This window comes from Sphaerodactylus townsendi, linkage group LG10 (genome assembly GCF_021028975.2).
Source record: "Sphaerodactylus townsendi isolate TG3544 linkage group LG10, MPM_Stown_v2.3, whole genome shotgun sequence".
NCBI lineage: Eukaryota > Metazoa > Chordata > Lepidosauria > Squamata > Sphaerodactylidae > Sphaerodactylus > Sphaerodactylus townsendi.
In genome coordinates, this window is record NC_059434.1 from 44,308,347 (window position 1) to 44,452,525 (window position 144,179).

Genomic DNA, 144,179 nt, shown 5'->3' on the forward strand with positions numbered 1-144,179 from the left:
AGCCGGACGGGAAATCGAAAGAGCAGGAAAGTTACGAGGATGGCAGAACAGGTGCAGGAAGCGGTAATGGCCCTGCTGCAACTCTGCGCCAGATCGTCGCGAAATGGCAGCCTGGAGGCGGCGTTTTGCGATCTCCGGGCATTTTCCCGCCGATCGCGGGAACAGCCCTAGTTTTTCATGCTTTCACAAACATGCAATTTTTGTCATCATCAACATTTGCTATCTTTGTTATCCTAATTTATAACCTGCCTTTCTCATTGAGACTCAAGGCATCTGATAAAGGTAATAAGGTTAGGTTTATAGAAGTCTGTAATGAAGCATATAGCATCTGAATATGTTAGTGTGTATCATAGAAAATGTAGTGAGGGTAGAAAAATACTTAAGAGGCAACAGTAATACATACCATTCACAGTGGTACAGTCCACAATCCCATCCCCATCCTATCTGACGAATATATTTCTCATTAAAACAAAATACATTTTCTTCCATTATGATTTTAAATGCTAATTTCAGTAATTTTAAATGCTAATTTCAGTAATATACGAAGGGAAGAGTTGACTCTGCAATTGGGCATCACTAAATGCACTTCATCACCAGCAGATGTCCTTCTTGCCTTTTCCCTTGCCTTGTACCAAATGGGAGAATGTCAGAGGGCGCCAAAAAGGCTGATCATTATCTTTGCAATGTGTGATATCTATAAATAATCCTATGGATTTGCTATAATGGTCCCTGTCCAACTGTGCAGGAATGCAGCAGGCAATTTACAAATGTGAAAATCAGTGGGGAGATACAGAAATAAATTAACTCTTCTCATCCCCCTCTGCTGAAAATCTAACAAGTACGGTTCATTGATTTTAATAGACATATGCAAAGATATAAAACTACAGACAAAAATATAAAACTAATTACTAACACAAGAATACAACTAATTACTAGATTACTAGATTAATGCATAACTAATACAATAATATTAAATACCTTAATATTTGATGTATTATTAAAGAAATTAGTGATGAATTCTCCAAATCATTTCATTTTCAACGTTCCAAAGTGCTGGATTTCAGCAGGATTCCCAGTATCCCCTAGAATGGTTTAATACAGTCAGCTCACCATTTTAATCATATTTTATACTCTTATCAGGAATTTCAAATTACATATATTCTTGCTGTTTTTAAATACAGGCCCTTTTTGCATAATTAACTGGGATTAATCCAGGATCATGTATACCTGGGCTTTTTTATCTTGGTTTCTACTTACGCATGGCTCCCCGCTTCTGCCTAGGAGCAGAGTTAGGGCCATTAGGAAATGCTCCAGTTTGCTTTGCACAAGCCGGACTTCTGTATTTACTTCGGAAGTATGTCTGAGCATGCCCAGTGTCCCGCATTCTGATTGGCTGTTGTTTTTGAGTGGCAGTTTGAATGTGTTTTTAATGGTTTAAAGTAAGATTTTGCTGTCAGAGGAAGAAAACTAGTGAATAGGTATGCTAATTGACTGACCTTTCAGGGCTTTGAAAGTTTATATCAAAACCTTGAACCTGATCTGGTATTCAACCTGGAGCGAGCGCAGCTTCCAGAACACTGGCTGGATAAGTGCCCTCCATGATGATCTGTGCAGCCACGCTCTGGACCAGCTGGCTACTGAAGCAGTCTCAATGGTAGCCCTACATAGAACAAATTACAGTAGTCTAGTCTGGACAATTGCATGGATCACTGGATCACTGTGGTTAAATTGGGGTGAGATAGGAAAGGTGTCAGCTGTATGACTTGGCAAAAATGGAAGAATGCCAGTTTGGCTACATTTGCGACTACAGTGTGGGCCACAATGAAAAGTTACGGCCAACTTTATCATAAGGAGTGATGTAGATTATTTCTCAGTTGTAAATGTCTTGTGATTTTAAAGATTAACACTTGGGAAGCTGTGGGATCATGTGATTTAGGAACTATGATTTATTTTTTCATGTTAACAGTACAGTGTAGTAATATACCAAATTAATTTTTTACTTCAAGCACTTCCACTATGGCTGCATCCACAGGGTAATGGTTTTATATTATTTCTCTTTACTGGAATCAGCAAATTGAATTGGAATTTCCTTTTGAACAATCCTTTATTTTTCTATGAATGGCATCTGAGGACTTCAACCCTTGTTACTTTCCTTGAGAAGTATACCAGAATCTCTCTTGGTAGTTTTTTTCTTTTGTAGATCTTTATACAAAACATTCTATCAATTTCCCTTTCTTTTCCATTTTCAATCCTAGAAATTCTGCCAGTGCCTGAACTATTCTTGTTCTTACATTCTCATTTACTTGTTCCTTTAATCCTCTAATTCTTAGTACATTCTCTTTTTGTTTCAATTCAAGCAAGGCCATATGCTGTCTACTTGTTTTTGGAAGATTTCCAGCTTGTCTTCTAGGACTTTTACCTTTTCATTCGTGTCTTTAAGTCCATTGTTTATTTGCCTTATTGAATTTTCAGTCTTTTTGATTTGTCCCAGATCTTTTTTCATCCCTTGAAGTTCAGTGTCTAGTCTGTTAAAATGTTCTTTTGTTTCCTGTTGAACGTTAAGTGAAAGTTCTATTAGCTGTTCTAGCTTTTGGTTTGGCTCTGTTAGCATTTTCTCTGGAGTCTTTACTTTTGCTGCATTATTCCCCTTTGTATTATTTTTTCTTGTATTTGCTATTTTTTTCCCTTCTTAAACCAAAAGATCATTCTTACCAGTTTGTGTTGTGTATGTCTAATTCTCCACTGCACTCTCTGTCTTTCTCCCTTCCCAATCTTATTCCTTCCACTTTCCATTAACATATCGCATTCTGGGTCTCCCTGCTGGTTTCACTTTTTCCAGGGCTGGACTATTCAGACAGGCTAACTTCCAACTGACACCTTCACCTTTTAGAATTATCTGTTATCAATTTTCTTCCACATTTCTGTTCTGTTTCTCTGCAGTCTGGCTGCTGTTTCCACTTTTTAGCTCCAGTACAGGTTCTGTTATTTTTCCTATTGATCTATATATGGGTCTTTCTCTGTATAAAGGCACGTTGCTTATCTTTTCCTGTCTGGGTCCTTTTGACTGTCACCTTCTGATGTCATTGTTCTTATTTCCCTTCCGGTACTCTATTAGCTTTTCTCTGCTTGGTCTTAATCCCCTTTCTTTATGGCTCATTCCGCACATGCAGAATAATGCACTTTCAGACTGCTTTCAGTGCTCTTTGAAGCTGTGCGGAATGGCAAAATCCACTTGCAAACAGTTGTGAAAGTGGTTTGAAAATGCATTCTTTTGCGTGTGCGGAAAGGGTCTATGAAAGGTTCCATGGGTCTTTTCAGTCTTATATTTCTCTTTCTTCCTCCTTCTCCCTTTTTCTCCATTTCTTCACTTTAGTCCCTTTACAGGCCAGTTCATATCCACATATACTTCACTGTGACCCCTTCTTTTTTAGACCTTTCCTTTCAGAGGTCACTTTCTCCTACCTTCGCTGCTACTGGATCAAAGGAAGAACCGAAAGGAATCCATCTGAATGTTGAAATTTCATTGCTTCTTTCTTCATGTCTTCTTTTACTGTAGAAAGTCAGGTTTGCAGGGCTTTCCAAGTTCTCACTTCTCCAAGATGGTGTTTTTCTCTTTCTTTGGCTCCCACCACATCTTAGAGGCAGTTCCTGCCTCCACACATCGCCTGGTAGATTCCAAGAGACTTTGTTGCATGCACTAGACTTGCTTTTTATCCAGGGAGCTTTTTTCTGGGGCTAGGATGATCCTAATCCCTTTGAGATTACTGATGTTTCTCTCTGCAATGGAGAGACAAGCAGTCCTGCTCGGCTCTCAACCCAGATGTTCTAATTTATATCTTAAGAAAAAAAGATTATGGTCTTTAGTGGAAATCTTCCATAAATGTGAGATAAACATTCAATGGGGTCAACTGGAAGGATTATCCTTAACATTTAATGCCGGAAAATACAACATAAATACAGTGCAAAGGGCATAATATTTCTTGACAAGAAATAAAAAAGGACTTAATGCTAACTGAATATTAAACAGTAAGTGGTCAATTTTATTTTGTTTAAATATACCTGCATTTTTCTGTTGCTGTTGATAAATATTGTTGATTCTTGACCGTGAGCTGTAAAATCTTGTAATGTGATTGAACTAAACTCAGCACAAAAAAGGAAAAAAAGATATTTCATTATTTAAAACAGATGAATAGTGATAACCTCACTTTTCTGTATACAAATAACCCATATAAAGAAAAGTTAGGAGAAATATTTAAAATTTGACACATTGGGGATGTTAATACATGGGGCCATTACAAAAAAGTGGGGAGAAGAGTAGCTTTGTATCTCAAAAACATTTAAGTTCAAGGGGCAAGATATCTGGGAGCAGAAATAAGTGTTCAAAAGATTAAGATATGTGTGATTAGCATTTATGCACCTAATAAAAATAAAATGAAATTCTATGAGGAATTATTAAAGTACACATATGAAAACTGTGTCATATTGGGAGATTTTAATTGAATAGTCGCTACAGCGATAGATAAGAAAGTTAAGAAAGGGAAAATGAAGTTAAAACAAAACAAACTACCTTTAGCATTTACAAACTTAATGCAGAAATTAGGCTGAAAAGACAAGTGGAAGGTCAGATTAAGAATTTCACCTTTTTCAGACACAAAAGTTTCTCAAGGACTGATATGATTTGGGCATCAGGATTATTACACAAATGCAGAAAATTCAGAGTTTACCCAAATTAATATCAGATCACAACCCAATTCAGTGGGAATATAAAAACTGGACATAAACAAAGTAATAGGAGATTAAAGGATGGTTGCTACAAAATGAAAAGGTGAAACAACACTGTGAGAAAAGCTTCAAAGAATTCTTCGAAACTAATGATAATTCAGTTGATGACCCTAACATAATTTGGGATACAAACAAAGCATTTATGAAAGGTCTTCCTATGTCTACAAAGAATCTTAAAGAGAAAGACAAAGGGAAATGTAAAGCTAATCACAGAGGAGAATCTTCTCTAGTGGGAGAAAAGTATGCTACCAAACAGAATTTTCGGCCTCTTAAACTTTTCAAATCCATTCATTTCAAAGTTACAGAAATGCAGGCTTAACTTTCCCACTGATATAAATGAGTCTTCAAATAAATAAGGCTTTAGCATTAGATTAGGGTTGCCATATCAGGTTGGAAATTCCTGGAGATTTGGGAATGGAGACTGGGCAGGGCAGGGACCTCAGTGGGGTGCAATGACATAGAGCCCCCCCCCCCAGAAAAATCATCCATCTTTTTAAATCAGAAAACTGATCTCTGTAGTCCAGGTCTGTAGGTTGGATCAAGCAGATTTTTCATAGTTTCCTCTTTATTGCAACCCACATGCCTGTAGTCTATGCAAGATCCATAAATACCAGCATCACCTTTTGGGTGGTCAATTTGGTGGTCAAAAGCTGGTTGGATTTTCCAACATACTGGATGTTAATTACATAATTATATTTTTTATCTGAAATTTTAAAGGGAAAATGGAAGAGATGTACTACTGCTGATTTTCTCAGGACTAAAAGTATAAATTAGATTGCTTTTTTGCACAAAACTTGCACTGTTGCAAAGCATTTTCAAACATCTCAAGATGCAGTCTGTTGGTTAAGTGATAAACAGTTTCATTGTGCTTTACTAACTGCGACATTAACTGTTCTCATAATATTATCTATAATGATACACTGCTGAGTTTATTTAAGCCAATTAAGTCTAATCAATTTAAATTAATTGGTTTACAGTCATCAATGCTATTTTGTTCCTTCTGCATTATTTGCACTTTGGTTCTCATTAAAATGTTAACTTCTTGAGACCGTCTTGAGTCTGACTGTAGTTTTGATCAATGCTGTGAAATATCATTTAGATGCTGTTTGGAATACAAATGACAAACTTTGTTCAGCTTGAAATAAACCAGGCACACATGAAGAGATTCAGTGCACCCAGTTAACATTCACCCACAAAGTACAACCCTGCCTTTCCTGAAACATGGATCAAAGACCCAAACAATTCATTTTTGGATAAAGTTTTCAGTATTTGCAAGTCACTGATAAAACCACTGCTAATAATAGGTCACTAATAAGAGAAGGCAAATTTATATGTGAATCAAGATAGACTGTTTTTCACACTTCTTTCAGAAATTAATATCCATACTAAGTATTTAAAGGAATGGCTTCGTCCTAAGCACGTTTACATAGCAGTCAATTTGATTGACTCCAGTGGAACCTATTCCTTACTAATTGTGCTTAAGGTTGTATTAGCAAGCTAAGATCGGGGATGGAGGATGGCACTAGGCAGGAGAGTTTCACATGATACTCTCTGTGTGTGGAATCTTGTAAATGGCAATTCTCTCCAGTGTTTTGTACTCCTTCACCCATTGTTTGAATCAAAAGTAATGAGAACTGGAGAATGTAGTTATGCATGTACACAAGTAAAGTATTTTTGCGTGATGATGTGCAGAGGCTTGCTTCCAAATGATCACAGACACAGCTTTCATTGGAAATGAATTTTGACCGCAGCCCGTTTTATTAAAACCAACATAGGAAGCTGGGCAAGCATAAAGGGCACATCTAGCCTCTGGGCAGCATCCGTGCTGAACCCAGTCCTTGGGCAGCAAGCACGCTGAACCCGCCTTTGGGCCACAAGCATACTGAACCTGGCGGAGAGGTAAAACATCAGCAATACTGTTGGGGATACCTGGAGTAAAATGACCTTAGAAACATAAATCAGCCAGGTATAGCAATACCAACTCCCGGACTAACCGCATGATCTTTACAGAATGGTCAGACTGTCTGTTAATTGCCTGCACCAATGCCTGGTTGCTGCATTTAAAGGCCCCAAATGGCTCCAGAAGAGGTTGTTGCAGATGTAGACTGCAAACCACACCGGGAACTTGTCCCGAAGGATCCACAAAGCGGACCTAGAAGAGGGGGCGTAACCCCAGCACCAACGGCTGAAATGTAAAATACCTAAGGAATCTGCATGACATCCTCGTGCAGTGGTATCGTTCCAATATTAGTATATGTGCTGCCGAAGCAAGCACTAATGGTTAGGGGCTGTACAATCGGCTGTGGAATATACAAGGCAGGCACTGAAGGTCCCTCTCGGTGCTACAACCCTGCAGACAAAGTTAGGTGGCTTAACCTGGATAGCCTATTTCCAAGCTGCTTAAACTACAGGCACATAAACAACAGTTGGCACCAAGAATTCAGAGAACTATGGAGAAAATACAAGGAACACAATTTTTTCCTTAAAAAAACCCAGCCATAAAACCTTGGGGGAAAATATGTAGTAACATTGGGGGGGGGGAGGGGTAGGAAAGCAGTTCACTCATTTGAAAGGAATTTGCAATACCCTCTGAGACTCCTTACAGGAGAGAAAGGTGGGATAGAAATCGAAACCTTTTTTCTTTTTCAAAGTGGCTGACACCATGCTCCTCCTTTCCCTGTCATTCTTACACCAACCCTGCAAGGTAGGCTAGGCTGAGCAGAGTGTGACTGACCCCAGGCCACCCCATGGTGCAGGTGAGATTTGAACCTGGGTCTGGCAGATCCTAGTCCAATGCTTTAACCATTACACCATGTGGGCTCCACTAAAACTGGGTGGTCCCACAGCCAGGAGGCCGCATCATTTTAGCTTGATAGACCATGGGGTGAGGGGCTAATATGCCATACAAGGCCGCGTAGTCACAGCAGTGCCGCCGTGGCCCATCTGTCTCCGCTGAATGACACAGCGGTGGACAGTTAGGCCCCTGCCTTCCAGAGCCCCTCCCCCACTGCATGGCCTCACGAATCATGCGGCACCACAAAGTCAAGTGTGTGCTACGGGCTTTCTCCTTGCCAGTTATATGTGGTGGGGGGGGCGCAAGGGCACAAAGCCGAAGTATTCTTCCATGTCTAACTGTGAGGATAACATACATTTCTTGGCCATGGTTTTATTTACACATCAGTTATTATGGGATAATATCCATGAAGCTGCCTAATATTGCTTCAGATCCTCAGTCTTTCTACCTGGGATCAACTGCTTCAATGTTCTGAAGTTCTCCAGGATTTTGCATATCTCCTGATATTTTGTCAGAGAAGCCAAGGATTAAAACTGGAACCCTTTGCAGTTGAAGTGTGTGCCTTCTCCTTATAATAACCCCTAAACATCCAACATCTGCATGACCCCATCTGCTTTCTTTGCTGCTGCCTAGTAGCATTTTGATACGTACATATCTATTTTACCTCTCTGTCAAAGGCACAGCGAGGGGGAACTGCACCTGGAGCGCGTGCATGCCCTGCACCCCCGCCATGGCGTCACCTGCCCCCACCCTGGAACATTCCTCCATGCCCCCTCGATGGCCCGGCCACGCCTCCACCGCTGCTCTGCCCGGGGCATCACACCCCCTCCTTCCCTGTGGGTGCTACGCTACTGCTCTCTTTTGCCACTCAGAAATTATTGTGAGCCAGTGGTTGAGGAACTCCTAGCTTATATCCCAAGAAACCTGATCATATAAACAACAGCAAGATTGTTAATTCCAATGGGTATCCTTTTCTACCAAGAAACATTCTATGTTGTCAACAAGTTTTTGTTGACAAAACAGCCTGAATGTCCTTGTTTTTGTAGACAGAGCTGGTCTGCTCAGAACAACTCTCATAACTTTGCAACTCATTTGTACAAGTAGCCCTTTGTGAATTGAAACTTGCTGCTGGAACCCACACCCAGATGCAGATATTTAGCATTTGACAGATACAATGATGTGTTAGTACATAAAATTCAGGCTTAAAACTGTCTAAGGTTCATAAGAGTCTCTTGAGGGTGCTGGATTTTTATTAAGATTTGATTTCCAGCACCTTAACCTGTGATTATTACATATATTCTTTTGGCAACATAATATCTTTAAGTCCAGGGCCAGTCCAGATGTTCAGACTATTCAGAATGTATCCATATATTTTGTGCCACTGCCTTAAAGGACTTCTGTAACTGAGCAATGTGTGGCTGCCAAGCAAAATGGTGTGTGGAGAACTGTTCTGCATTTATGGCCAATCTAGTCAACTTCTTGACTAAAAAAAATACATCAGTAGAACTTCTAAGATACAGGCTAGGGGACAGAATTGTGAGACGGTTCATCCTGAAGGCCAGTGGACCTGGGTGAGTCCTGTGATTCATTTTCATGTGGTATTTCAGTGGCATCTGAATGGTGTGATGGAGGGGCAAGAGAATCTTTCTCTGGAAATACGTGAAAGCTCTTGACAACTGTAATGGAGTCCTTATATTCCAGGTGAGGGAGAGATATTATCCCACCACTAGCCACCAATTGTAACGGAACATGTGTGGCCTACAATCAAGGTTCCCACTAAACTGACCAGTGGGGTTTCTCCTTTGCCACCCAAAATATCCCAGACTAGTGTTCAGGGATCTTCTTTTTACTCTGCTGCCACCATTAACGAGAAGGAACTAGGAATCCTAAAACTGCTGCTGGCTGCCAAATATAATAAAGGATCTAACCTCACATTCACTCTTGGTCTGAGGGGATGTCCTTCAGAGTACCATATACAAAAATGGAGGGAACTCAAAATTGACTGGGATTCTAGTCTCACAAACAGGCACTCTCCAATCTCTCACAAACAAATGCAGGCTGGCACGAGGGTAACTTGAACACAATGAATTAAATTTATTTTAGAGAAAGGCTCGTTAAACTGGCTCAGAGAGGTACTAAAGCTTGATGGTTTCAGAGAGGTTCTTTTCACTTAAAAATTACAGAGTTTCAGATGTTACTTAGGTTTCACACACATACAGACACACGCAGGTGTCTCTTCAGGAATGATTTTGCTTTAGAACTACTAAATTTCTTCACAGACAGACACTAGTCCTTTCTGATCCACAACCCACTGAATACACACACACACAGCCTATGCCCAGTGAGATTCAGGCACACATAGCCTCCCTCTCTCACACTAATTTGGCTTTACTGCCTCTGGATTGGACTTTTCCCAAGACTGGTGTTACACAGGGGTAGGGCAGACTCTAAATCTGGACAGTATTCAATGTCAAGCCACTGACTGGCGTGTCACTTTGCACCAAACTCAGGGCCTCCTTTCTCTGACAAGCCTCCTCAGCTTGTAGAGTGACTGGACTTCTTTCAGCTAACTTGGCTGAGACAGAATCCTTCAGCTTCAGACCTGACAGACTGCTCTCTGTCAAACTCTGGCTCTTGCTGAATTTCTCTCTCAATCTTGACTAAACTCCGACAGGCACTGCAATGTCTATTTATACTGCTAGCACTTTGGCTCCCCCTAAGCCTGGCCATAGGCAACTGTGCCTCTGCTCGACCAAACAAGTGGGTTCTCTTGTATAGTGGAGCCTTCTGTATTACTCTGGCTGTCACTAAGGCCTTTTCATTAGGCCTTTCACACACACCAGCCCTTCAGTGTGGGCGCATCTGTTACAACAACCCTGTCAGGAAGTGAAAACGTCAACTGGCTGGTCCTCACTGTTTGATTATGTATGTCTTGTTGTGGCTGCTATTGTTTGAGTTTGAGTGGCCATTTTATTTTATAAGGATGCCCTTAGGAGTCAAGCTTGAGCTTTTCAAATCTTCTGAGATGAATTTTTCTAAAAAAAACATCATGAGGCTTTTCAAAATGAGAAAAAAAGAAATCCGGAAAAAAAAATCATGATAATTTATAAAAGGATTGGAATTAAAGCGTTAAACGAACCCAAGAGATCCCCAGCAAGGCAGAAGCACCATTTTGAGGACAGACTGACAAGACAACTTTTGCCAACTGTATACCTCCATCTACCTTTTAGGGCATTTGGAGTGGTTTTTAAGCACTACAGCCTTGAAGTGGTATTTCCACAATCACAAGTGATTTCTATTGCTCAACAACACTTTCTGAAGGAAAGATTATGTCCACCCAATGCACGGCATCTCTCATTAATCTATGAGGAACAACACAGCAGGATCATCTTGAGGATTGGTGTTGGGACTTGGACTAGTTTTGTCCGTCCCAGATCTTTCACCAGTAATACAAAGAATCAGAAGAGCTGCACTGGCTCAATAATGTTTGTTTTAAACATTGTACAACATTGTATGACACCTTGGATGCTAACACTCATAGAAAGACAGCAATGTTCCAAATAAAACTGAGAGCAGTACTGTTGCTACTGAAGATAAATTTCCAAGAAAGAACTCACTTCCAATATTGTCCTAGTAGTGACTTCAAATCTTGGGATGTTAATTTTTTTTTGCAATTTTTTTGCATTGAACCCACTGGTCAAAGACCAAGGGATTTTAGATGCAGATACTTGTACATAATATTTAATTTTTACTAGTAGTACTATAATAATACATAAAATTGCCTAATGCTAAATAATTATAATTGCTTATTAAGAGTTATCATATGAATATTTTGCAAGTTCTGGTGGGTGCATTAGAACCTGATGCTTTAAAGTCTGGTATTAACAGAAAGTACACAGTGCCTGAATGAACTGAAACTGAACCATGAATCTATGGTATTTTGTCCTTTCTTCTCCGTAGTGGCCTTAATATATTTTGTCCGAGGCACAATAGTGCCTAGACACAACTGGAGGATAAAAACTTTACTTTGGGCGTTTTCCCACTTACCTTCTGACCTGCGCTACTGTAGGCAAGTAGTGCGGGGTCCCCCAGCACTCCCCACTACATGGGCGGTGACAACATAGCTGCCCCGACGCTGCTGCTGTCGCGCCCCCTCAGTGTGTGTCATTCCTGGCGCTCTTCCAAACGACTCCTTTTGATGACCCCGTGCAGAGCGCGGGGTCGTGGGGAAGCCCGGGCACACACCAGAAATTATGCATGCTGAGAGCAGTGCGTGGCATAGGGGGGTCGTGGCAAGTGGGGAAACGCCCATAGAAATAGACAAGAGATAGGACAATAGAACCCTTTTAGAAGTTTGCTTGATATGAAACTTTTTGTGCTTTGAGTGTAAGGAATAATTTTTTAAGACAAATACACTCCTATTCTAAGTCCCATTACACCCTTTAATAGACTTAAAAGAGTATAGTTCTGCTTAAGATGGCACTTCTCCCACCCCTTTATTTCTATACCCATACATGTTTCAGTTTATATTCCCACATTTGGTAGGAATCTTGTTAATTGTAAACAATATTTTCCTGCCACATTATTTATTTGAACCACCTTAGGTGAAAAATATTTCCATGATTCAGATTTCACTGGAAATGTTTATAACAGCCTTAGGTAACACTTATTGGAACTCATTGTTTGAGGGAGGATGACATTTTCACTGTTTTGATTTGGATCTTAAAATATTTTATGTTCAGTTTAGAATGCCAGACTATACCACTTTCCTTGCCAGGAGACACACTTACAGAGAGAGCAAGGAGGCAGGAAGAGGAGAGGGAGACTAGGAATGCACCATAAACCACTCCTACCTCTAGCAAGCAGGAAACAGATGTTTCATATATCTCTAAACTTGTATGTAAAACGTGATTTGTTCGACTGATATCATGAACATTGTCCTACTCTAATGTGATCAGAGTTGCTGGTTATCAGCTGGAACACAGGCTACAGCACATATTGAAACACAGATCAGGAGCAATTGTTATATCTTTCTGTCATTCCAGTGCTATGGAGAAAGAGGCTATGGTGGAATAGGAGAATAACAACAACTGGTGGATAATGCAGCATAAAATATTTTTAGGAATTATAGCACTTAGAAAAGTTGATTATTCACGAACAAGTGTGACCAACAGGATGACCACTTCCAGGAAACAACAACTATTAAGTAGGCATTTGTTATGTTTATACCTCAGTCTTCCAGCTTGGCACTAAGTATGTGCAAGGCTTGTTTGTTTGTTTGTTTACTTACTTACAGATTTACACCCCACCTTTCCCCCTGGCTCAAGATAGCTTACATATTCAAATATGAAACATAAAAATAAAACCCCAAACACCACCTCTTCCTTCCAGGCATTCTCTCACCCAAGTGACAGCAAATTCTAAACAGAACTCACTAATGTTTCTGAGATGCAAATGGCTTGTTTGATGTGACATTTCCAAGCAGCAACCTGCAGGCCTTGCCATTTTCCATTTCTGGGATCTTTATGAATTTAATGGAGAAAGCCAGACCTTGTCATCAAGAAAGTGGCTCACCACTTAAGACTGGGAGGGACATTTTTCAAAGCAAGTTTGCAAGACACGAAAGCAATATAAAAAGTGAGCACACTAACATCACTGGCAAAACTGACAGTTCAGACTGGCCTGCTGGACTTCAAGCTGATGCCAGCATGATTTTTTCAAAATCTTTTTTTTAAAAAAAAAATGACAGAATGCCTAATGGTATTGCTCTGACACCTGGAGATTTTAAATTATGGGATGCCATGGCATAGAAGATAACATTCTTCTTGAGCCATGGACATTGAACTGAGCCAGAATATGGCCAGGCCAGTAGTAAATACAACAATTATCTTCATTTCTCGACATCTGCCTTCACAAAATCAGCTGCAACATATGAGTTAATGTGGTTTTTCACAGAATAGTCTCAAGTGAAGGAAGGATATGACCTTTTCAGAACAAACTTGCAGGGGAAATGATAGCAGTTTTCGGTGTCGGGCTGCATTTTCTAAATATAGCTCCTTGGTGTCAAAATGCAAATGATTGCTGGAGGCTTCAGTAACAAAAATGGAGAACCGTGTCTTCTCATTTCCTGCACAGCCTGCACTCACTCACACACACATACACACCACAATCTAACTGCAAAGTATTAAGTTTCAGTGAAGTCCTTAGATCAGTCTGTACAACCCTGCTAAATATCTTGCCATTGCAGCCACATGCAACCTGTGAAGAGCATTTTCATGACTACTATGGGCAGTGGTGCTGATAAAGTAAATGTTGTTTTTTTGCAGAACTGCATGCATACAACGTTTTTCATGGTGCTGGGGCTTTCCTACCAGGAACCTGATTATCAAAATCTGGATGGTTCTCAAGATCTCTGTGACTTGTCAGGCATGTCATGGATGATGCTGATTACGTGTCAAAATGTAGATCTTGCTGTGGTTGGAAACCAAGATGGAAACTTTAACAGAACTTGGGCTAGTTGCAGTTATTTGTCAGAGACAGCATGGGCAGCAAGGAGTGACCATATACTTGCTCCTTGTTACTTTGGGCTTCCAAAATCAAGCTGCAGGGAGGTTTCTAGAAAGTAAAGGCTTTCTTGAAGGATGAGGATGGGTGCCGCATCTTGAAGAAAGCAACTATGAGGTCCCCATTCAAAGAAGCCTTTAGTGGGGTAAAAATATTTGCATACTGGGCAAATATGGTCTATGGAATGGTCTATAGAATAACCCCAGACATAGTTGTCCACACTTCATCTTTACTTCATCTTCAGATTTTTTGGGAGGCACAAATCTTTGGCTAATTTTCTTCATTTGTATGAGCTGGCTTTAATTGTTAGTTTATATTTTATATTGCTTTACTATATTGCGATTTTGTCCGGAAGATGCCTCAGACGTCCACGGCTAAGAAATGGGATATAATTTTTTTAACAGATGGTCAGGCTGACAGCATTAGATGTTAGCATGTAGACAACTAAAAAGTTGTTGAAACTGGAACAGAGGATTCCCTACCAAACACTAGAGGGCCATATTTATGCTTCACTTGGCAACTACTTCTACTTCTCCAGTGTTTATACAACCCATGCTATGAACATCACAAATCAGTCACTCAGATGGTGACATGATGATCCACAGAAAAGAATTGCATGTTGCTCTTGAAAATGCCATCTGAGTTTGTGATTAAAAAGTTGGTCCAGATAACGGGCAACACAGAGCTTCTGGGGAATAATCCCAAAGTACAAAGGGGAACAGGAACTCTGTGCCTCAAACGGTATTTGTATTCCTGTTCAAATAGTTTATTTTTAATTGATGATAAATCTTGTTGGCAGTGAGCATGAGCAAGGAGTCCCATGAAAGGCCCAAGGAGGAAATTTTATCCTCGATTAATAGCGACCAGTCAGAGGTCTGCAGGACTGTATTGTATTGGACCATTAACCAAAAAGTTAGATCTGTCAGGCAAGTGGGAAGTCTGCATACGTACACTGAATTTGATATCAAAATATGGCATACAAAATACATAAATAACAGAGACTCTATTCATAAGGTTGGGGATAATGTGTATTTATTATATGAGGTACAATATTAACATATTTTTTCACTGAAAATTTAAAAAGCAAACCTTTCAGAAATCACTGAGAAAAGTCCATAATTTAATTTTTTTCAAGTATACAATAACATACAACGTTTATACATATATTTTATGTGGATTATATATATATATATATGTATGTGTATATATATATATATATATATATACACACACACACACACACACACACACACACACACACACACTAGTTATGACAATATTTATACATAACATTTATCTGTACATATATATTTATACATGGACACACAGTGGTTTCCTAAAAATACAAAAGGGGTTAGTCATAACAATGAACTAATAAGACACATTATTTCGACAATTAATTTAAAACAAACTCATTAGTCTTGACAAATCTAGAGTTCAAGACATAATCAGAAGTTCATAAAATATGAATGTTTATATGGCAGTTGTACTGACACAAGTTGACACTGAGGGACACAAGATGAATCTGATTAATCAAGGTTTTAAATATAAATCAGATCTCCCCACATTTCACAAAATAAAAATTGAAAATGAGAACAAATTAAAAACTTTTCTTGGCATACCTCAGGCAGCTCTGTTTAAATGTGTGGGAAAGAAGGACTGCATCCTGCCTCCGGAGTCCATGCATTCATCCAAAGATTTGATCAAAGTGTTGCATGTGGCTCTTTATGTACAACTGGGAGCGGGGGGCGGGGAAGGAACAGCCCAGTCCGTACCACAAAACCTTTGACATCATCTCTATACAGCAGAACAGTGTCCAGAATAATGGAGAACATGTGTGTTTTCATAGGCTACAATGATCTGGGGATAAATCTGGTCAATCTTAACAATGAAAAATTGTGTCATATTCTGGCACTTAAACAGGGTTTACAAATGGACTTGTTTGGAACTATTCCCATCACAAACACCACAGCTCTCCCCCTCTTCAATAATATCATCATGCATGATATAAAAAACTGTCTCACAAAATATTATCATGACTCAGCATTACCACTATGCGATCAGACTTAGAACAGAAATTTGCACACATTTCCAAGTGGTACATAACATTACACAACCTACATTCTTTTCTGTGTAGAAAATGCATATGTTGCTTTCAGCAGACAGCCAACACATAGGAAAAGAGCAACTGACAGTGCATTGAAGCTAGCTTCTAGAACAAAATAATATATTTCACAATAGCAGACAGATGGATTAGTATAGTAAGTGGAAATCTGAATGCCAAATCACTCTCATAAAAATATAAAAGCTCTGAGCTCAGGAGTCTTTCCACTACTTGGAATTTCTTTTTTGTCCAGAAACCATTTGAGTCACACCACCATAAAAACTGTGATGATTAGTCACTAGAAAAGGCAAGGGGAAAACATGGTAGTATATACTACATAAACGTAGTTAGCTGGATCACATCTGAGTTCAGGTTGGATGATAGGGCAAGACCAAAGGAAAGATAAGTACAGAGATTTTACAACATCAAAAGCTGAATGAACAACAAGAAAAAAGCAGCCAGTAGAAGAAAATGCTACTATTGGGAGCATTTTCCATGAGCAAACAGGGGATGTACAGAATGTAGCAACAGCAGAAGCATCTAATTACTATCAGACTGAGTTAGTGGCAAGAAACGGTGTTCCACCCTGTGCGCTCTCTTCTTAGGCTTCTCTTGATTTAGTTAGCATCTTGTGTTACTCCCTTGAAGGCATGCAAGAAAAGTTTTGAAAAGTGAGAAGTTGGGCTTGTGGAAATCATAGGAAACAAGTTACATTCTTACATTAATGTATGATAAACAGCTGGTACAGTGCTCAGAAAGAATCTGTATGCATTTCTAACATCTTATATCACCCAGAGAAAGATCATTAAGAGACATGTTGGGAGGAGCTCATCGCCCGAACCTACTTAACCCCTATTCCTCACCAACCCAGGACTGGGCAGGCTTTTCATGAAATGGAGAGTCCAGGAAGATGGATTTATTAGGATGACAGTTTCTTAATTAATTGCATCACTTTTTAAGTTGGAAAGGGGGAAGAGCTCCCAACAGCATGAAATATCCTGACATAGAGTGACCAGTAAAAATAGGCTATGGGGACGTGCCTCATGGAGAGGTTACACACACAAAAAAACCTTTTCCCACAAAATACCCTTCATGTTTGGGGCTAGATAAACAGCTTCCTTCCCACGTCCCAAACCTCATCAATGAGCTAGAGAGTAACTGGACTGTAGAGACAAGCTGAAATTCAGGATTCAGAGAACAGGAAGCTCCTTCTCTAGTAGCAAATTTCAGTAGTCTCACACTATTGCACTGTGGTAAGAACTCCCTAAAATATTATACCTTCTGTGATTCCTTGTGGGCTAAACCAGCAGCAGTGCAGAATCAATACACAGTTCTCATTTCAGCCTATGAGGTCTGCACAGTTGGAAACTTTCCCCACCATGGGCTTGCTGGAAACATTTGTCACACGCAATTATAAAATATATGCTGCTAATTTAATGGCACCCAGTTCTGATTACTGGTCTCTGGCAGTAGCTCCTTTAAGCTTCTAGGAGAGGACCCCAGTGAAGCTTCGAGCCTCCTAGTCTGCCCAAGGGACCTCCACCCAACTAGCCTGATTCTGATTGGCTCATGTCTTGAGAGCCAGCATGGTGTAGTGGTTAAGAGCAGATGGACAATCTGGAATTTCCCACTCCTCCACATGAACGGTGGAATCTTACCTGGTGAACCAGATTTGTTCCCCCAATCCTACCTTCCCGCTGGGTGACCTTGGCCTAGTCACATTTTAGCTGCCTTCAGTCTCCTTACAGGAGAGAAAGGCGGGGCATAATTCCAAAATGTTCTTCTTCTTCATGGACCCTGGACTTGACTGCTACCGCCCAAAAGCTGCTGAGGGAGCCAGGTAACAACTCTCTCCCTCACTCTCAAGCCCCCTAGCAGCAAAAGCAGCCTCGGTGAGTTAAGCTGTTATTTCTGATTGCTGTCTCACTGGGCAAGGTGGGATATAACTTGCTGAAATTTATTGAAATGCATCCATCATGCACTGAATGATTAGGCATGGCTAATTTCCCTGTTTGCAATGATCTTTTGATTTATTCCTCACAAGGGTTATTTGTGCAATCCTTTTATCAATAAGTATAACTTAGCTTTGAAAATAACTGTTCACGGTTTACCCACTCACCTAGTCCCACTGTTTATAAGCTTTAGACTGAGTGAGGTCTATTTCTTCTTTTTAATGCAGAGCTCCCTTGCCCACATAAAAACTGCCACATATCTTCACTCAGACATGTGTGAGTCCCCCCAGACTTCATTATTTGGACCTTTGATAAAACTATAACTTTAAATCTGTTTGTTCACCCCAAACAGAAATATATTTCCCTATAATAATTTTTGTTGATTAACAAGCCACAATTATGGTGACCATTAGCACTGTGAAGTCAGTTACGTGAGCCAAAGAGTTTTCAGTATTACAGCTAGGACAATCAGGGAATTTAAATATGAAATTAAAGTGCTATTATCTTGAAAACTTTTTTTGAACAGCAAGTGTACCAACAGAAGCCCCTGAATGGGGGTCTGGGATTGAAAGATGGCAATAAGTGAACAGAAATCAGCAACAGAGACCTTTTCTGTGCTACAGCTAAGGATAGACAATGTATTATACCAGTTCTAATCTAGAAGGAAGGCAGAAAAGTGTGGTAAATATTTAAACACTTGGCACTCTCTCAAGGACATTTTGAAACACAAAAACCAGTTTCTAACAAACACATGAACACCAGGGACAAATAGCAGACATTAATCTGCTGTCAAGATAGCAAATATATTAAAGCAACAATGTTTTTTTTTTAATGGTTCATTCCTTCACGGGAACATTTTATTTTGCAAGTTAACACAGCTCTGATGGTTTGGGTTGTTTGTTCATATTTATGCCTTGCATTTTTTTAAACAGACCCTTGCATTAGTCATACCTCTGTCTCTGTGCACTTTCTGGACAAAAACCAAACTTGCATTGGTTCTTTTTTACCCTTCATTGAAATAGGACCTCTGTGTTCCAGATGGAATTGTGGATCTGAATTTTCAGGCGTCATAAGACATCTGCCATTAAAGATAACCATAAGGACACAGATATTGTTAAACTATTAACCATTCTACAACCATTTATCAAGAGCAGAACCCTGATCCTGAGGAAACTCCTGAATAATGAAGACATGTCAGAATAAATCAGCCTATGACAATACATACAGCATTTGAAAATGACTGTCTTCATTGCTCACAACAGAGATGAGCCTGAAAAAGGTAGAAGATGACACACAGACCCTTGATGGAATCAAAATAAGTCTATGTCTTAATTAAGCACAATTCCTTGGATTTGACATAGGGTACAGTTGACACCAACAGTCTGACTACAACTTCTATCCCATATCCACGTAATCTAGTCAGTTGCAAAAATATTAAGCAAAATAAAACTGTGAAGTTGTTATGAGGAAAGTATAAATCCTTGGGTCTATATGATTTCTAGATAAAATTTCTTCCTGGGTCTGTTAATTGGTTGATACCTATAGCCTACACCTAATAGCCTATGCCCAAATCAAAGAACACGGGACACGGGCACAATAAGGCACTGAGTGCAAGACTCCACATTAAGTCTTGTTTTATAGGGCAGGCCCAAGAAAAAAAGCCTGCCCAACCAATGCCAAGCTGACTAGACAGCAGGGAAATGTTGCAACTGGCAATAAGGGTGTGGCAGGCAAGAGTCAGCCATCCATCCAGTCAGCCATCCTTATTCTCCCACCCACATCAGGTACAAAAGATTAGATGGGTTGATGTGTATTTTCCAGGCTGTGGTCTGATTTTGGTTCTAACATTTTGCCTGCATCTAACATTTGGCATCTTCACAGGTATGTCACCTAACATGGCACAGAGAAACCTCGCCATGTCATACCCCTGAAGATTCCAGCCATAGATGCAGGCAAAATGTTAGGAGCAAAAACTACCAGACAATGGCCACATAGACTGGAAAATCCACAACATCCAGCTGATTCCAGCCATGAAAGCCTTCAACAATAGCTTACATGGGAGTTTGGCTTTCCTTGATAGGTTAATTACTTATAGTAATGTAGCTTGGTGGTGAACTTTCAGCCAAACTACTGAAATGAGTTGCCTGCCAACTGAATAAGCACCTTGTCCTCACATATAATTCAAAAACCTTTGCACAGAAATTCGTTGCATCAATCAGTACAGCTCAGTCTACATTCTCACCTGTAGGTATATTCAGAAACATTGATTTTCCCCTTTTCTCCAGTGGTTTCTGTTCGACTTGTTAGGTTAACAGTATTTCCAAAAAGGCAATAACGAGGCATCCTTTGGCCAATGACACCAGTAACCACTTCTCCTGTGTGAATGCCTATTGTGATCTTTTTTTTTACAATAGAAAAGAAAACAATGGAAAAGAAAACCTAAATGGGTTAAGGTTCATCGCTTTAATCACTATACTCAAGTTAATAAATCCCAAATCTTCTTAACCAGATAATTATCAGAACTCTGTCATAACAAGTATTCATAATTACTTAGGTTTGTTAAACAAATTGAGTCAGAACACTAAATCTAAACTAAACATAGAGGGTTTTACTTCAACTTTGAATGGAGTGACTGCATAGATTATGATGGCGGATACACCCCCAACACTCTTTTGAAAAAAACCTCTGCTCTTTCTGATGTCCAGACCGGCAATCTGTCCAGACCAGCAACTTGGGCAGCTACCTACAACAGAAGTTTGGAGAGGGCTGCACAGTAGCATTCTATAGCAAAACAATGGTCAATTCTGCACAGCACAAATGCTATATCTGGGGGATGTCTTTAAAAAAAGGTGACTTCTTAATTTTACTCCACACACGCAAAATATGCACATATACAAATTCCTTGAGAGATAATATACTGTCAATTACTAACCTGCACAGACTCTCCATCAACTTGAACCTGTCCAGCAATTTCCATCATATCCAGTGCCAAATGGCAGATAGAACGGGCATGATGAATGCATGGCTCTGGCAAGCCACTTACTGTCATGTACTTGTCTCCGACTGTTTCAACCTAACAAAATACAAAGGTGATAGTTATTCTACTGTAAAGAAGAAGCAAAATCATAGCAAATAAAAATGCATTTCAAAGCAATCTTCTTCAGGAGTAAAAGAATGTTGATCTATCTTCTGAGAGAATTAACTGAAACTGCTCACATGGGCCGTTTCCGCACGGCCCAAAAACGACGGCCTGGGGGCGGTAAAAACGCCGCTTCCCAGGTCAGCCGCTCAAGCACAGGCGTGTTTACCTGATTCATGCTTAAGGCCTTCCCCAGGGCGGCTGCGAGGTTGCCCTAAACAACAACCCTTTAAAGGGTTGTTGTTGGGGAAGATGCTGCAATTCTTCGCCTTCATTTCATGATGTCGCTACAAACAGCCGCCAGTTGGCCGTGAGTCTCGGCCATTACACTGTCCTCCGACCTCCAGGGGTCGGAGGGCAGCGTGGGCGGGGCTTCCACGGCCAGCAGGCGATGACGGCGACATCATGAGTGGGGCGGAGAAGGAAGCAGGCGTTCGCGTGGAGTCAGCCTCTCGGGCGGAGGTTTGCTTGGCCTGCTCGTTTAATACTTGCGCGCTTTTGTTTAACAGGCTTGTGCCCCCACGCTGGCAGAACTCTTGGCGGCGTGGGGGCGCATGGCGGCCGTGCGGAAACGGCCTCAGCTATTGGAAAACATTGTTATACAAACAGCATAAAATGAAGCTGGAAGCAGGAAAATGCACCCTACCAAAAAAGTGTATGTTGTCTAGAATGTTGCTGGCTTTACCTTGTTCCACAATAATGGTGGTATAATTCAATATTACTTCAGTTACGTATGGCATTATTCCTTATGGATGGGCCAGTCATAAAACATGAAAACTCTATGTATGACTCGCTTGATTGAACCACAGATTTTGAAGAAATTCAAAAATGGAAAATTTGAACGTACCTTATAAACAAAGGGGTTCTTCCGTGAATCAGTGAGAATATCAAATCTAGTGTAAATATCATTTAAAAGATTGACAATTTTCATGGCTCCTTCTCCAGATGCATGTTTGCTGCAGAAGGCATTGAATCCAACTATGCCACTAAAAAGTATGGTCACGTTATCATAACGCTTTGCTGGCACGGGGCGCTTGTGTCTCAGCTCATTGGCAACAGATGGAGGAAGGACTGAATACAGAAGCCTTCACAATATGGAAACGTATCAGCAATTGGGAGGGGGAGGGGAGTGAAAGAAAAGAGAAAGGTGAATTTTGATGTCAGTACAATTATCATATGTAATGTAAGTTTAAACAATATTTCTTTAATCAATTTATATCCTGGCTTTTCCCCCAACATGAACTCAAAGAAGCTTACATCATTCTCCTCCATTTTATCTTCACAACAACTCTGTGAAGTAGGTTAGGCTGAGCAAGTGTGACTTGTACCAGTGAGCTTCCATGCCACAAGAAGGGATTTGAACCTGGGTCTCCTAGATGCTCGTCCGACAACCACTACATTCTGTTTCACATAAAGATATTAGTAGACTATATATTCTTCCATCACAGAACAAAGCATGCCGGACCTTCTTTGTTGTAGAATGCTCTGCCTGGGTCATAGTGCCCACCTAGTTCTGCTCCCCCCCCCCATCTGTTTGAAAGTTGGAAAGTAAAAATACATTTTGGGATGTTCAATAATGCATAACGGTTTTTAGAAAGGTGGTGCATAAAAATGAATGATATATTCATTTGGGACTATATTCTAATGCGGAAGTATACAATTTTCTCAGCTGTTGCACATCAATTGACCAAACTAACATCTTTATGTGGAACAGAGTATACACCACACAGGCTCTCACAATTTTATTACAACATTCGCTTATTTAAGATGTTAATGATGGACTTTATAATCCTTAAATAGCAGGCACCACAATGTTTCCTAGAGTAAATGAAAGTTTAAAGTGTACCCACACTATAAAGGAAGCCACTGATGGCTATTAATGATAGGACATCTTGCAGGACACTGATTCATTTAAGAGGAACCTAGATTCAAAGTTATAGATGCACAGATTTTTTACAGATGTTCTGAATTAGCAGCTTTCCTATGTCTTTAATGATGTCCAAAAAGTATTTTGCAATTTTGATAACTAAGCCAGATAAACTTTTGCTACTCTGAAAGCCCAAATAATTATATAGTAAGGTTGGAAAAGATTAGTTGTGTGCTATTAAATCAACATTAGGATCCGCAAAACTAAACATAAAAGCTAATTAGACAGGAAAAGGAAATAAAGAAAACGATCAGAAACAGAGATAGTAATAAAAGTGGGAAGGAAATTCTTCATAGAATATACCATGAAGTCTTCCAGAATCCTGAGAGCATCAAAACATTTTACATAAATACTGAGTGACATAAAATATTTTTCTAGATAGGTGGATTATTTTAATTCATTGTTCCCTCATTTCCACAGAGCAATTTGTAATCATATTGTAATCATATTCAAATCATTCAAGACATTAAACCATCATCCCTACTGATTTCTAGCCTGCTAGAAAGTTTAGAACATAGAGTTCCTTTAGAACACAAAGAATTGGATCAAACTAACTGCTCTGTGGCTGAAAAAGGATCACATAGAAATCACCTCAGGATCATGACACCTATACGGACAAAAGCTTTTTGGAACAGATCCTGTATTATGAACAGAACTTTAGGGAGCTGTCAGAATCCAACCCATAATAGGGATTTCAACCACCACAATTAAATTCTGGCAACTCCCAATATTTTTGGGTGGTTCTTGCCTATTTTCAGCATTATTCCTGTGGCAAGTGTAATCAAAGAGGATTTAGTTTTTCATGCTTTACAAGAGTGGGACACACAGCAATTTATATTGTAAGGAATTTCCCCTTTTTGACACCCAGTTCTTTTCCTCTTGTCCTGCTCACTGCCCAGCCCTTCCATGTCACAGTCTCAGTACAGCCAAGTTCAGAACCTCTATCAATGCCAAAATTTCCAACAAATAATTATTTCCCAATATGCGTGCTGCAGACAAGTATCAGCTATGGTGTGTCAGACAGACGAAGGTCAAGGTGGGTAGCAGGCAAAGGTGTGATCAGGCAGTCAAAGATCAAGGCAGGCAGCAGGCAAAGGTGTAGTCAGACAGTCCAGAGTCAGGCAGACGGAAAGCAAATGCATAGTTTAGATCAATTGGCCATGCTGGCAGGGGTTGATGGGAATTGTAGTTCATGAACATCTGGAGAGCCACAGGTTGCAGACCCCTGGTTTAGATCAAGCAACCCCAAGAGTTCAAGCAGGCAGCCTGGCTCCACTCAGGGTCACCTGGTATTTGGCTGGAAGGATGCGGTTGTGGTGGAGAGGAGAGTGTCTGTCCTCTATTTTGAATCAACAAGGCTGAAGTGGGGGCTAGGAGGGCAGGTGGGGAAAGGCTGATAGGGACTAGTGGCATGGGGAGGAGTCCAATGTCAGATCCACCAAAACTGACCCACCCCCACGTTTGGGGGGGGGGATCTAGCATCTCCAGCCCAAACCTTGCCTCTGTAACCAATCATGTCATCTCATTGCAGGGGACAGCGCTTCCCTGATAAAGCAGCTAGAATGAAGAACAAAGATGTGGCTGCACAGACAAAATGGGACTGCTGCAGGATGCGCAGGAGCTGGACAAGATGGAGGCCCCACCAATCCACAGGATGAACCATCACCCAACACAAGCATTCAGCAGGCAGCCTTCAGGCTGCAGCTAATGCCTCATGTGCCATTGCCATTTTCCCCAATAGATGCTGCACCTATCGCAGTTTGCAAAGCTGAGGGACCAGGTTCTTTGTGGCTGCATCCAGTATGTCAAGGAGTGCTACAGTCTGTTCTGCAAGACACTGCAGCTGCTGCACAACAGGCAGCATGCCAAGAATCCATGGACCAGAGCTGGCTAGTAGGTGACCAAGACAAGGCAGTGGTTTGGAGACTGGGTAATCCCTCAACAAAGTCTCCTTACATTCAATTGCTATATCCTCATGTCTCTTTTAAGAAAAGGGAGAGGGACTGGAGGAATGGAGTTAGGGGTGGGGATAACAGGAAAAGTACTGGTAGGTGGCAGGCTGCTTGAGGGGGCATGCAGCAAGCACTCCACAGCTGTGTGGGAGGCACCCCCAACACCACAGGGATTATGTGCACCTCCACCAACTGGAAATTCCCTAGGGAGGGGATCTGCAATCAGGTATCAAGGGCCCACCCATGGTAGGTGGGGAGATGGCAGGGCATCCTCCACTGGCAGGGAATCCCAGTGAGACCATGGCCCCTCACAACAGTGCCAGAAGGGCAAATGAGATGGCTGCCCCAACCCCTGGGCAATTTGGCAATATGGGGAGGTACATGGTGGCATGCCCCCATGGCACCTGGAAGTCAGTCCCTTCTGTTCCCCCCATTGATACACCACTGTTTTCCAGTGCAGGACAGCAAAAACATTCCATTGCTTTAAAATCACTTCCTCATTAGAACTACTCTATAATATTGCTTCTTATTTGGAGGCTTACGTGTCTGTCTTTTTCTTCTCATCTTCCAACGCTCTTAATGTGTGCTGAAGCCTGTCTGTTAGTATTTCCAACTCTTGGGTCAGCTTGTATTCCTCTCTGAATTGCTCTCCCAGAAGTACTAAGTCGCGGGTAGCATCATGTAATGGAATATCACTCAGGTACAGCCCTCTTCTGGTTAAGTCATCCAAATTCATCACACTGCAGTACAGAGTAGTCAAAGCAATAGTTTTATCTCAAACAGGCATTAAAAACATGTTAACTGTATTTTAAATTGGCAAACAGAAACAATGTTTTTGTAGCTGATACAGTATAGAGTTGTCTGATCTGTTGACGTAGGAGACCCCTACATTGAATCCATACAGCTTCATCCCACATCATGAAGGCCACTATAATATAGTGAGCTATCACTGTGTTTTCTGCTAACAAATAATGAGGAATGTGGGTGGACAGAAAAGTGGGAAGACCTAAAGGCCGTTTCTGCACAGCCAATTATACCGTTGTGCCGTCAGTGTTGGCAATGCTGCAGCAATGGAGTGTTCGCATGGGTGGACGCTCTGTGGACAAATAGTGCATCGGCTGAACCGCAGCATTTTGAACAGCTGCACTTTGCAAATGGCATTCTTTTTTTTCCAGGGTAGACGTCACGGGTGTTTGGCACCAGGATTGGCCAGGATTGGGCCACCATTGTGGGGGTTGGGCTCTGCAGCACCGATTCCTGGCGGGCGCTTCACACGGCACCAGCTGCGGAGCGGCATTGTTGAAAAGACTCGATCGTTGAGTGATTTTCAAATACACTGTTGTGGGGCTGCTGGAGTGTTGCTGCTTCACTGCAGCATTGTTTCTGCAGCAGCAGCTGTGCAAACTCTTCACTCATAACACTGTTTTTACAGTCGTTTTACCAGCTTTTTGGGCCTGTGTGGAAACGGCCAAAGTGAAATGAAGTTGTGCCGCAAACTCTGCAATATCCTACCACTCTGTGTGCAGAAGATGAAGTTCTCCTACATTCCTTTCCATTGCTGCAGCTCATTCTGGCCCCTGGAGAGCCCAGTCTGGTGGTTGCAGGACTCATAGCTGTGCAGGTTGGGGACCTGGAGTGAGGAGGGATAAGGAATTGAAACTGCTCTTCCTTCTTGTTCGATATGCATAACTCCACTGAGGGGAGGAGGCAATTCCATTCCTTTTCTGCTGCCTGTTGACTCTCATGGGTGTTTCTCTGGGCAGATCCTGCAACCTTGGCAGTGATTTATCTGGGAATGAGAGGGGATTGCAGCAAGGAAGGAACATGGAAAAACACCATGTGCCTTCTGTGAATGACTGGGTAGTATTAAGGAAAAGGAAGAAAAGAAACACAGTATGATAAAAGCGGCCGTGACTCACTGCGGCCGCCATTGCTGCTGGGGAAGGGACAGCCTCCTGTTGGTTGCCGCCTTCCCAGCAGCCTCGCAAGCTTCATCCCTCGCAAGGCTTCTGTTTCTCTCGGGCGCCCAGCAGTGACGCTGGGCACTCTGACGTCACCGGGGAGGAGGGCCGGGAGGCCTATATGAGGCCGGGCCCAGCTTAGCCTCCTCCCCATTTGCCAGAGCACGCGAGTCTCCCACCCTCCCCTCCCCGTTTGTTTGTTAATGCATGTTTGTTTTGTTACAGGATTGGCAGGTTGCGCATGGGGGACTGATCTTTAGTTTGGGTCAGCGAGTGAAATACCCGCTTTATTGGAACCTCCTTATGAGATTTGGGGTGGAGCAAGCCAAGGGTTAACCTGCCCAGACGTGGGCTTATATGGCTTGCGCCCCTGGCAGCAGTGGAGTCTTCGGGAAGTGGCAACCGCCCATCTGGAATCTCACAGCTGCTCCAGCGTGCGTTCATTTTTCATCAGCAGGCGTGCTGTGGAAAAATTTAGGTGTCTGGGGGACAGCACTCGGGCTGCCCAGCACACAGATCAGACCCCTATGCTGCGCCATACGCTTTGTTTTTGCTTGAACCAATTTTGTAAAATAAAATGGCTATGGTCAATTTTTTCCACACAATAAAAGTATTTTGTACTCTTTTATTTAGTAAAGCTAGGAGGATTTTAGCTACTTACCTCAAGCAGCAAAACCTCATCTTTTCTGTAACTACAAGTTTCTCCCTCAGTGGGCTTAAACTATTATGGCAACAAAATGTCTTCTATGAAATGTTTAGTCCAAAATCACAATATTCATTTTGGTAACAATGTAACTGTCACATATACAGAATTTATTTGATTACCTTGGAGAACAAAGGAAGAGAATACTATCTGCTTCAGGTAAATAGATCATTTGACCCTTAAGGCGTAAGCAGCTAATTTCAGTACCAGTTAATTCATCTTCACACTCCAGCTTTTCCACATCCAGCAGCCCTTCCTTAAAAAGAGAAAGGTCATAACTACAACTTTAAATGTGATAAACCTTCTTGTAGCCACAATCCACTTTACCATTATCTATAGTAAAATGTGTGTTTCATTTCAGTTTTTTTCCTTTCTGGGCACAAATAGAAATACCTCAAAAATTCAGTAAAGAAATAATTCCAGTGTTTTGTAACTCTATTGTCCATCCAAGTACAGCATGATTGCTAACTGAAAAATAGCAATTAGATCACATTTAGATTACCTTGCTCCGCAATACAAAGACCGTATTGATATGTGAGAGGATTCCATGAAAACTTATATCAATATGAGGCCGAACCAAAGAAAATACTGACAAGAGATTGCAGTATCCTGGTTGGAGCTGAAACATGAACAGAGAAATTTTACTTTAAAGGCCTACAATTATATAACAACTAACATCACAGCTTCGCATAGATAGACAAAAATGCTTCCGTTGGGACTTATTAATACACAACCACCATCAATTCATAATTTTAACTATAGATAAAATGTTGATTGCAAAAAGCTAGAAGGCATACTAAATATATAAATCTGAGATGCAAAATAGTTGGTTAACTGCATAATTATCTAAGCTGAGACTGTCCAATTGACTTATGAAAAATTTAAAAAAATTGACTTATAAAAATATAAAAAATAAACTTGGTGGCCAAGTTTGCAGATGATACCAAATTATGTACAGTGGTGAGAACCACAAAGGATTGCGAAGAGCCCAAGTGGACCTTGATAAATTAGGTGAGTGGGCTAAGAAATGGCAAATGCAGTTCAATGTAGCAAAATGCAAAGTGATGCACATAGGGGCAAAAAATCTAAACTTCACATACAAGCTACAAGGGTCAGTGCTATCAGTCACAGACCAGGAAAGGGATTTGGGCGTCTTAGTTGATAGTTCCATGGGAATGTCAACTCAATGCATGGCAGCTGTGAAAAAGGCAAACTCTATACTGGGGATAATTAGGAAAGGAGTTGATAATAAAACTGCAAAGATTGTCATGCCCTTATATAAAGCAGTGGTGTGACCGCACTTGGAGTACTGTGTCCAGTTCTGGTCGCCGCATCTCAAAAAGGATATTGAGGAGATAGAAAAAGTGCAGAGAAGGGCAACAAGGATGATTGAGGGACTGGAGCACCTTCCCTATGAGGAGAGGTTGCAGCGTTTGGGACTCTTTAGTTTGGAGAGGAGACGTCTGAGGGGGGATATGATTGAAGTCTATAAAATTATGCATGGGGTAGAAAATGTTGACAGAGAGAAATTTTTCTCTCTTTCTCACAATACTAGAACCAGGGGGCATACATTGAAAATGCTGGGGGGAAGAATTAGGACTAATAAAAGGAAACACTTCTTCAAGCAACGTGTGATTGGTGTTTGGAATATGCTGCCACAGGAGGTGGTGATGGCCACTAACCTGGATAGCTTTAAAAAGGGCTTGGACAGATTTATGGAGGAGAAGTTGATTTATGGCTACCAATCTTGATCCTCTTTGATCTGAGATTGCAAATGCCTTAACAGACCAGGTGATCGGGAGCAACAGCACAGAAGGCCATTGCTTTCACATCCTGAATGTGAGCTCCCAAAGGCACCTGGTGGGCCACTGCGAGTAGCAGAGAGTTGGACTAGATGGACTCTGGTCTGATCCAGCTGGCTTGTTCTTATGTTCTTACCATTTTTTAAAAAATCAGAAACCATTTTATGATATTTCGCCCTGAGAGTTAGATCTGAATATTGACTGGCATAATTGTGCAATATTTTTGTAAGTTCTACACTTTTAAAAATTGTTATACCTAGTAATATAAAGTTGTTAAGAATTATTATGATAATGAAGTAAATATGTATCATTATTTTTTGTAGTAATTTTGTAGATGGGTAAAGCAGCAGTAAAGTCCATTGAGGGGAGAAATGCTTGCATGCTTCCCATTTTCTAGAGTCCATTGCATTTTCCTATGCAATGGGCTTTACTGCTAGTAAGGCAATACAAAAAAGAGTAGTGACAGGGTATCTTATGCATCATGGCCAATGGCCAGGAGGCTGTGACTATATATGGTTGGTTCTACCTCTTACATGTAGGCTTTTTACTGCTTACCATCACACACTACGGGATCAGTTGGTCTCTCTAAAGTCAAGCAGGATTTGTGTGTGTGCATGTGTGTATGTGTATACTGCCATCAAATAAGCAGTGATGGGAACTTGTTTTTGTTGTTGTTCTGCTTGCTCCATATGGAATTATCAGAATCTAGCTAAATTTAATTAAACCTGATCCTTTGTGAATGGAGAGGCCAAGTGAACCCATGTCCCATGAGAGGAGGGGGGATTAGATGTACCTCTTGGCCCAGGTTGTACACGGACAAGGAAACTTAAGACATGACAACAATGCTGGACTGAATTTTGGACCAGGATGGAATATGAATTTACCACTTTGTGCACATCAATCACAAAAAATGCCTAGTTTAACTCATATTTTTTTTCATCTGTCTTCATTCAGAGTGTGAGGAAAAGACTACCAGAAGAGAAACAAACATAAGTAAAATGATATAAAAGGAATTCTTGTGAGCTTTTGCAGACCATATACTACAGAGCAAAAAAGTAACATTTGAGTAGGATGAGAGACAAAGAAAAATTGCATCTCACCTGTGGAAGGACTCTATATATTGCATTGCCACACTGGGTGACAACAAGATCTCTGTCAAATATAATATGAAAAGGAAAAGCCTTGCAAAAAGTATAAGGACTGATGCGAGACTCTTGGGTACCATTCTCTTCAAATCTGTCCAGGTCCTCATAAAAATCCTCTTCTTTAGACTCTTTCTCTTCAATTAAAAACTGAATGTGATCACATTCTTCATTTCTTTGTTGAACCACCTACATACAATAAAGAACAGATGGTAAACGGTTTTTAGCCTCCGTTATTCACATTATAGTAGTTATTTTACTTCAGAAAACAAAGATTGTCACATTTACTTGCACATTTTGCCACTGGATTTGAAATCAAGGATCAGACTCAACTGAATCCGAATTGCTGGGTCCCTGTGCAGTACTAGGCCTGCCCAAATACCCCAATGCTGTGATGTCGTTCTTCTGTCTGCTATTCCTTGCTTTCTTCAGAGTAAGGTTCTGGTTTCCTTCTACTCCATGTTATCTTTACAATCACCTATGAAATAGGCTATGTCATCTAGTGAACTTCATGGCTGAGTGGGGATTGGAATCCCACATCACTTTACTCCCATATGACATTCTAATTACAGCATCCCATGGACTCTTCTGTCCATAACTAATCCTAATAATGAGATTCTTACCTCTTGAGGTTAGCTGTGGTCATTATTGACCCTTTTTTAATATGTTGCAGAACTAAGATTAAATTGACTTATGAAAAATAAAGAAGCCAACATTTTTTAAAAAATCAGAAACCATTTTATGATATTTCGTCCTGAGAGTTAGATCTGAATATTGACTGGCATAATTGTGCAACATTTTTGTAAGTTCTACACCAATGATGCCATTTTATCATGTGCCCAATAAAGAACGATTCTCACAGTTAAGAATGTAAAGGAACACTACCAATATCATAATTAAAATGCAATTCACAAGTTTGGATAAGGTGGCGAAAAATAAAGGCATAGCAAATAAAAACAACTTTACACCACACTGTTTTATCCACCCACCCACTTGTGTAAAATACTCTGGCTTGCACTGATTTCCATTCTGGCCACAAGTGACTATACAACACCATAGGAACTGACTACTGGAACAGCTATTTTGTGGACTGCAAGGAACTGCAGATACTGGTGGCAGAAAAACAGTGATTGCCATCATTCACTAGAAAATCTTACTGCTCTTGTGCAAACAAATTATTTTGATCCCAATCAATATTGTTCTTATTGCTATGATTATTGTATTGTTGCTGCGAGTGCAAACAGTAGCCTTGGGCTCTTTGAAATTAACAAACAAACCTGTTCCAAAAGTCACTGAAGAATCAGAATTAACCATGGTTTCCTGTTTTTTACTAAGATAGTCTAAGTAATTTAAGATCATGGCATTCAGTACAAGTCAATTCAAGTCGATAATAGCACAAAATTAGTTGCAACCACAGTTGACTGCCCTAACTTGTTATTAAAATGAATATCAGATTTCGCAAAAGGAAGGTATGATAAACTAGAACACGAGAGGAACACGTCAAAAACTGAGAAATAAAAAAGGTATTGAGTCAAAGCTCAGAAGAAAATATTTCCACTCTATTCAATTGTAACCCCTTGAGTCCCCAAGGTCCAGGTTCAAACTCTAAAGTAATTCTAATAAACTCAAAATATAAACCCAATTTCTTCAACTACAACAAAAAGTATTTGTGAAAACATTCCCAAAGATATCAACTAACCACTATTGTATAGCAAAGTCTTCTTCACAGTCCCTTCACAGTTCACAGTCCCTTCACAGTTCACAGTCCCTTCACAGTCCAGATTGGTAGTTACTCCCAGTGGTATTATTCAAATCAAATTCAAATGGTATTATTCCTCAGTGTAACTTAAACACCTGCCTAGGGAGGGTATGTATTTTCCCTAGAGTCTTCCCACAGAGCTGTGGAAGTTATATCTTCAATCTACTCTGAATATGTACAAAAAAACACTAGCTGCATGTAAATGATGTCTGTTCTTCCCTATGTAATGTCCTGCCAAAAGAGTTTCTATCAGCACTGGTGTGGCACAAAAGGTCTTGGACTCCTGCCCACAAGACTCCTTCTCGGTTCACCAAAGTGCTTCACGTAATGAAAGGCACCTGGTTTGTCTCTCCCTTGATACCTTTTGTGTGACTGCTGGAGCATAGTGACACTGAAGATAGTAACTGTGGTTGCAGTTTATAGATTGTGTCCTTTGATGTGTTGTTGGTCTGTCACTGCATGATTGATGGATGACTTCAGTGGTGCCATGGACTCCAGTGGCGTTGCTATGCTCTCTGTTCCTTAAAAAGTATATTGTCTTCTTCCTATGGGACAGTGCAGGCTCTAAGCTATGATAGCTTCATGGGCTGCTGGCATGTGGCTGGATTAGTCTATTAAATGAAAGAGCATCAGCAGAAGCAGCACAGCTGGGAATAAAGTTGGATTATTATCCCCCCTCCCGTGGGCCTAGTGAGCAAGTGACATCAGCCTATCATGTCTATGAACTCCTTTACCATGGTAACAGCAGTTAAAATCAAGACAAAGTACCCTTCAGGTTTGAAACAGACTCCTAGCTGATTCTCCCTCCTGTGATTTGAAGCAAGATGGTTTTTCTGCATTTGCTTCTGCTTGGCTACAGGAATAAGGAGAAGAAAAAAAGAAAGAACAACCAGTTTTGGAAAATGGTTTCTTACTACATAGCAAGAAATCGAGTTTAGAAATTTTGTTGTGATAAGCAGGAGTCCTTTTAACATTTTTTCCTGCCACATTCTTTTGATCATATGAAAGTTTGCTTGCTCCAAATTCAAGCTACGAGGTCTGTCTGTCCTGGACTCCATCTTTTGCAAGGGTAGCGTGCAATCATTGCTGTGAATGAACAGCAGACATAAAGAGATAAAAATCTTCTATTCTGCAACACAGTATATGTGTGCTAGCTCTGAAAAAAATCATCGCACATGAAACAGCAGTCATAGTTAAGGCAGGCAGAGGATTTTGTGTAGGTTAAAAGTAGAGGAATAACAATTAGATTTGCAGAGGACTTTCTGCCTCTGGCTTGTACAATAGGAACAAAGCCCAAGCTAAATTTAGCACAGTGTGCAATTACAGTAGTTGAGATCAATGGCAGCTTATTTTTTTTTAGGCAGAATACTAATGAAAAGCCTCACCACAATGGATGTCCTTTGATAAAACAGCACTAGGCAGCACAGTGAAACTACTACGCCATTTTAGAAAAGCTAACATTTATGGAAAAGCTCAACTGAGATAACTGGAGATAACATTATGTTTCCATTCGTAAGGATATATGAACAACCCTGCTGGATCAAACCAGCTTCCCATCTAGCCCAACAACCTCTTTAACACAGCAGCCAACTAGTTAGCCTTCAAGGCTAGTAAACAGGGCTGACGCCAGTCTTTCCCTGATGCTGCTTCTCGCATTGGGATTGAGAGGTTCTGCCTCTGAATACTGAAGTTTTTGTAGTCACCATGGTTGTGGCTGTAACCAGATCCACGAGTAGTGAATTCCAGCATGTAATTACTTATAAAGAAATATTTCATTTTGTCTGTCCTGAACGTATTGCCCATCAACATTACTGTGTAATCCTGAGTGCTAGTGTTATGGGAGAGGGAGAAAAAGTTCACTTCTTCCATCCCATGCACAATGTTATAACCCTCTATTTTGTCCCCCTTTCAGTCATCTTTATTCCCAGACTGAAAAGTCCTAGGCTCTTTAGCCTTTTCTCCTACAGTGCTCAAACCACTTAATCATCTTGTTTGCCATTTTCTGTACATTTTCCTAGTTCTTTAACATCCCTTTAGCGATTCAGTGACTAGAACTGCACACAGTGTTACAAATGAGGACTCATTGTAGATCTATACAGGGCCATTATTATATTGGTCATTTTGTTTTCAATTCCTTTCCTAATACTGTACAGCTTGGAGTTTACTTTTTTTACTGATGCCCCATACTCTATGCAGGTGCCACCAAACTTTTGTTTGCTTGGGTTAACTGCTTCAAAGAGAGGTCAGTGTTCCCGTTAATCACAGAAAGTAATGTGTAGAAAGGCAAAAAATGGGTAAGTTCACATTAAATCAGAATGGCTCTAATGTTCTTTGGCCCAGTCATTCTAATCTTTTGCTAGTCACTCATTCCTGCAGCTGCCTTTCTTCATTCTGCCTGGAAAGAAATGTGACTGGGGGCCTAAATGATCCAGGAGCTTCAGTGATCTTAAAATTTTGTTTTTGTTGATCAAAAGCAGCCATACTGGGCTCTGAATCACCTCAGAACCACAGCATGAGAGAGAGATTAATGATTTCTACTTTCATTGTACCAATCGTCAAAGGCACTCCATGGATGCTATTTACCTCCTTTGGGGAAAACATACAGGAACACACATTGCCTATTTTTTTCTCTAGTGGCGCTACCACAGATATTTTAGTTCAGGACAACAGGGGAAGTGGCACCCTCCCCCCCCCCCCTGCAGTTCCATACTGCTGGGTTGCTATATGGTTACTATTTACAAAGGAATAATGCTTGAGAGTAGATAACAGTAAAATGGTGGATGAGAAGGAAAGGTTTAGGAAGAAATTCATTTGAACTCCGTTGTCTCAACAACTCTAACAAATGCCAACTTGTATACCACAATCAGCCCTTCAAAGGAGGAGAAAGTAGAGTAGATAGAATTCTTTAATCATAATGAAACACATAAAACACAACATTACCAAATGATGTATTGGATTCTTCTATAACAAACACATCTATGATAAGGAAAATGGGAAACTACTGCACTATTCGTAATAAATTATCATGTTAATTTATATGCTAAGATAACGAATTGCATTTTTTATTTAGACTGTAATATAAACTAATTTGAAGTTGTTCTGGGGTGTTTTTAGAACTTAAGCAATTCTGCTGTTTCCAAATGGTGGCCAATGGGATCCTTGTTGATAAGTTGATAGGCTGTCATGCTATGATATTCAGGGGTAATTAGCTAACAAGAAAAATGCCACAATATAAATTGCAGTCACAACAAAATACAGCTGGTGTTCCTCTTTAATAAAAATTGTACTGATGCAAGACTGGAAAATTCTAACATTTTTACTATAGTAAAAGAGCAACAAGGATGAGATATCACAGTGCTCTTTTGCAACTAAGGGAAAAAGAACACCTTAAAAATGTCATGTTAACCTCCAATCTCAAATCCCTAATGGAGAAAATATTAAAATATGATGTCACACATTTGACACATGTCAAACTTGGGTGAGGTTGCACTAAAACTTACCTTCATGTCGATTTCTGTGCCATGGATTTGCTGAGCAACTGTTTTGATGATTCCAATTACAATGTCCTGGAGGCCTTCTCTTTCTGAATAGTAATGTAGAATGAGACCCTTCCCTTTTTCTGCATCAGTGCACCTAAAGGAAGGTGCACGCATACCTGGGTATATCGTAGCAAGGTGGTCATGCAGAGCATCAAGGTTCTGAAAGAATATTAAGTGAAACTTCAGAATTTAACTTTCCAATATTTCCATTAAAGACCCCGTAATACATATTGGGTTTTCTTTGGTATGAATAAGTGCAGCTTTGCTGTCTAAAACTGCTAATATTATTAAATCTGGATTTAGAAAATGAGAAACTAATTTTGACTGTTAATTAATTCTATCATACATATCCATTTTGTATTTACTAAAGGGGGTTAATGGCAACATAACAGTTTGTGGAGAAAAAAATCACACCAAATTCAACTTTTCATCAAAATCATGACTATATTTTTCCTCTGTACTCCTTCTGCATTCTCTAATGGCACACTGTTATTCTTTTCAGTCATTCTTTGGGTATTTCTTTAAAAGCATACCAAGGAATGAAGATTTATGAATGTGCAAGCTGTATCATGCCTATTCACTTAACATCTGCAGATCCTTTGAAAGCTTTGAAAACTACTTGAACTTTGTCTCCTGTTAGTGACGAGAAATGTCAACAGTGCCTCTTCTCTTGGGAGGTCTCCAAAGGAAATGAGTGCTTTGTAAATTAATTTCTTAGGCTGTAGTGAGCCTATAGGTCATCCTTTGATTGGTTGATATTTATAAATTTATTGCTTCATATCTGTCTTTTGATTGAGCTGATAATTACCAATAGCCAACATGCTAATCCCTTGCACAGCCCAGAGTATGATTAGAAGAAACATGATACAGCAGTCTTACCAAGTCTGGCCTGAATGGGAAAGCTCCTGGGATCCCCCCCTTTTTTTTGTTTTGGCTGGATCTCCATAATATCGAAATGTAGATTATAAATAATGTAAAAAAGAACTTGTAACAAGCAGAGAATGGAGTCACAAAACAGCCGAGATAGTAACAAAGATGTTAATGTGACTTCAACACAAAATGCTTTGGGCATAAGAATGTCATCGCATAAGAATGTCATTGACTGATTCTGTGGAAGGGTGGCAGTGGTAAGAGATCATCACCACTGAGAATTATCAACATCTACCTTAATGGGATATATTGCAGGGATGGCAGCACAGGCAAGTACATGACAGATAAATGGTCCTTCTAATAAAGCTAATGAATCAAATTCTGTTCAGATAGCCTTTTATAATTTATTTATACATTTATAAAATTTATACCCCACCTTTCTACCCTCATCATCATCACTGAGGCAGATAACAGATTAAAAACATATTGCAACATTTCTAGGATACACAGGTTCACAGACAAACATCTGTTACTTAATATTGTTAAGTTTTGTCGAAGGCTTTCAGGGCCGGAATCACTTGGGTGGTGTGTGGTTTCCGGGCTGTATGGCCGTGTTCTAGCAGCATTCTCCTCCGGATCCTCTGAAGATGCCAGCCACAGATGCAGGCGAAACGTCAGGAGAGAATGCTGCTAGAACACGGCCATACAGCCCGGAAACCACACAGCACCCAAATTGTTAAGTTTGCTTAGCATTACATATTCTAGAATCCAAACAGCTGCATGATACATTTTATGAGCTCACTACTGGTGAGTTTCATCACTGAGGAACATCAAGACCTTCACTAGGTAAGTACAGTCTAAGTGAGTCTTCTTCCATTAGGTCTCCAGTTGCCTTCCAAGGAGACCCTTTCACAGCTTCCTCTAATCCAAATCCTTTGGTCTCAGTCTCAAATTGAGAGTCTTCTCCTAGTATTAACCACTTATTGCTTTCCAGCTTTCTTTAAGCTTTCCTCTACGTTGGTTGTCTTTTGCAACTTGTATTTATCCTGTACCTCTTCAACCCACTCCTTTGCCTCAACCTTCACTCCTTCCACACTCTCCTTCTCAGCCATTACTTTATTACCTCGCATCCACTACAAAACCACCTCCAACCACTGATTCATGGTGATTGGCCAGAAGAGCAAGATCAAGCTGAGTGCCATCCACATATTGATGAAAATTTAGCCCAAAGATTCAGATGACCTCACCCAGTGCTTTAATGTAGATGAAGAAAGTCATTGGGGACAAGATGGAGGCTTGCAGAGCCCCAAAGTGATGAGCAGCATGACCCCAGCATCACCTTCTGAAACCTACCCTCCAGATAGAGCAGAACCACTGCAAAATGGCACTTCCCAGAAAAGTGATCCAGAAAGTCAATGTGATTGATGGTTGTGAAAGTTGCTGAGAGGTCCAGGAGAATCAACAGAGTCAATGCTCCTCTGTTCATCCACCAGGGCAACCAAGGATGTGTCAGTCTCATAACTAGACCTGAAACCAGAGAGGAAAGGATCCTAACTACCCTTCATCTCACCTCACCTATTTTAATCACCTGCCACTAGGTGTAAAGTCTTTCAGGACAGTCTCAGATATGGATCTCATATAGCCAGGTTATTAATCAATCATGAACCACTGTTTTGTTTTCTAGAACTATCTCCCACAGGAGTGATTAGCATCTACTGAATGGAGAATCTGGTTGGAGAATGTCAACCAAGGTATATTCTCCTTGAAAAGTAGGACAGTATTCATTGCACAAAAAGGGTTTACTATGGTTTAAAAACCCAATGGAAAGAATACAAATGTTTGTTTTATTAGCAGCTATTTGGGGGGGGGGGGGGGGAAGCTGGATAAGTACTTTCTTTCCCACAAAAAAAGGACAAAAACATAATCTCTCCTGTGTATCTTTACTAAAAACAATGCAAGTATGCATCCAAGTAGAAACAATTTTCCCGATGCCTTTACAGAACTAGGTTGCTAAAAACCTGGAGGGAAAGATAGTCAAAAGATGTAAATTCTTCTTTAAAATGTTCCAAATATTTCCTTACTAGCTGGGCTCAGGCTGAGTGTAGCATTAAAACGTAAAGCTATTCTGTTTGACATAGATATGGCCCTGCTCCATATGAAACTATTTTAAGCACTACAAATGCAAAAGAACGTATACTGTGCTATTTTTAAAATGAGTTGAGAAATGAGCTACTCCCTGAAGTATCTTAGATTAACTACCACTTTGTGTTTGATTGATTTTCTTTTAGTGGTTTTCACATAAAAGCTCCCTTCGGATGTCTCCAATTGCATTTAGCTTCAAGCTGCCTTTCTTTCACATGCTCCTTTATAGTGACACTCACAATACTTTTATAGCCACACATTATGTAGAAATCTTTAAAAATTACTCATTGTACTTGATTCTTTTTGTTTTGCCTTTCAGAGAGTTTCCTTGTGCATATATCCTTTGAATAATTGCTTCCCATTATGTTTCAAAATTTAATATGCAAAGGCATGCATATTCTCCCATTTAAAAAAAACCCCAGTATGTTCAGTTCAACTGAAAATAATAGTCTGACTTCATGAATTGGAACTTTAAAATGTCCCTTTATATTTTTGTGCAGCCAGTGAACACAGGACTCCAGCCAGCTCAGAACCTTTGAACAAATTTACCTCATAAATTTACCTCATAAATAAAACATGTGAAAGGTATAAAACTATACATTAGGTAGTAATTAGAACATTGGTTGGTCTTAAGTTTTTTGTTCAGTAATAAAAAAAGACAATCAAATGAATGCAACCAGCTGGCATACTCAGACAACCTAGGCCAATATTGTACTGGGAGCTGCTTTCCAGGTCCATTATGTGTCACATACGAAATGTCTGGGATCAAACTTGGAACTGTTGCATTTACTCTCCTTTTGAGCAGTTCTCTCAACTCAACCTGTTAAATGGCATATAAAATGAAATATACTCTTACTCCTGTGAAAGCTATAAACAGATGCTGTTGCTCTCTAACCAGACAGTCATAAGCCAGACATTTCTGTTTCTCGTTCAAGAGTCAGAAGTTTCTTAAAATATAATCCCATGCATATTTAGCTGAGTGCACTTGGCTGTGAACAAATATGCACACACGAGGTTTCCTTATTTTGAGTCAAACCACAGTTCCATCCATATCAGTCTGTCAGTGCCTTTCCGGGATATCAAGCAGCAGTCTAATTTCAACTACTACCTAATGCTTTTCACAGGAGATACCAGGGATTGGACCTTGGACCCGGTGCATGCAGAAGATGCTCTACCATGGAGCCATGGCTCCTCCCAGCCAGAACATTGCATTGGTGTATTAGTCTTCCGTACTAAAATTATAGTGATATTGCTTAGTCAAGATTTGCTGTAGATTACTTGCTCACCTGCAAAAATTCTCTGACGTTTGAACCCAAGACACGCAAGATTGTGTCATAACCAGATTCTTGACAAAATACAAAAAACATCTTTCCAAACATCTGAAGGATTTCTCCAGCATTAAGGTCTATGTAAAACACAAAAATATATCTGATAACACGAAGTATTTTTTACCATACTGAGCCAGCAATTCACACTTAATGGAATTGAGGAATTGTAAAACCTTTCTAACCTGCTTTTCTACACAAATGTTGACTCAAAATGATGTATAATACATGTAAAACAATAATAGCAAAACTTAAAATAGCTAGTTTTAAACACCATATATCATAGAAATTTGAAAATAAAACAGGCAATTCATATTAACCAAACCGTTCCTCAGAATTCTCTTCAAAATAAAAGTGCCTTACGAGCTCTTCTAAAAATGGATAGGAAGGAGATGGTCTTTATTTCACTGACAGTCTGGCCCTGAGGAATCAGAAAAGCTATTGAAAACCCCTGGAATCAATGGGACTTTATCATCCACTCTTCAAAGTCTTTTAAGTTTAGAAAACAGCTTGTATTTAACACAGACACATACTTAGTATGTTATCCTCCCACAATCTTCTCTTTAAAAAAACCTGTTTCCAGTTCCCAACTACTGACTCCCAGTTTTTGGCCATAGCCATGCAATTTGCCTGGGGTTGATATTTTCCTGCCGCTGGGCCCACCCTACTCTGGGGCTGGCAGGAAAACATTGGAGGTGGGAATGGGAATGATATTGCACTACACCCCAGCATCACATAGGGGCAAAAAAATTACCACAGAGTTTCCATAGTTATAGATGACACGCTGAAGTCACATCCAGGTATTAGCTTGGACGTGATGTCAACATGTAGCACAAAATCACTTCCATCTCTTCTCCTGTTCCCAAAGCTCCTGGAAGTGCCATAAATATGTCAATTATTTAACTTCCATTGTTAATTCCATATCTTTGCACAAGAAAAATCCCACATCCTTACTTTATAAAAGCTATGCAATATTTTGTTTCTTTTATTGTCCTGCAGTTCTCCTATCCCTTGAGCGGTTCACACGGAACAGAGCTTAATTTCCAACCTCCAGTCTCCCCAAGATTGACTCCAATTTTAACTGATGAATGTTTTAAAACATTTTTTTGTGGCCAGAGCTCTTGTATGTTGTTACTCACAATATATATTTATATCTCACCCCAATCTACAAATACCCAAATTTTACAATCAGATGTATAGCAAACATTACAGTGCTATGCATGCATGCCTGGGAATAAATTATATTGAACAAAGTAGAACTTACTTTTAAGTAAAACATCCATAAATTGCATATCAAACGTATTTGCTTTTTCAACTCTCATACTCATAGGAATGAGAAAGGAGTTATTCTGGTGACCGATGCAAAACAATTTAAGCGTGGGAAGTCCTCCACAGCCCATCTCCACCCAAAGTCTTCCAAGATTTTCCAGTCTGCTTTTTTTTTAGAATGTAAAAAGGTACCTATTTGAACAGCACTAGCATTGTGAAAACTTGTCTTTGTTGCTTTGAGCCATAAATGTGATTCTATATCCCAATAATCTCAGCAGGAGAGAAGCATGCTTAACTTTGGCTGATCTTACTTTTTAAAAATGAAAATCAATAGTCCCAGGATTCTTCCACAGATTGCCCTGCCAGGAAAGACTTAAATCCCTGCCCTTGCCTCATTAATGTGTTTCTTTCTACATCTTAATCCACTAACTGTCATAAAACAAGAAATGTTATGGTCTAACAGTTAGATTTTCAGTTTCTCAACAAGTGTCTTTTACTGCTGAAAGAAAGAAGTATTTACTCACTAAGGACTTTGCTTGCTGCAGCAACCAAATCATATGTTTTGGAATCATCATAAATTATTCTGACTAGGAACTGCCCTTCTTCATCCAGCTGTGCCTCCTTCCTGAAAGGAAAAAATACAAGACAATATTGAATAACATTTATTCAGTACGTTTATACTCTGCCTTTACCCCAATGGGATCCCACAGTGGTTTACATCATTCTTCTCTTATCCATTTTACTCTCACTACAACCCTAGGAGACAGGCTAGGATGAGGGAGAATGACTGATCCAAAGTCACCTAGCAGATTACCATGGCATATGGGGATTCAAATACTTTCAAATACTAGTTTAATAGTCTAACGACTATACTTCATTATTAATTATATATTATTTAATATTAGGGAGAGGTGACCATGTCCTCCTAGAATTCCTTTTGCTGTGGGGCACCAAAGAAGTTCACAATCAGATGTGGATGTTAAATTTTAGCAGGGCAGACTTTAATGAACTCAGAGGTATGTTGAGAGTTGTTCCATGGCCAAGACCTCTGGAAGGGAGAGGAGCAATAAAAGGGTAGACTCTCCTAAACAAGAGCTCTTGCAAGCTCAAGCCTTCATTATTCCAACAAAATGGAAACATGGTAATGAATCAAAGAAGCCAATGTGGATGAATAGAGAAATAAGAAAGATGAGCTAAAAATGAAAAAGAAAGATGTGCTAAGAAAGACAAATGAAGTGGAATAAAGGGCATACCTCTAAAGAAGACTATATGCGGGTTGCTAGGCACTGTAGGTCAGCATTCAGAGAAGCCAAAGCTGACAGTGAGCTGAGACTGGCCAGGGAGGCAAGGAGAGTTTCTTCAGATATGTGAACAGCAAATGCAAGGCAAAAGAGGCAATAGGCCTACTATTGGGTGAAAATTCAGAGGCTCTGACAAAGGACTGAGGCTGATTCCGCATGGGCCAAAAACAGCAGTGTGAAAACAGTATAAACCCTTTTACACCGTTTTAAACCCTTTTACACCATTCTCACACCATTTTCACACTGCTGTTTTTGGCCCATGCGGAATCAGCCTGAGAGAAAGCAGAAAAGTTCAGTGTCTAATTGGCCACAGTTTTTTCCTAAAGAAGAGAACATGCTCATCTACAGATGGTACTAGGCAAAGCACAGTGTCTAAGCTGCTGGTTGAAATGAAGAGACCTGGTTGCACTGGGTGAGTACAAGGGATATATAAATGAATATGGAGTATAAGCCTTGTTGAGGCTAAGTTGGTCTGACATGTCAATAGTTAGATAGAAGTTCCACTAGAAACCTCATTTAAGTCACCCGGACTTCCATGATAGAAGGTGGGGTCTAAAACATGCTCCAAAAGGTTGGAGCAGTGAATGCTACTCTTCCCACTCTGGTTGCAGCCACTGCCACATCTCATTAGTTTCTGAAGTCTCAAGCATTCAGAGGCAGTTTTTGGTGGTTCTGGCAATAACTGTATATAGGGGAAAGTAGCAAAAAAAATCCCTCCCATAGAAGACCTCTAATGGTTCTAAAGCATTCCATTCTATTTAAATAAATAAAATATGAAAAAACCGTCACAAATGCCATATACAGAGTATCCCTTAGAACAGGGGTAGGGAACCTGCGGCTCTCCAGATGTTCAGGAACTACAATTCCCATCAGCCTCTGTCAGCATGGCCAATTGGCCATGCTGGTAGGGGCTGATGGGAATTGTAGTTCCTGAACATCTGGAGAGCCGCAGGTTCCCTACCCCTGCCTTAGAAGGATCACGTACACAGTGCAACAGATAATTGTACGTATAGTTTTATCAATCTCATATTATCTGTGGTTTCTTCTGACATCAGATTGCCCTCTTGATAAACTAGTCAACACCAGAGCAAAATCTGTTTTATAATACAGTCTATAGATTTATAATTCAGATTCTTAGACTTAACTCTTTTAATTTTGAAAAGACATATCCTAAATGATAGGTGACTGTTTTGTGTTAACTACTGTCAAGTCCCTTCCAACTTATGGTGACCCAATGAATTAATGACCCCAACAATAACTGATCATTAACAGCCTTGCCCAGGTCTTGTGAACTGAGAGGCACAGACAGACAGACAGACAGACAGATAGATGATAGATAGATTTTCTCTGCTTTTTAAAAAAAATCTAAATACTACATACTAAATTTCAGCTTAGACAAAAGTCTGCAGAACCTCGCAAACGTTGCCTTTTAAAATTACCAGGAAAAGTATAGCCCCTGAGCTAACCCACATGCAAGTATTTTTGGAGGTCAGGAGCTATACAATTTTTAACCTGGTCTGACCAAAATCTAAAAAGCTCCTCCAGCAAACTGAACTAAAGTTTAGGCACAAACCATTTACATCATTTCTGGAAATTCTCTCGCCCAGTCCAGGATGGGACAGAACTTTTACTAGTTACATGAACTAGTGGTGGGATTCAGCAGGTTTGTACCACTTCGGCAGAACCGGTTGTTAAAATGGTGCTTGTAAACAACCAGTTGTTAAATTATTTGAATCCCACCACTGGACATATGAAAAGGGATTCTACTTAACCTTTAAGCTCGGGCCGTTTCTGCACGGCTCAAATACGACGCCTTAGGGACGGCAAAAATGCTGTCCCTAAGGCGCCGTTCGCACAGGCGGTGCTGCTGAAATGCAGCAGCGCTGACCTGGCTTCCCTCCACCTCCCCCAGAGCGGCGTCAGGCCACCTCAAAAAACCTCCCTCCTGGAGGGAGGTTTTTGAAAAACAGCGTGTTCCCACCGGCGCGGTGCGAATGGCACCGCCGGGAACACGCTGTTTTCCCTGTCCCCACACTCACCTCGTCGTCCTGCATCGCTCTACCGGACTGCTGAGACCCTCCCTCGCTGTCCTCCGACCCCTGGAGGTCGGAGGGCAGTGTGGGTGGGTCTTAGTAGTCCAGCAGAGCGACGCAGGACAACGAGGTGAGTGTGGGGGGGACGGGGAAGAGGCGGCTCCGGGGAAGAGGCGGCTCCCGTGCCAGCCTCTGTGGGGGCCACTCACATGCTCCCGTGCGAACGCCCCCCCTCCACCGGCAGGATTCCTGCCGGTGCAGGGACACCCTTTCCGCAGTGCGGAAAGGGCCTCAGTGTGCTTGAAAAACTTCCTGGAGTTTGTTCAAACAGACTGGGACGGCAAAACACCATGACTTTCAGGTTTTTCGTTATATACCCTGTGTCTGGGATTTGAGTGGAAAACATGACATTTTGAAGGGGAACTTTAAAGGGCATGGGAAAAAACTGGAATGATGTTGAGACTAATGAAAACTAGATTACAAGAAAAAAGAAACAGTAGTAGTTAAGACCTTTGCTGGAGATGTTCCAGTTAGAGTCTCTAAATCCAAGTTTTATAATATAGGAGTAAACCTATTGAGTTCCTTCACAAGCAGTTAAAATCAGGACTTTGAGGAGAATCCTCATAGAATGCCCCATTTTGCACTCCAAATTGTTTCTTTCCGAGAACAGTTTTTCTGTTATCTGTCTTTTGGTGTAGACTGGCTCTCAAGTTTCAACAACTAGCTAGTAATTTAAGTCTTTTTAAGTTCAAGGAGTGTTTGACAACCTATTCATGTGCATTGGGAAGCAAAAGTGTCACACATGATTATTTCACATAAGCCCAAACAGAACGATACAAGGCGCAAGGAACACTATGTTCCAGGTACAATACCATGTTGTCCTCAGGATCCTGAGAAAACAAAGCCCAAAGCTTCAGCCAGATATTAACTAGCTGGTATACCTGACATTAATTGTTCCTCTTTGCCATAAACTGAAAGGCATAATTCCAAATTCTCCTTCATGAGTTTACATTTCTCTTACAAGAAGAACGTCACCCTCAGGGTTTGTATTCTAAACTACTAAGCGGCATCCAGAAAATGAGGGCAAACAGCTACTGTAACTATGGAGTTAAAAATAAACTTAGTTACTCAAAAGACTCATCCTGTTGAACACGTGCTTGATGCTTTCCTCCCTGTTCAGAAGCATATCAAGAGGTTATTGAGTATTTCTTTTCTTCGTTAGCAATTCTCAAACACTAGATAAAGCAAATAAAGCAAAGACCCGTAAAAAATTGAAATCTTATTTTAATTAAACATTTATTATATTACATTTGGTACCCCACCCTTTTCCAGTTTAGGCCAGGCTCAGGGTGGCTCTCATATCATTAAAAACATAAAATCAGTTAAATATAACAATTACAATTACAAACCTTAACAACTCTATAAATATATCAAGATGGCATAATCTAGGTACCCTTAAAGACCCTTACTCAGCCTATAGAATATTATCAATCCTGGGGTGTTGTGTGGGTTCTGGGCTGCATGGCCGTGTTCTAGTAGCATTTTCTCCTCACGTTGCAGGCAAAACATCAGACGTTTCATCTGTTGCAGGCAAAATGTCAGGAGAAAATGCTACACAGCCATACAGCCCGGAAACCACAAAATACCCCAGTGATTCTGGCCGTGAAAGCCTTCGACAATACATTATCAATCCTGCTCCATTTTATCCAGATTTTAACTTTTGGGATGGGAGAAGCGGGGAGGGGACAGTGTCAGGAGGCCAGCAGATGAAATGAACTCAAAACTGCCCAAAAAGTCCTGGTGAAACATCTCTGATTTGCAGGCCCAGCAGAATTGAACCCAATCCCACAGAGCCCTCATGGCAGCTGGAGGACAGTTTCATGAAGCGGGAGCCAGGGTAGAGGTTCCCTGAGTTCTGATGTTCTCAAAACCTGACATCAAGCAACATACATCCAACTGATTTCAAGGCCTTCGTTAAGGGTTATGGTATCAGGTTCAGTGATACATAGCTTGATGAATAAATGAAGCATGTCTCTATATCTTTGCTACATCTGTGGAGCTGCTTTCTAGCATTCCAGTATTTCATGATCACTCTGAGGCTGCATTCAAATCTTTATGACAATTGTATAGAAATATTAACACCAGGAAATGTGGTGTGGCAATCTTTCACCTGCAGCTGTAGTTGGTTTCTCATAAAGTGTGTGAAAGTATAGTAGAAAGTTTTTTCCCACCTATAGGTGGGAAACTAGTTCCAAATAAAACAGTACTTGAAAACTAGTTCCAAGTAAACAGTACTGAAAAATGGTATGACTGATTCTGCCAGCTTCCTGTTTTTATCAAAATAGGATGGGCTGATGAGTATATAGAAAAGTGACAGAACGGGGAATCAAACCTGGTTCTCCAGATTAGAGTGCACCCTCCAGATTAGAGTGCACCTGCTTTTAACCACTATGCCACTATATCATACAAGCTGGAGAAGGGGGGCTGCAATGAATTACCAAAGGAGAATAAACTTTTTGGAAATTTCTTCCCCAAAATACCTTGGATCCTCATTGGGGAGAAAGGTGGGATACAACTGAATTAAATATAGAAATCTGTTTTTTCTTCTAATTTATTGTCAAAGGCACTCCCTTTGCCTCCCAGAACATGATCCATCTTTATTAGGCTGTTTGGTCAGAATATTCTTCTGAGTAATTTATACATTTATATTTTTCTGCATTCCTGGACGAGTCCCCACCCGCAACGTGTAGAAACAGCTGCCTTGCCTGCAGGTAGTGTTTTGCTGCCTTATCATTGGCATGTCACCCAATTTAGTATTTGATATAATTACTATATATGTCAAATGAAGTACCTGTCAAGAATTTGAAAATATGTTTCCTCTTGAGTCACTTGTAGTGGAAACAATGTAAACAATAAACAAATATTTTGCAACTCTTTTCATGTGCTAAATTGTTTTTGTATATATTACTAGCACATAAGAATGAAAAAAGGAACAGATCAATTCCATAACTGCCTTGTGAATTATGAAAGAACGCTTCTAAAATATCAGGTATCAGCTGCTGAAATAATACAGGCTAGATCCCATGTTTGCTATTTATATTCCACAGGTTTCATCTGTGGAACATCAAGGCACCTTCTTTTGGCCTATACTGTTCTGTGCTGTGCTCCCTGTCTCTCAGGCAGGAAAAAGAATTCAGTTGAGCTCTGAGAATCCAGATGATAGAAAAGTTCTGATATGTCTGGCCCTGCAAATTATTTCATGCTGAAAAAGGTTCAGTCCTAAGCACTCCCACTAGCATTTCTGATTGAGGCCCATTTCGCACAGGCCTTTGAAGTGGCGTCCCACTGGTATAAACGGTACTGGTGGAGCCCCGGAACCATTCGTACACTCCTCTGTGGGTGGCCCCACAGCTGCTGTAGCCAGCAGAGGCACCTTCGCATGGAGGCACCTGTTTCATCTGTAAACTTACCTTCCCTTCCCCTCAGAGTTCTGCAGGGACAAGGGAACACACCCCATGGTCATGGAAATGTCTCGGGGGTCAGAGGTCAGGAGGTGTGTCCCCTCATACATGCAGAGCTCTGCAGGGGAAGTGAAGGTATGTTTACAGACAAGACAGAGGTGCCTAAAAGTGGCGTCTCTGGCCTGGTGCTGTTCGCACAGCACTGGGTGCAAAACAGTGTTTCCCAAAAGACTCGCTAGTTTAGCAAGTTACAGAAACACCATTTTCCCACCACTTCAGGGGAGAAAGCACGGTGCTCCCCCATTTCAGAGTCGGTGGCCACGCAAAGTTCTCCCCCCAACCAGTGTTTTTACTGGCCCCGCACCAGTGTTTTTGGCCGGTGTGGAGTGGGCCTGATAAACCAAGTCAATAAGGCTTTCTACTGAGTTCATACTACCCTTTATATATGATGTTAAAATAGATGTTAATACAATGTTAATTAAGCCACTATTGAACTTTCCAGCTATTCAGGATCAATCACAGTTAGGAGAAGAGTTGCTAATATTAGAAGATGTTAAATTTCATAACATATAATATTAACATCTTATCTAATGTATTTCTTATTTGCTGAGAAATCCTTTAGAATATTTTTTTCAATTTACAGAAGAAAACCTAATTGATCAGAATGCTCTCAGGAGAGCAACTGCAAAAAGAGAATGCATACAATCTTCACTTGGAAAAAGAAAGTCCAACAAAACTTCAAAGACATAATTGCATTCAGGTATCTTGCAACATGCTCTCTGCCATGCTGCCCTGAACAATTTAACTATGGTTAGAAGCTATATCCCCTTGTAATTAAATTTTTCCTATGTATTATGTGTACCACTTTAAAAACAGAAACATATCCATTAAAAATATTTCCGAGGTTCTTCCTGCACAGCAGTTATTGTTTTAGTTGGGCTTTCTGCCACTATTCTTTTGAAGCAGCCCTGAGGATCTCAATGGATGTTACCATAAATCCATTCCGATAATAATCAATTGGATTCAGATCATTACGTGTGCTTTTCTGAAAATTCAGTCTCCATTGCTATAACTTAAAATCTATTTTTTTTAAAAAAAAAATCTGTAAATTGTTTGTTTTGAAAAAGATGTGTTCTGTAAAACCAGAATCTCTAATACTGGATGAGTTATATTGAGGTTAAAGGGGTCACTGAGAAATAAGCTATTTAAAGACTTCATCTTTGCTGAAATCAGGAATCATGAACACGTTACCAACATACATTCAAAGAAATAATGGTTAAAAATGCATTTTTTGTTCTTTTATTAGATATTAAATTAACACTTCACCTCCACCACTGACATCCTTGGCATCAGATGGCTTAGTCTCCACTGACATGAATAGCACAGAGCAATGGCACACTACATCCATGTACAACCACTCACCCCATTTCCCTATAGGCTTTGTAGTATATAAATATTTCCCCACATTCCACCTACAAAACAACAAGATTATACCAGCAACTAAAATAAATCCAGAAACGGAGAACAGGGACCAAATTCCATGTGGCAGGCATATAGAACAAGCCACAGTCAAGATCATGGGCTCCTCTACACAAGCATGCTATTTAAATGATGAGGAGTCAAGGGGGAGAGGGTTCCTGAATCAGTAATAATGTGTAACAGAGAAAAATGGTATGTACAACTTTTTCTCCCCCATGTGTTAGGTCCACTTGTCAAAATTATTTCATTTCCATATTAAGTTCAAGTCTATTTCCAGCAGCCAAAGTGGGTAAAGGTAAGGAGAAAGGAAGCAAAGCATTTGACCAGCTTTCATCATAACAAATATAAAAAATAGCTGATGATACAGGGCTGAACAAAGGCAGCATGGGATTCTGACAATACTAAGGCATAGGCTACCAACTGAGTTATCTCTTTGGGATACAGAGACCCTTTCCGCACTGCGGAAAGGGCGCCCCTGCACTGGTAGGAATTCTGCCGGTGGAGGGGTGGGGGCCGTTCACACAGGAGCGTGCGATCGGCCCCCGCAGAGGCCGGCGCGGGAGAGGAAGCTCCGCACGGAGCCGCCCCTTCCCCGTCTCCCCCCCTCACCTCGTCGTCCTGCGTCGCTCTGCTAGACTCCTAAGACCTGCCCACACTGCCCTCCGACCTGTAGGGGTCAGAGGACAGCGAGGGAGGGTCTCAGCAGTCCAGTAGAGCGACGCAGGACGACGAGGTGAGGGGGGAGGGGAAAACAGCGTGTTCCCGGCGGTGCGGTTCGCACCGTGCCGGCGGGAACACGCTGTTTTCCAAAAACCTCCCTCCAGGAGGGAGGGTTTTGGAGGCGGCCTGACGCCGCTCTGGGGGAGGTGGAGGGGAGCCAGGTCGGCGCTGCTGCGTTTCAGCAGCGCTGCCTGTGCGAACGGCTCCCTGGGGACGGCGTTTTTGCCATCCCCAGGGCGCCGTATTTGGCCCGTGTGGAAAGGGCCAAAGTTTTAAAAAGTCAAGTTTTGAAAGGTCACAGCAGCTTTCTTTAACCAGCAACTGTTTGGGAGAAATTCATTCCTAAATGACATTGGCTTAGAGCATCGGGGGGAAAAAACAAGGAAAGAAATAATCAATCCTGGAAGCAGAAGCAGAACCAGGCAGAATATATAATATTAGTAACTCTGTCTTCCTAATCAACAGTTGGCATCAAGATGAGCCTTAATAGAGGAAAAACTTATAGTTGAACTGACCGAGATGATTGTCTAGTCAAAGTTAAGATTTAAACAAGCATATCAGGGAACAATGATTGCTCTTCATCTTAGCATCTGATTGCTCCATTGGTAGGTCAAATACAGGCCACATTTGCCTGACTGTTAAATAGGCTGTCTTGCTCATGCCATTTCAAAAGAGTCAGCAAATGGTGTAAACATTTGGTTAGTGGGAAAAATTACCATGATAACAAAATCAAGCAAAATGGGAATCTGTCCAGGGAAATGACTTTCTGCGTAAAGTAAATAGATCTAATTATAGAATTTAGAATGCATGACTATTTTTGCCAGTTCTTTTGAGTGTCCTCAAAAGGGTATAATCTTCTGACTCTACACTCCAAGGTATCACATACATAAACTGTGCATTAAGTTTCCAAATACTGTTGTTGTTCCAAATACCGCTGTTGTTTCTTATACAAGAAAAATCAATGAAAACAATGTTACTTGGAAATAATGCTTATGTTTCTTTTGTAAAAACAGTCTACAGACATGGTACATTCTATTCAGAGGGATTTCAGTAAAATTGAACAATTGCGTATTATAATGGAAACATGACATTTAGCAGCCACACAGTTCCTTTGGAAAACTTATGTCTACTAGAAGGTATATGCATTTTGCATAAATCTCAGTATTCTCAAAAGTTTGCACAAATATGGAAACAAGACTCACAAACCATGCAGGTGAATATCAAGCCATCATGAAACACACAAAATTAGTATGAAGAAATAAAATTTACATTTCTAGTGAAGATTTGGTTTGTTCTTATCCCTCAGAAATATCCACTCAATTACACAAAGCTATTTCTCTCCAGTTTTTTGTTTAAATCATGAATTCTATTTATGCAGGGGTGGTAGGGGGTGAATAAGGAAGTTTTGTCTATCAGCATGGTGCAGTGGTTAAGAGCAGTGGCGACTCTCTAGCCCACACTATCTCACAAGGTATCTGTTGTGGGGGAGGAAAAGGGAAGGCAATTGTAAGCAGCTTTGAGATTCCTTTAAGGTAGACAAAAGTGGGGTATAAAAACCAACACTGCTTCTTTGGCTGGCTGAAGTTGTCCAAGGTCTCAGGTAGAGGTCTTTCACATCACCCACCAATCTCATCCTTCTAGGTGGAGATATTGGGAATTGAACCAGGGACCTTCTGCATGCCAAGCAGATGTTTCATCACTGAGTCACAGCCCCTTCCAGAAGTAATGTAGCAACACTGCTTAAAGCTGTATATAGAACACAATACAGTACTGAGGCAAAGAAACAGCCACGGTATGAATAACATTGCACATGTCTTGTTCTTACAGTCAACACACAAAGCACAACTGTTAGAAACAGCTGCTAGCTCTATTCTTGATATGGCATCCAGAAATACAGCAGGCACCTTCTAACTATGAATTAGATTCTTCTGGGAAAGTGAAGCAAGCTCTCTATCATCAGAAGAGACTCAAGGAAACAGTGTCATCCAATTTCCCTTCCTTATTCCAGGCCTCAATACGTGCTTCATCTTGTTTATAAGGGCCCCTGATTTTAAGCAGATACATTTTTGAGGTGTGTTGGGGGAAGCTGAAGAACCACTTCTGTTTGTGCTTCAGTCGGATCCACATCTCTCTCTTTTAGTGAATCTCTATAACAAAATCAAAGTGATTTTATAAATGGATTTCTTATGCTGATACTTTCTGGATGAAAATTATCCACCACTATTAACACTGCAAATAAGCTGTGCATTTCAATGTGAGATAACATGATGCGCAATAAAACTGTAATCAAAATATCTTGTTGCCTTGGCAATGGCAACAAGTTCTTGAGAACACTTCTGTCAGCTGCAAAACCTCTTGGCTTGGCTTCTGTTTCCCTTCCTATTTGCAGGTATTTTTGTGTAGGCAATGGCATCATCAGAGGCATGAATCTTTTATGCAAGTCAAAGCATTCTTCTGGCCCATGTTTTACAGGAATTAGTGTAGTGGATCCAAAACAAGATCAGGAAATGATTGATTATACTGTTTTTCTACTTGTGATTGTATTTTTCTAAGCCACTTTGGGCCCCATTAAAAAAAATGGTAAGAAAAATCCTAAACATTTTTTTTAAATCCTCTCTCAGTACATGTAGATACAATGTGCTTTGGAGTGACAAACTGAGCAGCATTGACTTAGCATTCAGTTAAACCAGACAAACAGGTACCACAGAGAATGGCCAATTTAATACTGGTGCTTTGACCAGTATTTCTGCGTAAAGTAAAGGATAAGTTTCCTCTGGAGCAGGGATTTCTGAACAGACACAATCCCACTTACAGTGCTGAAGATCCTGGAAGTCATGCAGTTTTTGAGTGTAGGGAAACCCTGATGTTTGCCCTTGCTTCAGGGTTTTATTCGTTCCAGGATGCTCCCTCGTCCAACGCATGATTTAAGACTGTTAGTTTGTTTTTGAGCCCATTAAATGTGATATTGATATTTTCCGCTCTCCTCTCCTCACAGGGATCAATGGCCAGCATTTCACAAACCCCCCAAAAACAATAATAGCAGCTTGCACAATATCGATATAAGCCCTTTAAATATAATATCGATAACTCCCCACTCCTCGCAGGGATTGGGGTAATATTGATCACCCCATTCCTTGCAGGGATTGGCATAATACTAATCTTCCCCCCCCCCCCCCCCTCACAAGAATTGACAGCTGGTATTTCCCTAAAAAAAAGAAAACCAATCATAGCATGCCCAAAATAGATATAGGAAATACTGATACTACATTTAAACGGTTCAAAAAAAAGAGGCAGCAATCTTCAATTTTGCAATGGACAGTGGTCCAAAAGTGGGGACAGGCAAGACGTAAGTCACACAGCAGGCAATGGGAAACCTCCTCACATTTAAACAAGGAAATGCAAGGAGACCCCACTGCAAAGGCACTTCAGGACAAGGAGCATTATGGGAAGCACTCCATGCATAATGGGCCAATTACAACAAAGCAAGGTCCCAACAGCATGCAAAAACAAAATATTACAGATGGGAATTACAACAATAATAAAAGATCAGTACTCAGAAGGCTCAGGCTAATTTTATTCTTTGCCTTTATCTCTTAGTATCAGGAATCTGATTTTCCATTCTTTTGCATCATGCAAATTCATTTCCTTATAAAGGAGATAAAGAATTATCGCAAAACTAAATACATGCCAAAAGAACTGAAAAGTCAAAAAGCTTTAGTATTTCAAGGAGTTATGAATTTGTTTCAATTGCGTCTGATAACCTCCTAATATGTCAATAAGTCAAAGGTGTGTTAAGTTAAGGGTTTGTAATCCTGGATAACTAATCATATAAACAGGATCTTGCTAGTGAAATTCATCTGCTGATGAATCAAGCTACCCAAGACCCAGCACAAAAAAAAAAACTACAGCTAGAAAACGTTTCAAAGAAACATGAAAATCCCAACAGGTATCTCCTGACCAAAAAAAAAAAGACCAAAAAAGACTGATTCTATCAAATTGTATGCTGACATACTCATGGTCTAGGATAGACACAGGGAAAAATGAATTTAAAAATATAAAATTTATACACTTTAGTGGAATCTAATTACGTAATGCTAATGTTACACCACTTTGCCTAAATGTATAACGGTATCTTTCTTTTGGGAAAAAACAAATCCAATATTGTCTCGTAGTCCTTGAGGTATAAAATAAATACAGCATTTTCCAGTTTTCCCTTGTGTCTCTGCAGTCAGAGCTGCTCGTTTGTCAGCTGCACAATGTTTTGTGTTAGCAGATCATGGATAAACCAAGTACTCTGCAAGCATAAATGAAAAAAAGAAGCCTAGGTTTACAGAGGCCCCTTCCGCACACGCAAAATAACGCATTTTCAAACCACTTTCACAACTGTTTGCAAGTAGATTTTGCTATTCTGCACAGCTTCAGAGAGCACTGAAAGCAGTTTGGAAGTGCATTATTCTGCATGTGCGGAATGAGCCAGAATGTTACAAAACCATTCCAGAAGAGGAGTAGCCATGTTGGTCATTGATGTACCGGCAGAAAATGGCGCCCGGGGCAAGTATTGAAATCCTCCCCAAATTGCACACTCTCCCCTAATTGTGCCCTCAATTGCACCCCTGGGGAGGTACAGAGGGAGAAGATGGGTGATGAAATAAGTGGGTGGCAACAGCCTGAGACAATGGGTGGGTGGATGGCAGGCATTGAGCAGTGAGTGGCTGGAGGCTGGTGAGCGGGGGCAGGCAGTACAAAGCAGCTCTCGGGGGGAAGGGGGGACCATATGTGTTCCCCACGTGACACTCGCAAGTGGTACCTGGGGCATCAGCCCCGTCTGTTTCTCCCAGGTATGCTACTGATGTTGGTCTGCTACAGCAAAAATAAATAGGAGTCTTTCAGCACCTTAAAGACCAACAACATTTCATCATATAAGGTTTTACTGCCTAAAAATCAGCTCAAGTTTACAAGACTCCTGGTCACATAATAATTTTTTTTAAATATTCTTCTGGTTTCCTAGAATAAAAGAGAAATGCAGAAATATAAATATTTTAAATAAAAATAAAGATTGCTACGTGAAAAAGATGCAAAAAGACATGTTACCATTAGACAAATACTCCTACTAATTGCTCCTTTGTTCAAGGGAGACAGCAAGATATTCCTATTCAGTATCAATTTCTATAATCCTTTCATTGAAATCAGATTAACTGGTTGTGTTTTGCACTTTATTTCTCATCAGAAAGCAGAACAATTTCTGATCAAGGCAGTACCACAGTGGTGACATGATAGTGACAGGGACAGCTGCTTAAAGCATTAAGTGGATGCCCTGTAACTTCAGGCACAATGAGCCATTTCCAGTCTGGGTAAGGCAAAGAAATTGTCATGTAAAGTCACAGCCATAAGCTTTGCCTAATGCTCAGAAAGAGCAATTCTGCCCTTTTGATTCTATAACAACTTCATTTAACCTTTGATACTTTTACTGCAGTAACCAACACTGAAGAGTATGACTTGCAGGGGGATAGATCTTGTGAGTGGAGATGACATAGCTCAGCCTCATATGCAAGATCACTCTGATATCCCTCACCCATTGCTTTTTTAGCCCCGCAGGGTTGGAAGAGCACAGGAGAGGGATAGATCTTGTGTGCAGGCTGACCTAACTCAGCCTCACATACCAGATTGCTCTGCCCCCCCCCCCCCCTCCTCCCATGCTGTTCCAGCCCTGCAGGGCTAAAAGAGAACAACAGGAACATAGATCTTGGATATTTGCTTAGCCCCACCCCCCCACCTCCAGGATCTATCAACAAACCTAAAAAAAACCATTTTCATCTGAAACGCTGTACAGGAGAAAAAAAATCCTAAATGGCTCTTTTCAAAATGTTTCCCAAACATTTTAAATGGTCTGTGCAGAAATGCCCAATATCCTGCAGGAGAGAAAGGGCCAATACAAATCCAAATTCTTCCTCTTCTTCCAGCAGAGACCGGAGATCCATCCTGTGACAACAATAAGTTTACCATATAGTTCTCACATAAGAACATAAGAACTAGCCTGCTGGATCAGACCAGAGTCCATCTAGTCCAGCACTCTGCTACTCACAGTGGCCCATCAGGTGCCTTTGGGAGCTCACATGCAGGATGTGAAAGAAATGGCCTGCTGCTGCTGCTGCTCCTGAGCACCTGGTCGGCTAAGGCATTTGCAATCTGAGATCAAAGAGGATCAAGATTGGTAGCCAGAGATCGACTTCTCCTCTGTCCAAGCCCTTTTTAAAGCTATCCAGGTTAGTGGCCATCACCACCTCCTATGGTAGCATATTCCAAACACCAATCACATGTTGTGTGAAGAAGTGTTTCCTTTTATTAGTCCTAATTCTTCCCTCCAGCATTTTCAATGAATGCCCCCTGGTTCCAGTATTGTGAGAAAGAGAGAAAAAATTCTCTCTGTCAACATTTTCTACCCCATGCATAATTTTATAGACTTCAATCATATCCCCCCACAGACATCTCCTCTCCAAACTAAAGAGTCCCAAACGCTGCAGCCTTTCCTCATAAGGAAGGTGCTCCAATCCTTCAATCATCCTCGTTGCCCTTCACTGCACTTTTTCTATCTCTTTGATATCCTTTTTGAGATGCGGCGACCAGAACTGAACACAGTACTCCAAGTGCAGTCGAACCACGGCTTTATATAAGGGCAGAATGCATAAATGCATTCAATAAATGCATTAAATCCAGTTCTGTTCCACTGCTGTTAATTTAAATACTAAGTTAGGGTTCAAGTGCTGCCCTGTTTTTATTCAATCCTTTTTCATTCATCTCATTCACTAAAGCAGCAGATATCCTTGAGGGAGACAGCGTGTGTCTAAAACTTGCTCCTAGTTCTTGGAGGGTGAAATTTTTACTACTGCGGTACTGCATCATTGAAGAAAAATATGGAAACAAATGGACCTGTAAAGGTTCTGGATGCTCCTAACCATAGATATTTCATCCCCTGTCAGATAGCATGCTGCTTCTCACTTTCTTTTTGGCTAATTTGTTGGGACGTAGGTTATTCTGTCATTTCTAGAGCATCTGAACACTAACCGTTCTTTGGACCTCTGCTAGCCTAGGCTTTGGCCTTGCCTTGACACTTTTGGGGCATGGCCAATACATTTCATAGAGACAAACAGCATAAATTTTACCCTACTAATTGTGACACATACATCTTCAGCTAAATGGAGTGGTTTCAAAGTGAAATGAATTTCCATGTATGAAAACAGATTTAAGATATGCTGATTTCCCTTCACAACAAATCATTTCTATCTGTTATGGAAAAAGTTTTCAGGGGTAAATGAATCTCCTCACAGTGAGTCATTTGTCCCACACATGTAGTCAGTTGTTCCAGAAGAAATAATTACTTGGTTAGGATAAAATGGCAACCATGACTTTGAACTGATGACTTGTTGGTAAGCAACAAGGAAGATATTATACAGCCATGTCCTTAAAAGATTTCAGGAAAATATGCCAAAGTACCATCAATCACCTTTAGAAATTTCACCATTTATGGAAACCAACATTCTACACCCTAGTCGTCAGCCAAATTGCAAGTCCTGTTATTTAAATCATTAAAAATAGCAGAAAGGCATATTCTAATTTTAAAATCCAATCTTGATAAAACCTAAATTATTAGAAGAAAATGCATACTTGTAACTGAATAAAAATAGAACAATGCTTCAGTCATACCTCCTGCAATGATCATATTTTTTGGACTGATCCTACACTGTTTTTAAATTTGTATTTTTTTACTGTTATGTTTTGTATGCTTGGACAAGTGAGTTACAAATAACATCAAAATCTATTTTCAATAATATCTAATCTAAATTCATGCATTACAGATTTTAACCTGTTTTTAGGAAATGTGTTTGTGCGCAGAACAATGAACAATAAATAAGGACAGCTATCTTCAAATAAGGACAGCTATCTTCTTGATTATTCAGCAGCAGCAAAGAATTTCAGATTTCTAGATTTTTAGACATACAACAAACCAATGCTTTCAAGACTTAAGGACTCTGTGACAGTGGCCCTTGAAATCCCAGGAAGCAAAGTAAGGAGAATTCTTGAGAACATGTTGGCCAGTTATGTAACATCCAGGCTTAGCTTTGCTTCCACTCCAGTTTGCAGGTATTAAACCCTGGGCCTGACCTGGGGCCTTCAGTAAATCGCTGAGGACCAAGATAGCAGGGCTTGCACCCAGTGACCCTGAATGACTCAACCATGTGGTTCCACAGTGTACATTACTGTGGTTTTTGTTCTCCTTGTTGTACTTTTTACTGTAGTTTATCACATTTCAGGGTTTTTTCCTGTTTATTTTCTTACACTGTGTTTGTAACTTGTTCTGGATCCCCACCAAGGAAAAGAGTGGTAAGGTGTGCCAAAAATGGAGCTGCCATTTCTAGATCCTGAAACAGTTTTTGAGACTTGATCGTATTTCTTTAACATATTAGGATGAAAGACATTGGATTTAACACCCCTGGGCAACAAACAATAGTGGGTGAGAACATTATCTAGTTTTACATCATACATTAGAATAGAGAAATGAGTATTATATAAAAGGGTAGGAATACACTCTCTAGTGCTTTTCTCAATAACATGAATTTTAACTGTTTTTAGATTTTGAGCTTTCATGGCTGATTTAATTTAATATTGGAACCCATTATACAAAGGGCCATAAATCAATAATGTGCTATATATAAAGTACATGTGTATCACCTCATTTATTAACATTCTTTCAAATTATGACATTTTAAAATTATGTTGAAATTATTTATGTTACAAAACACAGCAGTAGTATCAAACCTAATCTGGCAGGAAGAAAGAAATACTACATTTCTGGCCTTATGATAATTTTAAAGAAAGATATCTCTGGGACTACTTAAATCCTACTTGAACACTAAAGTAACAGGTCAGGTTGGACTAAGTATACAGAATTTTGCTACAAAAAATATTGATCAGCTTAAGAAGTGGCCAGTCATGCTAAGTAGCTTTGTTTTGTATAAATTTTAATTCTACGTTATAAATTATATTCCCCGATACTATACTGTTTACTACACTATTTCATGTGTACACTAAAAAAAATCCATTTGTATGGCTATAGTGTGAGACTAGGACTTGGGATATGCAGGCCCAAATCCCCACTCTGCCATGGGAGCTTGCTAAGTAACCTTGGGCCAGTCACACACTCTCAGCCCTGACCCTGCCTAGTATTTGGATGGGAGATCTCCAAGGAATACCGGCATCATGACACAGAGGCAAGCGATGGCAAGCCACCTTTGAACTGTCTTGCTTTGAAAACCCTACAGGGTTGCCGTAAGTCAGATATGACTTGACATTAAAAAAAAAGTTTTTGACCAGTGAGAGTAATTTGCCATGGGAGAACTGGAATGGGAATTGTAATGGTGATGAAGTAGCATGACTAGCTTTAATCTCTCCCAGGGATGAATATAGCTGGACTATATGTTGATTTCCTTAACCAAATTTGAGCTATGTTTGTCATGACGTTATGTTTGAATTGCAATGAATTTACTTCTCTAGGGTATGTGAAAAAAGCACTCTTTGGCAAGCCGCCCCCCACCCCCCGTGTTGTCTGTTAAAGTAAAATACCTTCAGCCATTATCAGCTAATTCACTGATTGGGATATTACAAGAACTAAAGCGAATCATATTGCCAAGCTACATGCTTGGGCGACTATGGATCCAACTCGTGGCCACTGATGGCATTTTAGAGAAAATCCAGCCAATTAAATATGGTCGTGAGGCCCCTGCTGCTGCAGTACCAGGTGATCTTGTCCCCTATTCATGACTTTTGAAGTGCTGAAACAGCAATGGGGGTTATATTTTAGCACTTTAAAAGGTCCAGAAGGGGAAAACAATGTCGTTTGTTGTTGCTGCCCTGTGGGCCAGATCAGTGGTGGCAATTTTAAATGGCTAAATCTTTCTCTCCAATGCCACTGACAGCCATAGGCTGGACCTGTGTCAGCCATATAGTTTGGCTTACAGAAGGTATGAGTTGTAGCACAGACAATGTGTTATTTTATTTATTCATTGACCAGTAATACAAAGAAACAAAGCCAACAAGGATGCAAATAATACAGAGTATTTGAATATCACCTATCATCTTGAATATCAGCTATTGTGACACTCTGCTAGCAATATCACAAAACTTCACCATAATATATTATTGTATCTTTATCTGCAAGCAAGCATTTTACTAACACATCATCAAATCTAGAAAGTTTAGACAGCAGAGGCAAAATTAAGCAACTCCTAGCATCCCGATAGAATTCACATTAAGTAAAATATGAGCAATTGTCTCAGTTGCACTAGAATTGCAAGGGAAAGCATTAAATCAGATTCTTGAAAAAGCCCAATGAAATTCAAAGAAAATAACATGCATTAGATTTGGAGCAATGGAAAATCCCACCCAGGTCTTTAATGACCTATATGTACTTGGGAGATGGTTCTATTTCATTCTATAACTTAGAATCTATGAGTCATTAATGAGCCCGATTTTTTGCTTTCCCAAGTCCTATTTCCAGCAAATAATCAAGGGCTAAGCTGATAGGGAGAAATTTATTAATCACTCTCTGACTCCAAGAAGATTGTGGATTGAATAACAGGAATAAAAGGGATAAGGCCTGCAGGTTGAAAGTGGAGTTTCAACCAATAACTGATGATTACCAACCAGGTCCTAGCTTCTACTCTTTGTAATGCAGCCTCCTGCTGAAGTACCATGATAGGGATGCAATTTGGAGCCCTGAGGAATGCTGACTAAACTCTCTCTAAGGGAGTAAAATTAGTGTAGGGGCACTATATATGAGTTGCAATAGTGATTTAGTCAGATACAATTTGATAGCAGCAGAAATAAATCCACCACCCTCAGTGTGATAAAATTTTTGTGTCGTTGCTGTACTCTTTTGCACAGAATCAGCAACTCTTTTGATATGAGTTGTGCGTCTTCTATTAAGGACAACACCAAGATATTTGAAGCATTTCAACTGCTCAATATGACATCCATCAATGTGTCAAGGAACTCTGCTGTTAAAACACATCATTTTTGTTTTGGTATAATTAAAAACCAGATGTTCCTCTTGACAGTGCGATGCTAGGACCCAGAAGGATCTTCTCAACCTCTCCTAGTCTGCCATAAAATTACTGTGTCTTTGCTATGCAGGAACACTGGGAGTCTTGTTGGAACATGTGCTTAGATGGGACATGATCTATTTGACAGTTGGACACTCCCTCCTACTAGTGCCGTGTGTAAATCAGTGCAGTGTGCATAACCAAGTAACGTGTGCAAAGACTGATATGGCATGGGCATCGGATTGGCACCTGGTTTGTATATTAGTAGACACAGTCCACTCAGTGGAAGGAGCTTGGAAACAGCTGTGTCTGGCGGAGCACTTTGGTGGTGGTTAGCAAATAAACAGATCTGAACGGTGACTGTGTGTCCTGCAGTTCTTGTTTGCCTTGCACCCCTCAAGGTGTCCTGCCTCGTGTAAGCTTCAGCTGCTTCGACCAGGTTATGGGCCCAGATTCTGCCCTTACTTTCGAAATGTAACCTGTTTTGTTGCTGTGTGCGAAGCAGTTCCCGGCTGCACCATGGCTGCTTCTTTGCGGTTTGCCTTTTGAAGCGGACTGACAGAGCACAACTATGTGACCTGGTGTTTGAAGATGAAAGTCGGTCTTCTGCGTGAGGATTTGTGGACTTTTGGTGTCAGCTCCTTTACCCGCTTGCGCAGCCCTCCGCTGTTGCAGATAAGAGCTGAGGAGCGAGGCGAGAGCATCCATCATCTTGGCAGTGGAAAGTCTCCCAACCTGTCTATATTAAAGAGCGCGGCGTCTGCCTCGGAATGCTGGAACTTACTCAGAAGCGTCTACCAGCGTGAGTCTGTTGGAGTGAAAGTCTTACTAACAAGACAGTTGCATCACCTCAGGCTTTCTACGGAAGGGTGACTCCGTCTCTGAGCACCTACAGAAATGCTAACGCGTTATTTTCTGAGCTGGCTGTCGTGGTCTGCTTTATGAGGACTCACATAAAAGCCTACCTGCTCTGCGTTAGACGACATTAGGTAAGAGTCGTTGGTCAGCAGCCTCCAGACAGTTGCCGGATGCCGCCTTAACTCTGGACTCACGATCACCGAAGTTGCTGGACTGCAGCGACAGAGAATTCCAGAAAGAAGCGTTGCCGAGCCTCCAGGAATCAACTCCTGAAGGATTCGTCCGCAAGGCGTGCCTGCTGTTTGCCAGCGACCGAGGCGTTGCTACGGTGTGGAGCTCTGGCCACTTAGCAAAGAGCATGCGTGAAAGTGCTGTGGATCGGTCGAAGCCCAAACAGAGACAGAAGAAGGGTCCTGGGAGAGGGACTCTGCCTCTTCTTCGTCTGCTTTTGGTTACGCTCTGACAAGGACAGAAGTCTGGAACTTGGCTCATTGACTCTGCCTGTTCTATGCACATAAGTGAACCGTGAGCATTTGCTTACAGAGGATCAAGCGATACCCCAGACATCAAACATTAGTGTTTGGCAAAGCGAGGACTCCAGCCTCTGTGGAGAAGCAAAAGACAGCTTACGTGCCTGCTTTGCATGGACACATTAAAACGTCCTCTATGCGCCCTGTTTACTTGATTACTGTTTGCCGCAGCTAAAATGGCGACAGATGGGTATGTTGTTACTTTTGCTAATCAAACATGCCACCATATCTAAAATGATGTTGTGTGCGCCTTGAGAAAATTGTTAAATGAAACTGTATTATTTAGAACACAGTGATAATTCATTTCATTATACCATACGTGTGTTTGGACACACATGAACTTCAGAGCACCTAAGCCAACACAAGTAAAGGCGCAGCGGTCTGAAGGTAAAACCCTGCAAAAGCTTTGGAGTGCTCTGTGTGTGGCAGAGACGAGAAGTGAAGGCGTATCCTTCAACTGCCAGAAGCACCAGAGAGTCTGTCCGTCCACTCCAACTGGTCCATATGGATCTTGCAGGACCGTTCCAACTCAGTCAGGGAAAAGCGAAGTACCTAATGGTTCTGTGTGAAGCGATTTTAGTAGGTACACGTACTCCTTTTCCTAAAGTCGAAGGCTGAGGCATTTCAAAGTTCAAGAACTGGGTGGAAATGATAGAGAAGGAGCTAAGATCATAAGGTGATCGCGCGTTGCAGAGGCGGACAGAGAATGGACAGGTAATCAATTACAGTCTTGGCTGGAAAGAAGGGGAATCCAACACCGCGAAAACTTGAATCCTTATCGGGCTCATGAGAAGCGGCGTATCGAGGAAAGAAAATAGCCGTGCCTTAAAAATATGAAAAGAAAGCATGCTGTTAGATGCTGATTTGCCAGAATACTTCTGGGCAGAAGCAATAAATACAGCCACATATGTGCTGAACAGAATGTGGTCTTCTGTGAGTGAAACAAACCCGTTTTTCCTGCTGTATGGGAAAAAATCCTGACTTGTCAAACATGATATTTGGCAGTAAGGCTCATGTGTTGGGTGCCACAGCAGAGAAAGACAGGTGACCCCCAAATGGCAAACTCTGACCTTTGTTGGCTTTGAACCACTGACCTAAAGGAGTTTGGATTTCTCTCACCGTTTTGGGCGTGTTGTTATCTCCGCGGAAGTGCTAACTTTGTAAAGCATGTCACGAACTGGGAGAAAAATCCATCTCCAAACACAGAGTGTTACTTCCATTTACTGAGCCTGAAACAGTTAATGGACAGCAGAGCTTTGCTGCTAGCTGCTGTTCAAGTCAGCGCTCGAGAGAATGAATATTGAAACGTCCGAGAAATAAATGCAAACTGTCTCCTCTAGTGAAGAGTCAGAAGGGAGGAGGTGGAACCCGAACTATCCCCGCACATCCAAAAAAGGATAAACAAGGGTGTACCACCTGACCGGTTCGGTCACAGTCAGAATGTTTATGTGTATTGTCAGACTTCTGTTTTTGAACCGTCCTCTCCCCATGCAGAGATTTTTATCTCTTCCCACTGAAGAAAGAGAGAAGTGGGAGGAAGCTATGGAGGCGAACACATAGTACAACCTTGTTAAACAAAATGTGTTTGTAAGGTAACTGCACCCCGAGCAAGAAAGTAATCAGTTCCTAAGTGGGTATTTAAGAGAAAACTGTTGCCCGATAATAGGCTGATTTATAAGGCAAGAATTGTTGCTCGGGGCTTTGCGCAGGAAAAACCGGAGGAGGAGAAAGGGTATTCTCCCACAGCCAGACCAGAGTCTTTACGGTCTGTCCTTGCCCTAGCGAGCAAATATGATATGAGGTTACGCCATTTTGATGCTAAGCCAACGCAGCATGACTGGATAGGTCTGACCCGTGTGATACGATATCTGAATGGCACTGCTGAACTTGGATTACTGGTCAAAGCAGAGAAACAGAGTAACGTGCTTTGTGCAACAACAGATAAGCTCTTTGCTGACGGTGAGAACCAAAAGTCATGCACAGGGTTTGTAGTGATCTTTATGCCAATGTACCAGTATCCTGGCAGTCCACAGACAGACCTCAGTTAGTCTCTCAACTGCTGAGGCTGAGTTTCATGTACCATCTCTGAAACATGCAAATCGAACTGATCTGGTTAAAGCATTGTTGTCAGAGTTAGAAACAGTGCAACAGCCAATCCCGTGTTAGAGGATTCACAGAGACAGCCATTCATCTAGCAGAGACAGAGAATCTAAAGGCTAGAACCAAGTACAGGCGTGAAATATGAACAGGTGATACGAGAACTTGTACAATGTGGGTTCATTAAGCTGCAGTATGTGGATTCAAAGTCAAATGTAGCTGACGCCTTAACCAAGCCTACTGCTAAAGAAAAGTATGTACTTTTATGTGAGCAACTGAATGTACTGTCTGTATCCAATGTATAAAGTGTAAATATGTAATGTCTGTCAAACCGATCATGGAAGGGGTGTTGGAACATGTGCTTAGATGGGACATGATCTATTTGACAGTTGGACACTCCCTCCTACTAGTGCCGTGTGTAAATCAGTGCAGTGTGCATAACCAAGTAACGTGTGCAAAGACTGATATGGCATGGGCATCGGATTGGCACCTGGTTTGTATATTAGTAGACACAGTCCACTCAGTGGAAGGAGCTTGGAAACAGCTGTGTCTGGCGGAGCACTTTGGTGGTGGTTAGCAAATAAACAGATCTGAACGGTGACTGTGTGTCCTGCAGTTCTTGTTTGCCTTGCACCCCTCAAGGTGTCCTACTCTCGTGTAAGCCGCTGCTTCGACAAGTCTTTTGTCAGCTAATTTGGAAGCATGCGATTCATTGAGCAAAGTGATGGTGAGAGGCGATAAAAATGAGAATTGGGACACTGTGCACGTTTATACGTGTGAGAGATGAAAGAGATTTATAGGGCAAACATGATATCACTGATTTTAACATTACATTACGTAATACATTTAACATGGAAGCATGGTAACACAGAAATTATAAACTAGCATAACACAGGATAGAAAAAGCAAGTAGGAGGACTTATACATATGATGACATTGTATACATGGTATAAAGATACGAATGAGGCTTCATGGAACAAGTCAGAATTAAATCTGAATCCAAAAGGTTCACTAGGTTGCTGAGTGGACAGTGACACCCATGTCACCTTGGCTGTCCATAAAGTAATGTATAATTTACAGGAATCTTCATTCCATTTCAGAAGGCACAGCCATTTGTATAAATAACATATACAAAAATGCTCTTATTTCTAGTATGTATCCATCTGGACAAGATACCACCCCAGTTTTGCACTCAGCAAAGGTAAAGGGAAGAAAGTTGTAAGCTACTTTGGATTCCACTGTGGAAGAAAACTGGATATCAATGAACAAATAAAATTACCTAATTGCCTCTTTCGTTTAGCTGGTCACATTTGCAGGATTATTTCCCCCATAGTCTTCATGTGTACATATGGGTGCTGCTGGAACTGTAATCTGTGGTTTGGGTTCTAAGCAGAATAGCTAGGAAGTGTTCTTAATCATACCTGACGATTAATTAGCACATGGTACAGGGCTGTCATCTTATGGAGATGATACAATGTGGATTAGAATACTTATCTCGTATTGTGCTTTGCAACACCGCTTTCATGACATTTCTGCCTCTGTTTTGTTAGAAGGAAGAATTTAGATTGATGAGCACTCCAAAGGGGAGCTGGGTCACAATGCAACCCACAGTTACACCATTCTAAATCCACTGGTTTAAAAAAGTGTTAGTTTAGCATCACACCGTCACCCTATTAAAGCTGCAACAGTAAACCTGTAACACCTTAAAGACCAACTGCACCTGAAGAAGTGGCCTCTGGAACAGGAAAACTTGAGCGGGAATAAAATTCGGGTAGCCTTGAAACCATCCCGAAACTCCTGCTGGACATGATTAAAGTCGACTGGCTTGACTTTCCAACCTACAAAAATGATTCCCCAATGCCCTGCAGAAAGTGCTGGAGAAGCTCCAAGTCATGCTCTGTGTCACATGTGACTGCACAGGGGAGTAGAGGCCTCCCAGGGCATCTGGCCCAGGGTGGAGGATCAACCGCCTGCTCTCCATCCAGGAAGCAGCTCTGTGAAGCCTTGACTTAGGTCTCCTCCCCCGGGATCATCTTCTGGTTTCCCACCAGCCGCACCCCCCAAGCAGAGGACGGAGCCGCCTGGCTTCCTCTCTTCCCACGAGCGGGGAATGCGCGGCCGCCCCACTTGGCCAGGCAAAGTGGGGGCAGGACGCTGAAGAGGTCTGGCGCCCTCCGGGGCGTGAGAACCGCGGCCGGCTACGCATAGACGGCCCGAGATAGACTCGCCTCCCCGCCCCCGGCGGAAGGAGTCGGACGAACGGGCGAAAGCTCCGGGCGGGCGGGAACGGGGCGGCGGGTACTTACTTGATGTCCTCCCACACTTCGGGGCCGTAATTGCGGATCACCAGCAGCTCCAGGGCGTGATTGACGAAGCCGTACTGCCGAGAGAAAAAGAGGGGCTGGTAGGTGGAAGAGCTGAAAGGCCAGAAGGGGCCTGGGAATGGGAAGGGCGCGGGTGGGCACCAGCTGTGCCCGCCGAGTCACCTGCTGCAGGTGGCTAGTGCCGTCCTAAGGGGCAGGAGGGCGCGCTCTAAGTGTCCCTGGGTGGAAAGCAGCGAGGCCGGGTGAGAGTGCTTTGGCCCGGCCCGGACCCCTCCATCCGCCTCCCCAGTGCCGTGTGCCCTTTGCAACTTAGCCCGCCCTCGTCCCGCTGCCTCCCTCCAACCTTTCCCCCCCCCGCCCCCCTGCAGACTGCCATGGCGCATCCTTCCTTTGGGCATTTTCTCCCCACCCGCCAGTCAACCTTCCCCCGGCCAGGCGCCCAGCAGGGCCCTCTCCGGCGTGGCACTCACCATCTCGCCCGCTGCTCCCGCCCTGCCCGTGCAAGGAGGACCAGGTTGGTGGCGGCGGCGGTGCCAGCAGCAGCAGCAACAGCTCCGAGCGGAGGCTGCAGGAGGGCGAGCGGCGGAGGCAGAATCTCGCGCCGGCCACCCCCGCGGTCCCCTCCGAGTGTCACCGGCGCGCGGCCAATCCGAAAAGCCGCCGAGGGGCGGCCTCCAATCAGAGGCAGAGGAGGGGATTCGCAGGCCCTGGGATGCTGCCTGGCGGGGGTGAGAGCGCATCGATTGGGACTGGAAGGGAGGAGGGTCGGGACGAGGCGCGGAGGGGCCGCTGCTGATGCGCTGACCTGACCGGGAGGAAGGAGAAGAAGCGATGGCAGCAGCCGGGGGGTGGGGGGCAAGGTGCTGCTTTGACAGTTGCTTACCTGTCCTCTGGTGAATGTGGAGATTCACCTGTGCAAGCCTGGCCTGGGAAACACCAGGGGAATATGCTCTTCCCCACAGTCTCCCAGATTCTAAAGGAAGAATTGGGAGCGTTTTTTGTTTTCCTGCAGCAATTGGGAAAGGCTCCTCTTTTTTTGTTATCCTCACGGGGTGAGCCAAGGTCACTGAATGCTTCTCTGCCCTGCTTCACTATCACTGCCATCTTCCACAGAAACACCACTTTCTAGGTCCACTGAAGAGAATGGGTTTAAAAGGGTGTACATCTATTTAGGATTGCACTGTGTACTGCTTGTCCATTTCCTTCTGCCCCTCCCTGGAGGGGCAATTGGGAGGGCACAAATTTGTGGAGACACCATTTTTATACTTGCCCCAAACACCGTTTTTTGCTGGTATGCCAATCACACCCTCTCTGCATAACCAACCTCACATGGTTGTTGTGAGGGTACAAAAACAACAAGAGAAGCCCAAGCCACTTTGAGTCTCTATTGGGGAGAACAATGTGATAGCCCTAACTAAAGGAAATTGGCAGAAATTATTGCCCCTTGCCAGTGGAAATGGTGTTTCGGCAGCATCACTGCTGTTATGCTGGAAGAATAGCAACTTTGGAACCAGTCCATAATGTCTGTAGGGTATTCAGCATATCAGATTCGAAGTCAAAAAGGATTTCTGCTGAAATTCATGAGAAAACACGATTGCCAAGTCTATTTATCATCTGACACGGACATCTCGACTTTGTGATGTGTACCGGATGGAAGATGAATTCATTCCAATGAAACTTCTGTACAGAGAACATGCAGATGTTAAAACCATGGATTCAAACAAAGCTCAGGTTTTAAGGATGTTTGCAAGTGCTAGAGGTCTGTGGCTGCAAATGAACAGTGAACAGTTGGCAGTGCAACTGGAACAGGCTATGTGAAAGGTCAGTATGCAACTGAACCAGAAAGCCAAAAAAGAATGAGAAGAATCAAAGAAAGCACTGGAAAAAAAGTAACCAGAGGTCTTTATATATGATCATAAAATGCCCTCATGGGCTGCTTGAAGCCCTAGAAGCCAGTTTATCAGACACTCTTCAACTCCAAGAGATCATTTGTTGCTGGCATATATATGCTTTTTCAAAGGTCATATGTGGTGGAATGGCAAGATTGTTTTTTTTCTTATTAGGGAAACTGTGGAAGAGAGAAAGAATTACCATATCAACAGTTTTGCAGACTTGAATCAGATACTCTGCAGCACTTTACTCCTTACAGGACCAAATCACATTTTTGGAGTTTGAACTGTAGAACCTGAGAGCCTAACTAGCTGTTACAAAATGCACAGGTTTGCCATGGGAACTTGCAGCTGTACTGTAAGCTGCTCATTCTTGGTTGCAATTTATAAGGAAACATTCAACAGGGTCCAGTTCAGCTCAGGAGCAGAGTATGGAAGAAGAAAGAATTCCTACTTTCCCTTCTGAGCAATTTTCAGTGGCTAAAATGTCCCAGGTGCCATGGGAGGGAATCATTTAGTTTGGGCAGCCAGCATGTGCATGCATCTGTATCCATACTGGTTCTCCATGTACCAAATATTGTTCCTCCCATGGTCTCCAGAGTGATTCAGTCACTGAAAGGAGAACAAGGAGGAAAGTAGTGGTACATCCTTCTCACACACAGTAGCCCCAATACAACCTGGCCCTGCTGTGCTGTTACTCATAAGTCGCCACCAGCTGTGGCAAATCCATGCAGTTTGTAACATCCAGTTAGGTTTTGTGTATCACATATGGTCTAGCCCTAAAGCTGCTACTATCAGCTGATTTGAAAGAGCGTTGTAAGTGTCCTTCCTACAGGAAGTGCCAAATGCACCCATTTGGATAGTAGATTGTGACTCATAACTTGTATAGGATCTAATGACTATAGCACATTTAAGCATGTTTCAAAGAGCCTTCGATAATATGTGTTTCAAAAATAGATGTTCTATAGAAGCCAACAGAAAATGCAAAGCTTACGGAATTATACAGAATAGCACCCCAAGGTAATTGTATCAGGAACCAGTCACCCAGAGCAGATGACAAAATGTTTGTACCCTTTTTCAAGAATATGTTGCTAATCTAGTACTTTACTGGACAGAAACTTTTCTGTCCAGAGATGCCACACTTACAAAAGATTTTTGCCACATATTCATGTCCTATTACTAGAATTATTTTCTCTGACATGTTAACAGCACAGTATGAAACAAGTCATTTCTTGTCTACATTTTTTTCATTCATTTATTCACAGATATCTATATAGCAAACAGGCTTTTTGATAAAATAATATAATAATAATTAAAATAGAGAGAAAAATGTTACTTTGAGAAAATATTAAATCTACATTTTATGGTAGCAAATTAAAATTGCAGGTTGAAAAGCCACAGACTCACAGTATATATAACTAGGCACAAAGTTAATGGTAGAAGCTCAATTTTTTAATGCAGAGAAGGTGCATTTGGCAGCTGCCAGAGAGATGTGGCATTAATTTCCACACAGATTAAGTGATAATAATAATGGCCAGAAAAAAATGGAATAAGGGAGGTTATCAGAGAAGCACTTAAATTGCCAAACAGTTTGCATGAGAGGAAAAAATGTGACAGGATTTCAGACATTTCAAGATCACAGGAGCAAATCCTTTGACTGTGGTTTGTTAGAAAACCTTCCAAAAAGATCAGTTATAGGTAATGCATTGAAACAGACCAGTGAAATAATATAGATAAATTATTACCATGTTACCAACAGATGGTCTTGAAGGAGTAAAATCCAATGGAGAACAAATTCACTTGGAATCTGATATAAAATGACACCAGTCCAATAGTTTCAGGTGTTTTAAAATCAGAGTAGAGGCTCTATCAAAGCGTAACTTTGACAAGCTAGAGAGGAAAACCCCTAATCCTGTTATTTTAGAAACCAGAAACTGGCACCATTTTAGAAACCAGAAACTGGACTTTCAAAGGGATTGAAACATGCCCAAAGCAAGAGGGGGGGGGGGATGAAAAAAGTGTAAGAGCTGTGTAAACTGTAATGCAGCAAGCCAGTCTGATGTGGCAAGCTGTTTCATACCAGCTTGAATGTGCAAAACTGAAGAAGCCACACATCTAGGAATCTAAATCTTACCGAACAGGTTCCCTCAGTATCCTACTGGTCTGCTCAATGGGGTTTAATCCCGGGAAATTGTGGTAAAGACTGCACTGTAGCTCCAGTAACACTAAGCACATTGACTTCAATGGGTTTAGAAGGGGATAACTGTTTAGAATCACAGTGTTAAATTTGCTAAATGCTTTTACATCATAGACATCCATTTTTTTAGTGCCACCAGACTTCACAACTGCTTTTAAGCTACTAAAATGTGAAGATCTACTGGAAAAAAGAGATTTTTTTCCAGTGGAAAAATTGAAAATTTGGGGATGTTTCCTACCCCAAAGCAGATGTTGTCTCAACCCCCCCTTGCATCTTGAGATTGTTGGGAAAGCTTCCCTCTGTACACTGCCTGCTTACTATTCATAAGTTCAGTACATAAGAGGGGGATGGTTGTGCATGTGCTTCTGTGTGTGAAAGAGAAGGGCAGCCAGGCTTCCTCCTTTCCTTCCTTTCCATCTATCTTTCTGTATAGGAGCTTCATTGAATTCTGGAACTTATTAAATTCTTATATAAAGCTTTTGCAGCCTACCCTCTCCCCTCCCCTTTCTCCTGCATCAAGGGTTTATAGTGAAGGAACATTCTCCTTATCAAAGACACCAAGACACTACTGTGGGTAAGTTTCATGGGGACTTAAAGGAAATATCTTGCCATTTTCTATCTTTTAACTATTTCTTTTCAGAAAACATCAGTATTTTAAAAAATTACCTCTTAAAAACACCAGGCATTAAAAACCATGACAATATGTGGAAATAAGATTGAATTAAAGGGATAGGGCTAGCATTAAAGAATCAAGAATTGAGATTATATGGTAAAGTTAGATTTCTAACTGTCCCATCCAAAGGGGGAGGGCAAAAGGGCTTCAAAGAGTGGGGTGGCCTTGAACTAGCACAGAAGGAGGAGGAGGAGGAGTTTGAATTTATACCCCACCTTTCTCTCCTGTAAGGAGACTCAAGGTGGCTTACAAGCTCCTTTCCCTTCCTCTCCCAACAACAGACACCTTGTGAGGTAGGTGGGGCTGAGAGCGTTCCGAAGAACTGTGATTAGCCCAAGGTCACCCAGCAGGAATGAAGGAGTGCAGAAACACATCTGATTCACCAGAGAAGACTCTGCCACTCAGGTGGAAGAATGAGGAATCAAACCCAGTTCTCCAGATTAGAATCCACTTGCTCTTAACCACTACACCACGCTGGCTGTGGCACTTGCACTGGCATAGGGGGTAAATGCACTGGCAACCTCCTGTCCTATAGCCTCACCTGAATGTTTGGGCTAGCGGATGCCACCATGGGGGTGGGGAACAGTAGGCTGGGGTGTTACTGGGGGTGGAGCTAACATCAGTTGGCTCCCACCTGCTAATGAGACTTATGCCACCTTTTTGGTGGACTTATGCCACCTTTTTGGTGGAATATATCCTGTATGCTTATGGGTTTTTTTGACTGTGTGGGGGGAGGAGGGTTTCGGGGTTTTTCCCTGCTCCCTGCAACGCTGGAAAGCCCTCTTGGAGGGGGCCTACTGCCTCTGGGTTTGCTCATAGAGTTACAGGGCTTGTCCAAAGAGTTAGAGCATTAGGGTGAGAAGATTTTGTTAAGGTGAAAAATTAGGTCTACTGTTAGAATGGTTAGGGATCTCTATAGTGATACCCATACTGTGACATTATGGAAAATTCTCTATGAAAACAGTTTTTACTAAGTTTTATGTCATTGTTTGGGTATTGGCTTATTTTTAAAACCCTGCCGTTCATATAATGTAGTTATATCTTAATTTATACTGTGGTTACAAACTGAATTTACTGAGTATTGATCAGTGCTGGATTTACCTCAAGGCTTGGCAGGCTGAAGCCTAGGGCCTCAAACTCTAGGGGCCTCTGGCCAAGGTGTATAATATTTTTGATACTGTCATGATCCTTTAGTACACATGCAGTCATTATGCATTGTAGTCTCTAAACAACCCTTCAGTAATTTTCCTTGTATTCCATTTCAGAATAATACTGTATTGAGGTGATAACTCAACCCTAGCATTGATTTCTGTATTGATTATGAATTGTGGAATTTTAAACACCTGTCATTATCCTCAGCTTTACTCAATCTTGTTTCAAACGCTCTTCCATCTTCCTCTAGTCGTGAGGGTGGGGGATTGGGAGGGGCCTCACAAGTGGAATAGGCTATGCCCAGGGCTTCTCTTCATCTAAATCCAGCAATGGTATTTATGTATTCCTATACTGTTTAATTGTATCTTGTTTGAACAGTGTAGCTGAGTGGCATACATAAATTTATACATCTATCATAAATAAATAAATAAATATTATCAAATTCAAGCTTTTATTGCTTTCATTCCTTCTTTGCCTGGCTGATAAAGAAAAAGCAGTGATGGAGTCTGTATCTACCTTATCTGCTACTTCATATGCAATATTTATTTTATATAAAACATTTATGTTGCCTTTCTGTTTAATCAGGGCCCCCAAGATTTTGAATATGAAAACATTTTGAACAATTGAAAACAACATTTAACATTATAAAATAATGCAATAGAACACATAAATGTACATAACCAAAAATGGGGAGGCGACCAATAAGTGTTACTGGAAAAGGTATGCCAAACAAAACAAAACTGTCTTCATCTGCTGGTAGAAAACGCTGATAAAGGGACACAAATTAATCTCTGTGAGGAAGGAATTCCAAAGTTTGGGTGCCACAACTGAAAAAGTCCTCTCTTTGATCATCGCCCATCTAGTTTCAGATGTGAGGGCAACCAAAGCAGGGCCCCCAAAGATGACTGGAGTGAATAGGTAAGTTCATATGTGAGAAGGTGGTCCTTAAGGTATGTTGGTCCCAAGCCACATAAGACTTGAACGTCACTACAAGCACCTTGAATTGAGCCCAGAAGAAAATTGTAAGCCAATGCAGATGGAGCAAAACTGAAGCGATGTGGCCCCTATGACCCACTCTATTCAACATGCTGGTACAATCTGTACAAACTAGCCACTGGACATGGCTGCCTCACATAAAGTGCATTGTAATATTCTAATCTGCATGTTTTGAGGACATGCACCACAGTGGCAAGATCCTTCCTGCTCAAGATGAGTGGCAGCTTGTTTACCACCCAAACCTAGTGAAAGGCATCCCTAGCCACCTCTACCACCTGTTTATCAACTAGGAGGCCTTTGTCCAGGAGCACCCCCAAGCTATGAACCTTCTCTAGGAGGGCAACCCCATCAAGAACAAGAGATAACCCATTTACAGGGTCAGACCTCCCCACACCAGTAGCACCTCGACAAAACAGAGGTGCGGTCAAGTCACAGCTCAGTTATGGCAATGTCACAGGTTTTTCAAGGCAAGAGATGATCGGAGGTGGTTTGCCACTGCCTGCCTCCTGGTCACAATCCTGGTATTCCTTGGAAGTATCCAATCAAATACTTGCAAGGGTTGACCCTGCTTAGGTTCTAAGATCTAATGAGATCACACTAGCCTGGGCTGTCCAGGTCAGGGTGGAATCAATATCTCACAGTTCATATCTTTGTTTCGACAGCTCATAATAATTCATATTAGCGCCAGTACACTCCACCATTTAAAAAAGGAATCAATTGGTGTTCAGGAGTTTGGAAAACTCAGTCCCCACTTCCAACTCAATCCACTGAGTTAACAAAAATTGGAAAATCGATCCCATGCTTCTGGCAGCAATGTTAACATGTTTAGAAGATATCACAAGCATCTTCACTTCAAAATATGCTTTAGATACAGTGATAAACCCTTCACACGATCCCTCACAACAAACATACTCTCATCCCCAAACACACACACATCTTTTTGCCAGGAGAAATACTGGCAAAGGGCGAATCAGCAAGGAGGAGTGAGGACCATTGAATGTGTATGGAAGCTTTCACAAATTCTGAGGCCATCAGAAAATTCCACATGAAAGCTTAGGAAAAGTGAATCAATTATAAGACAAGCCAGAGAAAAGTCACCATCATTCATTTATTGGTGATGCTGGAAACTTTGTAAAATGCTGCAAGACACTAAAATGGAGACCAAATCAGCAGCTTTATTTGTTCTATTTTTAGTATAAATGATGTGAACAAGATTGCTGCTGCAGGTTGTCAATGATCTACTGTTGTGCCTCAAAAATACTTTTATCCATGTACTCACTGATGGAACCCCCTGGTTCCTCCTGTAAAAGCTAAAATGCATAGAAGGAATACACACAGATGTTGTCCAATCTAAACATCTCCTTCTAGATATAAAAGCTACTTCATAGCCCTGATCTATTTCTCTGCTCTTCTCAATGCAGAAGATAAAAGTCCTCCAATTTATTCCATGGGGCTAGGAGATTCCTAACCAAAATGCATTAATCCCTACACATTTAAAAATACCATTGTGCATATGGCCATGTGCCATAATGTACATTCATAGTTTAAGTTTGTTGAAATGAAGAGTTTAGAAAAAGGAGTTTGTTTCCATTTCCTGGCACAAGCAGAAAAGCTGCTGTACTATCTGCACCAAGTCCTCTGAAGCCCATGGGACATATATCTTTAGAGGACTGTTTATTTTATTCCAGATTCCTGCACAGTTTATTATTTCTTCGACTGGGTGTCTAACCTCATGTTCCAGCACAACTGCATATTTAACATTCAGATCCACCCTTCGTACTTAGGAGAAAATACTCTTCAAACTGTTGCATTTGGATACAGTGGGGGATCCAGCTTGACTGTGAACACATGCTTCAGTACCCTTACAAAGTTCTCATAAAGTTATAGAGACTATACACTTTTCTCTAGTATGATGCAAAAGAAACTCAGCTAGTGCAACTGAAAAGTAGAAAAATATATAATTCTTGTTAACAATAATGTCACTAACAACTTTTAATGTTTTAAGTATTATTTTAAGTATTATTTTATACCACAGAAAATGAACTAAGCAGCAGATGACATACAGCAGTAGACAGTCACTGAACAATTACATGCGCTAAGTCAATGGTAAAGAGGAGGTAATGAATGTAAATAAATAGAAATAGAAAATAGAATTTTGCAGTCCTCCATAAGAATTTGTGGTGCTGGATCCCAAAAATCCATTTCACTAGCAAAAGCCTTGTATAAGGAGAAGCTTTCTATTGCTGGATGAAAACAGCTCTGCTAGTGGAATGAATATGCAGGACCCATACCACCGTAGCTTGCTAGGTAGATCTCTCTGGACAAGTTCTGTTTTATTCCCAATAAATAAAATTACAGAAGATAAAAAGGGGGTTATTTTAGCTAGAACCCTAAAACTGTATGAACAGTCCACCTTACTAATAAGCCAAACTTTGTCTAATGACAAAATGGTATTTACAAATACACTGGATGGGGCAATTCATGTGATACTTCAAGATGTATGAGAATGTCCCACTATACTTGCAAGCAATCATATATCCCTAATGCAGGTACACATAACTAAAATCTTGAAAGTAATAATACTACTGGATGGCAGAAGCCAAAAAGTGATTCTTATATCAATTACTGACTTGGTAAGAAATGGTGATTTTGTAGTGTCATCAACTTTACTACAATTAACAGAAGAAAGCTTGGGTGTGTGATAGGGTTGCCATCTCTTGTTGGGAAACACAGCTTGCCAAGCTACTTTGAAACAGCAAAGGGAAATGATTTTGTCCAATTTCCCCTCTTCACTGCAGCCCCCTATGCTGTGGTAAATTCTGTTTCGAAGGGTCTCAAAAGTCCTAGTGCATCATTTTGAGGCCACAGTGGAGAAGAGCTGCTATGAGAAAGGGAAAACAGGATCTGCTTCTACAAGCTCTGTCCATTTACATGTCAGAATCCAGCTCATTTTATTGGATAATTTAAATATTTGGATCTTAATGAACAAATGCTTTTACAGGATCACAGCATGCCTGGGTTTAACACAGTCTAATCAGTGTGGTTAAGAGAGCCAATGTGGTGTAGTGGTTAACAACAATGGACCTTAATCTGGAGAAGTAGGTCTGATTCCCTGGCCCTAAACATGAAGTCTGCTGGTGACCTTGGGCTAGTCACAGTTCTGTCTGAACTTTTTCAACCCCACCTACCTCACAAGGTGTCCGTTGTGGGAAGACCAAGGGAAGGAGTTTGTAAGCTGCTTTGAGACTCCTTACAGGACAGAAAAGCAGGGTAAAAATCCAAACTCTTCTTATAACTACTGAAGCCTCCACAGCGATACCCAAGCTCCTCTCATAGGGTCAACAAAGTCTTATTAAGTTAGAGGTTGGATCAGATCACCTTGTCCAAGCTGATATTATTTTATTTACTATGACAAGACCTCTTCACATTTGTTATTCAAAATATGCCATGTATCACTCTAGCACATTTCCTTTTATTGAATACGTCATATATGAAAACACATTCGCACATCTGAAACCCATATATAATTTCATTTGAACCTCATTTTCTTGTATGCTTCTGTACCAAATTTTATGAAATATGCTTAGAAATAGTTGATACTGTGAAACACTTTATACTGTTTAACCTAAACACTTAAAATTAAATAGCAACCAAAAATAAAACATTTATTGCTATAATACATTGTAGGGGAGATTTCTGCCCTATGTTGAAATAAAATTCATGATTTCAAGAATTAAAATGTTGTTGGATTACATTTGGTTATACAATATATTACACAGTTATATATAATATTTAATGTATACACAATTAAGGAAGTTCAGGAAGCAATGTGCCATATTCTTCATACTAGCATTGGAAACAGCTGACAGTCATACTAAGTGAAATATTTAGTTACTTGACATCTCATTAATATGTTTTTTTCCAGGAAATGGGTAATACTGGTGAGAACTATGCCTAAATGATGCAAGAGCACAGGGATACAGTTTATCCCCATTTTTAAAGGAATGTTTAGGTTACCTTACTCCTTCCTGCTCTGAGTAGAACAATCTATATGACAGTTTGGACTTGACATAGGACTTGTGCCACTACAATGTGCTACATAGCATAATAGCACATTTCATAGTTGCATTTCACACAGAAAAATGAGAAAAACAGAGCATGCAAAGGAATTAGCAGACAGTTCTTTTAACATACAGGAAAGGGAAAGAATCATTGCACGAAGTTATGCAGCTATGAAGGAACATTTGTGACCTTAAGAAGATGGGGAAGACAACAGCTTTTAACTTTATTCCCTGACTTGAACCAAGTGGGGAGAAATCCCTGGACATAACTCGGTTAACTGACACTAAACCAGTGGTCCCAATTTCCACAGAGCCTACAAGCACTTTTGGCCTGTTGAAGTATAGTAGACATCACCTCAAAATGGGTACCAAGGGAGGACAATTAGGAAATATTTTGACGTTCCAAGCAAAGCTTTTCCCTATGTTGGAGACAGCTATGTCTGAATGGATGGAAACCTGCTGACTCAAAGCTGATGCTTACTAGGGCCTTATGAGAAGCACATCCTGCTTCAATGAATTTGAGGACAGCCAAGATTGGTTCTAAACTATACAAATACATAATTTCAAGTAGGCACATGGTGCTCCCTGTTCCACATCCCAGTTTCAATAGTGCAACACAAAATACAGCAACATTGCTTCTTAGCTGCTAAGGGAGAAATGGCATGGATAATTCCTCCAGCTCTCTGTAGCTATTGATGGGCAATCTTCCAAACTCTCAATAGACAGGGCATGCCAGCAATAATTTTTTGTTATAAAATCATAAGTAGCAATTGACATTCAGCTGACTTACAGGACAGAATGTACAACACTTCTACACGAAGAGCCAAGCTACATGTTATGTTGCTCTTGTGGCAGTTGCTTGATTCTTCTTGCTAAAATGTTAAAAGCTTCCTCTGGAAGCTGTCCCTGAAGTCAAGGGAGGCTGGAGATATATAAAAGACATGCTCACTCTTCATAATCTCTGCACTTCTGGGAAAATGGGAACTCTTCTCAAACTTGCTTGTCAATGTAGTGCATTGATAGAAAAGAGAAGCCATTTGTTGGCTATTTCTTCTTCTGAGAACTCAGCTGTTTACCCAAGAACAGTGCAACTTATAGCTTGCATTAAAATCTAAAGTATTATATGTTTGGCACTCTGTATGTTCAATCGTTTGAATACTCAGAACCTAAATGGAAGTTGTACAACTTTTGTAAACTGATATAGGGAATGGTGGCTTTGAAAAAGCATTTCAAACAGAGGTTGATATGTAGTTCAGTGAATATAGTTTGTACAAAAAAATAAAAATTTAAAGTATGTGATGTGCTTTTTAACATTTTAATACTGGCTTTAATGTGTTACCAAGCTAAAGTGCTGTCATGTTTGTTTTTTTCATTTTCAGTTTATACAAAACACAAAATATTAACTCATCTATTTTTCCTTTTAAAAAAGCAAGGATTCACAATCTAATCTACATTTGGTGTCCCCAAGAAATTTGTTTTTCCATCTTCACCACTGCTCTTTTGAAACCAAGGCTTTGAAGTGGTTCCTTGAAGATAGGCATCAAGAAAGTAACAGATCCCAGGAATATCACTTGGAAAATTCGGAGGAAGTTCCTCTCTTGAACGAGCAGTAAAAATAAATCCTGGGTAATCTTTTAGTAACCTGTAACAAAATTGGTGTCATTAAATATAAAATCACATGTAATCTACAATCATTACAGAGGGAAAAAAATCTGAAATCATTAGAGCAAAATTTCTGAAATAAAAAAGGTCTTTGTTGTTTGCAATTGAGGTTGAATGGATTTGTATATTGATCACTGCAGTTGAGAGTCAACAAAGTATAATGGTTAAGCGTGGAGAATTCTAATCTGGAGAATTGGGTTCAGGTTTCCACCACATGAAGCCTGCTGGGTGACCTTGGGCCAGTCAGAAGTCTCTCAGCCCCACCTACCTCACAAAGTGCTTTTTGTAGGGAGCCAATTTGAGATTCATTAAGGCAGAGAAAAGTGGGGAATAAAAACTAGCTCTTCTTCAAAATTAATTGGGATGGGGGTGTTTCAAAGCATTAATTGAGTTCCAGATACTTCAGTATCCGGAAAGTTATGCAAGCAGGCTTATCCCTAGTATTGAAGAGAATATATTTGGTATACTCAGTGTGCATCAGAATTATCGGAACGAGGCTAATACATAAGTGGGGAACCAACAAGGAATTGGAGAGGGTTTCTCATTTTTCCCACCACTATTTCCTCTTCCATTTTCCTGAAAGTCTCCATAGTGTCTCCCAGGCCCACAGCTGGATAAGCAGATGGCAGTTCTTGTCAAGAATGCATTTTATCAAATTCAATTGGTTAGCCAGCTTTGGCCTTTTCTGAAAGTTTTGGCACCTGTGATACCTCTCCTATTACATCTAGATTAGATGTATTCCATCAATGCACTCCAAATAGGGCTGCACTTGAGAAGTGCTTGGAAAGTTCAATTGATACAAAATACTGAAGCCAGGATGTTGTAGGGACTATATCATCTACATGGCTCCCAGTCTGTTTCCAGGCTCAATTCAAGAAGCTTATATTGACCTTTAAAGCTCCACATGGCTTAGGACCAGCATACCTTGAAGTCCATCTACTATCCTACAAACCTACAGTCATCTTCTTTGGGCAACCCTGCCTTCTGAGATTACATGAGTAGTAACCTAGGAAAGGGCTTTCTTGGTTGCAGCATGGAAATCTAGTACTCCCCATAAAGACTTGCCTGCCCCCTTCTATTGCCATATTCAATCAATGGGTGAAGACTTTTTTGTTCGCTGGAGTTCTCCCAGTGTGCTCAATCATGTGCTGTTTTTAATTGTTGCTTTTATGTATGCGTATTTTACTATATTTCATATGAATTGGTCCTAATTGTTTGAATTGCGTGTTGTTTTAATGGTTTTAAATATGTTTTATTATGTATATTTTTAAGCTGTTAGTTGCTTTGGCAGCCTTGATGGAGACAAAAAAGGGGGGTATGGATTTTGTACCTAAATATATAATAGATCCTGGCTGCAATGTTAAGAACATTTTTCTGAAAGTAAGCCCCTTTGACACTTAGGATTATTTTGAATTTCTTTCAGAAATAGATAGGGGAAAAGATAAGCTGGGATTTCTGTGTGCTACACTATTACAAATAGGTGGATTCCTTCTTTACTTGCAAATACAATCTTAATGTATTTATACTGACCTAATCTTGAAGTGATTAGTGTGATCTTAATAACTTAGGCTTCTCATTCATATCTATGCATTAAGCTGAAAAATTCAAACAGTTGAGTTGTCTAAATAAAATGAATAAAACAACTGAGTGTTGCTAGTGAGTCCAGTCTTCATGCTGCTCCTTCAAAGTTCTAAATGTGTGAACAAAAGCCTGGCACGTTGGTATAACACCTTAATTATGACTATGGTGTTCAAAGTATTATCTCAGTGGAAACTTACCATATTCTGTAATAGATGATTTCTTGAGGAATGAAAAAAAAATAGATGCCTTTATTTCCAGTATTTTTTAAAAGCTGAAAATAGATATTGAGGTCAAGCATACCAAAGAGGGCTGGCAGATAAAAAAGCATTTAGTTGTTCCATACTGATCAAGTCTGTACATAAATGCTGTGTTGCTAGGCTCTCTGACAGAAGCTGCCCTCTAGTCTTAAAAACTTTGGTTTATGATGGCAAATTACATTTAATATAATAATATTCCTTCTATGTCGAAATGGTGCCAAATTTTGAAACTGAGGAGTTCAGAAACAAATTATTTTAGGTTGAAATTCCTAAACCTATTGTAGTCTGAGTCCAAATCATTTCAAGGCTGGTTTATACAGGATGGGCACACATATTCTCCCCTAAACATCCCTTTTGTTGCTCAAAACTGTTTGGCTGTGGAAGCAGCAGCCAAGCTCGTTATAACATTATTATGTCTAAGGAGGCTAATGTAGCAGCTCCCAAGGTGCAAGGACCCTGGCTGCTTTCTATAATAGTGACTGTGGCACCAACTCTACTCCTTGTGAGGCATCTCCTCTTACTATTGTCTGGTAGGTTTCAGGCAAAGCTAAGGGAACAGTGTAATGTTCAGAGGATTTTAGAAGGATTGTCTTCAAGACCACAATGCGAAACAAACAACTAGACCAAAGTATGTATGTTGGGAAGACAAATAAGTTAATCAGCTTCCACTCTGAATTAAAAGGACTGGGGCTCTTCCTGTACTGTGGATTTTTAGCCTCACCCAAGATATCCTAAGGACAAAGTGGTTTGGGGAAGAAAATGAATGCAGATAAATGTGAAAATCGTAAACAAATGAAGAGTAGCATGACTGTTGTACATTGTAAGTTACGTACCTGTAGGTAGTTGGGCTCACGTTTATTTTCCTCGCCACGCTGCAAGACTCAAACTTGTTGGCAAGTGTTACGTTGTTTCCAAATAGACAATATCGTGGCATTTGAACACCAACAACACCAGCAAAGACAGATCCAGAATGCAGGCCTATCCGCATCTTTTAGAAACAAAGGAAAATATGCAAAAATTGCTATACTGCTAGATTTAAAAACGTTTCAAAGACAAAACAGTTTCATTAGTTTCTCTTTATATATTTTAATCATGAGCATTTAGAGGAACTTGTGTAAGTGCAGGACAGCAAGTAGAAGGTAACTTGTTGTGTAATGATTAGTGTGCTAAACAAGGACTTGGGAAACCCAAGTTCAGATCCCCATTCACCATGAAACTGGATGACTTTGGGCAATTCACTCTCCCTGGCCTTTCTGCACAAGCCCCTGAAAACATTTTGCAAACATCTGCAAAAAAACCCCTATTTGGAGGAATGGTGGGGGTAAAATGTACTCAGTAAAAAATAATGGGGAATTCAAAGAACATTCCCCACCCAAGCACTGATTATACTTAGACCCAGACCTGCTACATTACGTGACTTCAGTTCATACCCTATTAATTTATGCTAGTCATGCTCAGAACTCTTGAACCAATAACTTGCATAACCAACAGTGGTTTGTGGATTGCTTTCAAAATTGAGTGGGAGTGATTGATTTCTTTATAGTTAGGAGAGTTACACAGTCCTAGAGTCCTTAATTGGCAGCTTTCTGTTTCATTGTGAGTAGATAGAGGCAGGCCCACTTGACACAATTTAAAGTTGCCACAAAGCAGGACATATACAGATGCTGGAACAATATGGGGAATAGATGCTTAGACTCAAGGTAGCAAAATGAGCTCTTGTCTGCACCATACATCTGCCAGGAATAATATGGCACTTGTATATGCATACAACTTATTCATTTTCTATTTGAATTTCATTTAGATTTTGCTTTACTTGAGTTTTTATTAAGAAAGTGGTCTGCTGTGCCTTCCTATGTCTGTTGTTCCTGTACTCTTAATCTGCATTTCCCCTTTCTGTCTGAGATAATTGGTATGTCACTCAGAACATATAGGCTATGATGTTATCTCCTCTTTGGGATGAGGTGATTTTAAGGGCGATAACTCACAAGATTGCAATTTTTCAAATGTGTCATAAGGATACACAACAGACGACCTCTTTATGTAAGTTCAACTTTCAAAAGTGTTAAATTTATGCACTTAACACTTTCCAGTAGATCTGCATGAGATCTAAAACAACTTCCACCAACACAGTAAGATCAACAGAAGACTGAAATCTGGCATTAATTCAGCATTGTGAGTTAAAATAACAAGAAGGATCAAAGCATCCTTTCTATACATTTCAAAGAGAAAAAAAATAAAATCAAAACATTTATTTCTATATTAGATATTCAAAAGTGACATTAAAAGGAGTACTTGAAAGGGAAAAAATCTTATATATTGGACAAAGTTCTTCCCTTTCAAGTTATAATACATTCAGAAATTCAATTATTTGCTTTTTCCAAAAGTCAAATGCTAACCAGAAATTGCAAATATGTTTTATATTCAATTTCATAACGATAAAATAATAAATACAATGCAGTTTATTTTCTCACGTCCAACAAAATACTTAGCAACATGTTGCTTGTTTTCTCTCAAAAATACTAGTTATTTATATCATACACACAAAAACAGACATCTAGAGAAGTTACAAAATATATTTGTATAAACAAAGGCATCAGCAGAAGTCACAAAACAGTTGCTTTGGTGGAACTCAGTAAATTTTCTGCATATATACAGGGCTAAAAACTGATATCACACCATTTTTTTCCTGCTGCTTGTGGCAGGAAAAAGAAGCAGGTGTAAACAAATCCTCCACCCTCACTGAGGATTGGTAGCCCTAGGGAGGGTATGGCCCTATTTCAGAACTGTTTTTTCCCAGGAAGTCATTGCCTGCATACATTGGCAGTGGATTGTCATGGCTGACCCCAACATCATGGGAAGGCTGGTCTGGCCCCACACAGAGAAGCTGACCTGTCCTTTAAGCACTGGAGCCTGCTAGCACCACTCCAACTATGAAATTATAGGCAATCACCTAGATGTATTTAATATGCACTGGTCAAATCTGTTGTCATAAAATATTTTGTTTATGCTAATATAGGGCAGTATAGAATGTAGAATGGCCTAGCATAGCCCTGAGTCTCATCAGACCTCAGAAGTTAAGCAGTCAGTATTTGGATGGAACACCACCAAGGAAGACTTTGCAGAGGGAGCAGAGGCAAACCACCTCTTCTTAATCACTTGCCTTGAAAACCCTATGGGATCCCCATAACTCAGCTGTGACTTGAAGCATTAAGTTCACACACAAAGGACAATAGTTACCAATGGTGTCATTTTGATAATAAAGAATCTTGTCATGAAATGCTAGCCTGTACCGCTCTGCTCAACAAAGTTTGAAACCTTTCTCCAGTCTAAGGAATTTTCCTCCAACTTGTGCCAGGGGAAGTATCAGCTGAATGAAGACTTGATAGGATATAAGAAGGCTTCAGGTTTTGCTGAGAAAAATGGTAGGATACAGGCAAGAGGTTCGGAATCTAAACATCTGATAAAGGGATACATATTTTACTAAACAGAACTAAGACACCTCCCCTCCCAAATCAAAACTGCAAACATTGTTATCCTCCTCACCTTGATGGGTTCCCCATGTGGAGACATCACTTCGTCTGACAGTTCCATCATCTTCAATGCCATTAATGCTATCTGAACAGCATGGGTGTCACTTTCTTTGTGTAACCCTCCAGCAACACAATAAGCATCGCCAATGGTTTCTACCTATGCATGAAAATTCATTTTATAATACATGAAAAAATATGATGAAAACACAGCATGATTTAAAATGTTTTCATTAGTTCCTTTTCATTAGTTCCTTCCCACCTCTCCTCCAATGCTCACCCTCTGATTGTTACTCAAGGCAAATGTGAACTGGAATGTATTGATATTTCCCACCTGCTGAAGGTAACTAATTTGAGTTGTCCAGGATTATAAAAGTTCCATTATATCTTTGACTTTTCATACACCACCTGTGAAGTTTTAGTAGCAATTCCCAGGCTGCTTACTCATATGTAATATCATTGAAATCAATACATCTGCTTCATACTATATATGTTAAGCACTGCAGTCCTAGATATATAATTTAGTGAATTACTTATTTCAGAGTTACACCATAATCTTGTAGGTTCGTTACATCTTCCCATGGCTGCATATGCCACTCACTTTGCAGACAACTTGTGTTTCATTCTCTCTCTGATCATACTTAATCCCCTTACAGCCTGTGTCAAAATAACTTTTCAGGTCCCATTCATTCTTGTACAGACTTGCTCTCTCTTTCCAGAAGATCAGTTCATCAGTACAATAAATTCTTTACCTTGTAGACATCCAGCTCTCCACACTGGTAATCAAAGCGAGTGTAGAGCTCATTAAGCATGGTGATAACCTGCATAGGTGAACACTGGGAACAGATTGCAGTGAACCCTACGATGTCAGAGAAAAGCATTGTGACATTATTAAATTTCTTGGCTTGAACAACTTGTCCCTGCCACAGCTGTTGTGCAACCTCCTCGGGAAAAATAGAGCACAAAAGATCTACTGTCTTCTTTTTCTCTTCTTCAAGGGCTTGGTGTGCCTGTTCAAGGGTAGCTTTGAGCTTCCCCAGTCTTTTTTTCAGTCCATCTTGAGCTCTGGCTTGCTCTCCTATTAAAACAACATCCCTTAATGCATTATGAATTGGAATATCTGAAAGGTATAAGCCGCGTCCTGTAAAATCTTCTAGTCTATCAACACAGGGGGATCCCAAGAACAAGATAGCACTGGACTCAAATATGTAGATCATTTGCCCTTTAAGATCCATTACCTGAAACAATGAGAGAAAGATGAAATTATGTGAGATTCTTGAGGAATGAAAATGTACAAAGACAATGACAGGTGTAACGTTTGCATACACTTAGGCACATTCAGGCAGTAGAATGTTTAGACTTCAGAGGGTTAATCTGGAACTCCACATGATTGGCTGAGAGAACTACATGTGTTCTATAGCTGGAGCACAGGGAGTTCTGAGGGAGAACTACCAAGTCACCAGTGTAATTAATCAGTGTTACTGTATTATGGTTAACTCCAGGACCTTGGCACAGATACTCTAACTTAAATATGTCCTTCCTGGTTCTTTATCAAAGTTGCATAGGTCACTTTGAACTGGCCCTCAATTACCAGAGAATGCTGATACAACAGAACAACCGTTCACTCTGGCTCTCAATTCAGTTTTCTCTCATGAAAACTCCACTCAGATACAGAGCAGGAAAGCTCATTGGGGGGGGGGGGCGGGATCATATATAGACAGGAATGGAACTTCCTGAGGGAGAACAGCAATCCTTCTATGAAAAGCACTGTGTGAGAGAAACACTGTTGTTGAGAGTCTGTCTGAGAGTTAGTGTTCAAGGAACTCTTATGAGTTATACTTACCTGAGAGTTGAAACAACCTTTTTAAATAAAGGGCTAGAAAGCCTAACAGAACACTGTAACACCTATATGGGAATATCTAATTTGTTTTTCTCTAGAATTGAAATTAACAACAGGAAGGCACTAAGATAGTGACTTGTATGAAACTTCTATCAACTGATTAAAAAGTTACTGAAACAACTTATAAATAGTAACCTCTTAGAAACCAGCTTCACACACACACACACACACACACACACACACACACACACACACACACACACACACACACAAATATACATTCATGGTTCAATGTTACAAGCCTCTGGTGCCAGTTTATTATTTCTTGTCAGAAAGAAAACAGGTTATTTTGGTGTCTCTCCCATGCTTAACTGAAAAGTGGCCTTGATAAGCAGTTAAAGACTACTTTGACAAATAAATAGAATGATAAATGGGGGATAATTTAAAGAGTAATACAAACTCTCAAATACCCTCTCCTACTAAAAGTCTGTTCTGACAGAGAGAAAGAGGCAGGGAAAAGCTGCTCAGTCGGAGCTGTAATGTCTATTAGAATTCTTTTTGGGGGGAGAGGGAAATTCTTTTAAGGCACTGGGCAGGCACTTGAGGACTCCCTTTCACATGGTGTATTTGTGATAACAGGCAACTCATTTTTCACTTAGAACAAGCCTTCCCCAGCCAAGCTGTTTGGGAGCAGGAGTTCCAAGGCTATATCATCATTAGCACTCCCCTGGATGCTGAAAAGCTGGACTTATCTACTAGTCTGAGGTGCCTGTAAGGTTCCCGAACCCCCAGCAGGAAATGTCAAATGGAAAGACCCATTAGATAAGAAGTGCATGCCAAAGGGGCACAAGAAGGGGTGAACAGAAGCATTCCATTTGGTCAGGTGTTGAAGGTGTTTGAATGTTTGCAGCCAGCTTCTATGAGAATAATGACAGGCATTACTCTTTTTTTTTTTTGCACACTTAAGGGGTGTTGCTTAAGTCTGGAAAGCAGGAATCTGAAGGGAAAATTAGTAGTGGGAGCCGAAAGCACCAATGAACCAAGAAGAAAGTGTGACTTCAACAGTCTCTGGCTGAGAAGAGCGAGAGTTTCACTCCAGTTGGCCTCTCTGCCCCTGCCTTTCCCCTTCCCTAGTTTCATGCCTTTGCCTTTTCCCTATTACTTTGCCCCCCCCCCCCCCAAGTTATTCTTGTCCACTATTATTGTTATCGGGGCACCTTCTGAAACTCAATCTGAAATTCAATTTGATGATTTTACATATTTTAATCTATATATTTGAACAATATATTTATTTTCATTTTGCCATTGTTATCTGCTCTCAGCCTGACTTTGGTCAAGAAGGTGGGATAAAACAATCAGACAAACAATACACTGTGCATCTATGCCCAGTTTGAAGAAGGCAGTTAAAAATAAATAAGACCAGGGGATCAAGGCATTTGCAGGAAAGAATAGGCATGGGAATGGTTAAACATGCCCAACAATTCTCTACTGTATATCTCCTTGTTCCTGCATTACAGCTGAACGACAAACTGAGAATATGAGTTTTTTTCCCCTTCATAACCAGTAGTTTGTACATTTCCTTTGACATACTGCATTATCAAGCACAATCCCACACTACAATATACATCCAATAACCTTTTTCAGTTATAACTTGTATCTCTATTGAAAATCTGGGTGTGTTAGCAGGAATCTGGAACAGAGTGAATTCACTCTATTCCAAATTCCTGCTGATAACAAACCCACATTTTCCCAGTGCCTAGTATAGATTGGGCTCTTAGATTAGAAACAGCTGAAGTAGAAATAATAATATAGCTAGATCCTTTTATTTATGTTCAGCACTTATCTGCCAGCACTATTGTGACAATTAAATGCAGACAGAACAACAAAACAAAATAGTATCTTTAAAACAGAAGATCTGACAGATCCATATTGCACTGGAAGCTACAGCAAAATCAATACCATAGGACTCTGACATATATCTGCATTTGAGGTGCCTATATGCACAAATTTAAATGTTTGCCTATGAGGTTAAAATCTTCCTTACATTCACAATGAAGGAAAAGTTGTAATCTAGACATCTTTGTAAGATGCTATTTCTCAGTATACAAAGACTGTTATCCAAGGTTATACATTCCAAAAACATTGTTACTGGGGTTTTTTAAATCTTTGGTGAGGCCAATGAACTTCATGCTTCTGCCTTTTGCAGTTCTACTGTAATACCCGAACAGGGAAAACAGAACAAAGTTCCAACGTGCATACAAGTTGCACATCTCTGCCATCTCCCACGTCCTAATGGGTTATTAAAGCAACACAGAGAGAGAGAAAAAATACACAAGGGATCAATATACTGTTATATCTACTTGTTGGAACATCTACAGATATCCAAAGTGGCTCTCATATACGTGTACCCAACTTAAGAGGTGGAGGAAGAGAGAACATAAAGGAAATGAACCAGTTCTTACTCCAGTTGACTTCTTAAGAATGTTATCTCCTCTTCTCACTCTTATAGTAAACTGCATGTTCAGCATCGTCATGATCCCACTAAATGTGCAGTTTATTTTTGGAGTCAGGATTTCAAAGCACTCCTCAAAGTTTGGCTTTGCTTGAAATTCTCTCCTGTTTAACAGTCTTCTTATACCATTGCCAACTTGTAGAATAGCCATATCCTTGTCAAACATGCAGTGAAATGGGAAAGTCTTGCAGAACATAGAAGCAGGAATCACAAGAGATGACTGTGGTTTACAAGGGGATAAGGACGGTTTGGCACTTTTGATTTGTACTGAATACAACAAATACGGTTGATTAAGGAACTCAGTGCTGTCTTTGCAGAAGCAGGGGGGCATCAGCATCACTTCCACTTCTGTTTCATATAAAATATGAGCTGCTGCTTTAATAACGCCAGATAGGATGAGACTTGTGGTTTTCTTCGGGAAGAAATAGTAGACGTTTAAGAAATCTGGGTCCTTTTCCAAGCATAGTATGGATACTTCCTCCAGCCTCCCTTTTTTCTCTGCTTCTTGGCAATGGCCACTCTGCTTTAGAAGAGTACTGAAGCTGTTCAGAAAGTCTTTGAGGGTTCCCCCAACAACCCCTAGAATGTGTTCATCTTCTTCATAACATATTTTGAAAAGATCTTCACCAAGAGATTCCTTTATAATGTTCACTGGAATTCCTGTAAGCATAAAACATCTTAATGAGGGGTGATTTTCTGAGAATACCATTGCTCCCCACCCAGTGGTGGGATTCAAATAATTGAACAACTGGTTGTTTACAAGCACCATTTTAACAACCAGTTCTGCCGAAGTGGTGCGAACCGGCTGAATCCCACCACTGTCCCCACCCCCAAAGTACATGACTTTGAATTTTAGCGTTTTTCTTTTTTTTCACCCATGCCATGTTTTTCCAAGACTAAACATCTCGAGTTCAACAAACACATTTTAGTCTAGTTTCTGAAGGCTTAGTCGACACTCAAAGGCTGATTCCGCATGGGCCAAAAACAGCGGTGTGAAAATGGTGTGAAAACAGTATAAACCCTTTTACACCGTTTTAAACCCTTTTACACCATTTTCACACCGTTTTCACACTGTGGTTTTTGGCCCATGCGGAATCAGCCATAGTTCTCCTGAGACGTTGCGAAGTGGAGCAACACACTTCCATACTTCAGCCATCTTATTTATATTGAATAAAAATCTGGAAATCATTTATTATATTTAGCAATAAAGACCTTTCTAGCAGGCCAAATAAAAACCAATTACTTTATATCTAAACACAAACAGTGCAATCAGTCCTAAGCAGAATTTTATTGACTTTCATTGACTTACAGTGCAATTCTTAAGAGGAAGACTATGCTAGTATAAGGCACACTAACTCCAGCACAGGCCCCTAGAGCCATTCCACCACCCTCAGGTGCTGTCTGGCTGGTCAGTGACTGAACAGAGGCACAGGTCCTTCACCAGCATGGTTGTGGGTGAACTGGGGTACATGGCTGAAATTAGTTTCCTAAGCCCTTTCAGCCTGAGAACACCCCCCGTCAGCAGCAACACAGCACAGCCCACTGGTGTCCATGCATGCTGAAGTTCAAATGCCCTCTCCCACTGCCATGGCCCACACCCATGAAATCTGCAGCAGCTGAGGTACTGACTAAAAAACAACCAATCATCTCCCCCGCCCCCATGGCAGCCAAGCCTCCTTCTCATCACCCAATCATGCCCCCACCGACCTCTATAAATCCCCTAAGGTGCGTGGCACAGATTTCTGTCTCAAAGCCCTCTGCTGTGCAGACTTATAGCAAGCAAGTGAGGAACTCTGGCAGTGGGAAAAGCACTTTGCACCAACACTATGGAGGAGAATAATGTCCATCCTCTGTGACCTCTCCCATTTCAAAACCCTACCAAGTACCCCATCTCCAGAGGAAGGATCCATAGGGGCAGCTGAGAACTGACAGGTAAGCAGGGGCCTGATTCCCAAACATGCTTCTCTGCTCCCCTTGCTTGTGGCCAGATGTACAATGCCACCTCCCATACCTAAGACCAGCCATGCTGTTGTCAAGTGCGGGTGGCAGGAGATGCAGCCTCCCAGCATTCTGGCCCCTTGTGCACAAGGGGAATTCTGGCCCCTTGTGCACAAGGGGAATTGGTGAGTGGTATGAACTATGCTGATGCACTTCTGCTCAGATGGCCATATGGAAATGGCCAAAGGTTCCTTTGAGGGGCTCCTTCTTCTGAGTTTCTTGGTTCCCTGAGAAGAGGCTGACACATGGTATCAGAGTTGCTAGCAGCTACTTATGTCAGTTTCAAATGTACCATTTCCCCCAATTCTTCCCACAATATAGCACCTGTGGCCTGGCTGAGCAGCTGTCTAGTTGATGAATAGCTGACAGAGAAGGAATTAAAAAGGTGCCCTCCCAAGAATCAGAGTTTCTGACCCACTTCCATGAATTCTGTTAATGGACCGTGGAAATGGAATAATAAGTCAATAAAGCAGTCAAAGGAGGTTGCAAGTCACAAAAATAAAAGTGGAGTGTATGTGGGTGCATTTCCCAACCCTCAGCCACAATGTTTGGAGTGTAGCTACTGTGAGAGTTTGAATCCTGGGCAACATCAAGAATGAAGTATGATGGTTTCTTTTGTTTGTAATCTGAATATCTTTGCTTCTGTCGCATGTTATATATTATTAATATTGCATATATGTGTGTGTGTGTGTGTGTGTGTGTAATGATAATACTTATTAGACAAACTTCAAATAACAGCTGTCAAGACATATAACATATTTTACATGTATCATATCTTTTTCCTTTGCTCATCTTAAATATCATAATGTTATATTTTGACTATATACTGTATTTCAATGATATTATATTTCAACGAGATAATAAAATAAAAATAAATCTGAAAAAAAAAGAAGAATGTCCAATCTGTCCAGCCAAGGCATTTGGGGTTCCTCATGAGAACTCTACTGCAGCGAACATCCACATGGGAGTTTAATGGAGTTCGGAATGATATAATGTGTCATCACAAATCATTACAGAATGACAGCCTCAGTAATTCCTGCTGGATGGAGCATCTGAGGGTGATAACCATTGCGTTTTCCTGGGAGGAGTAGCGTAGTCACCCACTCTTCCTTCCTCAACTTTGACTGAGAGTTCCAAGACCACCTATGAATATAAGGGGTTTCTGACAATCCAGTTGCTGGGACATTAGCCATCTCCAAGGACAAAGAGGCAGCTGTCTCAATCAAACATCTGTGGGGCAGGGCATGTAAAGCACCATGTTTCCCTATGCCCCTTTAAAAGTGTTGAAAGCTTTTACACTGTATGGGCAGGAGGTCTTGTTTGGAATCTTCATAGGAGGGGAGTTGCTGCAGCCTTTGCCAACTCTGTCAGTTGCCCAGTGACCAATGGCAGGGCTTAGTCCCTTTAAGGAGGTGAGAGGAGTGTGCCACCGACATGGAGCCTCCATCTCTGACAATACTCCTTCCCACCCCTTGGTTATGACATCTGTAGTGGGAAGCCCCTGGGTCTGCCAACCCATTTGGCTTTGCCTGCCCTGTCCATCACAGCCCAGTCAACATGACAATACACCATGATTGCACCCCTTGCAGCAGCAAAGACAGCCCTTAGGACTGCCTAGTCTAAAAGGTGTAACAGTTAAGGGAAGAAAAGGTCACTATTTCTCTCCTGTAAAAAAATGCTGTATATTTATAATTTTTAATCTGTTAAGAAACTGCTTAACTACTCTTCTTCCAGCCAGTTATCCTCTACAACCTACTGCCATAGCATGAAAGAGGAAAATGCTGGGCAGCGAAGGCAACAAGTAATCCTCCACCTTCTACTTCTTCACTACAAACCATTATTGCTGCAAATCATTCTTGCTGCTTGTCCCAAAGGAACTGCCAAGGTTTCCAAGTTGGCACAGTGGGAAGTAGATGCCAAGGAATACATTTAAAGGAATGAAAAAGAAACAGATGGAGTTGGCAGTGGTTGAGTACAAGCAGCATTCATGTACCAGTCACTATCACAATAGATGTGCTTGCTTATAATAGAAGCATAGAACTCACTACTGCAATAAAGGGCAAAAGATCCCATCTTCTCAGCAACCAAATATTACAGTTTGAATGGAGGGACACAATTTTTCTGCAGTGCAAGCATCTACTTTCCTAAATGTTTTTAACTCCTGTAAAAACCCTAAGCAACCATTTTCCATTTAAGACACTGGAAAACATCTGCTTATGCTTCTAGCTTCTCATATTAGACAAAACAAGTTTTAATATACGAGGACTATACAGCTAAAAGTGAAGATAACTTATCTCCTACTGTGTTCTCAAAACTGTGAGTTACTGAAACATGGGCAATCACTATTGCTGTCACCTTATCTATTCAGTTGCATCCCTTCTGTATGGACGAGGACAACACACTTGCAGTTTGCTGTATAAAAACTAACCCATCTTGTGTGCTCAAGAAGAAAAAAGCTGCAGTTGTTGACATTCATAAACATAACATTACCTGCTGCATTTGCATGAAGAGTGATCAGATTTTCAAAATCTTCTCTTTCCTCAGAATTCCTACAAATAACGATAGACAAAACTTTCAAAATGACCATGTCAGTACTAAAACTAAATAAAGGGATACTTAGAAATAATTACTAATCAAAGAAAGAAACTATTAAATTTGGAATGCTGTTATTTATATGAAAGAATGATAGTTTTTTTCAAAACTCAGAAATTACAGCCTTTGTTCTTATCAGCTTGTTTGGAATGTTGCCAAAATGTGCTTGAACAAACGTATGTCTTCACAGGTATTTCTTCCCCCCACTCCCATAATCACCCCACCAATAGTCAGCTCACATCCATACACCTTATAACCCTTATTACAATTTCAGCACATCCTCAATTCAGAACACACGTCAAGTTTGAAAGCCAGCAGAATTTACTATCAAGTAAATTTGTTTAACATTATCAAGTAAATTTGTTTAACATTATATTTTTAATTGGAAGTTAGAAATATAAGACCGTAATAAAACTATCCCTACTCCCAAGAATCATGAGATCATAAAGATAACTACATTACTACAAAACTAAAATTTAGCCTTCTTTGCCTGTATTTTTATTATGGAGATTCTTGACATTTATCGGGCACCATCTTTAAGGAAAAACTGGATTCACAAGTTAGCAACTTTAAACTGTCAGCTCTCTCATGCTGTAAGATTATGGGACAGGCAAACAGTAAAAATCCTCTTCAAAACAGCAAAAGAAATTACTCTAAAAGGGAATGTTGTTTGGGATTCAGTCTTGGTATCAAGATACATAATTCTGAAAAAAGATCCTTGTGGCTTGATATTAAATTTGATTCCACGCTCGTGATACATTTAGTGCCAACAATACCCCTCAGTCAATAGCACCCCCTCCCACAAATGTTTCTTGCCTTGAAAACCCTACAGGTTGTCTTAAGTCAACTGCAACTTGATGGTACTTTTTACCACCAGGATTTTTAATTCAGCTGCTTAGGATTGCTTTCTCAGGCTCCTAAATAATGTTAAATTCAATCAGAAATGTTGAATGACATGAAATAGATGAGCAGAAATTTGCTGTAAGAGTGCTATATCCTAATTCTTAGCAGAACATATGATGTGTGCTGCATTTATTTGGTACAACAACCATATGCATCCTCAACTAACCTGATTTCTTGTATTTTATGTTTTGATAGTGTTCTCTTCAGTGCAAGATACACCTTTTCATACTGGAATAAGGAAAAAACTTGTTAATGAAAATGACTGTTTTCAAAACCAAGAACTGAAACAGACATATTAGCACTCCAAAGAGACTTAAATTGTTCTTTAAACATTGGAAAATATCAGTTTTAAACAATATGACCAATGGATAGAAAAAATCAAAATAATGTCTAGTATCTAATCCTGTCCTGTGGCAGATGTTTTGATAAATTAAATCATACCACATACTAAGCAGAAAAAAGTATGTAAAATGCTCAGGCCTCGATCAAAAGAAACACATGAATGACACAAATGATATGCTTGCAGAGACAAGGGTTCCTAAAGCTCTGGCCCCTTCCGCATGGAGACGGAAGGGGTTGGGTCGGCGTAAACCACGCCAACCCCATGACGCTGGGACCGTCAACATGGACGGTCCCAGAACCAGCTGGGACGACAGCGCCGCGGAGCGCCGTCGCCTGGCCAACCCAGCTTGTCCCTGGCCCTCCGACACGTCGCCGAGGCCTGGAGACACGCCCCCCAGCCCTGCGCGCCTGCTTGAGCATCACAGGGTAGGGGGGCGTGTCCCCAGGCCTCGGCGACACGCCGGAGGGCCGGGGACCAGGTAAGTGAAGGTTGGGAGTGGGAGGGCGCCTTGGAGCTGCTGCCGTTCGCACAGCAGCGGCTCCAAGGCGGCATTTCCCAACAACCTCGCTTCCCAAGCGAGGTTGGGAAAAATCACCGACTTATAGAGGCGGCGCAAGAGCGGCCAGCGGCTGCGCGGCTTATGCAGCCTGTGCTTGGGCGCCATCCCCAAGGCGTTATAAAACGCCCATGCAGAAAGGGCCTAAGTTATGTGGAGGTGAGGCACCAGCTTTTAAATCTCCTTCAAACAGGTGATCAGTACTGTCAAGAATGTTATAGTGGCTGGTTTTCCAAGTTGTGTGGCCATAAACTAGTAGCTTTAACCCATAATGTTCTGCCTGCACCTCTGGCTGGCATCTTCAGAAGCTAGTCATGGTAAGATGTCTTTATGTTATAATGGTTTCTGACTGTCTAGACTTACAAACTATTCCTTTTCCTAGTTGAACACTATGGCAGAGAACAATGAGAAACCTATTCAGGGCTGCCAAGTCTTTTGTTATAGGAGGAGACTTCCCGGTGGCAGCCCCTGATCTCTGCTTCTTTTCAGCAGGGTCAACTGATATAAAATTTAGGAAAATTGCTGCTACATCAAGGGCATGATATCTTATCTGGGCCAAGCCTTGGGTGAATGCTAGAATGTTTTGTCAACAGTGTGATGTCATTTATGGGTTCACCCTAGAATAATGTCATGTTATCAATGTGATGGCACCATAACATGTCCATTCCTCCCCCTTAGTCTCCTGCTAAATACCAGCAGCCTGTTGACAGCCCTGAAACTATTCTGTATATTCACACCCTTCTTGAGGATCTTCCACCAACTATTCTCTATGGCTGTTTCCGCACGGCCTCCTTCTGCCCCCACACCGCCAAGAGTGCGGGCGGCGTGGGGGCGGAAGCCCGTTCGCATGCAAGCATGCGAACGGGCGAAGCGGAGGCCGGCAGACGGCAGGCGGCTCCACACGGAGCCGCCTCTGCGCCCTCCCCCGCCCCACTCACGGTGTCCTCCTCGTGGCCTTCACGAGCGTCACAGCCCCGCCCACACTGTCCTCCGACCTCCAGGGGTCGGAGGGCAGCCCCCCCCCCCCCCCCCCCCCCCCCCCCCCCCCCCCGCCCCCCCCCCCCGCCCCCCCCCCCCCCCGCCCCCCCCCCCCCCCGCCCCCCCCCCCCCCCGCCCCCCCCCCCCCCCACCCCCCCCCCCCCCCACCCCCCCCCCCCCCCCCCCCCCCCCCCCCCCACCCCCCCCCCCCCCCACACCCCCCCCCCCCCCCCCCCCCCCCCTCTCCCCCCATCCCCCCCCCCCCCCCCCGGCCCCACCCCCCCACCACCCCCCCCCCCCCCCCCCCCCCCCCCCCCCCCCCCCCCCCCCCCACCCCCCCCCCCCCCCACCCCCCCCCCCCCCCACCCCCCCCCCCCCCCACCCCCCCCCCCCCCCACCCCCCCCCCCCCCCACCCCCCCCCCCCCCCACCCCCCCCCCCCCCCACCCCCCCCCCCCCCCACCCCCCCCCCCCCCCACCCCCCCCCCCCCCCACCCCCCCCCCCCCCCACCCCCCCCCCCCCCCACCCCCCCCCCCCCCCACCCCCCCCCCCCCCCACCCCCCCCCCCCCCCACCCCCCCCCCCCCCCACCCCCCCCCCCCCCCACCCCCCCCCCCCCCCACCCCCCCCCCCCCCCACCCCCCCCCCCCCCCACCCCCCCCCCCCCCCACCCCCCCCCCCCCCCACCCCCCCCCCCCCCCACCCCCCCCCCCCCCCACCCCCCCCCCCCCCCACCCCCCCCCCCCCCCACCCCCCCCCCCCCCCACCCCCCCCCCCCCCCACCCCCCCCCCCCCCCACCCCCCCCCCCCCCCACCCCCCCCCCCCCCCACCCCCCCCCCCCCCCACCCCCCCCCCCCCCCACCCCCCCCCCCCCCCACCCCCCCCCCCCCCCACCCCCCCCCCCCCCCACCCCCCCCCCCCCCCACCCCCCCCCCCCCCCACCCCCCCCCCCCCCCACCCCCCCCCCCCCCCACCCCCCCCCCCCCCCACCCCCCCCCCCCCCCACCCCCCCCCCCCCCCACCCCCCCCCCCCCCCACCCCCCCCCCCCCCCACCCCCCCCCCCCCCCACCCCCCCCCCCCCCCACCCCCCCCCCCCCCCACCCCCCCCCCCCCCCACCCCCCCCCCCCCCCACCCCCCCCCCCCCCCACCCCCCCCCCCCCCCACCCCCCCCCCCCCCCACCCCCCCCCCCCCCCACCCCCCCCCCCCCCCACCCCCCCCCCCCCCCACCCCCCCCCCCCCCCACCCCCCCCCCCCCCCACCCCCCCCCCCCCCCACCCCCCCCCCCCCCCACCCCCCCCCCCCCCCACCCCCCCCCCCCCCCACCCCCCCCCCCCCCCACCCCCCCCCCCCCCCACCCCCCCCCCCCCCCACCCCCCCCCCCCCCCACCCCCCCCCCCCCCCACCCCCCCCCCCCCCCACCCCCCCCCCCCCCCACCCCCCCCCCCCCCCACCCCCCCCCCCCCCCACCCCCCCCCCCCCCCACCCCCCCCCCCCCCCACCCCCCCCCCCCCCCACCCCCCCCCCCCCCCACCCCCCCCCCCCCCCACCCCCCCCCCCCCCCACCCCCCCCCCCCCCCACCCCCCCCCCCCCCCACCCCCCCCCCCCCCCACCCCCCCCCCCCCCCACCCCCCCCCCCCCCCACCCCCCCCCCCCCCCACCCCCCCCCCCCCCCACCCCCCCCCCCCCCCACCCCCCCCCCCCCCCACCCCCCCCCCCCCCCACCCCCCCCCCCCCCCACCCCCCCCCCCCCCCACCCCCCCCCCCCCCCACCCCCCCCCCCCCCCACCCCCCCCCCCCCCCACCCCCCCCCCCCCCCACCCCCCCCCCCCCCCACCCCCCCCCCCCCCCACCCCCCCCCCCCCCCACCCCCCCCCCCCCCCACCCCCCCCCCCCCCCACCCCCCCCCCCCCCCACCCCCCCCCCCCCCCACCCCCCCCCCCCCCCACCCCCCCCCCCCCCCACCCCCCCCCCCCCCCACCCCCCCCCCCCCCCACCCCCCCCCCCCCCCACCCCCCCCCCCCCCCACCCCCCCCCCCCCCCACCCCCCCCCCCCCCCACCCCCCCCCCCCCCCACCCCCCCCCCCCCCCACCCCCCCCCCCCCCCACCCCCCCCCCCCCCCACCCCCCCCCCCCCCCACCCCCCCCCCCCCCCACCCCCCCCCCCCCCCACCCCCCCCCCCCCCCACCCCCCCCCCCCCCCACCCCCCCCCCCCCCCACCCCCCCCCCCCCCCACCCCCCCCCCCCCCCACCCCCCCCCCCCCCCACCCCCCCCCCCCCCCACCCCCCCCCCCCCCCACCCCCCCCCCCCCCCACCCCCCCCCCCCCCCACCCCCCCCCCCCCCCACCCCCCCCCCCCCCCACCCCCCCCCCCCCCCACCCCCCCCCCCCCCCACCCCCCCCCCCCCCCACCCCCCCCCCCCCCCACCCCCCCCCCCCCCCACCCCCCCCCCCCCCCACCCCCCCCCCCCCCCACCCCCCCCCCCCCCCACCCCCCCCCCCCCCCACCCCCCCCCCCCCCCACCCCCCCCCCCCCCCACCCCCCCCCCCCCCCACCCCCCCCCCCCCCCACCCCCCCCCCCCCCCACCCCCCCCCCCCCCCACCCCCCCCCCCCCCCACCCCCCCCCCCCCCCACCCCCCCCCCCCCCCACCCCCCCCCCCCCCCACCCCCCCCCCCCCCCACCCCCCCCCCCCCCCACCCCCCCCCCCCCCCACCCCCCCCCCCCCCCACCCCCCCCCCCCCCCACCCCCCCCCCCCCCCACCCCCCCCCCCCCCCACCCCCCCCCCCCCCCACCCCCCCCCCCCCCCACCCCCCCCCCCCCCCACCCCCCCCCCCCCCCACCCCCCCCCCCCCCCACCCCCCCCCCCCCCCACCCCCCCCCCCCCCCACCCCCCCCCCCCCCCACCCCCCCCCCCCCCCACCCCCCCCCCCCCCCACCCCCCCCCCCCCCCACCCCCCCCCCCCCCCACCCCCCCCCCCCCCCACCCCCCCCCCCCCCCACCCCCCCCCCCCCCCACCCCCCCCCCCCCCCACCCCCCCCCCCCCCCACCCCCCCCCCCCCCCACCCCCCCCCCCCCCCACCCCCCCCCCCCCCCACCCCCCCCCCCCCCCACCCCCCCCCCCCCCCACCCCCCCCCCCCCCCACCCCCCCCCCCCCCCACCCCCCCCCCCCCCCACCCCCCCCCCCCCCCACCCCCCCCCCCCCCCACCCCCCCCCCCCCCCACCCCCCCCCCCCCCCACCCCCCCCCCCCCCCACCCCCCCCCCCCCCCACCCCCCCCCCCCCCCACCCCCCCCCCCCCCCACCCCCCCCCCCCCCCACCCCCCCCCCCCCCCACCCCCCCCCCCCCCCACCCCCCCCCCCCCCCACCCCCCCCCCCCCCCACCCCCCCCCCCCCCCACCCCCCCCCCCCCCCACCCCCCCCCCCCCCCACCCCCCCCCCCCCCCACCCCCCCCCCCCCCCACCCCCCCCCCCCCCCACCCCCCCCCCCCCCCACCCCCCCCCCCCCCCACCCCCCCCCCCCCCCACCCCCCCCCCCCCCCACCCCCCCCCCCCCCCACCCCCCCCCCCCCCCACCCCCCCCCCCCCCCACCCCCCCCCCCCCCCACCCCCCCCCCCCCCCACCCCCCCCCCCCCCCACCCCCCCCCCCCCCCACCCCCCCCCCCCCCCACCCCCCCCCCCCCCCACCCCCCCCCCCCCCCACCCCCCCCCCCCCCCACCCCCCCCCCCCCCCACCCCCCCCCCCCCCCACCCCCCCCCCCCCCCACCCCCCCCCCCCCCCACCCCCCCCCCCCCCCACCCCCCCCCCCCCCCACCCCCCCCCCCCCCCACCCCCCCCCCCCCCCACCCCCCCCCCCCCCCACCCCCCCCCCCCCCCACCCCCCCCCCCCCCCACCCCCCCCCCCCCCCACCCCCCCCCCCCCCCACCCCCCCCCCCCCCCACCCCCCCCCCCCCCCACCCCCCCCCCCCCCCACCCCCCCCCCCCCCCACCCCCCCCCCCCCCCACCCCCCCCCCCCCCCACCCCCCCCCCCCCCCACCCCCCCCCCCCCCCACCCCCCCCCCCCCCCACCCCCCCCCCCCCCCACCCCCCCCCCCCCCCACCCCCCCCCCCCCCCACCCCCCCCCCCCCCCACCCCCCCCCCCCCCCACCCCCCCCCCCCCCCACCCCCCCCCCCCCCCACCCCCCCCCCCCCCCACCCCCCCCCCCCCCCACCCCCCCCCCCCCCCACCCCCCCCCCCCCCCACCCCCCCCCCCCCCCACCCCCCCCCCCCCCCACCCCCCCCCCCCCCCACCCCCCCCCCCCCCCACCCCCCCCCCCCCCCACCCCCCCCCCCCCCCACCCCCCCCCCCCCCCACCCCCCCCCCCCCCCACCCCCCCCCCCCCCCACCCCCCCCCCCCCCCACCCCCCCCCCCCCCCACCCCCCCCCCCCCCCACCCCCCCCCCCCCCCACCCCCCCCCCCCCCCACCCCCCCCCCCCCCCACCCCCCCCCCCCCCCACCCCCCCCCCCCCCCACCCCCCCCCCCCCCCACCCCCCCCCCCCCCCACCCCCCCCCCCCCCCACCCCCCCCCCCCCCCACCCCCCCCCCCCCCCACCCCCCCCCCCCCCCACCCCCCCCCCCCCCCACCCCCCCCCCCCCCCACCCCCCCCCCCCCCCACCCCCCCCCCCCCCCACCCCCCCCCCCCCCCACCCCCCCCCCCCCCCACCCCCCCCCCCCCCCACCCCCCCCCCCCCCCACCCCCCCCCCCCCCCACCCCCCCCCCCCCCCACCCCCCCCCCCCCCCACCCCCCCCCCCCCCCACCCCCCCCCCCCCCCACCCCCCCCCCCCCCCACCCCCCCCCCCCCCCACCCCCCCCCCCCCCCACCCCCCCCCCCCCCCACCCCCCCCCCCCCCCACCCCCCCCCCCCCCCACCCCCCCCCCCCCCCACCCCCCCCCCCCCCCACCCCCCCCCCCCCCCACCCCCCCCCCCCCCCACCCCCCCCCCCCCCCACCCCCCCCCCCCCCCACCCCCCCCCCCCCCCACCCCCCCCCCCCCCCACCCCCCCCCCCCCCCACCCCCCCCCCCCCCCACCCCCCCCCCCCCCCACCCCCCCCCCCCCCCACCCCCCCCCCCCCCCACCCCCCCCCCCCCCCACCCCCCCCCCCCCCCACCCCCCCCCCCCCCCACCCCCCCCCCCCCCCACCCCCCCCCCCCCCCACCCCCCCCCCCCCCCACCCCCCCCCCCCCCCACCCCCCCCCCCCCCCACCCCCCCCCCCCCCCACCCCCCCCCCCCCCCACCCCCCCCCCCCCCCACCCCCCCCCCCCCCCACCCCCCCCCCCCCCCACCCCCCCCCCCCCCCACCCCCCCCCCCCCCCACCCCCCCCCCCCCCCACCCCCCCCCCCCCCCACCCCCCCCCCCCCCCACCCCCCCCCCCCCCCACCCCCCCCCCCCCCCACCCCCCCCCCCCCCCACCCCCCCCCCCCCCCACCCCCCCCCCCCCCCACCCCCCCCCCCCCCCACCCCCCCCCCCCCCCACCCCCCCCCCCCCCCACCCCCCCCCCCCCCCACCCCCCCCCCCCCCCACCCCCCCCCCCCCCCACCCCCCCCCCCCCCCACCCCCCCCCCCCCCCACCCCCCCCCCCCCCCACCCCCCCCCCCCCCCACCCCCCCCCCCCCCCACCCCCCCCCCCCCCCACCCCCCCCCCCCCCCACCCCCCCCCCCCCCCACCCCCCCCCCCCCCCACCCCCCCCCCCCCCCACCCCCCCCCCCCCCCACCCCCCCCCCCCCCCACCCCCCCCCCCCCCCACCCCCCCCCCCCCCCACCCCCCCCCCCCCCCACCCCCCCCCCCCCCCACCCCCCCCCCCCCCCACCCCCCCCCCCCCCCACCCCCCCCCCCCCCCACCCCCCCCCCCCCCCACCCCCCCCCCCCCCCACCCCCCCCCCCCCCCACCCCCCCCCCCCCCCACCCCCCCCCCCCCCCACCCCCCCCCCCCCCCACCCCCCCCCCCCCCCACCCCCCCCCCCCCCCACCCCCCCCCCCCCCCACCCCCCCCCCCCCCCACCCCCCCCCCCCCCCACCCCCCCCCCCCCCCACCCCCCCCCCCCCCCACCCCCCCCCCCCCCCACCCCCCCCCCCCCCCACCCCCCCCCCCCCCCACCCCCCCCCCCCCCCACCCCCCCCCCCCCCCACCCCCCCCCCCCCCCACCCCCCCCCCCCCCCACCCCCCCCCCCCCCCACCCCCCCCCCCCCCCACCCCCCCCCCCCCCCACCCCCCCCCCCCCCCACCCCCCCCCCCCCCCACCCCCCCCCCCCCCCACCCCCCCCCCCCCCCACCCCCCCCCCCCCCCACCCCCCCCCCCCCCCACCCCCCCCCCCCCCCACCCCCCCCCCCCCCCACCCCCCCCCCCCCCCACCCCCCCCCCCCCCCACCCCCCCCCCCCCCCACCCCCCCCCCCCCCCACCCCCCCCCCCCCCCACCCCCCCCCCCCCCCACCCCCCCCCCCCCCCACCCCCCCCCCCCCCCACCCCCCCCCCCCCCCACCCCCCCCCCCCCCCACCCCCCCCCCCCCCCACCCCCCCCCCCCCCCACCCCCCCCCCCCCCCACCCCCCCCCCCCCCCACCCCCCCCCCCCCCCACCCCCCCCCCCCCCCACCCCCCCCCCCCCCCACCCCCCCCCCCCCCCACCCCCCCCCCCCCCCACCCCCCCCCCCCCCCACCCCCCCCCCCCCCCACCCCCCCCCCCCCCCACCCCCCCCCCCCCCCACCCCCCCCCCCCCCCACCCCCCCCCCCCCCCACCCCCCCCCCCCCCCACCCCCCCCCCCCCCCACCCCCCCCCCCCCCCACCCCCCCCCCCCCCCACCCCCCCCCCCCCCCACCCCCCCCCCCCCCCACCCCCCCCCCCCCCCACCCCCCCCCCCCCCCACCCCCCCCCCCCCCCACCCCCCCCCCCCCCCACCCCCCCCCCCCCCCACCCCCCCCCCCCCCCACCCCCCCCCCCCCCCACCCCCCCCCCCCCCCACCCCCCCCCCCCCCCACCCCCCCCCCCCCCCACCCCCCCCCCCCCCCACCCCCCCCCCCCCCCACCCCCCCCCCCCCCCACCCCCCCCCCCCCCCACCCCCCCCCCCCCCCACCCCCCCCCCCCCCCACCCCCCCCCCCCCCCACCCCCCCCCCCCCCCACCCCCCCCCCCCCCCACCCCCCCCCCCCCCCACCCCCCCCCCCCCCCACCCCCCCCCCCCCCCACCCCCCCCCCCCCCCACCCCCCCCCCCCCCCACCCCCCCCCCCCCCCACCCCCCCCCCCCCCCACCCCCCCCCCCCCCCACCCCCCCCCCCCCCCACCCCCCCCCCCCCCCACCCCCCCCCCCCCCCACCCCCCCCCCCCCCCACCCCCCCCCCCCCCCACCCCCCCCCCCCCCCACCCCCCCCCCCCCCCACCCCCCCCCCCCCCCACCCCCCCCCCCCCCCACCCCCCCCCCCCCCCACCCCCCCCCCCCCCCACCCCCCCCCCCCCCCACCCCCCCCCCCCCCCACCCCCCCCCCCCCCCACCCCCCCCCCCCCCCACCCCCCCCCCCCCCCACCCCCCCCCCCCCCCACCCCCCCCCCCCCCCACCCCCCCCCCCCCCCACCCCCCCCCCCCCCCACCCCCCCCCCCCCCCACCCCCCCCCCCCCCCACCCCCCCCCCCCCCCACCCCCCCCCCCCCCCACCCCCCCCCCCCCCCACCCCCCCCCCCCCCCACCCCCCCCCCCCCCCACCCCCCCCCCCCCCCACCCCCCCCCCCCCCCACCCCCCCCCCCCCCCACCCCCCCCCCCCCCCACCCCCCCCCCCCCCCACCCCCCCCCCCCCCCACCCCCCCCCCCCCCCACCCCCCCCCCCCCCCACCCCCCCCCCCCCCCACCCCCCCCCCCCCCCACCCCCCCCCCCCCCCACCCCCCCCCCCCCCCACCCCCCCCCCCCCCCACCCCCCCCCCCCCCCACCCCCCCCCCCCCCCACCCCCCCCCCCCCCCACCCCCCCCCCCCCCCACCCCCCCCCCCCCCCACCCCCCCCCCCCCCCACCCCCCCCCCCCCCCACCCCCCCCCCCCCCCACCCCCCCCCCCCCCCACCCCCCCCCCCCCCCACCCCCCCCCCCCCCCACCCCCCCCCCCCCCCACCCCCCCCCCCCCCCACCCCCCCCCCCCCCCACCCCCCCCCCCCCCCACCCCCCCCCCCCCCCACCCCCCCCCCCCCCCACCCCCCCCCCCCCCCACCCCCCCCCCCCCCCACCCCCCCCCCCCCCCACCCCCCCCCCCCCCCACCCCCCCCCCCCCCCACCCCCCCCCCCCCCCACCCCCCCCCCCCCCCACCCCCCCCCCCCCCCACCCCCCCCCCCCCCCACCCCCCCCCCCCCCCACCCCCCCCCCCCCCCACCCCCCCCCCCCCCCACCCCCCCCCCCCCCCACCCCCCCCCCCCCCCACCCCCCCCCCCCCCCACCCCCCCCCCCCCCCACCCCCCCCCCCCCCCACCCCCCCCCCCCCCCACCCCCCCCCCCCCCCACCCCCCCCCCCCCCCACCCCCCCCCCCCCCCACCCCCCCCCCCCCCCACCCCCCCCCCCCCCCACCCCCCCCCCCCCCCACCCCCCCCCCCCCCCACCCCCCCCCCCCCCCACCCCCCCCCCCCCCCACCCCCCCCCCCCCCCACCCCCCCCCCCCCCCACCCCCCCCCCCCCCCACCCCCCCCCCCCCCCACCCCCCCCCCCCCCCACCCCCCCCCCCCCCCACCCCCCCCCCCCCCCACCCCCCCCCCCCCCCACCCCCCCCCCCCCCCACCCCCCCCCCCCCCCACCCCCCCCCCCCCCCACCCCCCCCCCCCCCCACCCCCCCCCCCCCCCACCCCCCCCCCCCCCCACCCCCCCCCCCCCCCACCCCCCCCCCCCCCCACCCCCCCCCCCCCCCACCCCCCCCCCCCCCCACCCCCCCCCCCCCCCACCCCCCCCCCCCCCCACCCCCCCCCCCCCCCACCCCCCCCCCCCCCCACCCCCCCCCCCCCCCACCCCCCCCCCCCCCCACCCCCCCCCCCCCCCACCCCCCCCCCCCCCCACCCCCCCCCCCCCCCACCCCCCCCCCCCCCCACCCCCCCCCCCCCCCACCCCCCCCCCCCCCCACCCCCCCCCCCCCCCACCCCCCCCCCCCCCCACCCCCCCCCCCCCCCACCCCCCCCCCCCCCCACCCCCCCCCCCCCCCACCCCCCCCCCCCCCCACCCCCCCCCCCCCCCACCCCCCCCCCCCCCCACCCCCCCCCCCCCCCACCCCCCCCCCCCCCCACCCCCCCCCCCCCCCACCCCCCCCCCCCCCCACCCCCCCCCCCCCCCACCCCCCCCCCCCCCCACCCCCCCCCCCCCCCACCCCCCCCCCCCCCCACCCCCCCCCCCCCCCACCCCCCCCCCCCCCCACCCCCCCCCCCCCCCACCCCCCCCCCCCCCCACCCCCCCCCCCCCCCACCCCCCCCCCCCCCCACCCCCCCCCCCCCCCACCCCCCCCCCCCCCCACCCCCCCCCCCCCCCACCCCCCCCCCCCCCCACCCCCCCCCCCCCCCACCCCCCCCCCCCCCCACCCCCCCCCCCCCCCACCCCCCCCCCCCCCCACCCCCCCCCCCCCCCACCCCCCCCCCCCCCCACCCCCCCCCCCCCCCACCCCCCCCCCCCCCCACCCCCCCCCCCCCCCACCCCCCCCCCCCCCCACCCCCCCCCCCCCCCACCCCCCCCCCCCCCCACCCCCCCCCCCCCCCACCCCCCCCCCCCCCCACCCCCCCCCCCCCCCACCCCCCCCCCCCCCCACCCCCCCCCCCCCCCACCCCCCCCCCCCCCCACCCCCCCCCCCCCCCACCCCCCCCCCCCCCCACCCCCCCCCCCCCCCACCCCCCCCCCCCCCCACCCCCCCCCCCCCCCACCCCCCCCCCCCCCCACCCCCCCCCCCCCCCACCCCCCCCCCCCCCCACCCCCCCCCCCCCCCACCCCCCCCCCCCCCCACCCCCCCCCCCCCCCACCCCCCCCCCCCCCCACCCCCCCCCCCCCCCACCCCCCCCCCCCCCCACCCCCCCCCCCCCCCACCCCCCCCCCCCCCCACCCCCCCCCCCCCCCACCCCCCCCCCCCCCCACCCCCCCCCCCCCCCACCCCCCCCCCCCCCCACCCCCCCCCCCCCCCACCCCCCCCCCCCCCCACCCCCCCCCCCCCCCACCCCCCCCCCCCCCCACCCCCCCCCCCCCCCACCCCCCCCCCCCCCCACCCCCCCCCCCCCCCACCCCCCCCCCCCCCCACCCCCCCCCCCCCCCACCCCCCCCCCCCCCCACCCCCCCCCCCCCCCACCCCCCCCCCCCCCCACCCCCCCCCCCCCCCACCCCCCCCCCCCCCCACCCCCCCCCCCCCCCACCCCCCCCCCCCCCCACCCCCCCCCCCCCCCACCCCCCCCCCCCCCCACCCCCCCCCCCCCCCACCCCCCCCCCCCCCCACCCCCCCCCCCCCCCACCCCCCCCCCCCCCCACCCCCCCCCCCCCCCACCCCCCCCCCCCCCCACCCCCCCCCCCCCCCACCCCCCCCCCCCCCCACCCCCCCCCCCCCCCACCCCCCCCCCCCCCCACCCCCCCCCCCCCCCACCCCCCCCCCCCCCCACCCCCCCCCCCCCCCACCCCCCCCCCCCCCCACCCCCCCCCCCCCCCACCCCCCCCCCCCCCCACCCCCCCCCCCCCCCACCCCCCCCCCCCCCCACCCCCCCCCCCCCCCACCCCCCCCCCCCCCCACCCCCCCCCCCCCCCACCCCCCCCCCCCCCCACCCCCCCCCCCCCCCACCCCCCCCCCCCCCCACCCCCCCCCCCCCCCACCCCCCCCCCCCCCCACCCCCCCCCCCCCCCACCCCCCCCCCCCCCCACCCCCCCCCCCCCCCACCCCCCCCCCCCCCCACCCCCCCCCCCCCCCACCCCCCCCCCCCCCCACCCCCCCCCCCCCCCACCCCCCCCCCCCCCCACCCCCCCCCCCCCCCACCCCCCCCCCCCCCCACCCCCCCCCCCCCCCACCCCCCCCCCCCCCCACCCCCCCCCCCCCCCACCCCCCCCCCCCCCCACCCCCCCCCCCCCCCACCCCCCCCCCCCCCCACCCCCCCCCCCCCCCACCCCCCCCCCCCCCCACCCCCCCCCCCCCCCACCCCCCCCCCCCCCCACCCCCCCCCCCCCCCACCCCCCCCCCCCCCCACCCCCCCCCCCCCCCACCCCCCCCCCCCCCCACCCCCCCCCCCCCCCACCCCCCCCCCCCCCCACCCCCCCCCCCCCCCACCCCCCCCCCCCCCCACCCCCCCCCCCCCCCACCCCCCCCCCCCCCCACCCCCCCCCCCCCCCACCCCCCCCCCCCCCCACCCCCCCCCCCCCCCACCCCCCCCCCCCCCCACCCCCCCCCCCCCCCACCCCCCCCCCCCCCCACCCCCCCCCCCCCCCACCCCCCCCCCCCCCCACCCCCCCCCCCCCCCACCCCCCCCCCCCCCCACCCCCCCCCCCCCCCACCCCCCCCCCCCCCCACCCCCCCCCCCCCCCACCCCCCCCCCCCCCCACCCCCCCCCCCCCCCACCCCCCCCCCCCCCCACCCCCCCCCCCCCCCACCCCCCCCCCCCCCCACCCCCCCCCCCCCCCACCCCCCCCCCCCCCCACCCCCCCCCCCCCCCACCCCCCCCCCCCCCCACCCCCCCCCCCCCCCACCCCCCCCCCCCCCCACCCCCCCCCCCCCCCACCCCCCCCCCCCCCCACCCCCCCCCCCCCCCACCCCCCCCCCCCCCCACCCCCCCCCCCCCCCACCCCCCCCCCCCCCCACCCCCCCCCCCCCCCACCCCCCCCCCCCCCCACCCCCCCCCCCCCCCACCCCCCCCCCCCCCCACCCCCCCCCCCCCCCACCCCCCCCCCCCCCCACCCCCCCCCCCCCCCACCCCCCCCCCCCCCCACCCCCCCCCCCCCCCACCCCCCCCCCCCCCCACCCCCCCCCCCCCCCACCCCCCCCCCCCCCCACCCCCCCCCCCCCCCACCCCCCCCCCCCCCCACCCCCCCCCCCCCCCACCCCCCCCCCCCCCCACCCCCCCCCCCCCCCACCCCCCCCCCCCCCCACCCCCCCCCCCCCCCACCCCCCCCCCCCCCCACCCCCCCCCCCCCCCACCCCCCCCCCCCCCCACCCCCCCCCCCCCCCACCCCCCCCCCCCCCCACCCCCCCCCCCCCCCACCCCCCCCCCCCCCCACCCCCCCCCCCCCCCACCCCCCCCCCCCCCCACCCCCCCCCCCCCCCACCCCCCCCCCCCCCCACCCCCCCCCCCCCCCACCCCCCCCCCCCCCCACCCCCCCCCCCCCCCACCCCCCCCCCCCCCCACCCCCCCCCCCCCCCACCCCCCCCCCCCCCCACCCCCCCCCCCCCCCACCCCCCCCCCCCCCCACCCCCCCCCCCCCCCACCCCCCCCCCCCCCCACCCCCCCCCCCCCCCACCCCCCCCCCCCCCCACCCCCCCCCCCCCCCACCCCCCCCCCCCCCCACCCCCCCCCCCCCCCACCCCCCCCCCCCCCCACCCCCCCCCCCCCCCACCCCCCCCCCCCCCCACCCCCCCCCCCCCCCACCCCCCCCCCCCCCCACCCCCCCCCCCCCCCACCCCCCCCCCCCCCCACCCCCCCCCCCCCCCACCCCCCCCCCCCCCCACCCCCCCCCCCCCCCACCCCCCCCCCCCCCCACCCCCCCCCCCCCCCACCCCCCCCCCCCCCCACCCCCCCCCCCCCCCACCCCCCCCCCCCCCCACCCCCCCCCCCCCCCACCCCCCCCCCCCCCCACCCCCCCCCCCCCCCACCCCCCCCCCCCCCCACCCCCCCCCCCCCCCACCCCCCCCCCCCCCCACCCCCCCCCCCCCCCACCCCCCCCCCCCCCCACCCCCCCCCCCCCCCACCCCCCCCCCCCCCCACCCCCCCCCCCCCCCACCCCCCCCCCCCCCCACCCCCCCCCCCCCCCACCCCCCCCCCCCCCCACCCCCCCCCCCCCCCACCCCCCCCCCCCCCCACCCCCCCCCCCCCCCACCCCCCCCCCCCCCCACCCCCCCCCCCCCCCACCCCCCCCCCCCCCCACCCCCCCCCCCCCCCACCCCCCCCCCCCCCCACCCCCCCCCCCCCCCACCCCCCCCCCCCCCCACCCCCCCCCCCCCCCACCCCCCCCCCCCCCCACCCCCCCCCCCCCCCACCCCCCCCCCCCCCCACCCCCCCCCCCCCCCACCCCCCCCCCCCCCCACCCCCCCCCCCCCCCACCCCCCCCCCCCCCCACCCCCCCCCCCCCCCACCCCCCCCCCCCCCCACCCCCCCCCCCCCCCACCCCCCCCCCCCCCCACCCCCCCCCCCCCCCACCCCCCCCCCCCCCCACCCCCCCCCCCCCCCACCCCCCCCCCCCCCCACCCCCCCCCCCCCCCACCCCCCCCCCCCCCCACCCCCCCCCCCCCCCACCCCCCCCCCCCCCCACCCCCCCCCCCCCCCACCCCCCCCCCCCCCCACCCCCCCCCCCCCCCACCCCCCCCCCCCCCCACCCCCCCCCCCCCCCACCCCCCCCCCCCCCCACCCCCCCCCCCCCCCACCCCCCCCCCCCCCCACCCCCCCCCCCCCCCACCCCCCCCCCCCCCCACCCCCCCCCCCCCCCACCCCCCCCCCCCCCCACCCCCCCCCCCCCCCACCCCCCCCCCCCCCCACCCCCCCCCCCCCCCACCCCCCCCCCCCCCCACCCCCCCCCCCCCCCACCCCCCCCCCCCCCCACCCCCCCCCCCCCCCACCCCCCCCCCCCCCCACCCCCCCCCCCCCCCACCCCCCCCCCCCCCCACCCCCCCCCCCCCCCACCCCCCCCCCCCCCCACCCCCCCCCCCCCCCACCCCCCCCCCCCCCCACCCCCCCCCCCCCCCACCCCCCCCCCCCCCCACCCCCCCCCCCCCCCACCCCCCCCCCCCCCCACCCCCCCCCCCCCCCACCCCCCCCCCCCCCCACCCCCCCCCCCCCCCACCCCCCCCCCCCCCCACCCCCCCCCCCCCCCACCCCCCCCCCCCCCCACCCCCCCCCCCCCCCACCCCCCCCCCCCCCCACCCCCCCCCCCCCCCACCCCCCCCCCCCCCCACCCCCCCCCCCCCCCACCCCCCCCCCCCCCCACCCCCCCCCCCCCCCACCCCCCCCCCCCCCCACCCCCCCCCCCCCCCACCCCCCCCCCCCCCCACCCCCCCCCCCCCCCACCCCCCCCCCCCCCCACCCCCCCCCCCCCCCACCCCCCCCCCCCCCCACCCCCCCCCCCCCCCACCCCCCCCCCCCCCCACCCCCCCCCCCCCCCACCCCCCCCCCCCCCCACCCCCCCCCCCCCCCACCCCCCCCCCCCCCCACCCCCCCCCCCCCCCACCCCCCCCCCCCCCCACCCCCCCCCCCCCCCACCCCCCCCCCCCCCCACCCCCCCCCCCCCCCACCCCCCCCCCCCCCCACCCCCCCCCCCCCCCACCCCCCCCCCCCCCCACCCCCCCCCCCCCCCACCCCCCCCCCCCCCCACCCCCCCCCCCCCCCACCCCCCCCCCCCCCCACCCCCCCCCCCCCCCACCCCCCCCCCCCCCCACCCCCCCCCCCCCCCACCCCCCCCCCCCCCCACCCCCCCCCCCCCCCACCCCCCCCCCCCCCCACCCCCCCCCCCCCCCACCCCCCCCCCCCCCCACCCCCCCCCCCCCCCACCCCCCCCCCCCCCCACCCCCCCCCCCCCCCACCCCCCCCCCCCCCCACCCCCCCCCCCCCCCACCCCCCCCCCCCCCCACCCCCCCCCCCCCCCACCCCCCCCCCCCCCCACCCCCCCCCCCCCCCACCCCCCCCCCCCCCCACCCCCCCCCCCCCCCACCCCCCCCCCCCCCCCCCCCCCCCCCCCACCCCCCCCCCCCCCCACCCCCCCCCCCCCCAACACCCCCCACCCCCCTCCCCGCCCCCCCCCCCACCACCCCCCCCCACCCCCAGCCCCCCCCCCCCCCCCCCCCCCCCCCCCCCCCCCCCACCCGTGCGGAAACGGCCACAGTGATTAAATGTGGTGGAAAGTACCACTGCTTTCACATGTCTTGCTGCACTGGACACCTGAATCAGTGACACTTCACTTCTTCAGATTTCTTATCTGCATAGTGCAAGAATGACTGCATCAACTGACAGCTTTACTAATCCTTATAAGAAATAGAATAAATGGATATATGTCTGCCCCACTCATTCAGTCACAGCCCATTCTGGGTGGGGGGAATCTACCTTTGGAGCTGGCAGACCACCGAACTGGCATGGGTGCCCACTCCACTGGTACAAGGGCAAAGGTGCTAGTGGAGAAGCAACTTACCCAGGTGGCCAGGTGCTGTGCAGCTCTATGACAACCAACCCAGAAGCCCTCATCATTGCCCAGGCCTGCTGGTGCAAAATGGTGCATCAGTGGGGCCAGTGGTGGACCAGGGAGGCATGGCTGACCTTAACCAGCTTCCACTTCCCAGCTGGGCCCTGTGTGCTGGCAGAGGAGGCAGCAGAGATATACCACAATTCTCTATTCTCCCTAATGGGGATTTTTTGGCTTTAAATTTTTTTTAAGTTTTCTGGCCTTCCTGGCAGAAAAGTCCTTTGGAGGGGTGAGGTGGCATTGGAGTGGCACCATCCTTTCCCTCCTGTCATCTCTGTATTGGGTTGTCAGTATCAAGATGGAATGTCTAGCAATTCTGTTTTCTAGTATCAGAGTTTTGGACTTCTTGAGCAGGAGTACAAATTGCAGATGAGAAAGAGGGGAAAGTCATTAGTGATATTCCCACACTGGTAGATCCTGCTTGAACACTGATTTTTATTCTTCAGTATTTTCTAAGAGACGTATTTTCTAAGAGACAGAGGCCCTTTCCGCATGGGCCAAAAACGGCGGCCTGGGGACGGCAAAAACGCCGTCCCCAGGGAGCCGTTTGCACAGGCGGCGCTGCTGAAATGCAGCAGCACCGACCTGGCTCCCCTTCCCTTCCCCCAGGGCGGCATCAGGCCACCCTCAAAAACACCCATTAGAACTGCAGGTTTTTGAGTAAACAGCGTGTTCCCGGTGGTGCGGTGCAAACGGCACCGGCTGAACATCGCTATTGCTCAGTCCCTCTCCCACTTATCTATTCGCCGCCATCGCTTGGCTGGCCTTCTACATCCCTCCCTCACTGTCGTCCGACCCCTGGAGGTCGGAGGGCAGCGTGGGCGGGGCTTAGGAGGCCAGCAGGGTGACGATGGCGACGAGGTAAGTGGGAGAGCGACGGGGAAGAGGCAGCTCCGTGCGGAGCCGCCTCTCCTGTGCCGGCCTCTGCGGGGGCCACTCGCACGCTCGCGTGCGAACGGCCCCCACTCTTCCACCTGCAGAATTCCTGCCGGTGTGAGGGCGCCCGTGCGGAAAGGGCCAGAGTTCTTACTGCAATAGAGCATCCAATTTTTCAGGAATGTCCTCAGGCAAAATAGAAGTCACTGCTTAACAAAAGTAACACTACTACGAACTGTTTTAAGATATTAGCCCTCCGCTTCGCAGAAGAGATAGAATTCTTCAATCTTGTTTATAGGGGAGAATTAAATCCTGCATCAAAATGACATAAGGAGCAGATTCCAAACAATGTACTAAAAGACACTTCTCCATGAGAGTGGCTAAAGCCTCACATTAAATGAATATGTCAGTATTATATCCTTTGTAGGGAAATAGATACTCCAGCTCTAGAAGCATCAGGTTTAGATTAGAAAAATACTTCCCTCAGCATCAAGTTACCATCCCTGGGCCAAAATTCTTCAGTCAATAAAATCCAGATCAGAAACCACTGATCCTGAAGCCCAGGTGACAAATAGATATAACTAGAAACATAGGGGAACCATTGCTAGACTTGACCCCACAATTCACTTTTTGTAATACTTCCCTTCTACTGACAGTTCAGCTGTGCTGGCTGGGGCCAGTTTTTGTAACAGTATGTAGGTGCTACAATGCCAGGAACTAGCCATGTATTTCTGAGGAACCAAATGTAGATCCACATTCCTACAACCCTCATGTGGGATTTCAGGTAAAATAAAATACATCCAGAGATCTCCCAAATAACACGTAGTGTGGTTTTAACATGTAAGAATAATTAATCTGCAATATTCCTAAATTTGTGAATTCCTTAGATCAGCAATAGTTAATGGTGAGATTACAGGGACAGAGCAAGGTCTAGACACTCCTAAACTATTAAGCATTTGTATGTATTTGCAATCAATACTCAATTTTTATGTCTTATAGCCACTTCCGTTGTTCCAAGTATCAGAATTTGGACTGGAGTCAGATATTGGAAGTATAAAAAAACTGCAGGGGTTGCATTCGTTCTCAATAATCATCCAGATGTAAATCAAGGACTTGATTTTTATGTTATTTTACACCATGTTATTTTATACATTCTTTTGTGTTCTAAATTACTTATTGATTGTTATTGATATTGTTTTGTGGAAGTGAGCTGCCCTTTAGGTCCTTGAGGTCACAGAAGTCAATACTTATTTGGTACCTCTGTCACTGTATCTGTGCTCTACTGGTTTAGCCCCAGCCCAATTTTTGAAATGTGCTGGTGGGGGCATTAAGGGAATAGTCTATTATGTATTTGTAGGAGGGTCAGGATGGGGAATGGGGATGGTTTTTAAAGTAGGTTTTGCAATGATTTTCAGATTGTTCTATGATGTTTTATTATTGTTTCACATCCAGAGGCTTCTGTGATGGGTGAGAAATAAGTACAAAGATAAATAAATATGAATTGTATAAATTATATGAATTTGTTTTTATTGTTATTGCTGAGATTTTGTAGGTTGTGTCTAAACACATATTCCACTAAATTCTAAACACATCTTAATCACTAAATGTATTTTTCTCAGTTATGTCTAACTACATTTCACACCTCACTGAAGTTACAATGTGTGGATTTACAAATACTTAATCATATTGACTTCAAAATTAATTGAGATTGAAGAATTATTCCAAAGCAAATTGCTACTTATAAGTTGAATCAAACAATCTAAAGTTGTAAAGGCACACTATTCAGTAGTCAAAAAGATGTCTACCAGAGGACCTACAAAGCTGCTTTTGGTCTAAACAGACTAATATTGTCAATTATAGATGCATTGTGAGATGGTAAGTAATTGACATATTACCAAAGCAATCCTAAAGGGAACTATGCCTGCGTAAATCAAAGTTACACTAGCATAGCATCCTAGCACTGCTCTCAGCTGACCATTGATAGGCAAGGGGCAAGTCCCTAAGCCAGCACGGAAGGGGGAAGGCCAGTAATGTGGCAGGAGATGTGTGGCTAACGTGTGCCATTGCACAACACTGACAGCTACCCAGCTTCCAAAGGGGTGACTCTGTAGTGACAGGTAAGCAAAGGCAACTCAAACCTGCTTCTGTGTTCTCCTCACCTGAGGCTGGGTGCCACCCAGCAATATCACCTCCAATGATCAAACCAGTATTGCATTCATGCAAGGTGGCATGAGTCATGGCCACCATGGACCCTGTGATGCAATTGGAAATTTCCAAGCAAATTGCCCTGGACAGAGTGTTTTCAGTCCCACAATGTGCTGTTAGTTCACTGTTTTGCCTGAAACCCACCACCCCCAGCAAAGAACAGGGCTCATCAATGGTTTGGGAGTTCAGCAGCAGTCCCACTTTGTGGAGCAGCTTATAGGACAACCTTCCACTCATTCCCTTGCAAAATCATATCCTTGTGCAACAGCTGCAGTGGATGGATCATTAGTAGTCCCTGAGCACTTCAACACAGGATGAGTGAGTGCAGCATGGATGGGACCAGTATCTGCTCCAAAGTGGGTTCAAAGTGAATTCCTTCCTCATGGGGCTGGGATTATGGACCTTGTGGGTCACCACAGACATGTGAGCTCAGAACAGCACTTGTGTATGGTTGCCACTGATGAATGTTCCTGCCTTTTCTCCAAGTAGATCAGGACATGGTTTCCTCACTCATTTTGCGCTACAAAACAGCTTAAGCTGCTAAAAAAGAGTCCCCAGTCTAAGGTCACCAAGATGGTTTCATGGCTATATGGGAATTTAAACCAACATCTGTCAGATCCTAATTCAACACTTTTACCATTACATCAAGGCAAAAGACAACAAAAACTGTAGCACTGTAGCAGAAAGCCAGAAGGATGGGGTGGAAATTCTAAACACATCTTAACCACTATCTTAAGATAGTTGCATTACATCAATAGGCAGATGATCATTTTCTGTTTGGAAGGAAAGGATAAATACTTATATTTATTTCTAGTACTGCGATTCCAAATACATCTTTCTGCTAGCTTGTCTGAACAGCTGGCAATGGGTCTGCTATCTCCAATGTGAGATCTTGCTATAGTTTTTTTGTGAATGTCTTGCTCTAGCACACCAAAAAAAACAGTTAAGCAGTAAGCTGGGGAAAATATAGCCTAGTGCTTCAATCAATTTTATGCCTGTACAGCAGCGATAATATCTGAGAATGTTTCTGCTATAATGATTGTAAACGTTAGAAACCATTATTCTGTTCTTGACAGTCATTCTGGAATATTAACAGGCTGGTAGCATAAGGAGCTGAATAAAGGCTATATTGCACTAAGATCATTCCAGGTACCACTAGAACTGCAAAATAACAACTTCATGTAAGAATGGTGGCTGTTGTTAGCATATATAGAATCTACTTATAGAGAGGAGGGGCTGTGGCTCAGTGGTAGAACATCTGCTTCGCGCGTAGAGAGTCCTAGGTTCAATCTCTTGTTAAAAGGATCAGGCAGATGATGTGAAAGACTGCAGAGAGGCACAGCCCACTATAGCAGGCAATACAGATGTGACAGAGCTACTGTAAAGCAGCCTTGGATGTTCAATAGTACAGGAAACTTCTAAAGTGCAAACTGATTATACATTCATTAGCACATGAGGATGTTTGGGATACTGTGCAAAATAAAGGAGTTAAGCGGGTGACTATGGTGGATGTAGACCCTCAATCTTCTTTCATTTCTGTTGTTTTTATACCTCAACACTTATAAAACATGAGAAATCTTAAAATATTGTAAAGACATTTTAAGACCCAGATTTCAACCCCCTAATTGGACACGGCAGATGAGAGCATGGGATGTGTTTTGTATACACTGTTGCAAGTGTTGAGTATATTTCTGTGGTATGAATGGCAACTGGTTGAGGCTTACCAACTGCAATGAATTTCTTTTAAATTATAAGATTGCTGCATAGAAACATAAACAGCAAGTCTAACTGGGAAACCTGGCAGCGATGGAACAAATTTTAATCAGCTTTTCTCTAGGATTTTTCACTGTATATGTAGAGCATTTCTGCCTCCAATGCAGACGGAAATATACTTTCCAAAAATAGAAACGATCAGTCTTCATCCTCAAATACTTCACAGTTAAAGGCAAGATTAGAAAGGAAAAAGCTAAAACAGCTAAAAGATTAAAAAGCTAAAAGGGTTACTTAAGAGTGTATCACTTTGAGCAAATAAAAATGTTCTTTACTAATCTAGTGTAGGGATCAAGCAGACCACAAAATAAATAACAGAAATAAATAAATACCCTTGGGTGTTTCATTGAACATGACATCAAAGAAAACAATAATTAAATATTTCCTTTTGGCAGTTCAGAAATAGAACAGGAAAGGCAATAGGAAAAAAAGTGTAAGAAAAGTACGATACAATTTTGTCAGCCTTGTTCCACATGCTGAAATAACTTTCCCATTAAATGCAAGCAATGACACATCAAGGTATATTCACTGTAATTTGAAAACAACTGCAAGGGCATAGATAGGCATGAAACTTCAAAGGGCAATCAAGCTCATTATGGTTGAGAAAAAACATGGATTATAGTATTGCAGAAAACTGAAAACACAGTTTTATCATTCCTGCCCCCTCCCCCACTTTCCAAATCAGTTTGATCTCCTTTCCCTTTAAGGTTTTTAAGTAACGTTTGTGTAGTCCATCAGCAACATGCACCAATACCTTTACTGTAATCCTTTTCTATCCTAATTTTTTAGAAAGTGGAACACTCATATAATAAACATTGATAACTACTTGACTTTCACAAAAATGCCCAATTTGTTTTTAATAACACATGAAGAGTTGGGTAAAGGGGCTTTTCTAACAGAGGAAGGTATTTTATTATTATTATTATTATTGTGATGTGCTATAAATGGAGAGAGATTAGAAAAACATTCACTATTTCAAGTCAGCCTTTTGATTTTCTGGGATTTCTGTTTTGGAATGTAAATCAAGTCTGTCTATTAGAGACACTTCTGCACTCATAGTGATGTGACCAATTTCAGCAAGGGATATAACTGTTAACAAAACATTAATATACGGAAACTGGAAGTTTCTCATTGAGGGAGACAGTTTAGATTAGTTCAGTTGCCAATGTAAAGTTTAAATATAAGGTAATTTACAAATGTTTCAATAGGTTCATTAAATGATTTCCTCAATGCAGTGGGACATCTTGCTGCCCTCAGAAGTCTATTTCTGATCAACAAGCTGGTAATCTCAAAATTGTTCACACAGCCCCATTAAAAAAATCCCCCCTTCCTTGACCTATACATCCAAAGGAGAACATAGGGTTGGTACCACCCTCAAACTGCCATAAATAACTTGCATTCAACTGTTCAGAGTGGGAGGCTAAAACAGATTTGGGGAGCAGAATGGCCTCGTGTTGATGCATTTTTCCCCTCCACTGGCATAAATGGCACACCCTCACCTTTGTGGCAGCAAACCCCAAAAGTCAGGACCACTGCGGAACAACACTGGCATCCAACTGGATGCGAGCAGGGGTAGAACCTTCCCAGGGGTGGAGCCAACATTAGTCAGCTTCCGCACATGTTTCAGGGCTGGGAACGAAGCCAGGGTGTTGTAACTTCATTTAGCTCTATGGAGGGCTTTCAGGTGGGGTTTATGCTGCTTTCTTGTGCTTTCTGAAAGCACTTTGGAGGCAACAGGGTGAGGCGGAAGCATCCCCAGCCACTTCAGGCTTTGAATGGAGCTACTTGTCTGTTTAATAATGAATTTTTTTTTAATTTTATTATTGTGGTCAAAGACTTAAAAGTTCCTACATCATTTTGTATCTGTTTAATAAATCTGCTTGTTTACTATGTATGTCTGAACCACACCAGGCCTAATGAAACATACACTTTGTACAAGACAACATGTTTGTTCCAATATTATTAACTTTCTTGAACCCACAGAGACAGATAATAAAGACATACAAACACAATTAACCTCTTAACTTTATTTTGAACACTTGGCAAATATTGTGAAAAAAAATCATTAAATGGAAAAACAGAAATGTTCAGTTCAATCTCACTGAAATAAATGCATCCTTAGATTGCTTTCTTTACAGAGTTACATAACAATTCTTAATATGCAGGCAATTTAGATCAGTGGGCAGGAATGTAGACCTTAAGACAACTGTTACTCTGTCCCAGTTTATAAATACATGTATACACCCACATAAACAAACTGAATTATCTTTAAACGCCTCTGCTGTAGAACAGACCTGTTTCCAGTATGGACTATACATCTATTTAATGGGCATAATATACAATGTAATATGTACAGGAGAAAATTAGCTTTAAATTAGATGTTTCCTAACTTTCCCCAAACCACTCCTATGCTCAGAAAATGTAAGCCCATTATCCATTCTGTAGGTATCCAGTCCCTTCCCTCTTGGTCTTCCAAAAATGTTGAAAGAATTTTATTGTAGAGGATGTAAAGCTAATGCTGATTCAGATTTTTTAATCAGTTTTATGATTTTACACTGTTTTCATTTTGTGAGCTATCCTGTATGTACGGTGGACATGTAGAACATAACTCTTCTAAATAAAATATTATAATTATCTCAGTCTTTCATGGCCATCTTCAAGCTCTTCTGTATGAGTGTGCTACTCTTACTGTGAAATCTATCATGGTGTAGTGGTTAGAGCAGCAGACTCTAATGTGAAGAACCAGGTTTGATACCCAACTTCTATACATGAGGCCTGCAGAGTGATCTTGAGCCTGTCAGCTCTCTCAAAACTGTCCAAGCTCCACTTATTTCACCAGGTGCCTATTGCAGGGAGAGGAAGGATTATGATAGCAAGTCCCTTTGAGACTTCTTATGATAGAGAAAACAGGTTATAAACTTTTCTTAATCTATTCTTCTTTTCTCTTTCTCACACACAATGATACAAAAAAGAACACTGTTGGTCTTGTTGCTCTAAAACCAGTTAAAAACACTTTGAATAAATAGGGTATATCATGGAACCACTATTCAGCGTCACAGAAAATGATAACCTTCCATGGTCATTAAGCTTATTACTTGTCAAGAATTCAGCAGTTCTAAAAGAAAAAGGGAAAAGATTCAACACATTGTTAACTAGTTTTTTATACTGCTAATTGTTTATGCCTCACAAGCCTTTTTATTGTAAACACCCTTCTTAACAATGAAGAACACTTTCCAACAACAATCTCAGAAAGTAAGCTATGTGACCTCTGGCACAATTTATTATCTTTTTATATAGAAGACTGCCTATATCCACAAATTTTTTTTGCAGAGAAATTTACTGAACTGATGCAGCTTCCATTCAAATAATTTGGTGTCACTTGAAAGAAAAGACCTATTCTGAATTTATATCATTGAAAATAATTTGTAGGTTGTGGGAATGAGCCATGAGCTTCCATTCTCCCTCAACATGTGGTATCATGTACAACATGGGCTTAAATGCAAACATTCATGAACACATACTAAATGTCTATCTATATGTTCATGTGGGCAAGATATATGCTCTGTGGGATATCTAATGGTCTACATATTTGGGGAGAAAAGTGGAGAGTATGAACCCCACCCCCCCAGGCTCCCTGCCACTAGTGTACAGGCCACACATCATTATGAATTGGTCCTCTGATTTCTATAGTACTGACTCCCAAGTAAACAAGTTTAATACTAGGATGTAGGTCTGTAGATTTTAACTTCTCTGTAATGTTTTTGCCCTACTTTTTCTCTTAGGAGCCCAAGATACCTTCCATTAGACCCGCACAACTATGCTGTGTGGAAGGTTAGTCTGGGAGAATTATAGACCCACAGTCACCCAATAGGTTTCATGGCAAGCATGAATTTGAACCCATGCCTAGCCCAACAGTTTAACCACTACATCACACTGGGTTTCATTTGTTTTCAATTTGTTTTGCAGAGTTTCAAGCAACATCCACCAAACTAGTACAAGGGCATGGTATTAACATGAACTATGAACTTTGATTCTACATCTGAGTAGCAACAACAGCTGATATTGTCTCAAATGTGCATTGTGAGAAAGGAAGGACAATCACCAATGACCAGGGAAGTCTATCCACAACTATCAATGGGATAAAGATTTGTAAGACAAACACATGAGTGTCTCGATACATTTAAATTATTCTCCACACCTTTACTTTGACACATGACTAATACAATGAATAACCACACTTTATAAACAAGCAGACAGAATATTATCAAACAACACAAATCACTGATTCACAACTACTTTACAATCCATTTTGGTTTGACCATGTTTCTTTACTGTCCAACCAAATTTATGTGTTCCTTTCTCATGGTACAAAACCCTTAAAAAGCATCTAAAATGAGAATTTAGTGACTCCTTTCACTTTCCCTGTTTCTCCTCCTTCCTTGGTGTGAGTGAAAGGATTTCTGAGTCTGCTCTACTATTTAGAGATAATGATCAGTTCAGTTGATATGGGCACTTCATCATGTACTGTTTTTGGGGTTTTTTAATCCGGCAGCCTATTTTACAGTCTCATGACAGGCAGAGCACAATGAGCCACAAAATCCATAGCAAAACCACAGAAAAATCACATTCATTAAATATGTTTTGATACCATTTTCTGACAACATAAAAAATGTGCTGGATATATATGTGTGTGTTATATCAAAATGTATTCTTTTTGCCTGTCTAGGCATTTAACTCAACAATAACTTATATTGTGTAAAAAAAAGCCATATTTTCCCAAGAGTTGTTTTCCCAAGAGCCAAAAAGAGTTGTTTTCTGGATCTTATTTTTGTTCTTCCCTCACCTTCCATATTTAGAGGAAAACCCTCCAAACTTGTTACTGGAAATTTTGTGTAAAAAAAGGTTTGGCAGATTCTGTTATTTTTCATCATTAAAATAAAATTTGCATTCAAAGCTTACATCTGAAATTGTGGATTCTAAAGACAGATACACCAGCTTAAAACATTAGATTTAATCATATTTGATGATCTGACAGCAGAAAAGCAGATAAAATTTGTTTACTCGGATCAGGCTGGGTGTTGCCATACAGATCACACAAAATGAAAACACAGAATTGATGATCTTTTTATGAAGCAAAAATTTACGTACCAAAATAGCTGTAAACACTTATATATGGATGTCCGTCTTTGTTTTTAAATTTGCCGCTAATACCAACACTTAAGCCAATTCTTAAGCCAACTACATTCCATACTTTTAAAACTGAGGGTATTAGCCAACCCACTAAAACACTGTTTATTCCTCAAATGTATCAGATTTCACAGATTTATGTCAAATTCAGAAGTTCTGACTAAGTAATATAATTTAACTATAATATTAATATTAACAAGGTTTTTATTAATATAATCAGTAGCACAAGAGAGTTAAACACTAAACATCATACTGTATTTATATAGAATGGCTTGTGAATGATGTCTTATTAAAATTATAGCTTGCCACAGTTCTAGTAATACAGAATAAAATTTTTTGAGTTGAAACATGATATTCTCTTCATGAAGACAATATTCCATGTCAAAAAATTAGTAGGTACTATAGGCATATAGTCGATTATGGGTTGCTGCCTATAGTACCTATAGTACTATAATGAAATTACAATCAGTGAGAATAGCTGATCAAAAGAACTGTGCATTTTTACACTGTCATAGTTGGATCCAAGAGTTTCCCTTTTATTATATACTGATCTGAACATGAAAAAGATATTCAAAATAGAGTTGGAAAGTCTTCTACTATCTTGGCAAAACCAGTATTAAAATATTTTAATTATATATAATTCACATATATCAGCTGAATCAACTGAAGGTAAGCATATTCCAGGAAGGCTTTTCACAGTTGTTTGAAAATTAGTTTCATCTGGTTAATCAAACTCACAAACATGTTATATACTACAATATTTTGTTGCCCACCTTGCAAAAAAAAACCCAATCGCTATCCTTTTGAACCCATTTCAGTTGGTGATGCTCAAAGTAGTATTATGCTTGTTTGCATCTGTTCTGCATTACTATTAAATGAAGCTCTAAAAGTATAATGTTGTTCCACCGGGCCTTTGGAGTGTCCAGCCGCTGATATGGTGCCCCCCCACTGCTCCTGCTTTGGCACTGGTACAACAGAGCTCCTCATATTGAGGGGCCTGCCGTCCCCCCCTTCTTGGGGTGAGTTTTTAAATTGAGCCTGGACGCCTCTTGTTTAATTTGCTAATTGTTAGTCGCTGTTTTTATGTATTTTAAGATGTTTTATTGACGGAGCCTATGTTTGTATTTTACTGGATTTGCTCCTTTTTATTGTTTATATATTATGTTGTTCACCGCCCGGAGCCCTTTGGGGATCGGGCGGTATAGAAATTGAATAAATAATAATAATAATAATAATAATCCACTAATAATACAGTTAGAAATAAAACCCATTTGAAGAATACATCAAATGCCAACTGCATATCTGAACACTGATTTTGAAAAGTTCAGCTAAGAAACAGAAGAAACTTTCAGTTACTGTATTTTACTCAGCTCTCAACTGTTACTTCTTTTTTGATACATGAACTCACATGAGAAATGCAAGTTCAAATCCATGCTGTCTAAGTCACTGAATATTATCTCTGTATCCAACACTTGGATGCCTCAGTGATCGACTAACTATGCAGCAACAGGGGGCTTTAACTCTGCTTTCAGGAGTATCTCAAAACAAAACATGGCACACTATAATCTAATAAATCAATAATGCCCAAATGGGGCAAGTTAATTTGAATTTTTAAAAAATCATTTCTGAGACTGCTAAAAGCAGCAGAGCTGAAATCAAGGATAACAGAAAAGAAATAGCAAAATGAATACAAGGTTAAAGCATACGGAAAGACAGAAAGCAGCCAAAATCCTACACAGCAACCTCTTTAAACAGCGGGAAGACATCTCTGCACAATATACATTACAACACGATATATCAAGAAACAGCCTTCAAAAAGCCCAGCCTTCGAGTCCTTGTGCCCGTGGAACGGTCGGGGTTTCCGGAAGGTGTGCAGCGGCTGGGCTTCACCTGGGGCTCACCTGGGATTCCAAAGAGGCCAGCGCTGTCTCTTGCGCCTACCCAGCTCGATGCACAAAAAATCAGGAGCTGTACAGCCTGCTTGAGAAAAAGCTCCCCTCCCCCCCCCCTCCCCACACCAGCCTTTACACATCCAGCTGGCCTGGGTTAAGTTAGACACCGTCTCCTCACCCTCCGCCGCTCAAGTCCCTTCCCACTGGCCGCTGTGCCTCCTTCGCTGCCCACGAAACCAGTCGCTGTGCCGACCTGCCGCCTACCCCTCGGCCGCTTCGCCTTCTCCCTCTCTCGCGCGCTCTGGTAGACGAAGCGTGAGACCAGCCAGGAGGGAGAAGCGCGGTCCCGTGCGGGGGGACCGGCGGTCTCTCTCTGCGGCGCGGTAGCTGCAGTTGGGTTGGGAAGGGGAGCCGCGCTCTGGGAGCAGAAGCTGGGTCCGGCTGTCCGCAAAGATAGACGGCAGGTCGAGGCGAGGGCGCCGGAGAGGGGCGCACGAAGGCTTGCCCTCAGCCCTCCGAGGCTCGGCGCTGGGACTGCGGCGCCCAGTCCTTTCCCTCGTAACAAGAATGGGAGCCTCGAGTCTGGGCACTTCGGGAAGCTCCGGGTGCAATCCAGGCGAGCAGCTCTTCCCGCTCGCCCCTCAGGTGGAGCCAAGGTGCCCAAGGCGCCGGCTTCCTCGGCAGGGCAAGCGAGACCGTATGGGGAGAGGACCGGTTCTGGGACGCAGAGGGGGGCGGGAAAGGTGACACGCGCGCTGCTCGTTCACGCCCCCTTCCCGTCCCCTGCCCCAGGTGGCTCGTCCGTCGCCCCGAGGAAAGCCGCTACACCCCAAGGGAGGGGGCAGGTGGAGTCCCTGCTGATTGCCCTGCCCCAAGAGCTGTCCATGAGGCCCCTGCTGATTGTCTCCCCGCCAAGCTCACGCGCTCTTCCCTAACCTGACCGGACGCGCGCAACCTCCTGAAAGGCATCCTCTGGCGAGTACGCCGAGGACTAGGCTGACATGCTGCGTCCCCGATCTAGCCTCACTCACCGCAAGACGCCGTTCGCTTCGCTCGCTCTCCAGGGTCCAAGGACGCACCTCTTCGGTGGCTCCGAGGACGCCTCTCCCTCTTCACTTAACTCGCGTTTGGAAAGCTGCCTTCAGCCGCTTTTTCTAGCCCCTCCCCTGCCACTCACTTCGGGGAGGAGCGGCACCTCTTTTCGTGGCCAATCAAAAGCCTGCAAATCGGAGCTCGCGCCCGCACGGGAAAGGAGAGCAGACGAGGCCACGCGAAAGAGAGAAGGAAAGGAGGGCGGTCGACCTAGCTCCAGAGAAAGTGGTCCAACGCCGACGAAAGGAGAGGCTCTAATTGGTGGAGCTGCCCTGTCACGAGTATTTTTGTACAGATAACATACAGTTATCTGGAATATAGTTACTCGCCCCCATTCTAATATGTTTATTGCAGATGCTGGTAAATGGAGCACAAGCAAACCAGTGCCTGTCGCTCTGACTGAAGGTATTACCCATCAGTTTAGAGTTGTTTCAAGTATTTGAAGGGAACCCTCCCAGCCATTTTTTCTGTGTCTCGTGAAATTTGTTTCAAACAGAGATGCATTCATAACTACCGCTTTCACTTCTCTATTTTCTCAGTTCAGTTCTAGATTGAGTGTGTACCTAGGGCTGTGCCTCTTGTTGATATGGTAATTTTTAATGTTAATAAGGAAAAGTCAAGTTTAACACACAAATGAAAGCAGGCTAGAACCAGAAGCAGGTGTGTCTACTGTCCACCCAAAGCTTTTCTATGAGTTTTTAGCTTTCTGTTCCAACCTACTAACACTGCTTGTTGAACAGCAAATATTCCATTGTGTTATACGTTTTTATTATCTACCCAGTGTCACTCCTCAATCCATTTTTGCCACAGTGCTGAAAGAGCTGCATTGATTACCCATCTGTTTCCAGACACAATTCAAAGTGTTTGTTCTTACCTGTAAGGTCCTAAAAGCCTTGGGGCCAAGGTAACTGAAGAACCATTCCTTTCATGCTATTCAGCCAACATTTAAGATCTGCCTCTCACGCCCTGTTTGCTGTGCCCCTGTCGTCAGCAGAGAGTCAGGTGACACATTTGTGGTGGTTCCTTGTCTTTGGAATGCTCTTCCGCTTCAGGCTGACATGGCATCTGTTTTACTTTCTTTTAGGCACTAGACTTAAGCCAGTCATTTTAATGAAGAGTTTTTATAAACTTTATAAAGGGTTGCTTTTGATCTATGGATAGTTTTTATGGTCCAATCACTTTTTAAAAAATACAGTGTGGATTTTAATTGTAAGCCACCTTGAACAAGTCTCTGAACGGATGGCACCTTTCCATCAAGGAGTGCCTTTCCTTCATTCCTCACAACAAACATGTGAGATGGTCAGGCTTAGACCATTGGTCTAGAGGTTTCCATTTGGGGTACATCTGGTACCTGGTATTAAATGTTCTCCAGTTCTACTAGCCAGCACCAGGAAAGCTTATTTTAATTAATTTTAAATTATTTGAAATATTTTAATGGGATAATATCTGCCCCATTGGATAACTTAAAAGTTGATTCAATGGTTTCATTGAGTTTTTAGGCTTTAAACTGTTGTAGTTTATATATGCTGTCAGCTACCCTGATCCATGCTGTGGCATGATATAGATCAAAAGAACAAATAAAATAAAAAAGACATACTACCTGACCCAAGTTCTCTCACTGTGCTTTGTGGGTGACCAGTTCTTCCTTGCCTTGGCTTAGAACAACACACTAAAGGATTCCCTGCAGTGACTGACCTGTTCATAGATTCCAACCAGAATACTTCAAGATGTGCTCTTTCAAAAAAGGGAAAATGTTTAAGTTTGCATCTACACCCTCTAACTTGGGTGGTTTTCACATCGTGAGCTATCCCAATTGGGGGATATAGTGTAACCATTTGGCCGGCATTTAGCTGTCCCTTGTAAGGTGTTGTAGTGGAACTGTGTTTGGAATCTGCTGGGCCTGCTCTGTGCGGCTCTGATCCTGCAAAGCAATTGACATTGTAGGTGCTTCACCAGTGATAGGTAGCATAAATCAGAGTGAAGCGGCTGGTTGTCATCCCAGGCTGTTCCTATTCTCCCTGTTTCTACCATTTACAGGATGGGGGCTACAATCTTATGACATCATGCTGGCCGCTTGACAAAAGCATATCTGCATATTGTGCACAGTAAGCATTTATTACTACCAAATGTTGTGGGAGGGATGCAGTCGTGGAGCAATGCACAGAGTAAGTATGAGATATGAGAAAGAATGAATAGTTGTAGTTATCATAGTTTGGGTCATAAAAATAAAGAGTAATGGATCTGAATCACACCAAGGAGAGGCAAAATTGAACCTGGGATTTTTAGATTGAAATAGCAGAAATGTGTGACTCAGATTCATTGTAACCTCAAGTCTGTGATGTAGTAGGTTCTATACAAAACTTATGTCAATTAATGTGTGCTGTGTTTCCATCTTTCCATTTCTGGTTATTCTTTGGCTATTCTGTTTGATACTAGAATAATTTCCACATAAAAATCATAAAATGTTTTAATGTGTCATTGAAAAGAATATTATTGTATTCAGCTCAGCTAGGGTGATTATATTGGAAGGAGGGAAATTACCTATTTCTAGGTGTTCAATCCTGAGAATAATATACATTGGAGTTCTTTTCCTACCAATACACTGTTTGTATAAATTCACATTACTAATTGACATTTATTATGAGAAGCAAAACTGAGTACTCACTATGTTATTCTATTCTGCTCTACTTCTATTCTCAGCCCAGGCTGCAAACCTGCTTAGGGCCCACGCAGGGAGCACAGTGTGGAGCAGATCCTACTAAAGCCTTCTTTCTTGCCAAGGCACCCCTAGAGTAGAAGCAGATAGTGTTCTGGCAGTTACTTGGCAGCCTCTCAAAGTGTGTGCAGCACAGCAGAAGCTTAATGGGAGAGAGTTATGATAGAATTTTGGAAGCATCTTTGCATCCTGTACTTGGTATACAACAGTGCAGGGTTCTGACCATTTGGAACTGTTGTAACATATTAAAGATCCTGTATATGTTTTTGTATGCCATTTAGTACCAGGACATCTACATTTCATTGGGGCCTTTGAAAAATACCCGGAAACTCTCTTGCTTAGTAAACAATGCATCAGTTTATAAGATCACGCTGCTGGTACTGAGAATATCATTGTGTGGTATTGTAAAGAAAGAATATTAGGCTGCATTTTGGACCCTACATTTTCTTACATGGGATTTAGTTGATGGTTCCTTGTTCTGAAATGAAAAAGAACAGAGAAATCAGTTTAATAAAACATTTTCCTCAGAAATTTTGCTCTCATTTGGGGAATTTGCCTTGTTGCTGATATTTCAGACATCTGACGAAAAACAATTCAAAAGAAATCAGTGTGGCTTCCATTTAAGGAAACTTACTTACTTACTTTACTTACTTACTCACTCACTCACTCACTTACTTAAACCACCCTCCCTCAGAGGGCTCCGGGCAGTGAACATCAATATATAATCACAATAAAACCAGCCAGAGGCTTAGCTGGGCCAAACTGCGCCTGGTGTGCAGAGTGTTTTTCCACCCTCTGGCTCTTCATTGCTTCTTCCCTCGGGCCTCCTCCCTCTGCACACAAGTGCACACACACCTTTCCACTACCTCATTCCATTTCTTTTTGTAGCTTATTTTGAGGCTGGAACCTTCAGTTACAGTTCAGAGAAAGCTGCCTGACGAACTATACTTCCCAGGAGACCTTGTGAGCCCCAAGGTCTCCTGGGAACTGTAGTTCCTCAGGCAGTTTTTCCCCTGAACTGTAACTAGGCTGCTTTTTTCAGCCTCAAAAAGTACTACAAAAAGAAAAGGAAGGTAGGTAAGTGTGGGAAGGGGTTTGGGGGGGTGCCGCGGGGGGGGGGTTGCAGGAGAAAGGGGGAGGGCCAGGGGGCGATTTTGCACCCACAAGTGTGCACCCGGTGCATGACGCACCCCCCTGCCCCCTTGGCCCTCCGCCACTGAAACCAGCATAAAAATACAATTAATAACAGTAGCAGATGGCGACTTCCCCTTCCCCCATTAGAATATCAGTGGAACCAAGGCAGGGTCCAATTTGGAGAGAATTGCAAATTGTATTTTTATTTTAAAAATTTACAAATACACATAGATAAGCTAAATATTGCACATGTTAAAAAAAACCAACCCAAGTGCAAGCAGTATAATATCAACATATTAAAGTAAATCAACCCATGGCAGCCCCAATTCCAGGACAGGCCAGGTGAGAGAGGAACAACCCCCACTGTTCCTTGGTGATCTCATATGTACTAACCATGATCAATCCTGCTCAGGGTAAGCCAGGCTATCCACGCTGCTCGGTTCAAAAGAAAAAAAATAAAATCAACTTCTGGTTTCAAATTAAAGAGAAAGCTTCTCAGTTCTAAATATATATATTTTTAAAAAGATATTGAAGTAGAGCATGTAACATCTTACAAACATCTGGATTCATTCTGTTTTATAGGGAAATCCTCTGTGCGTGGATGGTATTCTGAAAGGCATTCAATGAAAAAAAAATTGAATGCAGATGAAATCTTTCTTATTCAGAAAGCTGAACTGTTAACTGGACATTTGACTGGTTGCAGTTGTGCAAACTCTGATTTATACAGATAAAAGGTCATAAATACCAGAAACACTTTTGCATTTTTTTTTTCTAAAGACCACATACCATATTTACTCTTACACTACATTTCCTGTCCTTATAAACTAAATGGTTTGCTTTAGTGAGACTGTTCATGGTTATTGTTTATGCTTGTGTAATATTGTATAGTGTAGAAAATGCTTTATTTTTCCTCATTCGTGTTCCCAACAGCTTTATGAGGTAGTTTGTCCCAGAGATAGTGGTCTATCAAAGGTCATCTAATCAGTTCATGGCAAAGTAACACTTTGACTCACTGTTCCACCAAGTAGATTTCTTTGATAGTAAGTTCCATTTGAATCAACAAGTGTTCCCACATCATAGAAAAATGTTACTCAATCTCACTGGCTCATTGGAAGGGGAAAGCTCATGCAAATGATATATGAAACAAATGATAGTTCTCACTAGAAAATGTTGAGTCAGTTCCTCCAGGATATATATTATATTAATACTAATGTTTTTAAAGACTTTGGAAAGAACCTTGTTTATTGTTATGGCTATTATGAGGGATAGGAGAGGTAGCTAATACCCCAGAGGACAGAATTCAAAATGACCTGCACAGATTAGCAAACTGGACCAAAACAAACAAAATGAATTTCAGCAAAGATAAATGTAAGATACTACACCTAAGCAGAAAAAATGAAATGCATAGATATAGGATGGGTGACACCTGGATTGACAACATTAAGGCAGGAAAAGCTGTCATTTTCCTCTTACTTCTTTATTATATATAATTACCCTAAAAACCATTTTATAAACCAGTGTAGTCCTAAGTCCTTTTGTTCAGCTTTTTACAGTCGGCTGTCTGAGTATGCTTATAAATATCAACTGCATAAAAAATGAGTTCAAGATATAATTGTGATGCCTCCAGTCTTTCAACTAGTTAAAATTACATTGCAAAACAATGTCCAGCTTGGTATTAAAGGTTTTGAAACACACTCTCCCTACAAGCACTAGCTATTTGCTTAGATTCATCCTTGGTTACATGTTCTTCCTTCCATTTCCTAAATGTGTCTTTTTCAACTTTAAGATCTTTAAAAGGCTGTTTATGGAGACCCCCCAGCTTCGTTAGATTCCTCCCATTTTTCTTTCTCATTGGAAACATTTGTGATTGTGTACTACTTGTAGGAAACTCCTACCCCTCTTGAACTCCTTTCTCCTGGAGTATTTCTGATCATGGTATTCTATTTGTGTTAGTTAGTTCACATTTTGAAAATACAGTGTGGTTACTCCATTGAGTTTTACAGTACACTTTTTAATCCTACTTGAGAGGAATGTAATATTTTAATATGGCTTTTAAAATTGTATCCCACACAGCTGAAGTCAATATGTCATTCACATCTGAACAGAGTTCAAATAAATGAGCAGTGATTCCCAGTACACAATGTACAAGAACAAGATAACCTTTTATTCTAAAATTTTCTGAACAGAGAGTGTTTTTTCAAATGGATTTGAGTGTGATAGGTATCATGTACAACTAATTCCTCTTGATTCTGAAATAAGTTTAGCCATGTTTGGTTATGTAGTTTCCAGGTCTATAAATAGGTCCGTGGAGCTGAAGACAAGACCAGAATAAACGAAAACTGAAACAGAACCTGAAACTTACAAAGGAAAAACAATGCACTTTGAATTTCTCATCACATGGTCCAAAAGTACCACTTTGTTATTTCTGTGCTCCCAAGGGTGCTTTGGATTTGTACATCAGTCCCCCCGCCCCACTTCTCCATGCTGCATGCCATTTTATTTTTGAAATGAAACAGAATTTCAAAAGATCTTGGTCATATAATCAGGTATCCTGCTTCTCAGATAAAAATATTCCAATGCCATTGGATATGCAGAAGCTTTGGCCTATCCTAAATCATCTGGAACCTTCAAACCCATATCAGATGAAAGTTGTATGCAACCTGTCAAACAAGCTGTATTTTTGAAGAGATCCCATTCATTTAATCCAGGCTTGTTCAGAAGATATTGCAATGGATTGTAAAGCTCCCTTATACATCATTAGATTTTATTTTGAGTAATAGAATTGTAAAATAATTGAAGCACAGCATCACCTATGTCAGTGAGCACAGCACACAGGTCATTTCATTTCACTGAATAATATTAAACCTGCTCTGACACATGTTTACCTAGTAAGCTATTTTTAAAGGCATCCACTTCTAATGCTGAGGACTTTACAACTTCCCTTGTAATTTGTTCCACTTCCTAACTATTTTTATGTTTAGAAAATCCTCTCTTACACTTATCTTTCTTCCTGCAACTTTATCTTGCTTCCTCTAGCTTGATCCTCTGTTGCCATGGTGAGCCATTAGTGTCCACATTTTATCAAACTGTGTGTTTGAAGGCAGCTAAAAGGTCCCCCTTCTGTTCTCTGGACTAAATATTCTTCTCACTGGAACATTATTTTCTGTTAAGTCTAGTGACAAACTGTCATTTATTGGAAAATGAGGTAGTTTCATCACTTTGATTGGTTTTCATTTCCTTGTACATTTCTTTGTACATTTATTGCAAACAATAAGAATCATCAAGACAAAGAATCTGGAGGCCATCAAGTAATAGCATGTAGTAGTGGACACTTGATTTTCAAACTTATAGTCTTTGGGAAGGGAAAAGTTATATGAAATCAAACATATAGGTTGCACTTTAGAAAAGCTAATTTTAATTCTTCTTGTTCTCTTATAATAGAAAAAGTTGTCTGAAAGACCTATGCCAAGGTTAGCACAAACCATAATACCTTTCTGACTGAAAAAAAAAATGTCTGGGGCAGACACTCCTGTCATGAAGCTTGGAAAATGTTGCTTTACAAATTTTAGGACAGAAATTATCTCTGTGACTTTAAGATCACAAAGGAAAATATTCTTTCCTGTGCGAGCAACAAGCAGGACACGAGTTATATTCCTTGAACAAGCATCAGAGACCGAGGTGGGGTGGGGTGGGGTGGGGGGTGGTATTTGAAAAGTAGGGTAAGAGACCCAAAACTGCATATTCTGTTGGTATCTCCCAATGATTAAAGAGCAGGGAGAGAAGATTGTGCTGTTGATGAACCTGATGGCATTTCTGCAGGTTTCTGTGAGTAAAAATGCATGGAAACAGGCAAGATCCGTTCCAGGCCTATTTTGGCCTTTGAGGGAGGACTCATTGGGGCCAGACCTGACAAGGATTGCCAGTTCCAGGTTGGGACATTTCTGGAGGTTTTTGTGGTAGAGTCTGGGAAGAGTGGGGTTTGGGGAGGAAGACAAAGGACGCTGGCAGAAACATTATGCACCAGGTATACAGACTGTTGTAGTTTGCATGGCAATCCTGAGGGGGGGGGGGGTTGTGTGGAGGTGGCTGTGGATGATGCTGCAAAAGCAGTGCCGGGAGCTTCAGGTGGCGCAGAAAGGATTGAAAGTTCAATCCATCTGGCTGTGCGAGTCACCCTATAGAACAAGCAGGCTTATGCTTCACTTTTGTGCAGCATACGTCTGCAGGGCCAGGGGATGGCGTTCCTGGGCTCCAATGCTGGTGGAAGCTGACTACAGTTGGCGTCACTGCTGGGAACACCCTGGCCCAGCACCACCCCCTTGTACTGGCATTTGAGTGGATGTCAGCATAGTTTCTCTGAGACCTGTATATTTGGGTTTGCCTGCTGCAGAGCTAAGAGGCAGTGGAACACCAGCGTTTTTGCTCCCCTTGCTGGTGTGGGTGCCCCTGATGCCGATAGAGGGGGCGAATGTGTTTGTGCAGCTCTTCACTGCTCCCATAGCACAATTGACCCCCCACATAAGGATTTGGCTGTTAGAAACACATCCTTCTAAAAATATAGTGGATGGGAGTTTCCAGAGGACTGCTGCATCTAGGAAGGAGGAGCTGCAGGCAGTAAGGAGAGCAGTCAGGGAAGCTAGGAGAATACCATGTTAGTCTGGCAATAAATGATTACATTTATTGTTACTCTGGCATGTTCCTTATATGATTGAACCCTAACATCACACCTGGAAAAAGCTGACAAGTTCAACTTTTACAAAACAGTTGGAGTAAAAGTGTCAAAAGAACTGGAAAAACTTAAGGGGAAATAAAAAACTAAGCAAAAACTAAAGGCATAAAAATGCTTACAGAACTAGGGGATAAACCGAAGCAGTATGGCGCCCTTCGGGGATAGGCGGCCTATAAGTTTAATAAAATAAAAAATAAAATAATAAAAGAAGTGGGGGGAAAGCCCATGTGTAGGTTCTAGATGTTATTGTAACCCCTATGTTCAGAATGGGATGACCCAGAAAGGGGTGGAGTCTGAAAGCAGCAGAAGGCTGCAAATCTCATGACGTTTGAAGGAAGCAGGGCTGCCAGGGTGGGACCTTGATTGATTTTTATAAGCCCTTAACACCTTTTTTAAGGTAACTTCAATGTTGTTGGGGACTAGTGAGAAGGAAGTTGTTTATTTTTGCTATATTGTAAATGTTAGAATGTATTGTTTCAGGGTTTTTTGTGTATGTAATGGGTGAGAGTTCTTTTGGAAACCTTAATCATGGTGAGAGTTCTTTTGGAAACCATCATGGTGGGTGAGAGTTCTTTTGGAAACCTTAATCATCTTGAATGCAGTTCACCAAGCCTCTGAAGTCTTCATGAGCCAACCAGAATGGACTTGGCATTATCAGACTGTAATTAGAAGGACTTGGAATGGAGCTTGAACAGAACCTTGGAATGTTAAGTTAAATGTTAATGTTTGATAATTATCATATGTTAAAGAAAGTGAACCATTTTGTTTAAAATTTAGTTGTTGCAAACTCCTTCCAAGTTCTGTCCCACAGAACCCACAAGCTGGGGTTACATTATCACTAAATTTTATGGTAATAAATATCCTCTCAAAGTAGCAAAATACTTACAAGATTTCATATGTACGGTAAAAAGTTCACTGCCTGTAATTGGCATTTCCTTTACATTTGAAAATGCTATTAGTAACATGTATGTTATCCTTGATTAGATCTTGTTATCTGAAGGTCACATAGCTGCTGCATTAGAACCTGCTTCTGTTTCCAATACTGGCATTTTTCCAATGCTCTCTCTCCCTCAGGGACTTTGACAATTATACATGCATGCTATCTTTTAAATTTCACTAGAGTGGTGTACTAAAGGGAATGTTATAGGTTATAAAGCATCAAATGCAGCACATTAAAATTTCTTTTGCATAAATATGTATATATTGTGTTCTACCAGTTTCATGCCATAATATCAAAACTAAAAGCAGCAGATTAAGAATTTTTATCATTGTGTGCCAGACCATTCTATTATTTACTTACAATTCACCACCTATGCTAAGCAAATTCATACACCAACACTCAAAGACAACCCAGAAATGACAACTGGTTCAGAATGCAGCAGCCCAACTATTGTCAGGGGCTAGATGACAGGTGTCAAACTCGTGGCCCTCCAGATGTTATGGACTACAGTTTCCATCATCCCCTGCCAGCATCATGCTGGCGGGGGATGATGGGAACTGTAGTCCATAACATCTGGAGAGCCACGAGTTTGACACGTATGGGCTAGATGCTTGTCACCTATGTTGCCCATACTGAAACAGCTACATTGGCTTCCAGTCTGTTTCTGAGTCCAGTTCAGGGTGATATTTGTGGGATTTAAAGTACGTGACCTTGGGCCCATATATTTCAAGAATCATCTTCTTCCATATGTTCCTGTGTGCTGACTGTGGTAGTCAGGCAGCCATCTGCTGGCTGTCCCACCACTTAGGGTGGCCCATCTGGCATCAACCAACCTTTTCTACCATGACCCTAGCTCTGCAGAGTGGGTTCCCTAAAGAAGTGAGGGGAAATTCCCTCCTTGGAGATGTTTAGAAGGAGCTACAAGGGCTGCCTGCTTCCCAGGACTTCTGTGAATTGGTAGGCTTTTTTAAGATGGAGAAAAAGGAATATTTGGTTTGTTATTTTATTTTTGTGCTTTTAACTATTTTATATCTTGAACTATGAGGACAAGTGGGTTAGATACCTTTTATTAGATAAATAAAAATATTGTCAGTAATGAATGTAAATCTGCTGGAAAAGGAATAAATGCCTTTATAACAGAGGTATAGTGAACACAGAGGTATTATTATAATGAATAACAAAGGTATTATGAACACACAGACCTCAGGTTTAAGTTATGAGTGACTGTGGCTTCCTTTCCTTTGAAAGACTGTAAGTCATTCACAAGGGTCTTGTAAAAAATCATCCAATCAGTTCAAGCCTTCCATTAAAATGGATTTCTTCCCCATTTTTAGGTTGGAATTGGCCCATAATGTGGATTTCTCATGCGAAAATGATCACAATGATATTGTTGTGACATTATGCGCTATTGTTCTCTAGCTACAAAAATTGCAGGAGAAATGAGAACTACTCTAGCATAAGTAGCCTCAATTACATTCTACTTAGAGAAGGATATCAGACCATTAACCTCCAAAAGATGTCAAAATGGATGGTCCAACTTTGAGAAGAGATCCCAGTAATGAGTAGAAGTTAACAAGTATGCCTGATCTTATAAACTAAGATCATGGAAACCAAATTCTTCGTCATTGAATTGGGAGTGCATCCTCTTTAAATAAATCTGAGCATCTAGTCCCTACATACATTTCCAAAATCACATATTAACTTTACGAATATATCTACAAGGAACAGGTCCATAGTTTGGGGGTGTTCTTGGAGTGAGGCCTACTGCTAGATCAGGGGTAGGGAACCTGCGGCTCTCCAGATGTTCAGGAACTACAATTCCCATCAGCCCCTACCAGCATGGCCAATTGGCCATGCTGACAGAGGCTGATGGGAATTGTAGTTCCTGAACATCTGGAGAGCCGCAGGTTCCCTACCCCTGTGCTAGATAAATAGTGGCAGCTGTGGAGAGAAATGCCTTTTACCAGTTTTGACTGGTTAGGAGCTGTGGCCTTTCCTAGGCAGACTAGATCTGGCCGCTGTAGTTCATGCTCTGATTAAATCTAGATTAGATTACTACACTGCAGTGTATATGTGACTTCCCTTGAACATGGTTCAGAATGCAGACTTTTGCATCCAGGCCGTTGACTGAAGTGGGTCATAGAGGCAATATCAATCCAGTCTTAGCTAATCTACACTGGCTCCCCATCTGTTCTTAGATGGTGGTGTTGATCTTTAAAACTTTATGTGGTTTGGGCTAACGTACCCAACAGACTGCCTACTCCTTTATGAACCACCGTGACCACTGCAGTTGTCTTCTGCGGCCCCGCCCACTTTGAGTGCCTCTGTCATCTGAGGCAAGACTGCTGATGATCCTGGAGAAGGCCTTCTTGATTGTGGCAACAAAACCCTTCAATTGTCTCCTTGGGTGGATTTGTCTGTTCCCTTCTGTTGCCATCTTGTTCCAGACATATGCGAAATACAGCACCAGTGGTAATTTTACTGTGAGCACAGGGTTCTGACTTGTATGTTTGCAAAAAAAGCAGACTTTTATTTTACACACAATTGTTACAGTTTTCCTTCAGAATATTTTATTATATTACAATAATTATTATTATAAAATAATTATGTATCAAAATATATGTGAAGTATTTGTTTAGAAGTATCTTCTTTTCCACAGAAAGGTATGAGTTTGTATCCAGTGACAGATCATGTATTTTCATAATTGAATTTCTCTTTGGAAAATTCATGTTCTGAGACTTTTTCCATTTTTGCTTTATGCACAGTAATAATTACAAGTTCTATTCTTTACATTTCTTTACATTTACATATTCTTTAAAAACTCTCATTTGATATTTTTTCCTCTTCCACACTGCTAATCTACTATATTATTCAAGTTTTCTTTCTTGTCCTACATAGCTAAGCAATGTTTTTAGAACTGGTTTCTTTAAAATTGAATAAAACTTCCTGATTAACATTCTCTAATGTGGAAAGTAACCACGAATCTTAGAAGGAGGAGATGTTTTGCCTCCTAGCATATTTTTTTTAATTTTGTAGACCCAACAAGACTAAAGCTCTTTCATAACATAGTAGAGTCTGTCCATCTATCTTTTGAGATATTGCAGATGTGTAGATGCAATTGCTGTTTCTAATTTTATACTTTCCATTTTGCTCAAACTGAAAAGCATTGGAGATTTGTAAGAAAGCCCTTGAAAATGAACAGATGCTGTTCTTTTAAAGGCCTTTATCTGACATAATTTATTGTAGTTATAAATCTGGATTCTCAGAAGATTACTTGTCATTCAGCCAACATATGGTCAAAGGAAGTACAAAAATATTACTGTTATAACTGTTGAATTTGTACTGGTAACTAAGTGCATGGGAAGGGATCCCTATGGAGTTTCATAGAGTTCTTGAAATCCTCTGACCTTCCCAACATCATCAAGTATGATGTGAGCATGTAGCAAGTACCCCAGGGCTACAATGAGGGTGAGGCAAGTAAGGCATCTGCTTTGGATGCATAAAGCTGAGGGTGCAGAAATATTTAAAATATGTGTCTATTATCTCAAGCTTCCATGCCATTAGAAAAGGGCATATTTCTACACATTCAGAATTAACCAAATTGATCTATTAGGGCAAACAGAGGTCTCCTGTCCACTAGTACAACCTTTAATTCATGTCTTCTGGTAGTTAACCTATTTCTTAGTTCCAGCCAAGTATTTGAAAACAAGATTCAAATGGTTGATTTATTGTGTCCCAACACATTTCTAGTTGGCATCAGTGGGTTTTGTTATATCATTTTTAGATATATTTCTTTAGAAAGCACATTTCTCAGAGTCTGGATTCTGCAAACAGAGAACCAACTGAGCACCAAGGACAGGCCAGCCATTTAACTTTCAGGGAAATTTCCTAGTGGGTCACTGACTTACAGGGCATGCTGGTGGCTAGGAAGAAGCAGAGCTAAGCCCAGCAACTGTGCCAGTGCCTCAAGGACCACTTGGCTCAAGGGGTTATGATGATTGGTGTCAGTGTACTAGTTGTTTCCCTGCACTGCTGCCAGTTGGCGGGAGGCAGCAATGGATGCTAAAAGCCTGCTCTTTGTGCTGTTCATCTCAGTGGCTGCAGTACCAGCTTGTAGCACAACAGAGGTCTCTTAGCCTAGCTTGTTCCAGGGATAGTCCCACCTTCCAGTGGACCTCTGCACAGGACTGACATCTTTGGGTATTTATGTGACTCTAATTTGGTTGAATATAGTCTGGAAGAATTGAAGCGGCATCTTCTGTTCTTGGCAATCAAAGTATATTTTTCTGTTTCTTGTAACAGCCCGTACAGAAGTAGCCACAGTATAAATTGTGCTATTATTCTTCATGACAGAGAAAAAAAAAGATGAAAGAGCAGCCTACTATTTTTCTAGCTCCTGTATTCCTCTTTACCAGATTCTGGAAAGCTTTAAGAAGGTTGAGTCAAAGGAGAGAAAAAATTAGGATAGCAAAAAAGCCTCCACAGAAGCACAAAGGAGAGAAGCATTCCGTTCAAAGGGATGCTTTGTAATACCAAAAGCAGACAGGCAAGAAAATGTACAATTACTCCCAGACCTTTTAAACACTTTGTTTGAAATAATGGGCCATGTAGCTCTCTCCACTGCTGCTTCCTTTTCTATTTTGCTTTTCCTTTCTGCTCCCCCTCCCCTTTTTCCTGCCTCTGGGAAATTGGGCTTACTGGCAAAAATCTAACCTCTACTCTGACTTCTCTTGTGTCCTTAGGTGACATATGGGGTGGGGGGTGGGGGTGGAAATCACAGTGGATTCCCTCTAGATTCTACACAGGCAAATCTTTCTTTGTTCTGCATTTAAAATAGAACACCACACAGTGCTTTGCCATGTGTCATCAATGTTTTAGCAGCCCCTTCTTGACAGCAATAAGAAGTCAATGAAAAATTGATGGGACAATATGGTCTAGAAGCGTGCATAATTAAATGATGGCATTCCATGAATTTCACATCAATTACCAAACAACTTCAGCTTCTATAGATGAAGCAAATGAATGACAGCCATAATAAATGAGTGCACTGTGAGAAACTGGAAACGTTGCTATAAGTGTGGCTTGTTATTTTGAATTTTTTTCTTTTAAAATCCGATTGGTCTTAGTAAATTCATTGCACTGCAATTAGGCCTTAAAGCTCTAATGAGCATTTTGATGATTAATATGCATTTAGGATATGCTTTTCTGTTTCATGGTACCCCACATATTGCCAAACAAATAACAGCAATGCAAACAAACCCCAACAATACAAGAAAATACACAATAATTCTATAAAAGCTTTGATATGTGCAGGCTAGCCTGATCCAGTGGTGGGATTCAAATAATTTAACAACCGGTTCCGGTGGTGGGAGTCAAATAATTTAACGACTGGCTGTTTACAAGCACCATTTTAACAACCGGTTCAGCGGAAGTGGTGCGAACCTGCTGAATCCCACCACTGGCCTGATCTTGTCAGATCTTAGAAGCTAAGCAGGATCAGCCCCAGTTAGTAATTGGATGGGAGATCACCAAGAAATGCCAGAGTTGCTGAGCAGAGGAAGGCAATGGCAAACCACCTCTGGCCATGCTTTGCCTTGAAAACACGGCAGGGTTTCCATAAATCAGCTGCAACTTGATGGCACTTTACACTCTCACATTAAAAGACAGCTAACTAATCCTGGCCACATTTTTATAACCTTAGTGTGCATGGCTGCAGATTTTAACATTTTATAAAACAACCTGGAGAGACTTTAATGGTAATTCCCCTACCCTTCCATGATAGCAATCCCTCCCCAAAGCTGCTATTAGCAATAATGTGTAGGAGGTAAGAACAGTACAATGTAGGTAAGGAGAAGGTAAGATCAGTGTAGGAGGTAATGTGTAGGAGGTAAGATCAGTACAATAGCCTCCCCACTGAACAGCCCGGATCCAACCACACTCCTCTTCCAATTGGAAAACTAATTAATCATGTAAAGGGACTTTTCTAGGTGGGAGTTCCAAGAAGTACCTGACCGAGTGCCCCAAAATTTCATTTCCCTTTGGGAGGAAATCCCTCTGACCTTAGTTAATGGGAAGAGGAAAGAACTGGTTAATGAATTAATTGCAAGTTCAAAATAATAGAATACTAACAACCAATTAATTGGCACTTTCTCCTCTTAAAGGATATTTAGCATGGATGCCCACACGGCAAATAATCTATGCATTTATGTATTTAGATGTTTATACCCTGCCATGGGATCCAAAGTAGCTTACAACATCATTCCTCTCTCTTCCATTTTATCCTCACAACAACTCTGTAAAACAGGCTAGGCTAAACTAAAGAGCCCAAGACCACTCAGTGAGCTTGCATGACAGAAGACCCAACTAGACATGATGACATCCAGAAGATGCAAAAATGCCTTCATGTCTAGTTTGTCTTCTGCCATGGAGTGGTTGTGGCCTCTTTAGTTCAACCCAATTTATTTTACAGAATTGTTGTTTACCTGCGTTGCTGAGATCTTTCTCAAAGTTGTCTCCCTGAACAAGAAGCTTTTTCAATCCAGTTGGTTGAATCAGCTGGGTGAAAAGCAAGAAGAACTTGCCCTGAACATCCTGAAGTTGTGTGGCAGGGACATGGAGACTAAACAAACAAATATGTGCCTGTTGGTTGGTTGTAGGAGGCCTGGACTGGTGTTCCAGAACAAGCATTGACTGTGACTGCTTTCCTGCTGATGCTAAGGAACTGTCTCACCCTGTTGAGAAAGTGTTCATAGAGCAACAGATGCTAAGAGATAAAGGGTACTTAATATTCAGAAACCCAGAGCTATAATTCAAAGGTCAGCCTTTGCAAATGTGGTCATATAGCTATCCACTTGAGACTTCTCTTCCAGGATCTGAATCATTGTTCAGCTAGTTCGTATTCCCAAGCCTGCACTGTACTCATGTTCACTGAGAACAGCAGCTGTCCATAGCGCTTAGCACAAGGCTTGTAGCACCCCAATAGGATGTGTGATTCAGTATGAGGCCTGATATTTCAGAACAGGGGGAAAGGGTTTTTTTCCTAAGATGTCAAGTCATGTTATCAATTCTGAACAATATTTACATTGTTTATTTTGCATCAGGCTTTGAAGAAGGCCAATATAAGCCCCACATTCAAATAAGGGAATGTATACAAATTCACACCACCCAAATTCTTAAATGCCACTCAAATTGTCACATTCTCCACATTAGTTCACAGTGTATGTCAACTGGAGGAGATGTCCTGGTAAAACTATTGTATGCCTTTTGGTGCCTTTCTAGAAAAATTCCATGGGCACATTAGAACTTCAGCTTCACAATAAATTACATTTTGGTTTTCCAGACAAAAGTCCTTGGTACAAAATATTCATTTCCTCCCAACAAAATTAAAAGAGCCTTTGTTGTCAGAAGGCAAAAAAAGTCTGCAGTTTTATATCTCCCAGCCAGTGATGGCTGTTGAAATGAGGTCACTGACAACTGTGCGCATGGATATACATTAGCAATTCTTTGTAAACGTCATCTGATTTGTTTTTCAACACTGCACAATAAATCTGCAAGGAGAATATTGTGTTTCTATTCAAGCCTGCTGAGGTGCTCTAGGACCAACTGTTGCTAATCTGCAGTGTTTAGAACCATTGCTTCCATCCAGAACCAGAGCCCAGCCCAGCTATACTCTCATTGCTGCAAAGCTGTGTGGATCATTAAGCTCTTATGGATGATCCACAGCTAGCCAGGAGAAAATCACTTGAGCAGATGTCATTTTTGTGATTTATTCCTTCCCTATACATGCATACATTTACATGCATACACACACATATTCCCCACATCTGATAGATTGCAGCATTTGCATATAATGCTAAATTGCAGCATTTGCATATAATGCTGAAATTTTATTAAAACATGAAAAGATAATTGTCACTTAAAGATGTCCAAAGGGAAGATTGATCATCAACACTCAGCAGGAAATCTGAGTTTTCAGATCTTATCCAAATTAATTTGAGGAATATGTGTATACTTCCTGGACACTTTCCCCATGTGTGTGTTTGTGTGTGTGCGTGCATGTGCATAGGTTTACAGACATTATCTGGAGGTGTTGACATTAAATTGTGACATTTGGGACCTTTAGTGTAATATACCAGGTTTTATTTCAGTGTTAAATAGCAGTTTGTCAAATATTGCTTATGATAACAAATTAGCTAGTATCTAGTAATGAATCAGCTGCATTGTTGATTTTTGTTCTACTGATAACACAGAACAGATAAGTATATGCAAAGGAACAGTGGCTGAGATATATGAAAACCTGACATGGAAACATATCAATATAAGGCTGCATATAAGCTTTTTAAAATATAAGCAGTTTGTAGAACAGAATGAGATGGCTTGATAAGATTTTTGCTTTCAAACCATTTCCCCCATGCAGTATTGTATTGTATTGTATTATTTGATTACCGCCATAGGTAAACGACTGGTACATCAGAACTTTCTTTAATAGAGCAACCAACAAAGATGAGAAGAACAGGAAAAATAAGAGTGTAGCCCCTCTCTCCAGGTGCCTCCAGGCTTGGTTCACTGCACTTAGACTGCCACACTGCATCACAAGAGGCACATCTCTCTAAAAAAGACACCCCTCTGTATGTTACATTAGAGAATCGAAAGGTTCTTTTAGGGGACTTGGCAGAAGCTGCAAAGAACACCTGTTTACAGTGGCGTGGAGCCAACGGGACGGGGTGCGATGCCCCAGGCAGAACCATGGTGGAGGCATGGCCGGGCTGTGGAGGGGGCATGGCGGGGGTGTTCAGGAGTGTGGCAGGGCGGCACGCAGCACCATGGCAGGGGCACAGGGCGTGCGTGCGCCACGGACACAGTTTACCCTCACTCCAC

The 144,179-nt window shown here is 46.4% G+C and overlaps 2 protein-coding genes across 2 annotated transcripts; both read right to left on the bottom strand.

Moving 5' to 3' along the window:
* Positions 1-15,406: 15,406 nt before the first annotated feature.
* GUCY1B1 (guanylate cyclase 1 soluble subunit beta 1) lies at positions 15,407-68,239 on the bottom strand. The gene is made up of 14 exons (XM_048509277.1): positions 68,096-68,239; positions 67,608-67,681; positions 42,251-42,351; positions 40,419-40,537; positions 36,082-36,279; positions 30,781-31,011; positions 28,381-28,497; positions 28,001-28,134; positions 25,757-25,954; positions 22,183-22,420; positions 21,129-21,269; positions 20,439-20,593; positions 19,148-19,274; positions 15,407-16,885 (listed from the first exon to the last, which is right to left on the bottom strand). Exons 1-14 carry the CDS (start codon positions 68,096-68,098, stop codon positions 16,862-16,864), a joined length of 1,860 nt encoding a protein of 619 aa, XP_048365234.1. The 5' UTR covers positions 68,099-68,239; the 3' UTR covers positions 15,407-16,861.
* An 8,260-nt stretch (positions 68,240-76,499) lies between these two features.
* GUCY1A1 (guanylate cyclase 1 soluble subunit alpha 1) lies at positions 76,500-115,884 on the bottom strand. Its single transcript, XM_048508736.1, has 8 exons — positions 115,797-115,884; positions 95,632-95,710; positions 94,461-94,519; positions 89,923-90,632; positions 86,373-86,858; positions 85,637-85,780; positions 82,927-83,081; positions 76,500-80,235 (listed from the first exon to the last, which is right to left on the bottom strand). Exons 1-8 carry the CDS (start codon positions 115,882-115,884, stop codon positions 80,037-80,039), a joined length of 1,920 nt encoding a protein of 639 aa, XP_048364693.1. The 3' UTR covers positions 76,500-80,036.
* Between the last annotated feature and the right edge of the window lie 28,295 nt (positions 115,885-144,179).

What these genes read in the sequence shown, in the direction of transcription:
- GUCY1B1 (XM_048509277.1), bottom strand. An exon ending in GCACAGAAATCGACATGAAG is followed by an intron (nt 31,012 to 36,081) that starts GTAAGTTTTAGT and finishes TATTGTATGTAG; the next exon opens with GTGGTTCAACAAAGAAATGA. An exon ending in CTCTTCCTTTGTTCTCCAAG is followed by an intron (nt 25,955 to 28,000) that starts GTAATCAAATAA and finishes TCTGTACTGCAG; the next exon opens with TGTGATGAATTTGGATGACT.
- GUCY1A1 (XM_048508736.1), bottom strand. Translation starts at nt 115,884, where the DNA reads ATGGTGGCCATGACTCATGCCACCTTGCATGAATGCAATACTGGTTTG. An exon ending in GAGAGCTGGATGTCTACAAG is followed by an intron (nt 85,781 to 86,372) that starts GTAAAGAATTTA and finishes TTTCATGCATAG; the next exon opens with GTAGAAACCATTGGCGATGC. An exon ending in GTGAGCCCAACTACCTACAG is followed by an intron (nt 80,236 to 82,926) that starts GTACGTAACTTA and finishes ATTTTGTTACAG; the next exon opens with GTTACTAAAAGATTACCCAG.